This window comes from Elgaria multicarinata, chromosome 14 (genome assembly GCF_023053635.1).
Source record: "Elgaria multicarinata webbii isolate HBS135686 ecotype San Diego chromosome 14, rElgMul1.1.pri, whole genome shotgun sequence".
Classification (NCBI taxonomy): domain Eukaryota; kingdom Metazoa; phylum Chordata; class Lepidosauria; order Squamata; family Anguidae; genus Elgaria; species Elgaria multicarinata.
In genome coordinates, this window is record NC_086184.1 from 12,086,514 (window position 1) to 12,230,692 (window position 144,179).

At 44.5% G+C, this 144,179-nt stretch overlaps 1 protein-coding gene across 7 annotated transcripts; it reads left to right on the forward strand.

Moving 5' to 3' along the window:
- The first annotated feature begins 1,057 nt into the window (after positions 1 to 1,057).
- Positions 1,058 to 77,470, forward strand: LOC134408811 (ATP-binding cassette sub-family C member 12-like). Of its 7 annotated transcripts, none has more exons than XM_063141257.1 (31): positions 1,058 to 1,138; positions 6,977 to 7,097; positions 12,798 to 12,967; positions 13,138 to 13,293; positions 13,907 to 14,054; positions 16,324 to 16,557; positions 18,010 to 18,183; positions 18,586 to 18,733; positions 18,937 to 19,085; positions 23,603 to 23,710; positions 25,304 to 25,576; positions 27,859 to 27,930; positions 29,536 to 29,660; positions 33,599 to 33,671; positions 36,567 to 36,770; positions 40,615 to 40,749; positions 43,624 to 43,723; positions 43,801 to 43,866; positions 46,655 to 46,744; positions 48,940 to 49,043; positions 49,778 to 49,972; positions 50,858 to 51,084; positions 53,913 to 54,050; positions 56,920 to 57,106; positions 61,451 to 61,540; positions 63,159 to 63,348; positions 65,352 to 65,511; positions 68,137 to 68,215; positions 69,750 to 69,863; positions 74,579 to 74,743; positions 76,266 to 77,470. In XM_063141257.1, the coding sequence occupies exons 1-31, from the start codon at positions 1,131 to 1,133 to the stop codon at positions 76,356 to 76,358; spliced, it is 4,296 nt and encodes a 1,431-aa protein (XP_062997327.1). In that variant the 5' UTR covers positions 1,058 to 1,130; the 3' UTR covers positions 76,359 to 77,470. The 7 variants fall into 7 exon arrangements, 5 of the variants coding, with proteins under 5 accessions (XP_062997327.1, XP_062997330.1, XP_062997331.1 ...); XM_063141258.1 differs by having other exon boundaries at positions 1,062 to 1,138; positions 6,973 to 7,097; XM_063141260.1 differs by lacking the exon at positions 25,304 to 25,576.
- The last annotated feature ends 66,709 nt before the right edge of the window (positions 77,471 to 144,179 follow it).

Consider the following 144,179-nt stretch of genomic DNA (forward strand, 5'->3'; position numbering starts at 1 on the left):
GGAAAAGCATTTCAGCCTATTGCTATCGAGTCAACAGATTCTACACTTTCATTCTGACTCGGCAAAACCTGAAAAGTCAATCATTGCTCAAGTTTGCTAGAATAAGTAATCGAAAGAGGTTGTTGTTTTAAATCACGCTTAGATATCTTTACTGATCATTCATTGACATGAAAATGGAGAAGTTAACTTTCTCTTGTGTAATGCGATCTGAATCTTGTTAATAAGTAATGGCACATCTGGAATACCTTGACCAACTATCGTGCTGTACATAGTTAACATCTTCTGTAGCAGAGGTTTTACCTTTGTACACAATGTTGTTTATGCTAAAGCACCACCGGAATGTATGTGTCACATACACACACACACAGAGAGAGAGAGAGAGAGAGAGAGCGTTTCTGAAATTAAATTGGGCCCTTGGGCTGAAAGAGGCTCAAGTCCCCTGGTTTATATGGTGATGGTTGTTTCAAGAAACCTGCAGATCCTGTTTGACCCAAAGGTAATGGTGGCACGCAATGCAATCTATATGTAGACCCATTAGCAGAACAGGAAAACAGGGAAGTATGTAGACCCATTAGCAGAAATTCAACAGGAAAATGAATAGCCACCGGGTTAGAGCACAATCCTATGCATGTTTAGACAGAAAAAAGTCCTACAGTTCTGAGCATTCTCCAGACAGCCATGGTGCTGAGGAATGCTGGGAGTTGTAGAATCCCTCATCTAAATATGCATAGGGTTGTGCCCTTAAGCTCAGAAGGCTCTGAAAACTCTCTGAATTAACACAACCTTAACCAGGGTTTGAAATGCCAGCAGTGTGTGTGTGAGAGAGAGAAAGAGAAAGAGAGAGTTCCAAAATCTTCATTTCAGAAATCCTGACCTGAAATAAATAATTATCCTTAGCTGTGTTTCAATCACCTCCATTCTGTTCAAATCTGAAAAATGAGAGCAGGAATCTCAACCTCCTGACAGGAGATTTCCTCATGACTGAGCATTGTGAATCTGTAGCCAAAATGAACAGATTAATAACACAGGAAAGTTTCAAAACTGCTGTTCAGAGCAACGACATTTGTCAGAACGGCTTTGTCCGTCCTGCAAGCAGTTGACTCAAAGGGACAAGGAGACCTGGATTTCACATGATACAGTAAGGCTTGTTGTTCTCTTGCATTATAAGAACTGGATAAACCCCATTATTCACCTCCAAATTCTAGCACTTTCCCCCTATTCTGTAGCTTTAAACAGGTGTGTAAATTATTTAATCTGAAAATGCCTTACTATGTCAACAAGAAGTCATGCGGCACATTAAGATGAATAATTTTATTCTGGCATAAAGTTTCATGGGTTGGAAAAATCTGGTGTGATTTACAGAGAGTTGTTTTATATACAGAAAGTGTGGCAACGCAGCATTTAGTCCTGGAGGCCAGAAGCACAGGCCAGAGCCAGTTTAGAAGGCATTCAAATCAACTTACTTTATTAGTGCTTTTACATGCATTGTCAGAGAAGGCTTTGCTTAACTACACTGTTGCACACGGTTACAAGCATCCCTAAAGCTGGGTGCATGAGTGATAGTAAGCGAAGGAAGAAAGAAGAGGAAGAGAACAGGCAATGGGAACTGTTTAAGTTACAGGACATTTTCACCTCCTCATGACTGGAAGCATGCAGAATTGTTGCTCTTCTCCAATGTAATGGGCATTGTCCACTTTTCCTCTTACATCTGATGTAGTGGACAGTGTCCACAAAAGCTTACGCCAGAAGAAATTTGTTAGTCTTTAAAGTGCCACCAGACTCTTTGTTGATTTTGCTGCAACAGACTAACATGGACACTACTACGTTTTCCTTAAGTAATCTGAATATGCACTTTCTCTTGGTAATATTAATTATCCATAGAAAAGTTAGGAAAGAATGTGTCCCAACATTGGGGGGGAAACACAAAGTTCAGCTAAACTTTTTCGTTCCGTTAATGCTTGTCTCCTTTCCTATTATAAAACTCAGCTACATCATGCGTTATTGCTCTGAGATTTTGCCTCTTATGTGTACAAGTCACAGGTGTTTTGCTGCAAATTGTGTTCCTGGAAGCAGTACACTTTTTTCTCCCTCTCTCATCACAGTGGCCTGCCTTCCTTCCTTCCTTCCTTCCTTCCTTCCTTCCTTCCTTCCTTCCTTTCTTTCTTTCTTTTTTGCTAATTGTCTTGTAGACGTTTTTAATAAATATCCTCCACATTAATGACCAAACTGAAAGAGACAAAGTGTGTAATTTCCCAAATCAATAAGAAGAAAGGAAAGAATGACTAATAACGCTAATTTCACACTCATTTGCTAATCAGCACGTCGTGTACCCTGTGCCAAAAAGATACGCTTCTTGTCAGTCAGAATAAACTGTGCAATTTGGTCCGATTTCCATGTCTTTTTGCATAATTTGTTGTACCACTTCCAAAATGTGGGAGTTTCAATGGATTTAGAAATATTTGTCAAGAACCGGGGATGTGAAAAATGTAACCATCGGTGATGCAGTTAGGCTCACTGGTGCACTGCAAAATGAAAGACATGTGGAGCATCTTTTCTGAACTTCCAACCTCTCATAAGCAATGGATAAGCATGGGACAAAAAATGGTGCAGATGACCTCTGTGGCGTCAACAACCTCAGTGCCATCTATTCTCAAACCTCTCTTTCGCTGCCACCGCCCTTTTCTTTATCTTCTAAAAAAATGAGGGAATAATAAAGCTTTTGTGTGCGAGTGTGCATACATATTGTCTACCTGAAGTAAGGCAAATGACCGAGCAGACGTGGTGGTTAAACAAAATAAGAAAAAAGTTTATATAGGAAAAGATCTTGAATTACACTTTTAGATTATTCTACTTTATCCACATACATCTACCTTCCTCAACCTCCCAGGAAATAGTAACCACCTCCAAATCCTATAATCCCACTTTCTTAATTCTATACTGAAATAAGCCTCAACTAAACCTCACTCACTCCTGCCCTCACTAACTCCTTATTCCTGACTGACTCTTCTTTAACTCTTCTGATTTTAATTAACCCCTCTCTCTCCATTCAAATCAACCAACCAATCAGACAACACCATTCACACGGCTTACCGATCTAACTCCCCCCTCCCACTTACTTACCATTTCCTGAAAATGAAAGAATTGGCCACAGCAAAACCAAACCTGGATCAAAAACTTAAAATATCCACATATAAAGAATAACACAATTTATCATTTCGTCACAACCTCCCTGCAATTAAAACCCAATAGCTTCAAAAAAGAACCTGCTTCTACTAGTTAAAAAGCCTTAGAGCTGATTTGTTGATATGGATCAACACAGTGGCTTGTAATTTTGGACTCTTCTTGGGGAAGTGGCAATGAGAACTGTTTTAAATGACTATACTTTAAAAATTAGCACTACGCCCACCTGTAAGAAATGACTCGGGCAGGATTTACACTACTGCTTTAAAGCGCTTTATAACAGTTTTGACAACTGCTGGGTCCCAGGATACACTTCATATACAGTTGTCAAAACTGTTATAAAGCGCTTTAAAGCAGTAGTGTAGATCCGGCCTAAGAGTTTCTTCATCTCTGCTGTCTCTGGATGAAATCTAGCACATAATTCAACTAGGCACTACGTGAGTGACGGCCACCAATTTGGAGAACTTTAAAAGGGGATTAGACAAATTCATGTATGATAAGGCTATCAGGGGTTACTAGTCAAGTGCAGGGCCAGTGCCAGACTATTTTGCACCCTAGGCAAGGTGAGCTACTTTCACCAACACCAACACCACCACCCAAAATGCCAACTTTGATTTTTAAGAACAGATGTTTCCTGGAAAAAATAAGAAGCACAAAACTTGAAACTGCTAAATTTATTTTAAAGTGCAAGAAATACGTCATGCCAGTTATAGCAAACAAATTGGAAAGGAACGTCTATGGGTCTAAAATGCATTATTTAATAGGAATATCACCTCCAAATCATCCCCCCAACTCACACGCACCCGCGCGCACTCACTCAGCATCACTCACTCCAAACAAACACATGCATGAACACATGCATTCACTCAAAGACCTCATGCACCCCATTCACCCATAGGTTCTCTCTCTCTCTCTCTCTCTCTCTCTCTCTCTCTCTCTCTCTCTCTCTTTCTTTCTTCCAGGCGCGTTCTGGAAGTCAGAACATGGAGCCACCCTATCCCCATCCCAGTGTCCCTGGCTTCGCTTTGGCTGGGCGGGTGCGGGGCGCCATCTCGCCCACCTGAGTGGCCCCTATAGTAGCACCGGCCTTGGTCATGTGATAGGATTTGCAAATGCCTTTTTCCTTTGCTCAAAAGTGTGTGTGTGTGTGTGTGTGTGTGTGTTGGAAAGGAGAATTAATGGGGCAGGGAGAAGCTATTGCCACCACCACCCCGTAATGATGGCATCCCTTTAATTTCTCGTGTGTAATGTAAGAGTCACTTTTTATGCTTAAGTAAAGCCCAAACTACACGTTACAGGTCAACCAAAGACGTTTGAGGAGAGGGAATTGTTTTGATCAGGAAATTGGGGTGGGGGAGTTAAAATGAACAGCCCTTCCTCCTGCCACTGCTCAAACCAATTGGATGTCCCTGTTGGCATCATCATCATCATCATCATCATCATCATCATTTTTAGAAGCACATTAGGGGAGATGAATCTGTTTCCCAAGAAATTTTCATGCATTTTCTTTTTCTATTGGGCATATATAAAAGGAAGGCTTGGTTCTGAATGGACAGAAAAGTGTTCTGCCATTCCTCTTCCCCACTACGCTTTTGCTTCCAATTTCAGCCTCTGAGGCTTCTTTTCAGTAACAAAAACAGCAGCCAACCACCGGGGAAAGAAACACACAATTTTGTGTGATTTGTGCAGATTAGTGCGCCATTATTTCCTTTATAATTTCCTCTACCTGTCCTGAGAGAAACTCTGTTTCCAGCTGAATGGAATAATTAGTGCCAGTTGGTTGTGTAAGCTCCGGGCGCAGAATTCATGCCAAGATCTGCTGGCATCCAGGGATGCTTGTCAACCAAGAATGAACCACCCTGTTGGATCCTGGATTGGATCCTGGTTTTTATTTTTCCATTGTTTTTACAATGACCTGAGGACCTGGAAGAAGTGAGGAGTCAGTAGAACATAATCACTTAAAGGTCAACATTTCAGCTGCACACTTATTGAATTATTGAATTATTGTGGGGAATGTATTTTCAGTAATTAATCAATTAGTGATTGCATCAGTGTACAGGTCTGCCTATATAAGTAGCTGTGTTTTGTATGTTTGTATCTTCCCTCATCTTACCCCAACTTGATGTATGCTGTATTGATTGACCGTCTGTGAGTATTTGTGTATGTGCTGCCATAACTAAATTATTACAAGTGTCAGTAAAGGATTTACTTTTAACTTACAAGGAATCCTTTGCCTCATTGGTCTTTGCTGTGTCCTAAGCTGAGAGCCGCTGCTACTAGTGCTAGTCATTGGTTCAGCCTGTAGTTTCCAAACAGGTTATGAGCTCAGAATTAACACTCTGAGCGTCCAGAACTAATAATTTTCCAACACCGTTGCGGTCTGGGGGTGGCTTTAACTGAAGTGCAGGCCTCAGTTGAAGCCACTGCCAGACCGCAACAGACACAAGTAAGCCCCCCTCCCCCCTGCCCCCTTACCTGGCTCTGCCACCATCACTGCACAGACTGCGGCAGTGGTGCCAGGTAAGCCCACTCCCCCCCACTTACCAGCTTCCAGAGCTCCGGATCGAGGCAAAGCGATCTGCAGCAGAGCGAACCGCTTCACCTCAATCCTCAGTTCCCCCCGACCCAATTCGGATCCAACTTTAGCGGGTTCAGATCGGGTCAATTGGGGATCCGAATTGGAGTGGAGCACAGCCCTAGTCAGCATAACCTAGAATTTTATCCTCTGTGCGAACTATTTTAATTAATTTATTAATTTATTTATTTAAGAATTTTTATGCCGCCATTCAGCCAAAAAAGGCTCTCACGGCGGCTTACAAAAGTATTTCTTGACAGTCCCTGCCCACAGGCTTACAATCTAAAAGACATGACACAAAAGGAAAGGGGATTGGAAGGGAGGAGGAGGAGGGGGAAAAGGAAAGCAAATTCAGGCACTACAATCTTAGTTGGAAAGTTCAGCAGTTACAGGTGACAGCAGGAGGGAGGGGGCTCTGAGCTGGAGCTGGACCCAGGCACGGTGGAGAGGTGCCTGGCTGCTGCTTCCTCCCTCACTGGTGGCCTCTGCAGACACAGTTGGTAGCAGGAGGGAGGGGGCTCTCAGCTGGAGCAGGACCCAGGCATGGTGGAGAGGAGCCTGGCTGCTGCTTCCTCCCTCTCTGGTGGCCTCTGCAGTTACAGTTGGTAGCAGGAGGGAGGGGGCTCTGAGCTGGAGCTGGACCCAGGCACGGTGGAGAGGTGCCTGGCTGCTGCTTCCTCCCTCACTGGTGGCCTCTGCAGTGACAGTTGGTAGCAGTAGGGAGGGGTCTCTCAGCTGGAGATGGACCCAGGCACGGTGGAGAGGTGCCTGGCTGCTGCTTCCTCCCTCACTGGTGGCCTCTGCAGTGACAGTTGGTAGCAGGAGGGAGGGGGCTCTCAGCTGGAGCTGGACCCAGGCACGGTGGAGAGGTGCCTGGCTGCTGCTTCCTCCCTCACTGGTGGCCTCTCCACCTTAAAAACAATCCACCATTTTAAAAAACAAAACAAAAAACAAAAAAAGTTCTGAGCATCAAACAGTAAATTTCCATGGCAGAGAATTTGGCTGACTTTATTTACTCTCACTTGTGTTTGCAATTTTGGTGCAATTGTGATATTAATATTGCCATTATCATCACCAGCACTATCATAATTATTATTTTTATGCTGTTCCACAAGCCAATGCTGAAGAATATTAAAGTGTATTTCTAATCTTTATAGTGTTTCTGGATAATGCTTAACTTTAATTCCGCTCCTTTTTCTTTCTTTTTTTTTGCAAAGCCAGAAATTCTGCTTTTATAAGAAAAATGCCCAGGAAAATTAGTATGCGTGGTTTGGAATCCAGAAACAACAAAACTAACGAAAACAGGCAAGAGGAGAAGAATGGGATCACTGCTTTGACCTATGTAAGAACCTATTTTGCTAGGGCTGCTTGACAATAATCCCACTGAGAGGCAGTTTGCTTAGCATCAGTCCAGGGTGGTCAGTGGTGAATGTCTCTTCCTTGTTTTTCAGTGAGATCCTGAACATGAGATGCATTCAGATGTGTGCATTTGTGAGGCAGAGCAGTGCAGTTTGGAAGGGTGGCCACTGAAACGCCTAAAAAAAAGAAAAGAAAGAGGAAATGTATCATGAGAAAACAAAACATAAAGGACACAAGATTTGCATAATATTTGCAGATGCTAATTTATGTGAATAGATGCACATCGATTCTGGCCGTTTCTACACCTGCCTTTTCCCCCAGTTTCATCCTGGGATCATCCCTGTGCATCCAAATGCTACACAGGGGATCCCGGGAGCAGGCAGGGATGACCCCTCCATTTACCTGGGATAATCCTTAGGTGTAGAAAGGGCCGATCTCTCTCTCTCTCTCTCTCTCTCTCTCTCTCTCTCTCTCTCTCTCTCTCTCTCTCTCTCTCATTCTCTCTCTTGGAGGAGGTGTATTTTGTATTCTTTTGTACGTTGATTGTTTATTTACTTACAACATTTATATACCATTACATGCCTAAACAGATTCTGGAGTGGCGAACTATAAAAGCTAACAAAAAAGTCCATATTAAAAGGTTTGAAAATCAGACTACCATTAAAAACTGTGGCTCGTCAATCAAGGAAGGTTTCTTTTTTAAAAATTGTCTTCACTAGACACCAAAAGCAACACAAAGTTGGTGCCTGACTGACCTCTAAAGGCAGGGAGTTGCACAGAAAGGGAGCCACGATTCACCGTTTTTGACTGTTCACTGCTCAGGAATCATTTTTGATATAAGAACATGAGAAGTGCCCCAATGCTGGATCAGACCAAGGGTCCATCTAGTCCTGCACTCTGTTCGCACAGTGGCCAACCAGCCATCAGCCAGGGACCAACAAGCAAGACATGGTGCAACAGCACCCTCCCGCCCATGTTCCCCAGCAACTGGTGCACGCAGGCTTACTGCCTCGAATACTGGAGGTAGCACACAACCATCACGGCTAGTAGCCATGGATAGCCTTCACCTCCAGGAATTTATCCAATCCACTTTTAAAGCCATCCAAATTGGTGGCCATCACTACATCTTCTGGTAGTGAGTTCCTTGATTTAACTATGCACTTTTATTTGTCCTGGATCTCCCACCAATCAGCTTCACGGGATGACCCTGGGTTCTAGTATTTTGAGCGAGGGAGTCTGTATATTCTGTAAACAAGTGAAATATAGACATCATGATTATAATTTAAATAGAAATGCTTGGGGGTTCTCCTAGAACCATCTCTGTCACTTGAGGCCTAGGTGGCCTCGGTGGCACGGAGTCCCTTTTACCAACTCCGTTTGGTAACCCAGCTATGCTCCTATCTAGACAGGAATAACCTAGCTTCAGTCGTCCATGCTCTGGTAACCTCCAAATTAGATTACTGTAATGCCCTCTATGTGGGGCAGTCTTTGAAGATGGTTCGGAAGCTGCAGCTTGTGCAAAATGCAGCAGCCAGATTGATAACTGGAACCAGAAGGTTCGAACATATAACACCGATTCTGGCCCACTTGCATTGGCTGCCTATACGTTTCCGAGCCCAATTCAAGGCACTGGTTTTAACCTATAAATCCTTACATGGCTTGGGACCACCATACCTGATGGAATGCCTCTCCCAATATGAACCTACCTGTACACTGCGCTCAACATCTAAGGTCCTTCTCCAAGTGCCTACTCTGAGGGAATCTTGGAGGATGGCAACAAGGGAGAGGGCCTTTTCGCTGGTGTCCCCTCGATTATGGAATGATCTCCCCAATGAGGCTCGCCTGGCACCAACATTGTTATCTTTTCAGCACCAGGTCAAGACTTTTCTCTTCTCCCAGGCATTTACCAGCATTTAACAACATATGCTAAGTTTGTTCATTTTTTAATGGACCCCAGAACTGTTGTTGTTTAAATGGATACTGTTGTTTTATACTGTTGTTTTTATATAAATTTATATAAAATTTATATAAAAAATTATTAATTTAATAAATAATAAATTAAGAAATAATACATCTCACCATACTGGGGAAGACGGGGACCAGGTGTGCTGTGTGCTTATGCAGTCCACTGTCCAGGTACTACCTGTGGAGGGACAACTTCAAGGTCTCTCCCTGCTCTTCCCACTTAGGGCTCTTTGCCTTTAGACTGGATTGGCCTGGACAGCACCATCAAACAGAGGATGCCTTCAAACAGAATACTGTCCTCTGACAGTTCTTCAAACAGAGGATTGGCCTTGGCAGTGGAAGCTGGTGGCTCTGGTTTCAGTAGGGCTGTGATTCTATTCTAGGCTTTAGTCAGAACCACCCAGAACTCTAATAGAGCTATCTAAGGTGGTGAATCCACCCCCAAAGGGGTTCAGCACCAGGGCCAGTTCTCTATGAAGGCTGGTGGCTCCAATGTCAGCAGTGCTCTAAAGGAGCTATCCAAGGTGCTGAACCCCAGACCCACCCACCCACCCCAAATAGCACCAGCCCGTTAAAAAGCTCCTTCGACACTCTGGCTGGTTTAGAATGACACCTAGCATAGAATCATGGCACCAGCAAAATTGGAGCCAACAGCCCTGACTGCTCCTCAGCAAGAGAGCACTCATGGGCAACTTATTTGGGAGAAGCAGAGAAAGGAAGAGCTGGCAATTTTTAGCCATAGTTAGATAGAATTGGAGGTGGAGCTCCTTGCCTTGGAGAAGCACCTGCTTGCCTCTGTCTGTATATTTCTAAATGATCAAAGATTAGAAAGACACCTTAATTTCCATGTGGATCAGTGTCCCATCTGGCATCCTCAGGTAGGTGTTGGGAGACACTACTGACATGGACACCACTGAGATCTCCGCTCTGGGCACCAGGGCTGGTGCCAAGAGTAGGCATGGTTGGACCCCTGCCGAGGGCCTTCATCCCAGCAAGGGCCCACTAGCAAGAGCCCCCAGGAGTTGCTCTGCCTCTTCACCATTGCAACCTGCTTCTTCACCTGCTTGCAATGATGGTGGAGGCGAGAAGATGCCCCTGAACATTTGCTCACTGGCTCTGTGCCTGCCAGGCATGCAAATGGTGGCAAAGAGGAGAAAGAGGAGGAGGAGCAAAAGCAGCAGGTGACAATAGCAGAGAGAAGGGAGACTCACCAAAGAAGGAGGGTGATTGAGGGTGTCTTGCCCAAGGGCCCTCAAAAACATGGAGCTGTATTTGCTGGTTGCCTAGCAGCTGAATTTTCCCAGCATGTGATGCCCTGAGAATTTCGTCAATCTAGGGCATTGTGGGTTAAAAACAAAATGGCCACCACCTCAATCATGCATTGCCTCAGATGTGCCATCATTCCAGGAGCTGGCCCTGGTCTCCAATGCTCTTCCATTCAAAGAGCCAGTGTGGTGTAGTGGCTAGAGTGTCAGACTGGGGGTCAGGAGATCCAGGTTCTAGTCCCCACTCGGCCATGGAAACCCACTGGGTGACTTTGAGCCAGTCACAGACTCTCAGCCCAACCCACCTCACAGGGTTGTTGTTGTTAGAATAAGGTGGAGAGGAGGATGAGGATTATGCACACCGCCTTGGGTTCCTTGCAGGAAACCTTGCAGGAAAAAAGGCAGGATATAAATGCAATAATAAATTAAAAAATTAAAATAAACTGAACCCAGTAGCACTGCCCCTGGAACATCTTTCCACTAGAGCAGGGATGGGGAACCTCTGGCCTGTAGGCCTAATTCGACACATGAAGATTCGCCATCTGGTCCACAAAGCCTCCTGAAGGAATCTTCTCTGCCACTGGGATTCCCTTAGTTCTCCACTAACCCTCCCAATTGGGAGAAGGAATGGCACCAAGGGTAATTACCACTGCCGTTTTTCATCATACAGTAGATCAGAAATAATGTGGAGGGAGGATGCCATCTTGGGGACCCAGCTGGCATCGGGAGGGACCAATGGGGATGGTGCACGGTGCACAAAGGCGGTACCTAATTCAGTTGGGACTTGGAGGAACAGCTGCTCCCAGCTTTGGCAAAGTCCCCAGCTTTGTGCACCCCTCATTGTCCACATCAGGGAGGCCATATCCCCATGGGGTACTGACCAGACCTGCATCAATTCAGCAAGGGGACAACATCATATGTCCTCGGACCAGGCCCCAGATGGCATGGGACAAGAGCCAGATCCAATGCCAGCAACCCGAATAGCTGCTCCATCTCACCCAGCTCCTTTGCTCCTCTGTGTGTGCTTTGTCCATACCATCAGTGATTGGGCCTTGAGTGATAAAATTGAGTAGACCTTCCGGGCTTTTAACCCATGTTGGGAGTGGCGTCTGGCGTGATATTTTGCTACGTGTGGCATTTGGAGCGGTATTTCTTTAACAGACACTGATGGAGCAAGGAGGAACATTTGCGTCGGAACGTTCCATGCAAGTTCAGACTGATGACCGTTGAGCCTGGCAGTTGGAGGGAAAGAGAGAGAGAGAGAGAAGTTATTGGACTTGGAATGACAAATGGGCAAAGCTTCCTTCCAGGTGGAAGCGAATTAAAGCAAGCAGCCAAGTGAAGGGGGGGGGGAGAATCATGTCTTTAGAGCATCAAGAGGCATCTTTAAGAAAGATGGCAAAGAAAGAAAAGAGATAAGTACCGAACCACTGTAACCACAGGCAAAGCTACACGTTACCAGGGGAAGCAGAATGATGGGTTTCCGAACTTTGTCATGCGAAATGCAGGTGGATGAAGCATTTGCAGGAGGGGTGCTAAACCTTTGGGCTGCCCAAAGTTTATTTGCTTGAAGCGCTCCCCAAATTAATTTTATAATCTCTCTTCTTCCCCCCCCCCCCGCTCCACCCCAGCTGGATTAATTTCTATTTTGGAGCCCCGCTTCTGCTGCTGGTGGGAATGATAGAGGCAGGAAGAGATTTCATCTTGCTTAAGAATGTAATGTGTCAAGAGTTAAAGATGGCTGCTCTGCCCAAGGGTGGCTACAGGTGGCTACATGCCAGATTTGCCTTCCTTAATGGTGGACATCATGTGCTAGCAGACAAAGAGAAAAGCTTTCAACCGATGGAGCATTAAATGTAACCTATGACTCACTGAGATTGTGCACCTTAACTTCCAAATTGAATGTAACTTAACTTGCTAACCCCGTCCTGACCAATCAAGGGTTTAGATAGAAAGTAACAACCCCCTGTGTAATCAGAGAATATATATATATATATACTGTAAGATTCCTTTGTTCTGGGTGCCTCCATTTTGTAGAACCGGAGAGCACCCCCATACTGCAGTATTGGAAGTAAATGGATTAAGGGCATTCTCCAGCCTCGTGTGTTTGATTGGCTACTAACGCACTGGGGTAGTGAGCCTTTAACTCCTGGTTGAGGGGCAACAGGAATGTCTTCAGGGGAAGGGGGATTTTCAAGGGAGCTAAGCAATCCTCCCTTACATGTATTCTCTGTCCCATTCCATACTCCCATTTTCTCTGCAAATGTGTCCCTGTGCCGAGTGCTTGAGTTACAGAGAGTGTAATTCTGACTCATTGTTGTGTACGCTCTTCTTCCTTTTGTTGCCTTTATCTCATTAGCTTTATTTCGAAATGAAATAGAATTTCACGACAAAAAAGAAAGAAAAAAAGAAAAGTCATTAAATTAACAGCGCCTCTTTTTTTTACTTCAAAGAGAAACATGGCCGAGGGCAATGAAGCCTGGTACCTTCAGACTAGCACGATGGTTGCATCAGAGCATTATCTGCGTCCTCCCAACTACGACCAAGGAGATGGCAAAAAGAGTTTCTATCAGAAATATTCCCCGAGCTTAAAAACCATGATTCCTGTCCGCTGGCAATCAAGGCAAGTGGTGTGAATCCATGAGGAGAACCCAGGTTTTAACTGATGGGATTCCTATGGCAGTAGACCATATTGGACCTGTTGGAGAAATAGTCTGATCTGGTATTAGGCAGGTTTCTGCTGTTGTAATGCCTTTTTAATTTAATTTAATTTTTTAAAATCCCCTCCCGCAGATCTGCTGTGAATCCGATCGATGATGCCGGGTTAATCTCCTTTGCCACATTTTCTTGGGTTTCATTTCTAATGCTCAGCGGATACCGGCGCAACATTGACGTGGCCACGTTGCCTCCGCTCTCTTATCACGACAGTTCGGAACCAAATGCCAAAAGGTACGGTCCGTCTCGGTGCCACGTCTTATGGAAAAGATTTCGCTGTGCAGGAACCTAGAGAAAGAGTCATTTGCATTCCCTGGCTCTTGAGGATGTTGAGGATAATAGTCTGTTCTTAGCTGAAAAATACTACCGCTTGTAGCTTCCTGCTGGCGGATCTCCCGCAAAGAGTGGAGAAGGCTAACTCGAGGCAAAGTCAAATACTATCATTTATACAGAACATCTGCTGTACAGAGAATGTTATAATCCTGATTCCATCCAGTTTCATTGTAATTTTGTGGAGAAGGTCTTATTAGCAGGATCATCTCCAGCGGTCCACATCCTTGAGTGGATGGTGGGGACTGCTGTGCCCCCCCCCATTTTAAAAAAAATGTCTTAACAACCTGACCAACTCCAAGAAATGCTATAAAGCACCCCTGTTATGTACAAATGAGCATTTTAGATACATTTAAGGTAAAATCCAATAGTGCACAATAAAGCACAATACGCCCATGAATTTTTTAAAAAATAACTTGTAAAAAAACTGCCCTCAAAGGAGGCGTAAACATAAATTATAATAAACTAAAATGAATAAATGGAGGAAATATGCAATGCAGTGGCTTGTTCTCGGCAGGTTTCGACTCCTTTGGGAAGCAGAGCTAGCAAAAGTTGGACCTGAGAAGGCTTCTATAGGCAGAGTGGCCTTTCAGTTTCAGAGGACAAGGATTTTGGTGGACGCAGTGGCAAACATCACTTGCATTATCTTTGGAGCTTTAGGACCAGTGAGTAGTGTGGAAATGTATTTATGAACAATCTTTATGTGCATGGCATGTAAAAAAGTCACTAGCATGGCCCATTGAAAGGATTTCAAGTAACCCAGCCAAGAAAGAGCTCTGTCTGAGATCAAAGAATCATAGAATAGTAGAGTTGGAAGGGACCTATAAGGCCATCGAGTCCAACCCCTGCTCAATGCAGGAATCCACCCTAAAGCATCCCTGACAGATGGTTGTCCAGCTGCCTCTTGAATGCCTTTAGTGTGGGAGAGCCCACAACCTCCCTAGGTAACTGATTCCATTGTCGTACTGCTCTAACAGTCAGGAGGTTTTTCCAGATGTACAGCTGGAATCTGGCTTCCTTTAACTTGAGCCTGTTATTTCGTGTCCTGCACTCTGGGAGGATCGAGAAGAGATCCTGGCCCTCCTCTGTGTGACAACCATTCAAGTATTTAAAGAGTGCTATCATGTCTCCCCTCAATCTTCTCTTCTCCAGGCTAAACATGCCCAGTTCTTTCAGTCTCTCCTCATAGGGCTTTGTTTCCCGACCCCTGATAATCCTTGTTGCCTTCCTCTGAACACACTCCAGCTTGTCTGCATCCTTCTTAAAGTGTGGTGCACAGAACTGGATGCAATACTCCAGGTGAGGCCTAACCAGTGCTGAATAAAGGGGAACCAGTACCTTGTGCGATTTGGAAGCTATTCTTCTATTAATCCAGCCCAAAATAGCATTTGCTTTTTTTGCAGCCACATCACACAGAACATAAGAAGAGCCATGGTGGATTAGACCAAGGGTCCACCTAGTCCAGCATTCTGTTCACACAGTGGCTGCCCAGCTGCCCATGGGAAACCCATAACAGGACATGAGTGCAACAGAATCTTCCTGCCCATGTTCCCCAGCAACTGGTGTACAGAGGCATACCCGTGTCTGATGCTGGAGATAGCATATAGCCATCAGAGAACTTGGAGAGTTCTCGGAAAATTAAGGCCAGTTTGACCAGGACCGAATTATTGAACAGACTAACAAGGTCCCGGCTTAGAGTCCCCATTATTTCATAAGATGATGCTGCTTTTGTCAATGAAGCCAGCAGCCTTTTACAAATGAAACAAATGCTCCTAAAACACAAGTTCTGTATTTGCTTTGTTTTGTGAAACGAACAAAGAAAAGGTTCATTAGGTGATTTGCCAAGACCCCCAGCAATTTCTAGTCAGTCTGCAGGTGGGGGGAAAGTTTGAGAATTGTCAGAGTAGACAATATTCTGACAGTCTGGCTGAGGATTAGTCATGGCTCATATACCAAGGCTGGACAAGTGGTTAACGGGCTCTTCAGTGGCTGGAAAGCATTGCCAGTTTTATAAACAGAATTAAAAATAGGATGAAAATGTAGTCCAGCTCCAAACTGGATTATATTGAAAGTTCCAGAGAATGCATAGAATGAATGGCATACACTTTTCTCCTCCCCTCCACCAGTAATTCAATGATTTTTATCCTGGAACCAAGAAATATTACAAATTATTGAAATGTATGGTCTCTCCTTGGATAGCCTGAGCTCTTCAAATTACGAAATAGCATCTCATACCTCTGCTTGTCTATCAAAATGTTCTCCTTGGTATGCTAAATTACCCATCCAGACTCCAGACTCTCAATAGATAACAAACATTACAAATTTCAAATGGAGGAAAGCCTTTACCGCCCTACGATTTCAGTCCATGAGCACTGCTATAATCTCAGGACGCTTCCGCCAGATTCCTTACGAACAAAGAGTCCGCCTTTGTGGGGTCAATGTGCCTGAGGATCTCCCTCCTTATCTGCTTTATTGTCCAATTTATGAAGATTTAAGATCAGATTTGTTCAGGGACTTAAATCTGCCAGTAGGCTGTTCTGATGGATATTTGATTAACTTTGTACTGGGGGAAGGTGGCCCATTTCGCCTTCAGAGCAGCAATCTTAAAGAGAGAAATTTGCGATAAGCTGATCTGTATTGATGAGTAAGCCATTACAGTTGGGTTTTAACATTATTTTAAACTGATATGTATTTTACTTTTGTTTCTATGACCTTAGCTAGACCTAAGGTTTATCCCGGGATCGTCCTGGGGCCATCCCTGTTCATCTAAGTGACACACACATGGGATCCCGGAAGCAGGCAGGGATGACCCCAGGACGATCCCGGGATAAACCTTAGGTCTAGCTAAGGCCTATGCATACTTTTTCTTTGTAATGGCTTTTGCTACACAAATAAATTAGAATTAGAATTAAGATTTTTTAAAATTTATTGCAGACAGTCATCATCCATCGCATCCTTCGGTACAGTGAAAGCGGCTCCACAGATCTCGTCACCGGGATCGGCCTCTGTATCGCACTTTTCCTCACCGAATTTTCCAAAGTCGTGTTCTGGGCAATGGCGTGGGCTGTCAACTACCGCACCGCGATCAGATTAAAAGTGGCAGTAGCGACCGTGGCCTTTGAGAAGCTGCTGGCGTTTAAGACTCTGGCGCACGTCTCTTTCGGTGAAGTAAGACGTCCATACCGTAGCCTTTAATTGGATTGCCTGCCTGGAAATATTGAATTTGCAAGTCTTCTTTAGTTAAACGCTTTTAAAAAAATGGGGGTGGGGTTGGCATTCTCAAATTCTGATCCATGGATAAGGCTATCCAATGCTACTAGTCATGGTGGCTTTACGTGCACCTTTGTCCTTGCGTCAATGGGGCCTTTAAGACCACCATTGGTGTGTGCAATTTGCTCCAGAAATTCCACATTCCCCCCCCCCCCCCGCTTGCATCAATAGCGGCTGCAGGGGCTTAGAAGCAGGAAGCATTTCCTAATGCTTAGTGTGTTGAATCCAGACTATGGCCTTAGCTAGACCTACCTGTTATCCCGCGACGGAGGAGGGAAGATCTCGCGTTGTGTTTAACGCAAGATCCCTCCTCTGTTTACATGTGATGCATGATGACCTCAAAAGGAGAGGCGTTGCGCCCGCCATTTTTATTTTTAAAGGACCAGCAGCGCACGAATGCATGTGCGCAAAAGGTAAGTTTTTTAAAAAGTAAAATTACTTTCCCCGCTCCCCCCGCCCTACCCAAAATGGGCGCAGTGCTAATGGGGAGCACTGTGCCCTGTGCATGGCTCCTGGCTCTCCGCAAGGAGCCACGCAGAGCCAGGTCAACCCACGGCTCCCGGCCACACGTTCCACGGTCTCGGGCTCAGCCCAGGATGGCGGAAAAACCAGGGCCAAAGGCAAGGGCGAGATCCCAGGACAAGGGAGGGATCATCCTTCCCTGATCCCAGAATGCCTTGTGCATCATGTGGACGTACAGGGATGATCCCGGGGTTCGCCCCAGGATAAAGTCCCATCTAGCTATGGCCTATGTTACTTGACCGTAATTCCTGTAGAAATGAGTGGGGGTGAAGTTAAGTCATGAATAAGTTGTCAGGTTCAGCTAGCTTAGACTGGATCCAACCCCTTATTTCCATCTCAGGTGATGCTTCACCTGTCTTTACCTGCATTTTGGACTACTGTCAACCTCACAACACTTGGAGATTAATCTTACCACCGCCATTTTGTTTATATGATGATATCCTTCCATAGAGTTGCCTTTCCCACCCCTACCCCCAGATATCTTGGATAACAACCCACAACATCCCTGGCCATGCTGACTGGGGATGATGGGACTTGTGATCTGGAGGACACCAGATTGGAAAAGGCTGATGTGAAAGCTGTGATGGAGTAGGGATGCAGAGTACCAACATAGTGCTTTTGCCAAGGATTGTCTCTACCCTACAGACGTTTGGCGAAGGTCTTGCACATTTCATCTGTTTATTTGGGCATCCCAGTGTTATAAACCAAGGAGATATATGTAAAGCACCTGATTCTGATGTTACACATGCATTGAGGTTGATTTGGAATCCTTTCAGTGCTTCTTGTCAGTTGCTCATGTAGTCATTCCTGTTCCTTTATGTCTTTCAGGTGATCAATTTGTTAACCAACGATGGCTATCGAATGTTCGAAGCAGCCTTATTTTGTCCCCTACCAATTGCTGTGCCTGTACTGATGACTGTTTGCACAATCTATTCTTGTCTCATCCTTGGTCCCACAGCGCTCATAGGGACATTTGTTTATACTATATTCATACCCTTACAGGTAACATGCCATGGTTATTTAGAAAATGTTCACATTTAAACTGCCAAGTGTTTTAAAAATCATGTGAGTGACTCAGTACGAAGGCAGGTCCCCATGTCCTGCATTTTCTTCTATATTTTATTTTAACTGTCTTATTGTAATGTAAGAAAAACAAGATGGTTTTATAATTGGCTGATATTGAATTGTGTTGTTTTATGCTGTGTGCCGCCTTGGAAGAAATAAAGGAATGAATATGGTCTGATGCAGAAGGCGCCCTCTTATGTTACCTGGAGATAGCAGGACTGGAACCCGTGACCTTTTGCATGCAAAGCATGTGCTCTTCCCCATCCCTAATGAACAAAACAATTCTCTTTTCTATGTATGAACCGTTTGCTTCCATGGCGTCTTGTGTATTCACCATAGATGCTCACAGCCAAGCTAATGTCTGTGCTCCGAAGATCTGCCATCGCGGTGACCGATAAACGGGTCCGAATGATGAATGAGATCTTGATGTGCATTAAGCTGATCAAAATGTATGCTTGGGAGAAATCTTTTACGAAAGCCATCAGAGGTACTGCCGGGTGGAATGGGGAGGGCAAGGGCGAGCTCTTTCACATTTCAGTGAAATGCCTTCACTGGATCATTCCCTACAATATCTGTGATTCACCGATAATTCGAGATGCTAGGGTGTAATTTGCAAAATTACATACCATTGTCTAGAAGGATGTATGATTTATCACTTTGTAATAGGAGGATGTCTTTTACCCTTTGCAGGCATCAGGAAAGCAGAACGGAAAATACTGGAAAAAGCAGGATACGTACAAAGCGTGAACACAGCACTGACGCCAATTGTGTCCATCCTGTCGATTGTCCTGACGTTTTCCTTCCACACCCTTCTGAAGCGTGAACTAACAGCCTCCGTTGTAAGATGCAGCCTGAAACGGCGAAAACATTTCTCCGTTTCTTGTTTGACCCCATGGTTTTTATATTACTTTTATGCTACTCTAAATCGTAGGGCCTAGTTCCGTGTTTCATTATTCCAACTGTGCAATTGTCAATTCACCTGGTCTCCCTAGGCGACTAGGAATGCCACGTAGGCGAGTGCATGGAATTCCATGCAGGTGTGTGAGTGGGCTGGTAGAGAAGAGATCTCTCTCCATCCCTCAGTTGGTTTCTGTGCATGACACAGAAGGAGGAAGCCCCCTCTTCTGCAACCAGCATGGAATCGAAGGCTACCCCCACTGCTCTGCTTCCATCACCTCCTGAGTGAGCTGACAGGAGGCAATTTTTAAAACTGGGGCTAATACTTTCATTTATTTATTTGAAACATCTTAGATCCCTAGGCTTCCTGCCTCCTGGTAGGCAAATAAGTCATTTCACAGGTTAGTAATTATGTGGGCTTATTTACAAGAATGCCTTATTATTGCTGTTGTTGTTGATGACTTGACCCCATTATTCCGTGTCCTGCACTCTCGATCCTCCCAAAGTGCAGGACACAGAATAATGGGTTCAAGTTACAGGAAGCCAGATTCTGGCTGGACATCAGGAAAAACCTCCTGACTGTTAGAGTGGTACGGCAATGGAACCAATGACCTAGGGAGGTCGTGGCCTCTCCCACACTAGAGGCCTTCAAGAGGCAGCTGGGCAGCCATCTGTCAGGTATGCTTCAAGGTAGATTCCTGCAATGAGCAGGGGGTTGAACCCAATGGACTTGTAGGCCCCTTCCAACTCAACTATTCTATGATTCTATGATTCTATGATTCTATAGTTCTATGTTGATATATATATATACACACACACACATGCTTAAGCTGCCACATCTATCTTAAAAAAGAAAAAGCAAGCAACCACATAAGAGTCTGATCCTGAAAATGCTATCCATTTTAGGAGCTTGCACCCCAGTTTCGCACTTAAAATTTCCCGAAGGTGCTATTTGCCACTTCTAAATGTGTGAATGATGCAATGTGCAATTTGGCACATGGCAACAGCTTTCTCTAGGATTTTTTTTTTTTTTAAGAAAAAAAACTGAAGTCATTTTGAAACTAAATAATTCCTTTCCTATTAATGGCATACACATGGAGCCAGTCACCAAAATGAGTTAAAATGCTGTAAAGAGCAAATACTGTCATTTGATTTAAAACAACAACAGCATGTCATATCCTTCCTCTGTTTTAAACAAAACTTCCAAAGCAGCTTATGACATAATAAAAATAGAAAATATAACTCTTCTAAAACAGGTTGCAATGCTATGCCTGTTTAGGCAGAGAAAAGTCTGATAACTATCCCCCAAATAGGTTCAGGACCTTGGACAGCTTCTTTAGCGTTCCGGCTGAAACCCAGAATGGATTCACAGCCCCACGGAAATCAGAGCCACCATCCTCCACTGGTTCTCGGTTATGATTATCTAAGAAATGTACCAACCCATACCGAAGTTGTCCTGCAGGTGCCCATGGTATCCAAGGTGATGCAGCTATATACCAAAGCTGAGGACCTACTTGGTGATGGCACTCCAGTTGTGAAATGGTCTCACCAAAGAATTCCATGGTGCCTGACAAAGGCCTTTTTCATTTCCCAAGCTTTAGAGACAACCGTTTAATCTCGCCGAATTGTTTTTATGCAGTTTCATTTCAATTTTCATATTCCCCCCCCCCTTTTACGGCATATATTTATTTATATATTTATTTTATTACATTTATATACCGCCCCATAGCCGAAGCTCTCTGGGCAGTTGACAACAATTAAAAAGATTAGATTAAAAAGACTAAACATTAAAAATCAATATACAAAAATTAAAAACGTAAAGAACAGCTAACATTTAAAAGCACTTTTTACATTTAAATTGTTTTATGGTTTTTGCAAACCACCCTTGGCATAACACTAGAGGGTGACGTGAAAAGAGTGATACTAGACTGGGCAGGATCTACTTCACTGCTTTAAAATGTTTTATAATAGTAGTGACAAATAATAATAATAATAATAATAATAATAATAATAATAATAATTCTTACCCGCCTCTCCATCCCGATCTAAACGAGGAACAAAAGTAAGTATAAAATACATAAAATACTGATTAAAAACATAGTATACATTGTTAGAACTTCCTAAAAAACATCCTAAAAGCATCCTAAAATTCCACTGGATAGGCCTGCCGGAAGAGATGAGTCTTTATAGCTCTCTTAAGTGCTAAAAGACTGTCAAGTTGACGAATCTCCTCCGGCAGGCCATTCCACAGTCTGGGAGCAGCAGAAGAGAAGGTCCTCTGGGTAATACCCATCAGCCTAGTTTTGGTTGGCTGAAGGAAATTCTAGCCTAGGACAGTTTTCAAACCGTTTTCAAAATGTCATATCCTGCTTGGTGTAGATCTGGCCATGCACACAAATAAATAAATATTCAAAGACTAGAGACTTCTATCTGACAGATTTTCAAAAAAAGGATGGGCTAAACCTGAATTCCTGGCTAGGTGCTTAAAATTCTTAAGCCGTTGATGAATATTATTTGGGGTGTGCGGAATGGACATAAAATCCATTTCAAAACTAAGTTAGGTTTATCCTGGACTGCTTCTAAAAGTTAAGTACATGGAACAAATAGGAGCTTTCAGTTCTTGTTATTTTTCATGTCACTTCATCCGCAGCGAATGGCCGTCAGCTGGGAGTGGGCGGGCAGGTTTCCCATTTTTATAATGCAAAGGAGAGTAAAAGTCGATAATCACAAATCAGGACATCTGAAGGGGCTAAACAAATGCTACATTCATTCCCAAAAGGGAAGAATTGTGTTTTACTTAGAATTAAAAAAAATAAATGATTCCTTTTGTCAGCTGAGATGCACTGAGAATAAACGTGGTTGATTTCTTCCATGGAGGAGCACTTATTACTGAAGAAAGAGTAGGCGATCTTGTACCATTACGAAAGCAATCCTATGTTCTTGATGCCCCCTCCCCCAAGATGGGCATGTTCTGTTCCTTCTTACACTCCATTGGCTCATGGAGTGTAAGAAGGAACAGGGCAGAAGTCAAGAGAGGGCGGAGCTAAAAATCACACCCTCTTATTGCCAGCAATGGGATGGAAACTTTTAGACACTTGAGCTAGGGGGGCTTAGGATCCCTCAACTCCTCAGCCACTTCCCCCTTGCCCACCAGCATTCCCCCGGAAAGGTCCATTTCCCCTCTCCATGAGGTTGGACTCCTGACATCAGAGGAAGCCACTGCAGAAATCTCTACGGAGGCTGGGTGGAGCCAAAATGAGGGCTCAGTTCATGGGGAAACACTTCCAAGTTCAGAGCTCCGTTCACAGCCTCTAAGGGGGTTGTTTTCCCATATGATCCTATGGTCCCTGGGACACTGTTTGATATGGACCATAGGGTTGCTCTCTATGGGTGCTTTTGCCCTCAGCCCTGGGTGTTTAGATTGGTGATGCCACCCTGCCTTGTTAGGGTACCAACTACATAATACCAGCAGCAATATGTCACTCCCCAGTGCTTTTATTTCTTTTGAAAAGAGCCCCCTGGAGCTGTTCCTCCTCTTCACCTTTACAAGTTGCTGGTTCACCTGCCTCTTGCTCTGGCCCAGATTGCTGGTGGTGAGAAGGATGAGCAGCAGATACCACCATTTACTTGATGATGATGATGATGATGATGATGATGATGATGATGATAAATTTATTTCTTACCCGCCTCTCCATCCGGATCAAAGCGGATAACACAACAAGTATAAAATAAACAAAACTGAATTAAAAACATAGTATATATTATTAAAACATCCTAAAAACATCCTAACAACCCCAACATTCCACTGGATAGGCCTGCCAGAATAGATCAGTCTTTACCGCTTTCTTAAATGCTAAAAGACTGTTAAGTTGATGAGTCTCCTCCAGCAGGCCATTCCACAGTCTGGGAGCAGCAGAAGAGAAGGTCCTCTGGGTAATACCTGTCAGCCTTGTTTTGGCTGACTGAAGTAGATTCTTCCCAGAGGACCTGAGTGTGCGGGGCGGATTGTACGGGAGAAAACAATCCTGCAGGTAGCCTGGACCCAAACCATGTAAGGCTTTAAAGGTAATAACCAACACTTTATACTTCGCCCAGAAGTATAAAGTATATGGGCTCTCTGCCTGAGAAAGAGGCAGAGGAGCTGGTGGCAATTCTGTTGAGAAGGTAGACTTACAGAGAGAAGGGCCTATTGAGAGTGTCTTGCTCAAAGGCCCTCCAGAACCTGGAGCAGACATGATCATGGATGATATGAAGTTAAAGCTGGTGAGATGGCGTCCCACGTGGAGAAAACGTAAAAATGGAACTCACGGTCTAACGTTTTAATCACCCCACCGTTCAATCACCTCAGCGGATACCCCTTATCGTATATAACTAAAGAGACATCCATCGTCCCTTTGAGATGTAACACAAAACAAGCTTGCACGACACTAACAGCCTTTTCACCCATCTCTTTTTGCAGGCCTTCAGCGTTATTGCCATGTTTAATGTAATGAGGTTTTCAATTGGCATCTTGCCATTCTCTGTGAAAGCAGCGGCAGAAGCGAACGTTTCTTTAAAAAGACTGAAGGTAAAAAGAAAAGGAAAAGAAAAATATATAAGATGATTGCAGATATTTTAGGATTGTTTAGCTGGCGGATGAAAAGCAGTAATCACAGCCTCATTCATGTTGAATATCTTCTACCATGCCACTATGTAGCTTCTAGCTATACCAAGGGTTGCTTGTCTAAAAACTACAGGAAACAGGTCTAGATACCCTTTCCTCCTTAACTCTGCTGTTATGCTGTGGGTTTGAGATTGCTATTTCTAAACCGCATTTATATTGGGAAGGGTGTTTTTTGGTTTTTTTAACATGCCTGTTGGTTGCTTTGAGTTTAGTCCTAAAGAGCTTGCTCACACAACACGCTCAACCACATTCAGTGGTTGAGTATGGGTCATTTAGGAACCGTGGGTTGTTTGTTGAGCCGTGGGTTATTATGTTGTCTGAACACAGGCAGGGTGGCTCATTAATAATAATAATAATAATAATAATAATAATAATAATAATAACAATAATAATTTATTTATTACCTGCCGCTCCGATTGGATCGAGGCGGAGAACAACAAGAAGCATAAAATACATAAAATACTGTTTAAAAAACATGGTATACACTGTTTGAAAACATCCTAAAAGCATTCTAAAAATATACTAAAAATATCCTAAAATTCTGCTGGATAGGCCTGCCAGAAGAGATCAGTCTTGATAGCTTTCTTGAATGCTAAAAGACTGTCAAACTGACGAGTCTCCTCCGGCAGGCTATTCCACAGTCTGGGAGCAGCAGAAGAGAAGGTCCTCTGGGTAACAGTTGTTAATCTAGTTTTTGCTAGCTGAAGTAGATTCTTCCCAGAGGACCTGAGTGTGCGGGGCAGATTGTACGGGAGAAGGTGATCCTGCAGGTAGCCTGGACCCAAACCATGTAGGGCTTTAAAGGTGATAACCAACACTTTATACTTCGCCCGGAAACTAATTGGCAGCCTGTGATGAGATGTTAGGACTGGTGTGATGTGATCACCCCTAGATGTTCCAGTGACCAACCTGGCTGCCATATTTTGAACTAGTTGAAGTTTCCGGACTAGGCACAAAGGTAGCCCTATGTAGAGCGCATTGCAGAAGTCGAGCCTCAAAGTTACCAGCGCGTGCACTACCGTCTTTAGGTCTTCTGAATCTAGGAAGGGGCGCAGCTGACGTATCAGTTGAAGGGACACAGCTGATGTATCATGCAGTGTGGCTTTTTTTCTTGAACAAGAACCAATGGGCCATATTCACAGGGAGGGGCAGTGGTTAGGGTAACTATGCAGAGGGGAGAAAATAGGCAAACTAGTGTAAGCGAGCCCACCACACTATTATGGAAGCATGTGGTGCTGCTTGGTTCCACGACCCACCCATCCTCTGAAGTTACTGGTCATCCCTCTGTGCAGTTTGAAGAAGTACTTCCTTTTGCCTGTCCAGAATCTCCTCCTTAAGTGAGGGGATGGACAAGTTGATGCGAGGGACAGAACCCGAGAACTTTGCATGGAAGACGTGTGTGCTCTGCCACACTGGCCATGGCCCTGTTACCTCAAAATGGAGTGATCCGATAGCATTTGGCTTTCCCCTTGAATCTGCCTCTTCTTCGTCTTCCAGAATATTCTCATCACGGAAATCCCTCCGGCGTATGTGATGACGTTGAGGGACCCCCCAAATGCCATGGTACTGCAAGATGCCACATTGTCCTGGAAAAAGTCTTCCAGTGAACACATCACCAGAAGTAGCACGGAGACCCTCCAGAATGGGAAAAATGTCTGCAAACACCAATCAGCGATGGGAACTGTTGTCTCTCCCTCTCAGATATCAGTTTCTGGGAAAGAGAGTAGCAGTAGTCTTGGCCTGCACAGCATAAGCTTCACAATACAGAAAGTAGGTATATCTGAACAATAATGTATGAATTTAATCTGATTTAATTTGGGATGGAGGTAATAGAGAGATTCGGACATAGCAGGCTCCCTGGAGTTTCAGATGTATTCAATCATAAGTCCATACCATCCAAATTTTGCATAATTCTTCAAATTTTACACACACACACACACACACACACTTATTTTCATACGAAACTTTTCCTAATGTATGCATTTCATATACATCTTTCTCTGTTATATGCATTTTTTGTGTGCAATTTTTGAACTGAGGACTGCATCGCAAAACTTGAAAAGGTGAGGGAAGAGAAAAGAATGCCTGGAACCCTGAACAGAATCACTCCATGCTGCAACATTTTGTTGCAGGTCCCATGTGTATGCTACTGATGATCATTTTATTATTTATGTATTTATTTATTTACATACAGTATTTATATACAGCTTCATCTCTAAAATAGATTCCAGAGTGCTGAACATAGGAATAAAACAGGAGAGAGAGAGGGAGAGAGAGAGAGAGAATTAACTAAAAAAGCATTGATCAATTTAAAAGGAAGTACCAGTTAAAAAAAGTGGCTGGTCAGCTGAGGAAGGCTTCCCTTGAAAAGAGTTGTTTTCAGGAGGCACCAGAAGCAGCACAGTGTTGGGGCCTGCCTGATCTCCAGGGACAGGGAGTTCCAAAGAGAAGGGGCCACCACACCAAAGGCTCTTTTCCTGGTGGACTCAAATCGGGCAATAGGTATTTATATTAATTTGTACTTAAATTCCTTTAGGGCAGGGATGGGCAAATTGCAGGAGGAGTAAGGGGGCTTCAATGCTCTCTCCCAGAACCCACTGATGGCTGAACCCCACCCCTGCCAAAATTGCTGCGGCTGAAATGGCGCCTGAAATGGCCACTGTGGCAGCAGCAAAACCACACAAACAAAAAATGGTACTGTTGTATGTAAAAAAGGCACACATTGTTTGCTTAATCAGCCTCTTTTTTGCTGCTGCTGTAGATTAGGTGGGTACAAGAGGGGCTGTGAAAATGTCTAAGGGGAGACCCTGCTTTAGGGCAACATGTAAAGAATGCCAATCACCTATAATTTTAAACTATTCTTGTAACAGATTATACATTCGTTGGTGAGTTCCTATTCTGCTTCCTGCTCAAAACGTGCATTTTCAAACTGCCTGTCGAACCTAAAAACATATTTACACAATATAGAACCTACAATTTAAGCAGCAATCCACTTAGTCACACACACCCCTCAAAAGCAAAGGGCAACGCCGTGATTCGATTTGATTGGATTTATTAGTAGAAGTTGTTGTTAGCAGTCAGCTGGAAGTGCACCATTTCGATTTTCTGCATTGTGTTGCCAAAGTGCCTTGGACGAGTCCCGGAGAGCTGTCTTGCATACAAAACAGTTAAGACTTAAGAATTGCTCTGTGCTTGCACATGTAGCATACCCCAGTTCTGGATGGGGGTTACACTCCCCCTGAAAGACTGCGTTCACAGCTTTGGGGTGCTCCTGGGTCCATCGCTCCAAATGACAGCCCAGATAGATGCGACGGCCAGGAGTGCCTACGACCAGCTTCGGCTGGTACACCAGCTGCGCCCCTTCCTAGAGTTAGAAGACCTAAAGACGGTAGTGCACGCGCTGGTAACTTTGAGCCTCGACTTCTGCAATGCGCTCCACATAGGGCTACCTTTGTGCCTAGTCCGGAAACTTCAACTAGTTCAAAATATAGCAGCCAGGTTGGTCACTGGCACATCTAGGGATGACCATATTACACCACTTTTAAAATCATTCCACTGGCTGCCAATTAGTTTCCGGGCGAAGTATAAAGTGTTGGTCATTACCTTTAAAGGCCTACATTGTTTGGGTCCAGGTTACCTGCGGGCTCGCCTTCTCTCGTACAATCCACCCCGCACACTCAGGTCCTCTGGGAAGAAGTTACTTCAGCCAGCAAAAGCTAGATTAACATCTGTTACCCAGAGGACCTTCTCTTCTGCCGCTCATAGACTGGAATGGCCTGCCGGGAGAGATCCACCAACTCCATAGTCTTTCTGAATATAAAAAAGCAATAAAGACTGATCTCTTCCGGCAGGCCTACCCAGTCAAATTAATAAGACTTCTGGCTGTTATTTTAGCAATGTATTAGTTTTTATATGTTTTAATCCGTTTTATGTGTTTTATAATATTTTGTATTCCATGTTGTTTCCTGCCTCGAACTGGAGGGAGAGGCGGGTAATAAATAAATAGATGATGATGATAATTTTGGATGAATTATTTTCAAAATGATTTGCAGGGCAAGGTTTTGGGGGTTTGTGGACATGTAGGAAGTGGCAAGAGCTCCATCATTGCAGCGATATTAGGACAGGTACGTTGTCTTTTAAACTCTTCTTTACGAGTTCATCTCTATTGGAATGTTCTACATTTTTGGGGGGAGGGGGCATTAAACTCTACAATGCCTACATTGTTGAAAGCAGGGTGACCAGATGTACCGGGAAACCCCGGAGACCTCCAGGAAAAATGGAAGGTCTCAGGGGCAACCGGGACTGGGTCCCAATTTACCTGGGAAAAGGCTTGGAGATGCGTTTCCGAAGTCCAGAATGCGTCTTCCAGCTCTTCCCCAACCACCGCACCGATCTAGGCTTCTCCTGCACTCTGGAGCCAGTGCGCAGGAGAAGGTTTGCATCAGCACTGCAGGGAGGAGCTGGAAGGCGCGTTCCAGACTTCCGGGAACGTGTCTCCCAGCCCCCGCCCCCAGTGCCGAACGAGGCGGCTCAGTTTTCGCTGCCTGCCCCAGGCGGCTGGGCCTGGCGCCAATATTATGTGCATGCAAAGCACCAGCACGAGCCATATGGAGCGCGCACAATCATGCTATCCCGAGCACACGGCTGGTGCAAGAAACGCAATGAGAGCTTTTCACTTACCTAACCAAAACAGGAGATTTCTCCCAACCCCTTAGAAATACAGAAACAAAACATCTGGGTTGGGGGGTACTGATGATAGTAAATATAATTGGAACAAAATCGAATGGTTGTGGGGTTTTTTTTTAAAAAAAATCTGTATAGTTACTGTTATTGTGTTGTAAAAAATATACATCAAACCAATGAGAGAGAATACTATGGCCCCGTTCAGACAACACACTAAACCATGCAGCTTAACCACAAAATGGTTAATGGAATGAATTAAGGTTAATGCATTCCGTTAACCATTTTGTGGTTAAGCAGCATGGTTTAGCGTGTTGTCTGAATGGGACCAATGTGTTGTTGTAAGCAGTAGACCACTGAGGAGTAGTGTCTGTTCGCCAGTTAAAGAATAATGGCCACAGTTCTTTCACATTGAACAGCATTTACTATTTTGGATGAGCAGTTAATAGTAGGGGTGGGTATAAATGAGAAACTCATGCAAGTCCGACATAAAAAGCAGGGACACTTAGTAGCCAGTGGCTGATCGTTTTAATTTCCCTGGATGTAGTGTTGCAAACCTCAGAGTTTCTCTTCTTGGAAAAGTCAAATTGTGTGGACACATTGAACACAAGAGAGTTGATATAAAGACATTTGACTGTATTAATGTGGGGTTTAACAGAAATTATTGTTTCTATACACATGATAAAGACCCTGCCTAACTTTTACTCTCTAAGAACTTTAGAATGTATCTCTTCAATCAGCTTTTAATTGACTTTTCCACTTTGCTCTCATCAATTAGCTTGTCACCTATGAAAGCCTATGCCATTTTGTAATATTAAAAAACAACATTTCAAACGTTAGTTTGAAAGTACCATCAAACGTATTACTTTTTCTGTTGCATGGATGTGCACAGTAATGAAATTTGAAAAAAAAAAAGGCTTCTCCAAATTCTCCGCAGAAAGCAATCAGGGACTCAGTAGAGGCCATGATCTTCTGTGTCAATGGTAATAGTTAATAGGGCAGCTCAGTGAAACAGATTTCATCTTTAAATGCGCCATCTACTTTTTCAGATGTACCTGTATAAGGGGACAGTGGCCGTGGATGGCACTTTAGCGTACGTGTCACAGCAGGCATGGATATTTCATGGAAGCATCAGGGAAAACATACTTTTCGGAGATGCATATGATGAACAAAGGTAAATATGAAAATAGGAGGAGACCAGGGCTGTCGTCACAAGAGGGGAGGTTATCTACCCCCCCCTTAGGAAAGTTATGGGCTGTTCCCTTAGCTTCAGCCTTCATTTTATAAGAGTAGTAAAACTCCAGTCCTTTCTGAAGATATAAGGACACCTTCAAAGGGAGGGCAGTCCTATGGTAGCCTTTCGAATGGAGGACTGTCCCCTGTCAAAAGTGGACCCATGGCCGTCGTACCCCTTATAGTCCTCTAAACCCTAATGAGAAATTCCCTCTCAGTTTACAGTATCTTAAGGGAGGAAGGCAACTGTGGTCACAGAATGCATGTCGTCGTCCTCCTCCTCCTCCTCCTCCTCCTCCTCCTCCTCCTCCTCCTCCTCCTCCTCCTCCTCCTCCTCCTCTTCTTCTTCTTCTTCTTCTTCTTCTTCTTCTTCTTCTTCTTCTTCTTCTTCAGTATCTTTCATCCCCGGGGACCCAGCTAAACAGTCCTTGTGTTTCAATGATCACCCTGTTCATATCATCACACAGGGTTTGTCAGATTCCAGCTGCCATAGCAGGTGTGTCTAAGCCTCAGAAGAAGGAACGGCAAAAACCTGAACATGACACTGACTCACCAACAGAGGCATTCCTCGAAAGTCCAAAAAATGGCAGCCATCTAGTCATGATATTATTATTATTATTATTATTATTATTATTATTATTATTATTATTATTATTATTTGTATCCTGCCTTTTGCCTATTACTGGGCCTCAAGGCAGCCTTACAAAATTTAAAACATATACATTTTAAACCTAGGGAAAGAAAAGTACCAATAAATAAATAAACAAATAATAAAAAACAAAAACATAAACGTTTAAAATACACAACAAAATTATAAGTCATTAACATAGATGGAGGACCAGATTATTCTTCAAAGGCTTGCTAGAACAAACTAGTTTTAGCCTGCTTCCAAAAGCCCATCAAGGAGGGAGCCAGCTTAGCTTCCCTGGGAAGAGAGTTCCAGAGCACTGGAGCAGCCACCGAGAAGGCCCTCTCCCATGTTCCCACCAAGCGCGCCTGTGAAGATGGTGGGACAGAAAGAAGGGCTTCTCCAGAAGATCTCAAAGCACGGGCAGGCTCATAAGGGAGAATACGGTCTTTCAAATATGATATGACAAAATGGCCTCACTCACATCGTTGCGTGTTGCTTGTTAATTTTGGTAGAATAACAAAACCAGACTTTTTAACCCTGGGATGCTGCCTCACTGGCCTCCTGGAGAGGGAAGGCTGTAAAAGGCTTCAGATTTGCCTGAACAATCATGATCTTGCTGGCTCCGGCATGTTTCTCAGTTCTAACTGCTTCCTTTGGTCTCTTGACTTCTTGGTTTACTCTTTCCAAGCTGGGAATGTTCAGCTTGAATAATAGAGGTGTACAAAATTTTGCATGGTGTGGAGAATGTGGAGAGGGAGACATTTTTCTAGCTCTCCCATAATACTAGAACCCGGGGTCATCCCATGAAGCTGACTGGTGGGAGATTCAGGACAGATAAAAGGAAGGAGTTCTTCACACAGCCCATAGTTCAACTCGGGCATTCCCAGCCACAAAATGTGGTGATGGCCACCAAAAGGGCTTCGTTGCCGAATTGAGATCCGAGCACTACACAAAGAGCATTACCTATCCTGATTTTCTGCTATATAGCCTCCAGGTGGCGCTGTGATATAGCAGAACAGTGCAATCACACAAGCGGAAACGTTCTCTTACCCTTTCAGAAATAGTACCACATTTTTCCTGCTCTAAAAACAAACACACAAAACCTGCCAAAAGTACTGTTTAAAAGCAAATGAAACTGGAGGGTCACTATGTCATCTAATGGACCCGTACACAACTGGAAGTAAGGAATGATGAGAGCATAATAAATGCCACATGTATAAAACCTCTGTTTCTCTTTAGACCCAAAATGGATAGGCATTGGTAAAAACTGTCCTGCAGAGACCTGATCCATTTGGCATCACATGTTGCTACTTGGAACGAAGTGGTGTGTGACTGTATATATAGTTGGGTTCTTGGTGCCTGGAATGTCTACTGTAGCTGTGTTCTGAACAAGAGAGAGGGTCAAAAAGAGTGGAGAACCTGTAATTTTAAGAACCGCTGCCTAAGTTTGCTTCTCTTCCTCCTCCTTTTTCCTTTTGTGCTGCGTTTCTTAGACTGCATGATCTGTTGTTGTTTTTATTGATCTATAAGCTGCACTGGGAACCTTTTCAGCTGAAGAGCAAGGTAAATCTGCTTTAAGTGAAAAAATAAACAATGCTTGCAAGAGAACAGCCAAAGGATCACATAACACAGCTATGCTTCAGCCGTTCAGAGGTCTGCTAAGAGAATGCAATATCGGAAGTCGGGCACTCAAAGGGCACCATGAGAGTTCCAGGCTTGCTCTGTTTGGTTAACATTGACCAGGAAAACTTGAAATCAGCCAGACTTGGTCCTGAGGCCAATCTCAGGGTGCACATTCAGTTCATTCATGGTGCTGGTGGGTTTTTTCAGCCCCTCCTGCCACCAAGCATGTATGGAGACTGTTCCCTATGGCATATGTGTACAGCTTTATCTGGCAGAGGAAGGTTGGGGGATAGAGTTGTGCTGAAATTGTCTTCCACAATTTTTTTATTTTGGGGGGCGGGGGAACACTCTCATTCTCATTTGCTGAGGAAAGAAATGGCTTTCAAAAAGAAGTTTACAAGGAGAAGAACTCTTGGAGAAACTCTCCAAGGTTGTGTTCCGGGTTTCTGCGTTGACTTGACCGACGAGGTGGCTGCCATTATTTCCATGTGTCAGCTGGAGAACTGAGGCTGGGCAAGAGTGACCTACCCAGAGCCATGTAATGAATCCGTGGCAGAGGTAGAATTTGAACTCCTACAGAGGCAACCTGGTCTCCACTGGGTCCACGCCGTGCTTAAGGAAAAGATTGGCAGTAGGGGAAAAGCTTCCCTGAAACGCCACAACACACAGGTGACAGCTCAGGCCACGTGGCAAGGACTGGCAGCCACGGCTCGCAATCCTGCAGCTAATGCAAGGAGACAAGTTACTTCAGCATTTGCCTACAACAGTCTTCTTGAACCCAATGCCCTCTGGATGTGTTGGACTGCAACTCTCATCATCCCCAGGCAGCATGGCTATCTGAGGCAGTCTCAGACCTGCCGGAATTGTTGGCCATGTTGGCACGCAATAAAGGAGTTGGGCTACAAGATAGCAACTACCCGCCCCCAATGCTGCATCTGACCACTGTAACATGTGTTTTGATGCAGTTTTCAGCTTCTCCTAGTGGTGAGTTTAGGAGTTGCAGTGGTTAAGTTGGGGCATGTTCCTCAAAGCCTTCCTACTTCTTGGAGAAGTCGGAGGAGGTCCACTCCGCAGAATCTGATGGCAGAGGTTCTTCCCTGGGGTTAAGTGGGCAGGGTGGAGGATCTAGGATAGGGGCCCCTGCTCAGGATGGACCAGGGAGCAAGTCCAAGGCTTCCTCAGAGCTTCTTGCTATATTCTAATAGACGTATGCAATTCCTTGTTTTGAGAATTGGTTAGTCCCTGGAGGACCCCAGGAGAGGAAAAAGGGAAGAAAAGAGAGAAATGTAGAAAGGAGGAAGTGAGGGGGGAGGAAGAAAGAGATAGAAAATAAGGATTTAGAAATACAGTGAATCCTTATTTCTGGGTCATCCTTACTGAGAATAAAATACGAAACTACTGCACCCGCTCACGGATTCCACCTCCAAAGGCTCTCAGTCCAGGAGCAATTGTTTTCTGGAGTCAATTTAAGGAGCTGGTTTTTAACTTTCAAAGCCTGAAGGGTGCAATCCTATGCACATTTAGACAGCTGAAAAAGTCTTCCAATTCCCGGTGTTCGCCAGCTAGCCATGGACATGAGACCTTGCAATTTGGGGATTGAACATATTTCACTTTCTACGTTTTAGGTATAATTATGCCATCAAAGTCTGCAGTCTGAAGTCAGACCTGGACCTTCTGCCATACGGAGATATGACTGAGGTAGGTGTTGTGATACAAGCTGACTTAATGCAGGTTTTCGTCATTTCTACAACTGCCTTTCATGTAAACGGTTTTCAAGAGTGAAACCACTTCAATATTCTTACTCAACTTGTCACTGGGCTGCCAAATTCATTGGCCATGTTCTCGTTGACTTTAGTAGAGGGTGGGGGGCATGAAAGCACACAGAGGCAGTGGCTGATTCATCCTAGCCAAATATGGAAGATTACTTTGTGGATTCGTTGCCCTTTAATACATGCTAACTACCCTGTTATGCCACTTAGAATCATAGAATCATAGAATCATAGAATAGTAGAGTTGGAAGGGGCCTATAAGGCCATTGAGTCCAACCCCCTGCTCAATGCAGGGATCCACCCTAAAGCATACGTGACAGATGGTTGTGCAGCTGCCTCTTGAATGACTCTAGTGTGGGAGAGCCCACAACCTCCCTGGGTAACTGATTCCATTGTCATACTGCTCTAACAGTCAGGATGTTTTTCCTGATGTCCAGCCGGAATCTGGCTTCCTGTAACTTGAGCCTGTTATTCCGTGTCCTGCACTCTGGGAGGATCGAGAAGAGATCCTGGCCCTCCTCTGTGTGACAACCTTTTAAGTATTTGAAGAGTGCTATCATGTCTCCCCTCCATCTTCTCTTCTCCAGGCTAAACATGCCCAGTTGTTTCAGTCTCTCTTCTTAGGGCTTTGTTTCCAGACCCCTGATCATCCTGGTTGCCCTCCTCTGGACATGCTCCACCTTGTCTGCATCCTTCTTGAATTGTGGAGCCCAGAACTAGACGCAATACTCTAGATGAGGCCCGAGCAGGGCCGAATCGAGAAGAACCAGTAGCTCACGGGATTTGGAAGCTATACTTCTATTAATGCAGCCCAAAATAGCATTTGCCTTTCTTGCAGCCATATCACACTGTTGGCTCATATTCAGCTTGAGATCTACAACAACTCCAAGATCCTTCTCGTTTACAGTATTACTGAGCCAATTATCCCCCATCTTGCAACTGTGCTTTTGGTTTCTATTTCCTAGATGTAGAACTTGGCATTTATCCCTATTAAATTTCATTCTGTTGTTTTCAGAGAGCAATCCTTGGTCTATCCAAGCCCTGCTGCCGAGAGCCAGGCAGGGTGGGTGGAAGATGGAGGTCTCCATGGTTACTCTGATCTTGCAGGGAACTCTCCGTCTCCCTTCCAGCTGTACCCACTGGAATGCCCCCTTCCCACCCTCCAAGACCTTGGAAAGAGAAGCCGCCACAGAGATTTCCATAGAGGGAGAAGATCCACAATTAGGTCTCCTCCTCCATGCCTGTAGCGCTCTCTCTACAGGTGCGGAGGAGGAGAACTGCAGGATCTCATGACCTCCCAGATGCTGTTCAGTGGCCATAGAATTGTTCTTCCTGACTTCTTAAACTGTGACGAAAGCGTTATTTCCACCCACCTCCACTTTTCATGGCAGAGTTTATAGGTGACCCTAATTCCTATCAGGACCGCTACACATTTTGTGCCTTCAGTAACTGACAATTTAGCAGAGCCAGACGCAGCAAGCCTTGTTTAAATAGGCCTGTTTTATTATCCGAGTTACACAAGCTGTATTGCCGTGTCTCCCTGTGAGTGGCTTGAAATGAAAGCAGGTACATATTCTAGAAAGGGGGGGGATTGTGATAATAATAGGATTTGGCATCATGTCCCTCCTGGCCAACTTGTCAGTTTAAATTTTCATTAAAGGCGTTCTAGCTGGGAACATCCCCTCGCTCGGAACTCAATCGTATTTTTAACATACTTTAGTTCCGGCTATTTTGCTACACTGTCTCTTGCAGCGATTTGAAAGAGACACCAGACACTTCATCTGAATGCATAGCGTTTCTCAGCCACAGTCACGTCGATGTATCCCCAGAAGACTAATGTGGAGATGAACCCAGTCAATTCCCCCATTAGACACATTCTGCATGATTGTATCCCTGTTACAGATATCTCACATGATGTGTGTGTGGGGGGGTAGGGGGCTACTATTAGCTGCAGAGGGGGAAACATACAGAGAAAAGAGTGCCTATGAGCATCAACACATGGGGGGAAGCACGTTTCCTTACCGTCACTTCTCTGCATTTCCTCCTTCTTCCTCTTTTGTATCTGGTCAAGAAGGCAAGGCTCCTGCATTGAAAAGGGAATCTCAGCAAGTGTCATTTGTATACGGTGACCATATGAAAAGGAGGGCAGGGTTCCTGTATCTTTAACAGTTGCAGGTGTCATTAGTATGCATGCAGCACCTGGTGAAATTCTCTCTTCATCACAACAGTTGAAGCTGCAGGAGCCCTGCCCTCTTGACCAGATACAAAAGAGAGCAGGTCTCCTGCAGGTTTAACTGTTGTGACGAAGAGGGAATTTCACCAGGTGCTGCATACATACAAATTACCCCTGCTGAAATTCCCTTTTCTATACAACTGTTAAAGATACAGGAGCCCTGTCCTCCTTTCCATATGGTCACCCGACATTTGTATGCATGCAGCACCTGATGAAATTCCCTCTTCATCACAACAGTTAAAGCTGCAGGAGCTATACTAGAGCGCCCAGATACAAAAAAGGGCAGGGTTTCTGCAGCCTTAACTGTTGTGATGAAGAGGAAATTTCACCTGGGGCTGCATGCATCCAAATGACACCTGCTGAAATGGCCTTTTCCAAACAACTGTTAAAGATACAGGAGCCCTGTCCTCCTTTTCATATGGTCACCCTAATCATGGGTGCTAGGGAAATCCCATTGTCTGAACTCAGTGGTGAAATGCAGCTTAGTAGCCATAGGTCAATGAGTGCATAAATGTGTGATTAAATGGGAAGGTCTTACATGAAAATTATTCTTACCCCCTTGACTGACTTTACCATCCTGCTCTTTTAAAGATAGGGGAAAGAGGAATCAACCTTTCTGGAGGCCAGAAGCAGCGAATCAGCTTAGCTCGTGCCGTGTACGCCAACAGAGACATTTACTTATTGGACGACCCTTTATCTGCAGTTGATGCACATGTTGGAAAGTATATTTTTGAAGAATGCATCAAAGAAGCCCTGCGAGGGAAGACCATACTCCTCGTTACTCATCAGCTGCAGGTAATGGAAAGAAAATGAAACTGGTTTCAACAGTTTGGAATACAGGTTTGTTTGTTGTTTAAACCCACCAACGGCTTCAGTTCCCTTTCCCCTGCTCTCTGGAAGGTAAATCTTGAGGCTGGCAGATGCATCCTCTTATTGTGTCAATGCATGCACACAAAGCACTTAATGGCCCAACCCTGAGCCCATGATAGTGGGGATCCAACCTACTGCAGTGGGTGGATCCAATCCAGATCGCTCCCCAATGCACCTACCATTTGCATGGTGGGGGGAAGCTTCCATTGGAACAGGAGCCCCTTGATCCTGATCAGAACCAAAGCAGGAGGCAAAGGATTAAAAAGCCCTCTCCACCGAATGCAGGCCCCTACACATGTGCCTACAATTGACTTTTAAAAAGCCGTTGTTACAATTACTATTTGCATGAATGGTGCCTCCTCTGACCTCATTGGGTTTTTCACACACAGCATCTGTAGAACTGTTATGTTTGTTCCCCTAGCATATCTTTAACCAAGAGAACAAACACCTAACTGCTGTTTATTTCAGCAGAGAGGGTCAACTGCCCAGTATAGTGTAGTGGCTAGAGTGTTGGACTGGGAGTTGGGAGATCCAGGTTCTAGTCCCCACTCGGCCATGGAAACTTTAGGGTGACCATATGAAAAGGAGGGCAGGGCTCCTGTATCTTTAACGGTTGTATAGAAAAGGGCATTTTAGCAGGTGTCATTTGCATGCATGCCGCACCTGGTGAAATTCCCTCTTCATCACAACAGTTAAAGCTGCAGGAGCTATACTAGAGTGACTGGATTTAAAAGAGGGCAGGGCACCTGCAGCTTTAACTGGTGTGATGAAGAGGAAATTTCACCAGGTTCTCCATATATACAAATGACAGCTGCTGAAATTCCCTTTTCAGTACAACTGTTAAAGATACAGGAGCCCTGTCCACCTTTTCATATGGTCACCCTATGGAAACCCACTGGGTGACTTTGGGCCAGTCACAGACTCTCAGCCCAACCTACCTCATAGGGTTGTTGTTGTGAGGATAAAATGGAGAGGAGGAGGATTATGTACTCCGCCTTGAGTTCCTTGGAGGAAAAAAGGCAGGATATAAATGTAAAAATAAATAAATAAATGCAAGATACCAAAGGTGAAGCAGAGCACCTGGCAATGTGCTGTAATACTGAGAATGGCATTCTTACTGGGGGTGGACTTAGGCAGTGATCCTTGGTTTGAGAATTGGGGTCTTTCAAGAATTGGCCCCATTTTCAGCAATGAAATGCCATAGAGTCTATGGGCGTTCCGATGTGGGGATTTGCCTCTTGGGACGCTTTTCTTTTTTCATTGTCATTTTTTTTCCTTTTTTATTGTTTCCACACATATCATAGCCATGAAAACATGACCTATAAACAATATAAACACTAAATTCCCATCCATCTGTCACATCAAAGTATGTAAGGAATGCTATGAAAAAAGACAAAGCATTACACTGAGAGATGATAGAAGAATCCCAAATTTATGAAGGAATGGAAACCTGTTATTGAATATTGGAAAAGTAATTGTGGTATAGAAATATGTAATATATATTCCAGCTTTACTGCCTCGTAAATTATTAGGACATCTTCCTCATCAGTAATGGAATCCTAACAAACGTCCTTGACATTGTAGTTTTCTCGATCTAGTATGTGTGTTTCACCATTGGTCCCCTCCTCCCTCCCCCCTTGAAAAATAAAATAACCACATTAATCCAGCAGATGGCATACAAGTCACAGAAGAGATGCCTCAGTGTTCCGCTTTCATATATATATGTGAGAAAATGGTATTTGTTCTAAAGAATGCTGAGGATTTGTGTTGCTTGAGATAAGCAGAACCATTCAGTGCACAAAATGTGTACTCTGTCAAAAAGGGGTCTGGAAACAAAGCCCTATGAGGGGAGACTGAAACAACTGGGCATGTTTAGCCTGGAGAAGACAAGATTGAGGGGAGACATGATAGCACTCTTCAAATACTTGAAAGGTTGTCACACAGAGGAGGGCCAGGATCTCTTCTCAATTATCCCAGAATGCAGGACATGGAATAATGGGCTCAAGTTACAGGAAGTCAGATTCTGGCTGGACATCAGGAAAAACTTCCTGACTGTTAGAGCAGTACGACAATGGAACCAGCTACCTAGGGAGGTTGTGGGCTCTCCCACACTAGAGGCATTGAAGAAGCAGCTGGACAACCATCTGTCAGGGATGTTTTAAGGTGGATTCCTGCATTGAGCAGGGGGTTGGACTCGATAGCCTTGTAGGCCCTTCCAACTCTGCTGTTCTATGTTTCTATGATTCCTTGAAAAGCTATAAACACAACCTTAAGCCTGCGTTCCCCAACCTGTTTGCCTCCAGATGTTTTGGCCTAGAACTGCATCAGCCCCAATCTGCCTGGCCAGGAGTCAGGGAGGCTAGAGGTTGTCCAAAACACCTGGAGAGCATCAGATTGTGGAACACTGCCCCAGACAACTTCCACTGAGAGAAAGAGTGTCTCCAATCTAATATCCATCTATGCACTAGGTGGTTTTAGGGAAGACATGATCACTCACTTCCCTTCTGCCATGTAGGAGTAGAAATAAGACATATCTGCTTATTAATATTCTTGCTGTCTTGCTGGACTCGTTGAGCAACTCTTTAAGGATCTCTTTCCTCCCTAAGAGTCCCACCTTCCGTCTTTCCTTCCCAGTAATTGTAGGACTGAGGTGATTGGCATACCAGACACTTTATGTTTAACACATCAGTTTACTAATATATTAAAATGAGCAAATTACAAGCAACAGTAGAGCTGAGTGAAGCAAAAGCATTGAAAGCAAATAAAAGTTGCAAAATGCAAGTTCTTTTACCCTAACTGTATTTAGGCTTTTCCAGCTGCTGCTTCCTCATAGTCTCATCTTCTCCTACTTTCTCTCTGGCTGGCTTTCTCCTCTCTTTTTCCGCCCTCTTCCCCCAAAACAGAAAGTACTATTTGAACCTTGAAGAAAGGAAACTTAACTGGAGGAAAAAAAAGTTAACCAGGAAATGAATCTTAACTGGGGAAATGTAACTACTCTTCTCCAGGATACGCTCTCCCAATGGAAAAACTCCAGGCCTCTTAGGCCTGACCTTTTGACTTTGCCTCTGTAGGCCTCAAATCTTCACAGCTACCAGTAGGAACTCCAAGAAAATGTTGCAATACGGAGAATACCTCTTCAGATTTTGGGGTTTCTCAAGCTGCTGATACATCCCTCTTGCGTCTGGATGGTACTGATTGGCTATGCAAGGATTGGGACCCCAAGAATGGGTTTGTTATTAGTATATTGCAGGGATGGACAACTTCTGGGGATCTGGGGGCACATTGCCACCCTCCAATCCACAAGGGGTTACACCCTGCCTCCTCTGTGCTGTCGAATTTGCTGCCAAAATTTTGCAGAATAGTGGAGGTAAAATAACAATCCCCTGCTGCCATTTTATAATGTGCGCCATGCTCAAAGAACTCTTCTACCTTTCTTATTCCCAAAACATTGCAATAATTCAGTATCGCTAACTTAACAAGGAGGGCAGGAAGAAGAAGAATGGGGACACACTCGCTTCCTTGCTCTGCCTTGTTCACAGAATGCAGTATCTCTAGACCATAATAAACTATAACTATTATCCACAAGAAGCATGCATGAACATGGAACATTTGATGTTTTCTGAACTGTAAACTGAAACCTGTCTTTATTTAGAAAATGCGGACCGAGTGAATTTATTCCCCCAGTTCATTTGCCAGTTTACTGATCCTATTTTCCTTTCCTTTCAAAAACGAAACGAAACCCAACAACCCTAAAACAAAACCACTGCAGTATTTAGAATTTTGTGATGAAATCATATTGCTGGAAGATGGAGAAATATGTGAAAGCGGTACCCATGCGGAACTGATGGAAGCAAAGGGGCGCTATGCTCACCTCATTCAAAATCTGCACATGGAAGAAGCTACGGTGAGTTTTTGTATACTCCAAATAGACATTCTAGAGGCAAAGGAGGCAAGAGGGCCTATGACTCACTGGCTTCCCAAAGATCTCTTCCTGAGCACTGTTGGAAACAGGATTCTGGCCTTGGTAGACCTTTGGTCTCATCCAGCGGGGGTCTTCCTTAGATATTAGATACCTTGAAGCTTCGGTGGGTTCTGCCTACCTGGGTTGTTGTGATTTTGGAGCTCCTGGATGCCTGGAATTCTGTGTTGCAATCTCCTTCCAAACAGGAAGCCACGTTGTATTTGGTGAAGGGCACACTAGTCTAGGGTGACCAACTGTCAGGATTTCCCCGGATTTGTCCTGGTTTTTGTTCTTTCCATGGTGTCAGGGGGGATTTTCTATAATTTTCAATAATGTCCTGGAATGACACACCTTCCCCTTTAAGGCTGCCATTAGCATGGCAGGAAGGAATGACATGCTTTCTTGAGGCACGTCATTCCCCCACCCCGAGCTCTAATTGAGGTCTTAAAGGGGAAAGTGGGTCATTTGTGGACATTATAGAAAAGGCCCCAATTGGAATGGATGGTGGTGGTGCAGAATGAAATCCTTTCCCCTCCTCCACTCCAATCGGGTTCTTTAAGGTGGCGGGGGAATAACATACTTTCTGCAGGACTCAGAAAGCTGCTTCCCCCACACACACACTAGGTGTCCTCTTTTTTGGTTTCCCAAATATGGTCACCCTACACTAGTCCATAAAAGTAGTCATTAAGGTGCTGTAAGGCCACAAGACATTGTGATGGCCACCAATTTGAATGGCTTAAAAGGGGGATTAGACCAATTCCTGGAGGAGAAGGCTATCAATGGCTATTAGTCCTGATGGCTATATGCTACCTCCAGTATTAGAGCCAGTATGCCGATGTACACCAGTTGCTGAGGAATGTGGGCAGGAAGGTGCTGCTGTACTCATGTTCTGTTTGTGAGTTTCCTGTGGTCAGCTGGTTGGCCACTGTGTGAACAGAATGCTGGACTAGATGGCCCCATAGTCTGATCTAGTGTGGTCCTTCTTATGTTCTTCCGTTCTTATGGTCTTGTGTTGTAACGACCTCTGAAGCTGATTGTTCCTTTTTTAAAATTTGAGCATCTTGACTTGATTGCACAATTAAATGCATAACAGCAAATGAAACCTATGTAGAATTCTCAGAGATTTGTTGCGTCAGCCACCCTTTCTGAAGCATATTGACCCATTCAAAATTAATTACGCTTCGTTTTTAAGAAAACTGACAGCAATTTTTTTGAATCAGGGATCACATTGGACTTCTAAGCTGATCTGTGACTCTGGTTCTGGTCTCCTAGTTTACAAGTAGAAAAACAGAAAAGTGGTCTGATCTAGCATGGTTCTTCTTATGTGCTAAACTGGGTACTTGTTACAGTAATTGTTCTAGCATGCCTCTTGAGATGTCACTGCTCTTGGGGAGACGTTGGTCACTCAACCTCCATCTCAGAGGCAGAGTTGCCCTCCTGTTGTGGGGATGGGCCCATGGCCATCTCCCGGGTCCTCCTACTGGTCTCCTTCAATTTTTATCTATTTATTTATTTATTGCATTTTTATACTGCCCAATAGCCGAAGCTCTCTGGGCGGTTCACAAAAATTAAAACCAGGAAGAGCATAAAAACAACCAACGATTTTATAAACACAAATACAAAATACAAAATAAAAAGCACAACCAGGATAAAGCCACACAGCAAAAATTGATATAGGTTAAAATATGGAATTAAAACAGCAAAGTTTACATTTAAGTTAAATTAGGTGTTATAATACTGAGAAAATAAAAAGGTCTTCAGCTGGCGATGGAAGGAGTACACTGTAGGCACCAAGCGAACCTGTCTGGGGAGCTTATTCCACAGCTGGGGTGCCACAGCAGAGAAGGCCCTCCTCCTAGTAGCCACCTGCCTCACTTCCTTTGGCAGGGGCTCACGGAGAAGGGCCCCTGTAGATGATCTTAAGGTCCGGGCAGGCAGATATGGGAGGAGGCGTTCCTTCAAATAACTTGGCCCCAAACTGTTTAGGGCTTTGTATGTTAGTACCAGCACTTTGAATCGGGCCCGGACCTGGACTGGCAGCCAGTGAAGTTGTAAAAGGACTGGTGTGATGTTGTCTCACTGGCCAGTTCCTGTTAGTAAACGGGCTGCCCTGTTTTGTACCAGCTAAAGTTTCCGGACAGTTTTCAAAGGCAGCCCCACATATAACGCATTGCAGTAATCCAAACGAGAGGTTATCAGAGCATGGATAACTGTAGCTAGGCTATCTCTGTCCAGATAAGGGCGTGGTTGGTATATCAACCTAAGCTGATAAAAGATGCTCTTTGCCACTGAGTTCACCTGTGCCTCAAGTGACCGTTCTGGATCCAAGAGCACCCCCCAAACTATGGACCCAATCCTTTAGGGAGAGTGCAACCCCGTCCAGGACAAGGGTAAACTTCACCTTGCCTCTCCTTCAATGGGCCGTTCCTCAACACGGTTTGTCTGCAGGAGCTCTTCCTCTTCCTCTGAAGGGGATTCCTCCAGCAGAGGCAGGACAAGCTGTTGCTTGTAAGTCCTAGTTGTGGGCTTTATTATGTTCTTAAAAGATTACACAAATTCCTCGAGAAGAGGGCTATTCCTAGTGATTGCTAGCCATGATAGCTAAATAGAATCTCCCTTCTTCAAAGGCAACATACATCTTAATAGCAGATACTGGGCAGTAATAAAAGGAAACGGATGTTGCTACCTCTTTGCCTTGTTTATAGGGCTGACCACTGTTGGAAACAGGATACTGGACTAGATGGACATTTGATGGTTTGATCCAGCAGCAGGACTCTCCTTATGTAAAATGTGTGCCTCTGTATTTGCTTATTGCAGGTTCCAAGCAATGCTTTCCTCTATTCAAATGCAGCAACAGAAACAACCACGGAACTTCAGGATAATATTCCGGAAGTCTACAGAGGAGTTGAAAATCCTGGTAAAATGATTTAATATCAGAATATACTTTTTGAACGGCGAAGATCGTTTTGCCTGACTCTTTTCTCATATCCCCAGTTTTCGATATGTCGGAGGAGACAAACCAGGAATCCAAAAAAGACCCCGACATAGGAAGAGAGGCAGGTACGTAACGCAGGCTCTTGCTATTTCCTGAATATATTTGAATTAACTTGAATACAAATGAAAATCGGTATGCATACAGTGGGGATTTAGGATTACACAAGCCATCTTTACTGGGTGCAAAAGCACTGGACTTTCTCTCTTGATGGCACTGGACATCACAGTAGCCTTAGCGCTTCTGCTGTGCAAGGTCTGCTTTGTTGTAGACCAGCCTTCCTCAACCTGGGGCACTCCAGATGTGTTGGACTACAACTCCCAGAATGCCCCAGCTGGCTGGGGCATTCTGGGAGATGCAGTCCAACACATCTGGAGCGCCTCAGGTTGAGGAAGGCTGTTGTAGACTTAAAGTGGGATGTCTTTCTCTATCCTGAAGCCTCCGTGTCTTGCTTGGTTTCGCATCCTTATGCCCCGTTTACCCAAGCGGAGATCCCCCTGGCTAGTGGAGGAGCTGTCTGTTTAGCAAAGTGTCCATTTGTATTATAAGTCTTTGATAAGCAAATTACCATGGTCTCCCTTCTCCTTGTGGGTCACTTCATTAGCGGGAGGGCTGTTCGGTCCTTGAAAATGGAGGGAATATTATTGATTGATTGATTTACAATATTTATATATCACTCCCCATTGAAAATTTTGGAGCGGTGTCCAAGATAAAATGAAAATAAAAACAGAATAAAACACTTAAAACAGATTTTAAAAGAAGCAAATACAGTGACTCATGGCTGGACATTAAGGAAAGGCTTCCTGGAATAATGACGTTTTCAGGAGGTGCCGAAAGGAGTACAACTTTGGTGCCTATCTGACCCTCCAGAGGCAGGGAATTCCACAGGAGGGGAGCCACCACACTGAAGGCTCTTCCCCTGGTGGACTCCAATCGGAGGATGGGTCTAGGTGGAACCACCAGGAGCAGGCCCTCGGATGTCCTCAGTGACCGGGCACATTGGTAGGGGAGAAGGTGCTCTCTCAGGTATCCTGAAACTGGAACTGTCAGTCCCCAGCTCAGTGGAGCTGGAGGAGTGACTCTACTCTCATCCCAGTCAGTGCAACTAGGAGTGGGGAGGACCTCTAGGGCTGTTGGAGAAATCCACAATACAGTCCAGATTTCTTTGAATCCAGCCCACAGGTTCCTCAGAGGACTTGCTTTTCCTGAGTTGCTGACTTGCGGGCCAGTTTTTTTTGTTTTTTTTAATAATAATAATTCTGGAATTTAATCGTAGAAAAATATGTCAAATAAAAAAAAAAGCACTGGCTGAAAATGCACATTTCCCCCATAGGCTAAAACATGAAAATGCACAATTTGGGGTGTGTGTGTGTGTGTGGTTCGCACATTTGCAGAGGATTTGTACATAGGCGAATTTGGGGGAAATCCAATTCCACCAATGAACGAATGAGTGAACATAAGACTCCTGAGGATCGCTCTGCCCAGTGTTGAATGCAGAACCGGCACCCTTTTTATTGCTCTAAATGACTGGAAATATGACCGGTCTTCAATACTGATCATATTCCTTTTCTGAAAACGTTCTCAAGGAAAGGACATGCCAAAAATGCTGTCCTCGCTAAACTAAAATTACAGGTTTAACACTGTAAACCCAGGGTGCAGGAACAAATATGGGTGGTGGCAAACTGCTTCCCCAAGGTCTGCCATGTGGCAGTGGCCATGTCTCAGCATGGAGAAAGAGACTCATCTGGCACTGGGGCAGGCGGCTGCTCTTCCCAGCACCAATAGAGTCACTGGGACTCCACAGGGCAACCCCATGGAGGTAGGACACACGCCATGAAGCCACTTGGGAACTGGAAAGAGTAGCCACTCTTTCCAGTGCCAGCTGAGCCCCCGAGGCTTCATGCAGTGCACGTCATCTTCATGGATTGGGAAGAGCAGCTCCTCCTCCAATACCATCTGAGTCCCCCATACTGCATTTCTGCTGTTATCTCCAATTAGAAGTCAGAGATAACAGCGGGGATTCCTCCAGAAGCCCTGCCCTCTGGAGGAATCCAAGGAAATGGGACGGGATGGATGCAGAACCTCAACGGGATGGAGGTTCCATATCACTGCTGAAAGCAAACTCCGGAATGAAAAAAGAAATCCCCGCCTTCTCTATAAATACTTCAACCATTTCAAGTTGAATTCTGGACATAAACAGCTCAGCGACAGTGAGGCTGGTGGCTCCGATTTCAGTGGTCCCATGTTTCGATTCTGGGTTTTAGTCAGAACCAGCCAGAACTCTAAAGGAACTGTCCAATGTGCTGAAACCAAGCTCCAAACCTTGGATCCCTCCTTTAGAGTTCTGGCAGGTTCTGGCCGAAACCCGGAATGGAATCACAGCACCATCAGAACTGGAGTCCCCAGCCTCCACTGCACAGTGATGAAAGCTGCTCAAGTGAGAAGTAGAAATTGGTCCCTTTGGCTGCTGTTCCTTTAGCCCCCCCCCCCCCCACTTTTTTTTTTTGCATTTTGCTTTATGTACAATCAGAAAGGGGAACAAGAATATCAATACGATGTTGCATTGAAAGCCGGGTGATATTGATCCGCTTCGGTCAATCCAAGCCATGGGCCCTTTTCATTCCAGTCACGGATTCCAATTCATTTGACAGCCATTAGGAAAACAGGGAGGGAGCATTTACCATATGGCTTCATCCAGGGGAGGCTGGCAGTGGGAAGAGATTTCGCCAAGGCTCCCGTGAAGCCTCAAATGTTTATTTTAGTGGAGAGACGTCCAATTTTACTTAAAATGCATGAGATTTGTCAGCGCCGGATAACATTTCGGTGCGAATAAATACTTGATGGTTTCTGCTGCAGCTCCTGCAAACCAACTTGTTCAAAAGGAAGAGAAGCAAGAAGGTGCCGTTACGTGGAAAACCTACCATGCTTATATTAAGGCTTCTGGAGGTACATCCTGCCCAAAAAAGGAAAAGGGGGGGGGGGAGGGAAGCCGCCTTTTCAAGCCAAGCCATTTTGCCATTGTAGATTTCTGCTAAAATTATTATGTTTTTAGAAATGGAGTGTTTGATGTGAGCTGCCAGGGATTCAAACCTGCCCGGAAAATCCGCCCTTAATTTTAAATGTGTTGGGATTGGCTCTGTCTATTCAGTGTTTGTTTGTTTAAAGCAGGGGTCAGCAACCTACAGCCCTTGAGCTGCATGCAGCCCCCTCCACCCCCTGCTGAAGCCCCTGCAATGTACCTGCCATCACCACCATCTAAATTCATGGCGGCGGCGAGAGGAAAAATACCAATTTGCCTGCGAAAATCAGCAGCAAAGCACTACAAAATGCGGCAACGGGCACATTTAGCTTGTTCCCATGGGGGTGAAAATGGCTCCTGGATCTCCTGAAGTTGATCATGCTGATTTAAATGATGTACAGGCTCCTTTTAGAGCGTAAGCTACATTGAGGTGAAAGAATTCAATACATGCTCAGAGGCATGGGATCGATCCACTGTACAAACTGATGCCAGCTTTTACTTTCCCAAAGAATTCTGGGAATTGTCACTGGTGATGAAGGTGGCCATAAACCCTAGCACCATAACCTCCTCCTTTCCTCAGAGAACTACAGTTCCTTCGAAGAGAGAGGGAGTGTGTGTGTGTGTGTGTGTGTGTGTGTGTGTGTGTGTGAGAGAGAGAGAGAGAGAGAGAGAGAGAGAGAGAGAGAGAGAGAGAGAGAGAGAGAGAGATCTCAAAAATCAGGTTGAACTGATAATTCTCACTGTTTCTTTTCCAGGTACTTAGCAATGATAAAAAATGGCCTAAGCCACAGGTGGGCATACTGTGGTCCTCCAGATGTTGTTGGATGACAACTCCCATCATCCCTGACTATTTGTCATGTTGGCTGCAGCTGATAGGAGTTTGAGTCCAATAACACCTGGAGTGCACCAGGTGGCACAAATTTAACGAGGGTATTTTCATGTTTATTTTGCATATTATTATTATTATTATTTCCTTTGTAACCTCATGGCTGGTATCCATGTACACCCAAATTTTCTCCTGATCTTATGAATGGGTCATTGTGGCATTACCCCACAATTGATTATATTGTGTATGTCTGGATTAGTATGTCTGGTAAGTATGGAACATTAGAACTCAGTGCGTGTGAGGGGAGTTGTTTGTTTGTAGAGTAAGAAGAGTTTGGATTCTAGGGACTTAGGATTGCTGTGAAAAGAGTGAGGTGTGTGGTGTGTGGAGAGTTTTGATTAGGCAGGATTGAAAGTATTATATTTTTATTTAAGGCTTCTAAACAACAATAAACTTATTATTATTTTGTTAGCTACCAAATACCACATGTCAGCTTGGCATTATTCACCTGCCTTACAGTTATTAAACACCCACACCAGATTATACCCACAGTATATTTTGAGCAGATCCTATATTCAACCTGTTTCCCTCATAGCTAGGGGAAAGGTTTTAATTAACCTCCCTCAGTTTTTCAAGTGGTGGTGCTTAGCCTGAGAAGGGCTTATGCGACGGGCCTAGTGTAAAGGTCTGTTATTTGCAGTCATTTGTGCTTGATGCTGCCTGCTTCCTTACAGAAAATGGCCCCTGGGCCTTTGAGAAGACACACAGGCTGTGAGAACAACAGGTGAAGTTTTTCCAATGGGTGAAGCTTTTCCAGAGTTAGAGTTGCAGCGATTGGAAAAGTCACCCTGATGCAGTTCTCCACAACAGGTGGTTACAGGCACCTTACACTCTGTTGGACAAAGAGAGAGGCTTTCTAGACACACGTTCCTTCAAATGGAAGGCCTTCCTATAGCCAAGCCAACAGCATGGGTCACGTTTGGGCAGTTCAGTCTCAACCATCAGAAAAGCTCCACATCTTATTTGTGCAGATAAGCCACAAGGCCAAATGAGTCCTCAGTACACGAGAGTGCACTACTTCACACAACACTTACCTAAGGTTTATCCTGGGATCATCCAGGGTTCGCCCCTGCCTGAGCACTGGATCCCCTGTGTGTCACCTAGATGAACAGGTTTGACCCCTGGATGATCCAAGGATAAACCTTAGGTCTAGCTATGGCCTTAGTTAAACTAGGGAATCCACAACCACAAGATGTAGCGATGCCCACTGCTCATTTGGCCTGGTCTTCGTTTTAGGTTTCCTGTTGTGGTTCTTCATCGTTCTTCTCTTTGTCCTCATGATTGGCTGTTCAGCCTTCAGCAATTGGTGGTTGAGTTTCTGGCTGAAGCAAGGCTCCGGGGTAAGTACACTATTCAATACTATGAGCCGTTTGCTTCCTAGGGCGACCACTGACGCATCACCCAAAAGGAGGAAATGCGTCATCACGAAAGGAGGGACACACACCGATCTACATAAAATTAGCATATGCTCCTTTAGATATGCTACCTCCAGTACCACAGAGATATGCCTATGTACACCAGGGGCTGGGGAACATAGATGGAGGGTGCTGTCACACTCATGTCCTGCCTGTGATGGACTAGATGGACCCTTAGTCTGATTCAGCATTGGCTCTTCTTATGTTCTTATGTTCCTCTCCACCAATAGTCAGTTTTCATTTTGTAGCCATTGAGCATGCCCAAGCCACATTGGGGTGTTTTTTGGGGGCACCCCTTAGGGTCTTTGCTGAAGTTTTTTTTTAAAATACATTTCTCTAAACCTTGGGGTTTCTCCAGTCCTGCCAATACCTCCCTCTTGTGCAGTAGAGATGCTATTTTGATGATCTAACCAACAGCACTCAATGCCTGGATTTCAGAAATATGTTTTAAATGTTCAGTGTGGGGCTGTTTGGTTTCTTTCATTTTTAGTGAGATCATGAACTTTTTCTATTGGACAAAGTGAAATCTATCTTGTTAGATAGTAGAAAGAACACTCCCATGTCCCTTTGGACTCAATCGGCAGTTATATAGGAAAAGGAAAGCCATCCGATCTCAGTTACAGATTTTGTTTGGTTTGTTTGAAATCCATTCTTTAAAGGCAAACTGCAGCTTGACACAGAACGCAACCTGTAGCGTGGGAAGCATCACTGACAATCCTCAACTGCAATTCTACCAGCTCGTCTATGGAATGAGCATCGTTTCCATGGTCATCCTAAGCTTCATCAAAGGCTTTGTTTTTACTAAGACGGTATTACGAGCTTCATCTACTCTGCATGACACCATGTTTTACAAGGTATCACAAATCTTTGGTTAGTGGATATTGTTGTTGCATTTTTAACAGGGAGCGTGAAGTAAATGCGACTTTCAGGTATTCACTCATGGGGTCACAGAGGAACTGAGCTGATCATTCTGAATAGTGATTATGAAAGGTATTTTCAGAGCAGCATTACCTGTTAGCATACGACTCAGCAAAGATAGTTTAAGAGCAGCATTACCTCTGGGCATACCATTCAATGTTGGCGCAAGATTTATGAATGGGGGGATCATAAAATCATAGTGTTGGAGGGGATCTTGGAGATCTTCAAGTCCAACTCCCTGCTCAGTGCTGCCCCTTCAGCAGTCAAATGGCTTTGTGGGATTTTGCTTCCCAGTGCTGTATCTGGCTTGGCTCTTTTGGTCAAGTTGTGCCTTTGCTCTGCTTGCCATTTGGATTGAGTATGTTGATAATGGGTGAGGAAGATGCTGGTGGATGGTCTCACTGGTCTGAACAAGCTCCCAACGTTGCTGTTCTATCATTTGATGTTTTATCAAGGTGGGGATTTACATTTGGAACCCATTCCTATTTCAACCAGAATTCTTTATTTCCAGTATTCCAGTTCCAGCATTGTAATTCTCGTGTGCATTACTGCTTTTTTTTTTTAAAGTCATGCTACAATGAGCAAAAAACCCTGAAAGCCATGCCTGTTCTTCTTCAAAAGCTGGGTTGCAAAGACGACCTCCCACCAGCCATCAAACAAAAGCAACAGAGCGCATTGCTGTATTTATTCTGTGGCTCAGATTATGCCGGTGTATATCTGCCATCCAGATACAGAAAGCTGCAAAAGACATGTCTGCCATCCCATTTTGTTGCTGCTGCTGCTGTTGATGTTAGCGGTTTCTTTTCCCCCTTTATCCACAGATCTTACAGAGCCCAATGAGTTTCTTTGATACGACTCCCACTGGCAGAGTAATGAACCGGTTTTCTAAGGATATGGATGAGTTGGACGTGAGGCTTCCATTTCACGCTGAGAACTTTCTGCAGCAGTTTTTCATGGTGCTCTCAATCCTTGTCATCACTGCCATTGTGTTTCCTTCTCTCCTAATTGTAGTGGCCCTCCTAACTGTTCTTTTTGTTCTACTCTTCCAGTAAGTTAGGTGTTCTAATTTTATTTTAAGAATAAGGTTTCTTTTCCTACCCCAGTTAAAAAAAAACAAATGAACGGCAGCATATTCAATCCGTGTGCGCCTGTGCATGCATGAGCATAGACGTGCCAAATGTGAATAATCCGGTCTCCCAGAATCTCATGGGCAGGAGTGAATTCACAGTCCCTTATACATACACAACTGCTGACATAGATCATCTTTAGAAGTCCAGATCAGTGTACCTCTGGGTATGTTGCAAGGTGGGTGGCTTTGCAAATACAGGGCCTTCTCTGCTGTGGCACTTCAAGTGTGGATTTCTCTTCTAAGGAATATTTGAATGGCTTCCTCTTTAATGTGGTCTAGACAGCAGGTAAAAATATGGATATTTCAAAGGACATTGGGGCTAGTTGTGGATAATGTGTTATTCTTATGCCCCCATTGGTTGATTGAACTAAATTATATAAATTCTACCCATTTTCCATTTTGTTTCCAAAAAACCCTTTGTGTGCAGAAGGTCCCTGGGTTCAACCCCTAACTTCTCCAGGTATGGCTAGGGAAGAATCTTGCATGAAACTCTGGAGAGTCACTGCCAGTTAGTGTCAACAATAGTTGACATATGGGCCATGTAGCAGTCATGTAAAAAAATTGAAACAATAACGGCAACACATATGTGGCAAGTTAAAAGAAAGAAAGCTAAGCCAAAAGCACACTAAAACACAAAAAGAAGCTTGAAACCAGCATCTAAATGTCACTATGGAGGGAGACAAGATTTCCTGGGGCAGGGAGTTCCACAGCTTAGAGAAAAAAATGTCCTCCCCCTCATCCTAGCCAAGTACAACTCTGATGATGGTGGGGTGCAGAGGCAGGCTCCCCCTGATTAATTAAGTTAAGGGTAGGGAACTTTTTACACATTGTAGACTTCAACTCCCATCAACCCCAGCTAACATGGCCAATGGTATGGGTTTAAGGGGATTGTACCCAAAAACATCTGGAGGACACCAGGTTGCCTGCCCCTAATTTAACAGAACAGGTAGGATCAAGCAGCAGGAGAAAGTACCCTAGGTATTCTGGTGCTAAGTCATTTTGGGCTTTAAAGGGAACCACCAGCATTTTGAAATGCACCCCAAAATGAACTGGAAGCCTTATTGGCTGCTGCAATAATGATCTATCAGAGATTTCATCTCACTGAGGCAATGGCTCAGGAAGAGGGCACCATGCAAGGTAGTTAGTGCAGATCTACAACAGCACAGGTTCAGGACCCTGGACAGCCCTGGAGGTACTGACTCAGGGATTCTCAGCTTGCGTTCAGGACCATGGTCAGCAACCTTGCACCTAAAATAACAAGCACATCACCCCTGCCCTGGACTAAAGCAACTACCAGAGTTTTATAGCTAGCCAGGACAGTCCTGCTGGGAGCTCCGCCCCCTCAAGTGCTGCACTGGGCTTCCTTAAAGGGCCAGCACATTTTTCTGCAGTCACTGACTTCTTCATGTGCTGCTGCTGGAGAACTCCATCTCCGAGGGGGTCATAGTCCAGGACCATCACAGGTCTTGCATCCTCCAAATGACCGGCTTCAGTCAAAACTCTAGCCAAATAGTTGTTGTTTCTGCACAGTATTCAAAAGCCAGCCCCATATAGATCGTGTTGCAGTGGTTCAGCATACACTAAGACATTTACCCAACTCTCCCCATCTCATAGTGCTGCTATTCTGCCAGAGGTGTTGCTGTTAGATTAACATTTTTATATATATTGGGTTGAATATGCCATCATTAAGATCCCTTGTGGGTCTGGAAGGACAGAAAGATATGATTTATCTTCTTCTTCTTCTTCTTCTTCTTCTTCTTCTTCTTCTTCTTCTTCTTCTTCTTCCTCTTCTTCTTCTTCTTATCTTGGGGCAAAAAGACACTGAGGCAGGTTCAGCTGAAACTGTCCCACAGATACCCAGCAAACTCTGTGGCTAAGGGGAGATTTGAATGTGTATCTCTCCAGTCCTCATCTGATGCTTCTAACCACTATATCCCAAATGCCCCTAAAATACTACCATTCTCAGTTTGCCTGGAGAGCCTGAGAAGGCCAGAGGCTTAATGAGAATGTGCTGGGCTCACCTCTCACAGGCTAAAGCAAACCTCTTTTAGCCTGAGGGTTGAATTTAATTTTGGGGAAGTTCTTAGGGGCCAAATTCCAGCGAAGGACCAGGCCAACAGCAAGTTGCATGCAAACAGTTTTCATGCATGCAAACAGTAAGCTGCAAATTTTATTTTGCACTGCTCAGATCTTGACGAATACCTAAGGCTGCAACCCTATACCCACTTGAAAAGGAAAGGAACCTCTCGTGCAAGCACTGAGTCATTACTGACTCTTGGAGGGACACCAGCTTTCGACGACGTTTTCTTGGCAGGCCTTATAGCGGGGTGGTTTGCCATTGCCTTCCCCGGCCATTATTACCTTTCCCCCAGCTAACTGGGTACTCATTTTACCAACCTCGGGAGGATGGAAGGCTGAGTCGACCCAAGCCGGCTGCCTAAAACTAGCTTCCGCTGGGATCGGACTCAGGCCATGGGGAGAGTTTCAGCTGCAGAAACTGCTGCTTTACCGCTCTGCGCCACACGAGGCTCACTTACCTAGGAATAAATCCCACTGAACTCAATGAGATTTACTTCTGAGTAGACATATAAAAATACTGCACTGCAAGGCTTCTATTAGTGGTGGGGCTCAATTATTTACAGTTTTAAAATCCAGAATGCTGGGGGAGGAGGGAGGGTTAGAAGAGATTTGATTCCACTTCCAAACCAGAGATCTAAGTTTGCACAATAATCTGCTTTATATTGCAGGGTTTTTCAGAACACAATCCGAGAGCTAAAACGAGTTGAAAACATCAGCAGGTCTCCCTGGTTTTCTCTGATCACATCTACCATCCAAGGTCTTAGTACGATCCATGCCTACCAAAAGCAGGAAGACTATATCAATCAGTAAGTAGCCTGGTCAACAAATCACACTTTTTCTCCATCGGTCACTCAGACAGGATGGATAAAGCCGTGTTGTTATTCTTCACCTGGTCGCCAATCTTGCCGATTTTGCACCTGCCGGGACATTGATGAAGCCACTCTGTTATTGTGCAACATAAACGGTGAGCGTCCTGCGGCTTTTCATTTGCAGGAAATGGCAAGCCATGGGGAAGCTCCTGGATTGCAACGTGGATTCTCAGAATTGTCTCAAAGAGATCGTTATGTACGCAGCTGTATGGTATCCCCACTGGAGCTCTTTATATTCTTTCCCCCCAGCATTAAGCTATTGTTAGGACTGGGTTTTTAAAGTGGAAGAATTCAACAGATCTGTAAGTCTTCTTCCGGTTCTTTTGTAACCTGGAGTCTAGCTGGAGAAATGGGGCACAAAGCTACCCAGTGCCGGTACAACCTTTCCCATTCTGAGCCCCAGGAATTTGCAGAGTGCGTTGACAGAGAAGGGAGGCTTCAGTCCTTATCCATGTTAGGGGCTTGCAAAATCGTCATAAGAAGACGCTGGCGTGGGGGTGGTTTGTGTGTTGTAGAATTCCAGTGCACTGGGGTTAGTCCATCAACCAATCTTTATTTGCAGTCAACAGACCATTATTATAGCATGTAGGGAACACACATGTTAACATAAATACACGATGGTAAAAAGAAAGGATACAAAATCTGTAAAAAATTGCTAATCAGTAGATTGAAAGAAATGATCAAAGATCCATGTGTGGTCTAATGAGAATAGCCAGATCCAGAAATTTGACCACTTGCTCAGTAATAGCCGTATGAGTACCCTGGAGTAAAATAATCATAAGAGACTAAGGAGAGTGACCAGGGAAACACTGTATAATAGGACATATTAGGTCTTTCCTGGCCTCTTGATAATAACTACAGTAGAAGAGAACATGCAAGATGGATTCCACCTTGGTGTTATTGCAGGGGCAGCATCTATTATTCATTGGGGTTTTCTTCGATCTGCCCTCTAAGAGCTTGGAGGGGAGAACAATGAACCTTGCTAAGGAGAATGCCTTCCTATATTTAGGGATAGTTAGCAATACCAAGTGTGGCATCCCGTCTTTGCAAGAATGGCCTGGTAGACCCATTATCTGAGGAGAACATGGTCCCCATGCAGCTCCTTGGAGATCCTGGTAGCACTGGGGTTAGTCAAGCAACACAAGGCTTCTGAAGTTCTTATGAGAAAGATGCTTATTATTCACACTGAAATATCTGCCACCCATCGAGATATGAACCTGAACGTTCAGCCAGGGGTGGAGCTGATATACTTTACTCACAAGTATACCTTTACTCATGAGGAGTCCTTATTCCTTCGGTGGGTACTTTATCTTGCAGCTGGCTGAGCCTTTACATTTGGATGCCTGTGCTCCCTGAGTCTAGGTGGCCACTCTGAAGAACATAAGAAGAGCCATGCTCCATCAGTTCAAAGGACCATCTAGTCCAGCATTCTTTTCACACAGTGTCCAACTAGCTGCTCCTGGGAAACCCACAATAGCACCCTCCCACCCATGTTGCCCAACAACTGGAACACATAGGCATAACTGCCTCTATTACTGGAGGTAGCATATAGCCATCAGGACTAGTAGCCATTGATACCCTTCTCCTCCAGGAATTTGTCCAATCCCCTTTAAAGCCATTCCAAACTGGTGACCACCACTACATCTTGTGGAAGGGAATTCCATAATTTAACTATACAATGTTGTGAAGAAGCCCTTCCTTTAATCTGTTCTGAATGTTCCACCAATCAGCTTCCTCAAATGAATCCAGGTTCTAGTATTATGAGAGAGGGAGAAAAATGTCTGCTTATCCACATTCTCCACACCGTGCATAATTTTAAACATCTCAAACATGTCTTCCCCTCACTATTTTTTTCTTTCTTAGCTAAACAGTCCCCGATGTTGCAACCTTTCCTCATAGGGGGAGTTGCTTTAGCCCTTTGATAATTTAGCCCTTTTCCTAATAACTTGGAATTTTCCTTTATCATAGCAACTGCACACTGGGTCAACATTTTCAAGCTGTCCACCACAACCCCAAGATCTCATTCTTGGTCAGTCACTTCTAATTCCGATCTCATCAGTGTACACATGAAGTTGGGATTTTTTGCCCCAACGCGCATCACTTTAGACTTGTTTATATGTTTACAGCCCTCCATTGGGAGAATCTACCATTTATTCCTACTCTCTGTTTTCTGTTCTTCATCCAGTTTCTGGTCCATAAGAGGACCTCTCCTCTCATTCCATGACTGCTAAGTTTGCTCAGGAGTTTTTGGTGAGTGACTTTGACAAAACCCATTTGGAAGTCTGAGTAAACAATGTCTACTGGATCACCCTTGTCACTCTCAAAAAACTCTAAAAGTTTGGTGAGACAGGACTTACCTTTGTGGAAGCCATATTAATTCTTTTTCAGTACAGCTTGCTCTTTTTGATTACTAATTTTATCTTTAATAATGCTTTTAACCAATTTACCCAGAGCAGACATTAAACTATTCAGTCTGTAACTTTGGGGATCTCCCTAGGATCGCTATTTTAAAATTAGTATTACAGTAGCCATTCTTCAGTCCTTCAGTACAGAGACTGATCTTAGGGACATGTTGAATATTTATGTTAAAAGATTTCACACAATCTTCCTCCTCTCTGTTCTATCTTCACAAGAACCCTGTGAGGTAGGTTAGGATGAGAGTTGGTGACTGCTCCAATTAGCTTCATGGCCAAATGGGGACTAGAACCTGGATCTCCTGAGTCCCAGTCCAACACACTAACCCACTACACCACACTGCCTGGCTGTTGAAAAGACCATTAAAACGTTGTTTTTGCTTTCATTTCAGTTTCATAAGGCTGAATGATGAAAACTCCAGTCATTTTATGCTGTTTAACTATGCACTACGGTGGTTTGCAGTGAGGACGGACATCCTCATGAGCACCATGACTTTCATCGTTGCCCTGTTCGTAGTCCTCAGTCCGTCATCCATAAGTGCTGCCGAAAAAGGCTTGGCTTTGTCTTACATTATCCAGGTAAAAGATCTGCGGTTGGAGTCTTTGCTGAACTCATACTCCCATTTTCACACAGTCCAAATCGGGCCTAGGCTGGGCTCCACTCCAACATCCTAGTGGGATGGTTTCAGGCCATGTGAATGGAGCTATACAGCTAGGGATGGGTGAGAAATGCATTCTTATTTCAATGCCAATAGGGTGACCATATGGAAAGGAAGACCGGGCTCCTGTATCTTTAACAGTTGCATTGAAATGGGAACTTCAGCAGGTGTCACTTGTATGCATGCAGTCCCTCTTCATCCCAACAGTTGAAGCTGCAGGAGCCCTGCCCTCTTTTGTATCTGGTCAAGAAGGCCATGATCAGGGGTCTGGAAACAAAGTCCTATGAAGAGAGACTGAAAGAACTGGGCATGTTTAGCCTGGAGAAGACAAGATTGAGGGGAGACATGATAGCACTCTTCAAATACTTAAAAGGTTGTCACACAGGGGAGGGCCAGGATCTCTTCTCGATCCTCCCAGAGTGCAGGACACGGAATAATGGGCTCAAGTTACAGGAAGCCAGATTCTGGCTGGACATCAGGAAAAACTTCCTGACTGTTAGAGCAGTATGACAATGGAACCAGTTACCTAGGGAGGCGGTGGGCTCTCCCACACTAGAGGCATTCAAGAGGCAGCTGGACAACCATCTGTCAGGGATGCTTTAAGGTGGATTCCTGCACTGAGCAGGGGGTTGGACTCGATGGCCTTATAGGCCCCTTCCAACGCTACTATTCTATGTTCCTATGATCTATGATTCTATGATTTGTGCAACATACTCAGAAATGTGCACAAATTATAGAACTTCCACCCCTATTAAAAAATATTTTTAAAAAATCCTGGAGTTCGGGGAGCAGCCCGCAGCTCGACTTGCAGATGCAAAGCGAGTCCTACACTGTGGAACTTGGTTGACCCAAACAAGAACCAGATTTCCAATGATGGCCATCCTGAATATCTAGTCACTCTATTGGTTCATCAATCCCAGTAGGGGTTTACTCTGATTAGCAGCAGATCATCACAGTCTCGGACAAGCTGGCTTTCTTATGACCTGCTACCTGATCCTTTTTGAAGCAGAGATGCTATGAATGGAAACTGGGACCTTCTACTGGCTTAGCGTGTGCTCCACCACTCAGCAACAGGCTTGACTCATTGGACCCCATCCCACAAATGGATTTCTCTGACATCCCTAGAAGTAATGCTATTAATGCCCTGGCACAAGCCATGGTTTCTTACCGATCTTATCTGAGCAGAAAGAAGCCATAGGGAACCTTCTTCCATAGCCCTCAGGCAGGGCCTGCCCAAGACATTTTGCTGCCTGAGATCAAGGACAAAATGATGCCCCCCACCTTAATTCCACGAACAAAAGCTGAATGGACTGCCAGTTGGATCTTACATCACACCGAGTCTTGCCCTCCAACACCTCCCCACCTCTCCCCACTCTGGCCAACATCTACAGCTTGAAGCAGCCACCTCCCTCTGCCTAATGGCAGAGCCGGCCCTGCCTCTGATGAGGTGCGAATTGACCCTCAGGCAACAGAGGCCTGGCAAGGGGGGCTCAGCCAAAGTCCTTCCATGGTTGACCTTCTATTCCTTTAAGTCTTTCAGGTTCTACAAAACCGACCTTGGGGCAAAGAACTGCCATAGAACGTTTCTGCTGTGATTTTAATCATACATCGAAATCAATACGTTATTTTCTTATAAGTCACCCTAAGCAGACTCCTCTAAACCACTCATTGCATGGCGTCTGTTTTTATATGCACACCCCATCCCTATCCTTAACCTTTACAGTTTCAGACTAGTGATGGAGGTATATATCCAGTTGTAATGGTTCTCTGGACAGCTACAAATCGTTGACTGGATTTGTCACCTTAACCTTTCCTCGCCTAGGTCCAGAAATTCCATTCCTGTCATTTAATGTGTGTATAGTGAATAGAAGAAGCTATCTGTTATCATCACAGGATTAATGATGTGTCACTCAACTCTGTACTTTATGCACATTAATACATGGTGGGAAAAGCAGATTTTGCTTCTAGCATAATCTTTCCTCTTTAAGTATGAGTCAACACAGACACACACACAAATACACACAAGGTAAATTACGAGTCCCTTTATTAGCTCATTTTCCAAAAGGATAACTGTTTCCTAGGAATCAGCAGTGAACTCAGCAAAACACAGGCCCCTCAAGTCAAATTGTGAAAGATATTTTTTTTTCTAGGCCTGTAGTTAGTCAATCTCCACAGGCACTTGTAATAGCCCTAAAATTGCCTCAGGGATTTATCATCCAGGAGTGAGGTTGCTGGGTTTATGAGTCACTATCTTCTCCTTAAACTCCCTTTCTGCTTTGAATATTCCTTTGGCTTGGCACAGCACAGCACAGCCGCCCTACATGAAAGTGGCTGAATGGTGGATTCTTAATACCCATAGGATCAAACTCCCAAAAAGCAATTCCTAGGAAGCTGCCCTACACTGAGTCAGGCCGTTGGGCCTTGTAGCTCCATATCGTTGACTCTGACTAACAGCAGATCTTCAGAGTTTCAGGCAGTTTTTCCAGCCCCATCTGGAGATGCCAGGGATCAAACCTGTGACCTTCTACATGCAAAGCACATTCTCTACCACTGAGCTACAGGCTTTCCTCTTGTTTAGCAATGCAAAAATGGCCACCCTACTGTGGTTGAGGCCCTGCCAAGGTGGAAGGGGCCTACCTGAAGGCAACACTAGAGGCTGGTGGCTCTGATTTCCATGGAGCTGTGATTCCATTCTGGGTTTCAGTCAGAACCAGCTAGGACTCTAAATGAGATAGCCAAGAGGCTGAACTCATCTTGGGGCTAGGGCTGAGCACCTTGGAGAGCTCATGTAGAGTTCTGGCTGATTCTGATTGAAACCCAGAATGGAATCACAGACCTGCTGAATGGGAGCCACTAGCCTCCACTGGAATTCACTTTGCTGACGACCCTCTCCTAACTGGAGCTGACCCTTCCTAGGTGGGTTCACACACTTAAGGTAAGGGAGCCTGTGCCACGACACAGGCTCTTTACAACAGGCCTGTCCACGGACCCTCCCTGCTCAAGCTAAGCGCCATAAAGCGCCACCACTTTATGAGCCTGAGGTGAGGGACAAACACCACCTTTCTACAAACTACGTGGAGAAAGGGGTTAAACAAGAATAATTTCAGGAATAAAATAATGCGCTGTGAATTATATGTGCTGATGGTGAATTGATGTCAGAACCGGTGTTATATGTATATAACTGCAGATGATAAATGCCAAGGAGACACGTGGGATTTTTGTGGTAGTACAACAAACTGAATAAAAATTTATTTAGTTGTTCACAAACTTTGTTTCATAATAAAACTTCTCAGACCCTTGTTAAAACCTCTCATCCAATCCTTCCTCTCTTCTCACACACGCTTTCCTTTCTCTCACACCTTCACTCTTGAACTTTCTTTATTATCAGGATTGTTTAATGTACACCAACTGACTATCTGCTCACTACGCTCAAAAGACAACACTCTTTACCCTGATCCTCTAATTCTCCGTCGAACCAAAGTACTTTAAAAAAAAAAACCCATCACCTTAGTCATTCCCTTATATATCCTCCTCCCCGCTCCTAAGATATTCAATTTCCACCCACTCAGGTCAACATTCTAAACACAATAGACTTACAAATCCTAGACATACATTAGGGAACTGATTTGTGGGGTGTAACGCCACAGCCTGCTTGCCAGAAATGGCTTGATTTGGGATTTGATGGGACTGCAGGCAGGATACCACCTTGAGCCCTCTACTGCCCAATTCAAGCATTATGCCCTTCCCTTCAGAAACATGTCCTTCCCCTCCACTTGCGGTACTTATCGTCTTCCAATATCCCCCTTCCAATCTCTCGCTCCTATTTCTGCTTCTGTCCTCCTCTGCCCCTTCTTCTCCTGACAACTTTCTGCCCACACCTCTGTACGGAAGTCAAACCCACACTCTTGGTGCCTGTAAAACTGTGAGATTGTTTTCAGATGGCTCAGATGTTTGTGTCTCCCCCAACCCCTTGAAGCGCTTGCACGGAAAATTAAATACGTGCCTGAGGAGAAAAGATAAAACAGCCTCACAGAGGGGGAGTGGACGGAGGGCACAGCTTGAAGGAGGTTGTAAACATGAAATGCGATGAACGAGGGCCCTCCCTTGGCTGGTTTCACAACCGGCAAGGCTTGCTGAGGTGTTTTCCCCCAAAATTTTCAAGCTGTTTAGGGTTTCCCACCCTAGTGATTTCCAAAATGCCCTCTCTAATGTTGCAAGAAAGTCTCCTAACATCACTCCCTGCCCCCTTCTTTTCTTTGGACAGCTAAGTGGACTTCTTCAAGTGTGTGTGAGAACAGGAACTGAGACAGAAGCCAAATTTACTTCCGTTGAACAGATCACAGAATATATCACGGTAAGAAAGACACCCCTGACTACAGGCTTAAAGATTTGGAATTCTAATATGGAGGGTTTTGATTTTTCTTTGCCCCTCCGTTCATTGCAGAGTGGCTAATAAAGCATTGTGAAGGTTGCCATGGGTGAAGTCAGATGTAACAATTTTAGCAGTAATCTCAGCAGGTTCTTCACTTCTGCTGTGAATGCAGCTTTGGCGTTTACATTGATCGGCTATACCACGGTCTCCACTACAGCCGAAAGAGCTGGTTGAGTTCTGTGCTGATGGAATGGATTGATCCTATTCAGTAGGGTGTTGTTGGACTGCAACGGCCATCAGCCCCCTAGCCAGCATAATGTTTGCATTAGGGGGAAATGTGCAAAAAAAAAAAGTCTAGATTTCTATACAGATTAAAAACAAAACACAAGCTCATGCAAAACCTAAAAAAAGAAAAAGAAAACCCTGACCATCTCTGTGTCCTGCATTCTGGGATGATCGAGAAGAGATCCTTATTATTATTATTATTATTATTATTATTATTTATTTATTTATTTATTTATTTATTTATATAGCACCATCAATGTACATGGTGCTGTACAGAGTAAAACAGTAAATAGCAAGACCCTGCCGCATAGGCTTACATTCTAATAAAACCATAATAAAACAATAAGGAGGGGAAGAGAAAGCAAACAGGCACTGGGTAGGGTAAAACTAACAGTATAAAGTCAGAACAAAATCAAGTTTTAAAAGCTTTAGGAAAAAGAAAAGTTTTTAGCTGAGCTTTAAAAGCTGCGGTTGAACTTGTAGTTCTCAAATGTTCTGGTAGAGCGTTCCAGGCGTAAGGGGCAGCCGAAGAAAATGGACGAAGCCGAGCAAGGGAAGTAGAGACCCTTGGGCAGGCGAGAAGCATGGCATCAGAGGAGCGAAGAGCACGAGCGGGGCAATAGTGTGAGATGAGAGAGGAGAGATAGGAAGGAGCTAGATAGTGAAAAGCTTTGTAGGTCAACAGGAGAAGTTTATATGTGTGACAACCTTTTATGTATTTGAAGAGTGCTATCCTGTCTCCCCTCAATCTTCTCTTCTCCAGGCTACACATGCCCAGTTGTTTCAGTCTCTCCTCATAGGGCTTTGTTTCCAGACCCCTGATCATCCTGGTTGCCCTCCTCTGAACACGCTATGTTAATGATGCCACAGATGCTAGCCAAGCAGTGGCAACCACAGCTGGCTTTTCCTCCAATATACTGGAAACTTTTGGAGAGCTGTTTTCCCCCCTATGTTTTGTTTCAGAGCATGTCCGTGGACATGAAAATGTAAATTGTGGTTTAGGTCAGCAAAGGGGCTTTCAATGAATGGATTCGGAAGTACTCTTAAATCAATGCCATAAATCAGCTTTCCCCAACCTGATGCCTTCCCAATGTGTTTGAGCGCAATTCCCATCATCATGGCTGGGGATGGTTAGAGTTGTATTCCAACATATCTGTAGGTGTGTTTGGGGAAAGTTGCCATAAATGGTAAGAGGGACTTATATGTGTCTTTAAAGTCAAGAAAGGGGATGCTTAAATGTCTTTAAAACCCCAATCCATGACTATTGCACTAGAAGATCAATATAACTATCCCCTGTTTCCCCCCACCCCACCAGATGTGTGTTCCTGAGGCAAAAGAGGGTGCTGCAGTTCTCAGCCCACCTGAAAACTGGCCTGATAAGGGTCAGATCACGTTTCAGAAATATCAGATGAGATACCGAGAAAACTGCCCCATGGTACTCCAGGACATAAACATGAATATTCACAGCAAAGAAAAAATCGGGATCGTTGGCCGGACAGGCTCTGGTATGACACTTTGTTGCGCTTCTGCTGATCTCTTTATTTGATGTTGTGGCTGGAGAAATACCCATCATTATGACTTGCAGGGAAGTGTGGGCAGAAGAAGACCCCATTGCCAGGGTCAAGGGGAGGCCTGGTCGGGCACCTCCCAAGGGCCCACAACCCAGCAGGGTCCCACTGGGACAATAACTTTCTCTTGTTGCTCCTCCTTTTCACCACTGCAACCTGCTTGTTCATCTGCCTTTCACTCCGGCCCAGACAGTGGTGGTGGTGAGAAGAGGAGCAGTAGATGCCACGGCCTACTTGATAGCTGGCTCTCTATATGCCATGCGAGTGAGTGGTGCCAATGACGATAAGGAAGAGGAGGAGGAATAGAAGCTGGTGATAATGAGGGTGAAAAGGTAGTCTTACCGAGGGAGGGAGCCTATTAAAGGGTATCTTGCCCAAGGGACCTCAACCTCAAGCCGCCACTGGGAGAGCATATATGGCGGAGTCTTTGGGGAGTGCACAGAGTCACTTTGATCCCTGTCACTATAGGCCAAGACACTCACCATCAGCAGTGCAGGAGAAGTTCTACTTCCATTGCAATGCTGTCCCTTTCATACTTGTGGTTGGGTTGTTGTTGTTGTTGTCATTGTTGTTGTTGTTGTTTTACCATGGATCGGGTCCGTAGTTTGGGGGTGCTCTTGGATCCAGAACTGTCACTTGAGGCACAGGTGAACTCAGTGGCAAAGAGCACCTTTTATCAGCTTAGGTTGATATACCAACTACGCCCTTATCTGGACAGAGATAGCCTAGCTACAGTTATCCATGCTCTGATAACCTCTCGCTTGGATTACTGCAATGCGTTATACGTGGGGCTGCCTTTGAAAACGGTCCGGAAGCTTCAGCTGGTACAAAACAGGGCAGCCCGTTTACTAACAGGGACTGGCCGGCGAGATCACATTACGCCAGTCCTTTTCCAGCTTCATTGGCTGCCAGACCAGGTCCGGGCCCGATTCAAAGTGCTGGTATTGACCTTTAGAGCCCTAAACGGTTTGGGGCCAGGTTATTTGAAGGAACGCCTCCTCCCACATGTACCTGCCCAGACCTTAAGATCATCTACAGGGGCCCTTCTCCGTGAGCCCCTGCCAAAGGAAGTGAGGCAGGTGGCTACTAGGAGGAGGGCTTTCTCCGCTGTGACACCTGGTTGTGGAATGAGCTCCCCAGAGAGGTCCGCCTGGCGCCTACACTGTACTACTTTCGTCGCCAGCTGCAGACCTTTTTATTCTCTCAGTATTTTAACATTTAATTTTAACTTAAATTTAAATTTTACTGTTCTAACTCTGTATTTTAATCTTATATCAATTTTGCTGCGTGGTTTTATCCTGGTTGTGCTTTTTATACTGTATTTTGTAATTGTGCTTTTAACCTGTTGGGTGTTTTACTGTGGTTTTAATTTTTGTGAACCGCCCAGAGAGCTTCGGCTATTGGGCGGTATAGAAATGTAATCAATAAAATAAATAAATAAATAAATAAATAAAGGGAATGGCAGCCATCAATGGGAGAATACTGTGAGACAATATTGTGAGACAGGGCTAAGCCAGTCATTAGGGAAGTTCTCCGAGTTCCTGTGCACCTCCTTCCCAAACGCTAGCTTTTGTTGTTCTTCGGATGGGAAGGGCAAACATTTGGGTGCCTGACCCAGCTTTTTGAGGGCCCTTGGGCAAGACGTCTTCAATGGGTCCCCTCCCTGAGTCAGTCTACCTTCTCACCACCATAGCCGCAAGCTGCTCTGGCTACTCATCTTCTTTCTCACCATTGCCACCGCTTGCTTGCATGTCTGGGCTGGAGCCAGAGGCAGGTGACGTCTTCACAATGTCGAGTCTAAAAAAGAATTTGAACCGAATGCTATTTGGAGGGAGGGAGAGGTATTACTTTACCTTCTAATGTCACCATCCTGGACATTTTGGCTTGGGATCTTGAAGTCCACTTAAAATAGCCAATGTGGTATTTTTCGACTCTTACAGGAAAATCATCTTTAGGGGTTGCCCTGTTTCGTCTCGTGGAACCAACTGCTGGCACTATTCTAATCGACGGGGTCGATATCTGTACTATTACTTTGGAATCTCTAAGAAAGAAGCTGTCGGTCATCCCTCAAGATCCTGTTCTGTTTGTAGGTACAGTAAGGTAGCTGTTGTTGCAATTATCCATTAACCTTTCCTGCAAAAGTGAACCACAACCACTAATACAAACTAATAACCACCATTACCCCATAAAGAGGAAGTTTCCCCCCTCCCAGCAATATTAACTCTGCACTGCTGATAAGAAGTTGAGGTTGAAAGATATTAAGGTTGCCTAAAGTCATCCAGTAAGTTCATGGCTCAGGTGAGATCACAGAGATAGAAAAAGGGTAGAAGCACACAGCCTGTACTTTGGTTAAGAATGGCTGCTGTTAACCATAATTCTCTCCAGATGCCAAGAAAGTATTGTTTCATTTCTTGGCACCTCTGTAGTGAAATCATGCTATACTTTGCATGGAAAAAAAGAAGGTCTAGTGTGTGTGGCTTCACATTATAGCTGAGATCTGAATCAGAAGCTTCTCAGAAAGCACATAAGCTTCAATCCTAAACACCTTATTCATTCATTCATTCATTCATTCATTTTATTTGTACCCCACTTGTCTACCAACCCTGGCATTCTGGACCGCTTACAATCACCAATAAAACACGGATTACCCTGCTACCAAGTGAGCACCACTCATTCCCAGCTTTAACCAGCCAAGCAATTTCTCTCTTGCCATTCAATGCTTGTTCATTTGCTCACTGCTCTGCAACTCCCATCAGCCCCAGCTGGCATGGCTGGGGATGACGGGTTTTGTAGTCCAACACATCCTGAGGGCGCTGGGTATAGGGAAGGCTGGTTTATTCCCTTGACCATATACCAACAAGAAAATACACAAATCAAATGCCGTGCGCATAGCCAAACCAGTATGCTGTCATAACAAGCCACAAAACAAAACCCACAACCCACCCTCAGGCATCAGGACACACAACAGTCAATTATTCTTAAATCAGTAGTCTCCATGGTTCTCACCATAAAGGAGTCCTGCAGGCCAACCCCATGTCTGTCTGCTCAGAAGTCTGCTCCACCAAGTTCAGCGGGACTTGCACCCTGGCAGGTCGGTTTTGAATTGCAGCCCCATAGGGGACACGGTGCAGCTTTCTTCTGAGCCAACAATGCACAGGATTGCAGCATGTGTCTTCCTGGTGCTGGAGTCAAGGAAGAAACATTCTCTGTTAGAAAGCCCTCAGCATTTGCAAATTTTAAAAAATCTGTTTTATTGTTCAGTTGCTCAAGAGCAGGGAGAGAGGACAGGGAGATTAAAAAAAATTGGTAACGGAAGCTAGGGATAGATGGAGCTGTTAATTGCAGCCTCACAGAGATGGTCAGAGTTTTCTTTTTCTTTTTTTAGGTTTTGCATGAGCTTGTGTTTTGTTTTTAATCTGTATGGAAATCTAGACTTCTTCTTCTTCTTCTTCTTCTTCTTCTTCTTCTTCTTCTTCTTCTTCTTCTTCTTCTTCTTCTTTTTTTGCACATTTCCCCCTCATGCAAACATTATCCGTGTGCATTTTAAAACATACGTATTTTCTCCTATGTACTTTCCATGAGTAGAGCAAACTGGTCTCTGGAGGCTTTGCATGGGTCAATGAAACATCAGCTGCCCTGCAACCTGCCCATGGAATTGTCTCTGCCATGTAGTTTGATAGCCAGTTGTCTGGACGCTGATCCAGAATCCATGCTGCCACATGCCTGAGAGAAGAGGGCACCAAAATGTTAACAATGTTGGCTCCAGGCGGGCCTTGTCGTGGAGATCATTCCATAATGGAGGGGCCACCACTTGGACCTTAGATGCTGAATGCCGGGACAGGCCCTCCATCAGGTATTGTGGTCCTCCTGAGCCATGTAAAGTAGTCCAGCATTCTGTTCCTAACAGAGACTAAGGGCTCATCGACACCAAGCAGGATATTGCAGTATGAAAGAAGTATATAAAAGGCAGGAGCCACACTACGGCTTTATAGCAGTATTAAAGTGCACTGACAACTGTTGGGGCCCATTGACACATACCATATATCGCTTCCATACCACTATATCCTGCTTGGTGTGGCTCCTGCCTTTTATATGTTGTTGTTTATTCATTCAGCTGCTTCCGACTCTTCGTGACTTCATGGACCAGCCCACACCAGAGCTTTCTGTCGGCCGTCGCCACCCCTAGCTCCCCCAAGGTCAAGTCTGTCACCTCCAGAATATCATCCATCCATCTTGCCCTTGGTCGGCCCCTCTTCCTTTTGCCTTCCACTTTCCCTAGCATCAGCCTCTTCTCCAGGGTATCCTGTCTTCTCATTATGTGGCCAAAGTACTTCAGATTTGCCTTTAATACCATTCCCTCAAGTGAGCAGTCTGGCTTTATTTCCTGGAGTATGGACTGGTTGGATCTTCTTACCGCTTTCATATTGCAATATCCTGGTTGACGAAGATGAGCCCTAAGCTAGCTATGAAGCTGACAAGCAGGTCATGATTTAACCCAGCATTCCCCGACCTGGTGTGTATGCCCATGCTGGCTAGGCATGATGGGAGGTGTAGTCCAATATATCCGGAGGACACCAGCTTGGAGAAGGCTGACTTAATCTACATAATCAGCCTCATCTGTGAAATGATCGTGAATTCAAGAGCTTGCTCCAGCAGAAGCGCTGCAGGCAAAGTTTTCTTTAGAGCGGATCGTGTCCCTCTTTCATTCTAATTCCTACCTTCCAGGTACAACTTAGATCCTTTTCATGACCATACAGATGAGCAGATCTGGCAGGCTCTGCACAGGACGTTCATGAAAGGCACAGTATGTTCTTTACATTTTTTTCCCCATCAGATTTTATATCACACCCGATCATTCACTGGTTGTTATTTTCTTTTCAACAACAGTACATGGAACATTTTGATTCTTTGTTAACCGTGCATCATTAATCAGAAGAAACAGAAACCACAGTGAGAATAATACTGCTAATATTCAGTTCCATTAAAAATGGGAACAATTAATGTTCGCTAATTATATTTTGCGTCGGCCCTCTTTTTAAAAAAAAATTAAAAGGAGGGGGGAAATAATGGATGACTGTAATATATGGTGCTTCTCAATGTTTAATAACATGCAGCAGATTGCTGCACATAGTGTATGTTTAGGGGATGGGGGCTGTCTTTGATTATGAAAATGCTACACCCATGCCGCACAATGCTGAAGCATTATAGAAGCCTGGCAGGTATATACCAGATTAATATATGCATTGGTAAACTAGTGTGGGCTCCAGGTAAGCTGTTTTTAGGAGTGTGCTCTGCCTGTGATCTGAGTCAAAGTGGACCGATTCAACCCACCTCGACCCAAATCTGGTTTGGGACCACACTGGGGGACTTTTCTGAAGCCTCTGCTCTTGTTGGCGACCTGCCCGTCTGCTAGGAGAGCCACTCTGGGCTGCCATAGATCGATTCTTCTGAACTACAGCAGTTGGAATTTTCCAGCCACCATAGTTTACAACAGTAGATCTACAGCAGGCCAGAGTAGCAAGTTCAGGAAGTGAGCAGGACTGGAGGAGTCAGCAGGAGAGGAGAGGAACCTGGGAAAACAGCCACCCTCGCTTTGGATTCAGAACCTATCTATGCCATGTAGGGTTACCATTCTGCAGTGGTTGTTTGTTCAGTACCGAATCTGGCCACCATCTTGAAATAGCTGCATGCCAGAACTTTAAATGTGTCACATCCTTATCGGCCTCCTTAGCTTTCAGGCAGTTCCTCCTAGGGACGTCAGAGGAATCCACAATGGAATCAAATGAGTTTGGATTTTTATGAATCTGCCCGGCAGTTTCCAAAGCAGATTGACTTTTCCCGAATCGCACAGATTCCACAGACTTGCGGATTTATTTATTTTTACTTTCCAGAATTGTATGCACATTTAGTTGTAGAAAATATGTAATTAAAAATAACCACCAGCCAGAAATGTGCATTCCTCCCCTAGATGAGAGCATGAAAATATGCATGTTGGGGAACCCATGCTCATTTTAAAAAGCACGAATTTGCACTCATTTGGGAAATTGAACAAAAATCCAATTCCGCCAGTGAGGAATGATGGAAAGAATGGCACCTGTCAATCTGCAAAACACAGATGGAATGGATTTTACAAAATCCGTACTTCCCCTAGTTCCTTCCTCCCCCTCTCTTGCCTGCTATCAAACATCCCAGTAGCTTTTAACGCTCTCTGCTTATGCACTTTACATGACAGGGATCAACAGCATCACATAAGAAAGGAAATTGTTGCCTGGGTATTGTACTGTGTGCAACAAATAAAAGGATGTATCCTCACCATGGCGTTTCCCCATGTATTCTAGGTTTCAAAACTGCCAGGAAAACTAGAAGGAGAGGTTGTTGAAAATGGAGAAAATTTCTCTGTGGGGGAACGACAGCTGCTCTGTATGGCTAGAGCGCTCCTCCGAAATTCAAAAGTGAGTCCTGGAGCAGCCGGGAGACAGATGGACTGCCGTTGAATACATAAGAGATACTTGGTCTTAAAACACGATTCATTGTACATTTCTAGTTAGTTTTACCATTACTGAGAGAGGGGCATTGTGCTACGGAAATGGCAGAGGTACTCACTACTACCATTTTTAAAGGAAAATCTATTGTATCTTCAGTGTTTATGTGGTTATGATTGAGATGAGGGGAGACCACAGTCCTATTCAGGCACTCAGCCTTGGAATGGAGGATGAATTGGTTCAGTTCACTTTTTAATATGACCTTGCCTAGTCTTGCATTTTTGAACCCATATGTGCACTAAATCTTTGTTATTTGCACTTTTCTGAATTTTGCACTGGAGTTCGCCTATTGAAACACACATACCAAAAAAAAAGAAAAAAGTGACTATTTAGGGGAAAGCACAAACAGAAATTCACATAGTAGAGAAAAGTATGTTAAAATGCATTCCATCAGGAAACCTGCTTGCAACAACAAAAAAGATGTGTATATTGGGCAAAATTGCATGAAAAATCCAGGTATTAGGAGAAATGTGCTTAAAATATGTACAGATTTTCATGTGAACTTTAAAACGTTTGTCTGGAAATATGATAAACTAGTCTAAAGTGAAATTGACTGATTCATCCATCTCTAGTTCAGCCTCCACATGTGAGGGCTCATGTACAAGATCCACCCCAAGGTCAGAATCCTGCAGGGAAGTGGGGGGGGGGAATCCAGGTTGAGTGACAGACTAAAAGAGCAAAAGTGATAGACTGGGTGAGAGCTCAGCATCCCATGTGTCCTGCTGGAGTTTCAAACTGCACCCCCATCCTCTACTTTAGATGTGATTTAAGCAGACCCAAACTTGGAGATAGGAGTCTTCTGCCATCACTTGCTGCTTGGGTCTAAGCCCATACTGCAGCAAAGTATTTATTTATTTATTTATTTTATTTTATTTATTACATTTCTATACCGCCCAATAGCCGGAGCTCTCTGGGCGGTTCACAAAACCGGAGCGCTCTGGGCGGTACCCTGGGGAGAGACATGTAATAAGAGTATGGAGTTATCTGGCACGAGACGTAGTATGGATGATGGCAAGTAGCTTAGATGTCTTTCAAAGGGGATTAGACAAATTCATGAAGGAGTGATCCAACAGTGAATTATTAGACAAATGTGATGGCTATATGGAATCTCCAGGTTCAGAGGAAGCATGTCTCTGGATTCCTGTTGCTGGGGAGCAACGGCAGAAGCCTGGAGAAGAGAAGGTTGAGGGGAGACATGATAGCACTCTTCAAATACTTAAAAGGTTGTCACACAGAGGAGGGCCAGGATCTCTTCTCGATCCTCCCAGAGTGCAGGACACGGAATAACGGGCTCAAGTTAAAGGAAGCCAGATTCCAGCTGGACATCAGGAAAAACTTCCTGACTGTTAGAGCAGTACGACAATGGAATCAGTTACCTAGGGAGGTTGTGGGCTCTCCCACACTAGAGGCCTTCAAGAGGCAGCTGGACAACCATCTGTCAGGGATGCTTTAGGGTGGATTCCTGCACTGAGCAGGGGTTTGGACTCGATGGCATTATAGGCCCCTTCCAACTCTACTATTCTATGATTCTATGATTCTAAGCGGACTTTTGCTCCCATGTCCTGCTTTGGGACTTCCCAAGATGCCATTGTGGGAAACAGGTTGCTGTAATACATGCGCCTTTGATCCGATCCAGCAGGACTCTTCTTAGGTTCTTGCCTGTGCAATTCTTAAAATTACAACAAGGTCACTCAGGCCCTGGCCCTATAAAACCGTTTCCCCCTCCAGTCACCAACCTTTCTTGGACCTTCTTCAAACATTTCTCTGGATCACTCTTCAGAGTTGCTACACTCTGTCCTCTGTTTGTTGGCTTTATTTGTCTTCTTTATTTGTCTTCTTAAACTGATTTATGGCACCTCATTAACACGACAGATGGCTTAAATCATAGCACAGTTCAAGTGCTATAGTAATATATTTTGGCACGGTTTCATGTTCATCATGATGGGTACACTATTCACAGTCCTGGAACGAACCAGTACAACTGTCTGCAAATGTTTCCCAGGGCTAGGGTTCCTCCTTCATATTCGACTGATGCTGCTACCTGAGCTGTCATTCTTGGCTCATGCGGAAGATGGCGCTGTTGTTCAGATGGCCAGTGCATGCCGCCTCTTGTCCTCCATCCACTCACCCCCACCCAGCTTGGGAAATGCCTGCTTTAGCCGTGCTAGCTAATAATAAATCCAAATATTTGTTTGTTTAAATAGACACTAAGGGATAACCGGTGTGGGACTCTAGCTGTGCTTGCAACCACGATTTGGTTGTAGAATCTATTCTAAGCACTGACATATTTCACCTCAAAAATGCCATTGAAAATACCATGGTGGAGGTTTTACGTGAAGTGTATATTTGTGTCTTAATGCACGGTGCTGGGGCCAGCTGGCTGGGAGAGTGTCCACAGGCAACATTTGAAATGTTGGCAGCCCCATAGGGTTAACAACACACACACACACACACACACACACACACACACACAGAGAGAGAGAGAGAGAGAGAGAGAGAGAGAGAGAGTCTCAATCCAGACAATACTAGCTCCAGGTTTTGGAGGTCCCTTGGACAGGAAATCCTCAACCCCACTCTCTTGGTAAGTCTACCTTCTCCCCCCTTGTCACCAGCTGCCATTGCTCCTCCTCCTCCTTCTCATCATGGCTACCACTTGCTTGCTTGGCAGGCAGCAAGTAGGCAGTGGCATTTACTGCTTCTTTTTGTCACCACCACCACCACCATTGGTGAACAAGCAGGTTGCAACGGTGACGAGGAGAAGCAAATTCAGGGAGCTCTTGTCAGTGGGCCCCTACTGGGGGTGGGCCCTTGGCAGGTGCCCAACCATGACTGCCTTTGGCACTGGCGCCGGATCCAGTTGATCATGGAGCCAGATCCTCACAGTGGGCCTGTTCAGAAGACACCTTAAACCATGGCTTTAACCATGTGCTTAAGCACCATGGTTAAATCCATGGTTTAAGGTGCCTTCTGAACAGGGCCACCATACAATGGAGATATGCACCTCCCCCTTTCCACGAGGTGAACACACAGGGGTGTTGCACAGGCACTGGGCAAAGCCATTACGAGGAACAGGAGATCTCTGCACTGCTCCTAAATCCCGGACCGATTTTCTCCCCTTCTCTCATCTTGTCCAAGTAGTCTTGGTGGGAATCTACACTGGTGTTATTCTAAAGTTTTGAATGGGTTACTGTGACGCATAGCATCACGTGACCTTGGGTCTCCAACGTTGTAAATGAGTCCTACTTACAGGTTCTGTTTCTTAGTTCCAGCGTGGCGACAGATTCATGTGCCTCGTTCTACCGGTAATTTTCCTCTCCCTTTCTCAGAGCTGCTGGGTTTGCTCCACCCACTTCCTGTTCTCCTTCCTTCGCCCCATTTGCTCCACTCACTTCCTGTTCTCCTTCCTTCGCCCCGTTTGCTATCTTATCTGCTACAGCAGATAAATCACACCAGCATTATACTGTGCAATCACTGACAATTGCATGCAAAGGACTCAGACATTTTCCACCTTAGAATCTGCTTTTATTGTGAAGTACCCCCATGCATCCTGCCTTAAAATTTGAATCAAATTGGGTCATCGGTTGATTTTTTATGATTTTTTTTTAACATTTCCCCCCTCTTTGCAAAGGACCTGAGGAGCGCTCAAAGGATCGCTGTAGCTCCGTGCAGGAAAATTAACAAGGGTCTCTTGGTCCCAGTCCAAAACTCCAAGGGGCTGCTGCTAAAACTTTTCAATTTGGTCTCCCATCCAAACCCTGACCAGACCCAACACTGCTTAGCTTCAGCAAAGTGGCTGACTCCTATGCACTCAGGCTATTCCCTGGGACCTGCATTAAGATGTTTTGGGAGAGGGTTTGTGTGTGTGCTTATGACTATTGCCCTGTACTGCTGGCTAGGAATGAGGCAGGCAGTGGGTGGAGCAAACCCAGCAGCTCTCAGAGAAGAGGGAGCGAGAACAACGAAAGGATTTAACAATGTGCCCTGCAGTAACGTTACAGCTACAGAGAACCGATACAGAGAACCACGTTAGAAAGGGACACTAGCAACGGTATAAGACTAGTGTAGATCCGGCCTTGGAGAGGACTACTTATTTTAGTTACTACATTTGTAGACTGCCTCTCCACCGCGGCCCCAAAGGTGGTTTATAGCTTATAATAACAGCTTAAATAATACAAGTGGGGGGGGGGACGAGGGAGGTATTGGGAGGGGGAAGCAAAATAGGCAAATTCGAGTACTAGCTCTTTCATTCTGTTGCATGATGAAGAAGTCCCAGAATGACCAGTTAGAATGGCTGCTGGTGGAAGCAGTTCTGGGAGAGCCAAAGTCAAACGCTGTTGGGCATAGCCAGGCCAATTAAGTAGTCATCACGCCCTCACCTCTCCCTTTGTGCACTCATGATGGGAAGTCATAATTGTTTGCATATGTTAAGATACCCGTTTAACCTTTATATCTGACCATGCATTCCCACATAAGAAAGAAGTCACCTGTGAATCGTCCCTGTAAGAAATGCATGCATCTTGCCTTGATATATCTTGGGTGTATTTGTTCTTACTAGCATTCCGCAATGCTTGTGGGCAGGGGATACATCTTCTAAATTGATTATGTGAATTTCATCCCTCCAACAGATTATACTTCTTGATGAGGCCACTGCCTCCATCGATTCCGAGACGGACATACAGATTCAGAGGACCATAAAAGAAGCGTTCATGGACTGTACAGTCCTGACCATTGCACATCGTATAAATACCATCCAAGAGTGTGACCGTGTTTTGGTGTTGGACAAAGGGAAGGTACTGAACCAGAGAGGTCAAAAAAGCTCATATGATCTTCCTAGCTATGACTGAGGGGCAGACATCTTTGTCTTTTTCAAAGGGCAGTCGTGGCACAAGAGAAGTGGGGCATTTAACCCAGGGGTGGACAACGCACGGCTTGCAGTTTGTCTGTGGTCCTCTAGCTGATTTTGCAACCCCCACTGCTCCACCTTCACCAGGGTGTACAATTCTGCTTTAAACAAAGCATGCTCTCCCTGCATGCCTTGTTCTAATGGGAAAATCAGATTATTTTTTTCTTGCTGCGCTGCCAAAATCTGGTAGCACTGTAACAGTTCCAGGAAGGGTGCTGGTTGTGCTAGGTACCAAGGTGTGGGGGTGGATTGCCCCCTGGACCATTGGAAGTTGCCCACCTCCGGTCTAACCCTTCCCCTCCACGTTCTTTAAGCCAGGGTTTGGGAGATGGTACATCTGTATTTACTGTTAGATTTGGGGATGATGTGCAGAAGATTAGCAAGGATTTTGGGCACATAATTATTTAACAAAAGCAGTAAGAAAAAATTGACCCCCAGCCCTTAAATTATAGTGTCAAAATTAAGAAAATATAGAGTAACACAGGCGAAGGACTGCATCATTCAGTCTTGCTCTTCTACTCCAATTCTTTCACTTTTAGCATGCAACTCTTGACCCCGGTTTTATTTGATGAATCTCGGGGTTCCAGAACAAAGTCGTTCATACCAGCCTGAAGTCTTCCTATCTCTACTTTAAGCCACAAAGTGGAAAATATATGTATGTTTTGTTGGGAATATTACAATGTCAGCTGCAAGTTAGGCCACAACTGGCCTTCGAATCTCTATAGCCTATAGTGTGGCTTCCTCTGATTTGTTCCTGTAGCGCCTCCCTTTCCTCTCCCCCCCTCTCTCTCTGACCTTCTCCACTGCTGGGAGCAGGTGTGTTTGCTCTATTGCTCCTGCCGGTGGACTGAACAAACTGTTACTTGAAATTCTAAGCTGTGCCTGCATTTTACGTGCAAGAATATTGTGAGGAAACTGCCTTTCTAACAGGAGGCATCAATACATAATAATTTCCATCATATTTTCCTGTCCATAGCCAGGGCCAGCTCTGGGGGGCAAGGAATCTGGATCGGGGTCACTGATTCAGATGGGGGGGGGGTTAGTGTCTCCATTCTCTCTTGCCACAACCCCAATCAAAATCTCTTCCCTCCACTCCCTGCACCATCTGAATGAAAGAAACTGAAAGCTGGGGAGAACTTCACATGTTCCCAAATCTGGAATTAATTTTCAAAATTCTCATACAGAGGGATGGAACCCAGGGCAGAGCAAGCCCATGATAAATGGACAGATCAAGGGAAACCCTCTCTTCACTGTTAACTACTTCTAATTTTTCCCCATTGCTATTCTCCTTCCCCAAGGCAATTTTTACATGATAGGAAACTCATAAAAACCCACTGTAGTCTTGCTTCATACTTGACATTTACTAATGCATCTGACATTTGTTATATCTCGTTCCTGATGACTTTCAGGTAGTTGAATTTGGCAAACCGGATGAGCTCGCTCAGAATCCTGATTCTGCATTTGCATCGCTCTTAGCTGCTACAAGCAAAGCTGCGTCATAGGACAAGGAAACAGTTGCAGGCGTTTGGTATACAGATGTTGGGAAATTAAGTTTTCGCATGGGTGAGAGAAGAAAACAAGTTCATAGCTAAATCAACAAGTCCTATCAACAAAGTAGCATTGGAAACTTTGCTGAAGGTCACATCTACTGGGAAACTCAGAAGCCTGATATAATGCTAGCAATTAAAACTAAGAACCAGGCAAACAAGAAGGACCATGCCAATATAAGTAATAACAGCTGTTTGGGGATCTTGTTCACCATTTGAAGGAGGAAAAAATATAGCCACAAGGAAAGATGCTGACATGGCGTGTCTGATCAACAAACTTACTGGGGTGCTCAATTATTCTGCCAGCTCTTTGCACCCCAGAACAGATAAATATTGCGTGTGTCAATGCAAATACAGGGAAATGATGCAAACATCAGCATTGCATCATTTTAATGACTCTGCTACAGACGAATTAGACATGGCTGAGTCACACTAAAACCAATGGAAGAAGTTAGTTGTGATTAATTTGAGCGCCATTGATTTCAGTGGAACGTAAATGCAACGAACACTTGGCGGATTGAGTACCATGTGCTTTTAGACTTCCGTACCGTGTTTTTTTTTGGGGGGGGGGGAAATATTGGATGGCTTTTAAAGGAACAATTCATATCTTTGGCTATGATCTTGTCAGCAGTTAGGCTGCCTAAATCCCATTGACCCCAATGGGGTGGAAGCAGCTTAACTGGGTGCAGGGCTGCAGCGTTCGTCTTTTCCTTGCATGCACCAAATGCCTGCAATTGGTGCATGCAAGGAAAATGCGCTGCAGTGTTCTGCTAAAAGGAGGAGGCCCCACCCAGACAAGCACCTTAAAGCCCCATGAGTTACAACTGGAGCTATTTTAAGCACACACAACTCTCCCGTTGGAATCAATGAGATGTAAAAATGCTTACCTTCGGATACATCGTACCCAATACTTCTGTCTATACATGTGATCTGTTCTTCTCTGCAAGAAAGAAAAAAGAAAAGAAAGAATTCATACCCTCCCGTGGAGAAAGCACAGGTCTTAGTATTATTATTTTGACTCCTGTGGTTTATCACTATTAGTTTGTCATGGTATGCAGTAAAGAATATTGCCCAGTGTAGCTTCACTTGTTGGTTTGCTTTCTTGCAATTAGAGGTTTTAAGATTATTGACTACCAATTGCTTCTTTTCAGCAGAAATATTTCACATTGGGGCATGCCCGGTATTGCAAAATAATAATAATAATAATAATAATAATAATAATAATAATAATAATAATAATAATAATATCCCTTTGCTCTAGGGGTGTGCACGGACCCCCCACTCCGCTTCACTTTAAGATCCGCCATTTTCGGATTGGCCCGCTCCGCCCCGCCCCCACTCCGCCTGTGCCCACTCCGCTCCGCTCGGAGCTCCAGATCCGGATCGGAGCTCCGGTCCCCCCCCATAGGGGGGTTACCGGGCCCTGCCGCCATCGCCACCCATGCGGCGACGGCGGCAGAGCCCGGTAAGGAGGAGGGTGGCCTTACCTGCCTCCGTCCGTGGTCCGTCGCCGTCTTCAATTGAGCCCGTGGTTCCACCAGGAAGTCTGGGCCGCAAGTGCGGCCCAGACTTCCTGCTGGAACCACGGGCTCAATTGGAGACGCTGACGGACCGCAGACGGAGGCAGGTAAGGGAGAGGAGGGCGGGGGGCGTTACCGGGCCCTGCTGCTGTTGCCGCATGGGCGACAGCGACAGCGGCAGGGCCCGGTAAACCCCACTTACCTTTCCGGCGGAGCTCCGGATCGAGGCGAAGGATCCGCCTTCACCTCGATCCTCTTCGCCACGCTCCGCCGGCCCCCCAATCCTCTTCACCTCCGCCTTAAGGGCAGGCGAAGCCCCCCGCTCCGCTACTGCTTCTCCGGTCCGATTAGAAGCGGAGCACATCCCTACTTTGCTCTCTAATGCGAGGAAATGCTTTGCTCATTATCAGAAATTCCATAGATTTGGAAGTGGGGTGGGGAGTGATGAGATTATTTGGTATTGCCACCTGGGAACCTAAGGTTAGAAAAGCTTGCGTGAATACTATGAGCCAGTGTGCCAACAGGCCAGGGCATCTCCTCCTCCTCCTTCTTACCACCACTGTTGTCTGGGCCAGAGTGAGAGGCAGGTGAACAAGCACGTTTTGGTGAAGAAGAGTAAATCCAGGGGGCTCTTGCCAGTGGCCGCCTTCTGGGGGATGGGGCCCTGGCAGGTGCCCAGGCGTGCCCACCTTTGAAGCCAGCCCTTCCTAGACTGGCAAGGACCACCACAACAGCAATCACAGCAGCTTATACACACCCTACTTTAAATGTACTTCTAGTGGTTCACATGGGATAACAGAGAGTCTTGTTAGGAACTGCAAACTGCAAAGTCATTTAGCTAATACTTGTCTGTTCCCATTGTTTTAAAGCTCCCGCATTGCCAAGTCTGTATATATCTTTACAGCACAAAATTGGCTCACGTTCGACATTAATGTCTGACTTTGAGTTGCCTTGGGTATCTCTCTCTCTCTCTTTCTTTCTTTCTTTCTTTCTTTCTTTCTTTCTTTCTTTCTTTCTTCCTTTCTTTCCTTTTAAATTTCAGTTCACAAAGTACTCCTTTTGTTCCTCACTAGCATTAAGGAGGATGAAATGAGCGAGAGCCGCTTGCGAGGAGCACTCCTAGTGTGACTCTCAAATGCTCCTAATGGAGATCGAAGCAGCACATCGTATGCCTAAGGGGTAGCTGCAATTACAAGGGCTGTGCCCAGATGCCTTCAAAAGCTACCATATCAGGTGTCAAAAGGAGGAAATGAAACCCTGCTTGGCTAAATTGAGACCAAGCGCATGACTCACCCACAGGGCAGGGTGCTCCAAGGTAGAGCCATCCCCCAGCAGGGGAAAGTGATGCTCCATCGGAGACTGCAACTGACGTAAAGCATCACTACGGAAGCTGGCTGGGAATCTGTTTATTAGTATGGTTGGCTGATGTTTCCTCAATGGGAGCAGATGGCACGAGACATCTCCGCCAGCAGTTGGAGAGGATGTTTCCTCTTGAGTATTTTGAAGGAGACAAGGTGGGGCCTGACATAAAATGTTGCAGAGTGGAGGGCTCTTTTTCAGGGTTCCAGCCAGCCAGCTAGACCCTTTTTTGTGACATTCCATTCCATTGCCCCTCCAGGTTTCCCCCCTCTGACAGTCAGCTCAGTATAGGGGACAAGATTCCCAGTAAGATGGGGAAAGCAATCCCATGGAGAGCAGGGGAGAGAGGACGGGGTGGAGGGGACACCACTTCCTAAGCCTCGCTGGATTCATGCCTGCTATGGAAAGTAGGGAGGGGCTTTTTTCTCCCCTGCTTTTTGGCATCAGTTTATTGTTCTTCTTTGCAGTGGAAGCTGGCAACTCCGATTTTGGTGGGGCTGTGAACCCATTCTGAGTTTTAGTCTGGAGCAGCCAGAACTCTAAAGGAGCTCTCCAAAGTGCTGAACCCTATCTGCAAACTACTGCCCTGCTTTGTTAGTCCCTGGTCAACAGCTGGTTGGCCACTGTGTGAACAGAGTGCTGGACTAGATGGACCCTTGGTCTGATCCAGCATGGGTCTTCTTATGTTAACATTTAGAGGCCCACAACTTTCTCAACCCTGAGATAGACCTTTGGTCTGATCCAGCACGGGCCTTCTTATGTTCTTGTGGTACATGTTGTGGTTTGTGGTACGTGTTGTGATGTTGCACATGAGCTCAGGTAACCACAGGTTTTCTCTCTTGCCTTGAGGGAGTACAAACATGAGATGGGCACCAAGCATCCTCCACCTTCAAAAGAATATCAGAAGAGCCCTGCTGGATCAGACCAAAGGTCTATCTCAGGACTGAGAAAGTTGTGGGCCTCTAGATGTTAAGAACCTAAGAAGAGCCCTACTGGATCATACCAAGGGTCCATCTAGTCCAGCACTCTGTTCACACATTGGCCAACCAGCTGTCAACCAGGAACCCACATGCAGGACACAGGTGCAACACTACCCGTCCACCCATGTTCCCCCAAAACTGGTGTACATAGATTTACTGCCTCTGATACTGTAGGGGCATGGGCAGAACGTGAGGACCTGCAGGAGACACGGCCACTGGACACAGCAATGTTGTGGGGAGGGGTTGAAAACACAATCCTGCTCCCCACCTCAATGTGTGTGGATGCTTGTCTGCACAGCAGTGCTAGCTACATTCTTCCTGAAACACACTGCAGCACAATTTGATAGTGGCAAAGTTGACGGATGTGTGCAACAGCTGCAGGACGTCTGGCTGAGCTCCATGCAATCCTGTGCACAGAGTATATAATTTCCCCCTCCACCTTCATCCAGTCACTGCATTAAACCTACTCAGATTCTTTTAATGCATTTATTGGCAGTGACCTGCCAACCTGAACAATGACTGTCGATACATTGGCTAATCCCTCATCGTGCCTTGAAATACCCACCAAAAGAGATACGCTGCTGGAAAACGAGGGCTTTCTTGTACTCCCTCAAGGCAAGAGAGAAAACCTGTGGTTACCTGAGCTCATGTGCAACATCACAACACGTACCACAAACCACAACATGTACCACAAGAACATAAGAAGACCCGTGCTGGATCAGACCAAAGGTCTATCTCAGGGTTGAGAAAGTTGTGGGCCTCTAAATGTTAACATAAGAAGACCCATGCTGGATCAGACCAAGGGTCCATCTAGTCCAGCACTCTGTTCACACAGTGGCCAACCAGCTGTTGACCAGGGACTAACAAAGCAGGGCAGTAGTTTGCAGATAGGGTTCAGCACTTTGGAGAGCTCCTTCAGAGTTCTGGCTGCTCCAGACTAAAACTCAGAATGGGTTCACAGCCCCACCAAAATCGGAGTTGCCAGCTTCCACTGCAAAGAAGAACAATAAACTGATGCCAAAAAGCAGGGGAGAAAAAAGCCCCTCCCTAATTTCCATAGCAGGCATGAATCCAGCGAGGCTTGGGAAGCAGTGTCCCCTCCACCCCGTCCTCTCTCCTCTGCTCTCCATGGGATTGCTTTCCCCATCTTACTAGGAATCTTGTACCCTATACTGAAGTCTCTCTCTCTCTCTCTCTCTCTCTCTCTCTCTCTCTCTCTCTCTCTCTCTCTCTCTCTCTCTCCAGGTTCAACTGATATCAGCGGTGGCCTCTGAGCTTGAGGCGGAAAATCTCATTCAAGGGGCTTCTGCAGAACTCACGTAGCACTGAGGCAATATTAGATAGTAGAATAGGAGCGTTAAGTGGCTGGACTAGTCACACAGCCTTTGTAAATCTATGCTGATTTTTCTGTGCTCTTAATCAACATAGCTTTTCCCTCTTAGGGAAAGAGAAAACTTTGCCCACTAGGGAAAATACAGAGAGAGAGAGAGAGAGGGAGAGAGAGAGAGAGAGAGAGAGAGGTGTAACGTGGCACAACAGGTACTGATGAGGGCAGAAGCCAAAACGTACAGTTCTCGAGAGAGAACAATATTGATTGATTGATTTTATGATGTATTTTGTGGTTTCAGTTGTTCTGAACAGCCCAGAGAGCTTTGGCTATCGGGCAGTATAGAACTGTAATCTCTGTTCCTTATCTGACTCACACAGCACAACGCACAGTCTATATAGCGCACACACCTCACCACCCCCTTCACTCCCTCAGCCAATCATCACACATATGCAAATCCACCATTCCTCCTGTCACTCATCTCTCTCTCACCACAGAAATACTCACCTTAAGATTCAGAGATATAACAGGACCACATAGTCATAACCACAAGTTCATTATACAGAGATGTGTATAATGTCACACGCACCCCACTCTGGAATGGTTCCACAGCAGGCGCAAAAGGTTAAAGCCCCTCCTATGTCAGGGTCCCAATCCAGACTGGGGGCCATGTCCCTCATGTAGTTTATCCTTTAGCTGCTGTTTTCTTTTTTCTGAACAAGAAAGCTGCAACCTCATTTAGACTTGATGTGACTACATCTATTGATTAATCAGTTACAACCATAATGAGTAATAAATAACATTTAAAACACACGCTAATCCTTTAGGCATAGCTTTACCTAATACAAATTAAAGAAAACCCTAATATCTCCCTAAGCAGCACCTAATAGGACTCACTTCCTCAAACAAAAGAATAAACAAGCAATAAACAAACAATGCAACTATTAGCGAAATGCTGATATTGATGCAAAGGGCCAATTTCTCAGCTCATCATCTAAAGGCAAGAGGGCTGCTAAGGCTGCAGCTGACAGGGACAATTTTATTTATTTTATTTACTTATTTATTACATTTTTATACCGCCCAATAGCCAAAGCTCTCTGGGTGGTTCACAAAAATTAAAACCACGAAGAGCATAAAAACAACCAACAATTTAAAAATATAAAAAGCACAACCAGGATAGAGCCACACAGCAAAAATGGTAATAGGTTAAAATATGAGATTAAAACAGCAAAGTTTAAATTTAAGTTAAAATTAGGTGTTAAAAATACTGAGAAAATAAAAAGGTCACAGCCCTACCTGAGAACAAATTAATGCGGTGTATAAAAAAAAAAACCCAGCTGTGCAACAGAGCCAGGAAACAAGAGAGGACAGCGAGGAACGTGACGGCAGAAATGGAGGCAGATGAGAGCCCATAATGGCAGGTTAGCTGTTTGATGCCTGCTTGACATTGAGACAAGGGGAACCGTGATATCAGATGACAGTGATGTATAGCAGCGATTTCTAGGGCCTGGAAATGTAAAGTGAAGATAAAGGATAACAGACGATGTGAGAACAGAAACAGGGTATTGAGTACAAACAGGGTTTGCCAACTGTATTGCTGTTGTTGTTATTATTGTTTTAAACTGCGTGGGCAAACATGGCAGTGATGTTTCCCTGGAGCAGATGCCTGATGCCGTCAAAATTCTGGTTCTTGATCAGAATAAAAAACAGGGGGAGGAGGCGAGGGGGAATGGGGGAGGATGGCAGAGCAAAGTGACAGCAGCAATAATTGGACTATAGCGGAGAGCAAATTCCCCGCGCCTAGGAGCCGAGCGTTTCAAACCGTAATGAATTTAGCATTAGGGCTTCTGGCCCGCCCGGCCTGCCTTCTCAGAGACAACAGCTGATCAGTGACACATTTGCAATGCAGCACGACGCGGGGAGGCTTGGGATGAGTTTGCTTCAACACGGCGCGTCAGGAGGCTTTCTGCAAATGTATGTCGGCTTGACAGGCGGCACGGCGGCGCCGACCTGACGGAACACAATTAGCATGGGAGTTACACCTTCAGCCTACCTGGTGCTTGCAGAGTGGCAAGCATATGCGAAAACGGGGTAGGCCAGGACTCTGCAGCAAGGAGCTTACAATTGCAATGTTGACAACAGGGGAAGGTGACAGAGGGAAGGGGAACAGAGGCAACACGTACGAAGCAACGCAGAGGAGAGAGAAATTGGCAAGGCAAGAAAAATTGTGTGCTGTTACACTGGCTTAAGCTTCGCTTCACTTGTAACTATGAGCTTCTTCAGACGGAGGGGGGGAATCGCATTTCCCTCCCCCTGCTTTGCCTCATCCTACTGTCCCACAATAGGGATGAGCAGCTTCCTCTTTCTTTACATGCTGAAGAAGGAAGAAGTAAACATAGAATCATAGAATAGTAGAGTTAGAAGGGGTCTATAAGGCCTTCGAGTCCAAACCCCTGCTCAATGCAGGAATCCACCTTAAAGCATACCTGACAGATGGCTGTCCAGCTGCCTCTCGAAGGCCTCGAGGGTGGGAGAGCCCACGACTTCCTTAGGTCACTGGCTCCATTGTCATACCGCTCTAACAGTCAGGAAGTTTTTTCTGATGTCCAGCCGGAATCTGGCTTCTTGTAACTTGAGCCCGTTATTCCATGTCCTGCACTCTGGGAGGATCAAAAAGAGATCCTGGCCCTCCTCTGTGTGGCAACCTTTCAAGTATTTGAAGAGTGCTCTCATGTCTCCCCTCAATCTTGTCTTCTCCAGGCTAAACATGCCCAGTTCTTTCAGTCTCTCTCCATAGGGCTTTGTCCTGATCATCCTGATCAACAAAGACATATGTGGCCCATTCAGTGGGCATTTTGTTCACACAGTGTCCTTTGCACACAGCAGGAAATTTCACAGGCGGCAAATTTCACAGTAGGAGAAAAAAATCGGATTTTCCTGAGTTTTTTTTTTAACGGAAAAATGACAAGGAGGAGCAGGGGGCATGCAGAACGCAGGCAGAGTCATAAAAAGGACCAGTGAAAATTCATGAGTGCCCAGTAACAAATGTACTATAAAACACTTGTCTGATGATGCTCTATATCACAGAAGTCTGCAACTGAATCAAATGTGTTCATCTCTCTATGAATCTAACCCATAGTTTCCATGGCATACCTGCTTTTCTTGAGTCTCATGAAGTCCAAGGATTTACAGAATATTTTTTTTCTTTCCAGAATTTTATGCAAATGTATTCAGATAAAAATATGTATTATTATTATTATTATTATTATTATTATTATTATTATTATTTTAAAAAAAACACTACTGGCCCAAACGGTGTGTTTCTCCCATAGGCTAATGCATGAAACTGCACATTGGAGAGATTTGCGCACTGTGTGTGCGCGCGCATTTTCACAAGAGCAAATTGCTAAATTGGTGGGGGGGGGAATCCAATTTGGTCAACAAGCAGGCAATGGAACCTGACAATCTACAAAATGGGAACAGATTGGATTTTACAAAATATGTACATCCCTACTTGGGATGGACCAGAGGTGGTCAATCTTTCTTTCTGGCAAGGGCCGGATTCTCTCATAAATCGCCATCGATACCCTTAATAGTGTGTGTGTGTGTGTGTGTGTGTGTGTGTGTGTGTGTGTGTGTGTTTAATAGATGGTGTTGTCTTGATATTTGAAGGTGTTAATTATACAATCAATCAATCAATCAAAGTAGTCATATCCCCAATTCTGAGGGAAAGAAAGAGGAATCATGTTTTTTCAGTGATGGGGAATTTATTAATTTATTATTTCATTTTTATACTGCCCAGTAGCTGAAGCTCTGTGGGTAGTTCACAAATGCAATTAATACCATTTGCTCTTTATATTAAGAGAGAGAGAAAAAGAGAGAGAGAGAGAGAGAGAGATTAGCTGTGTGAAGAGCTGGAAATACAGCAGGTGTTAATCTCAGAAATGCATAGAGAAGATGTTAATAGAAAGGTGCAAAAAGGAACAAGAAGATGGATTGAGGTAGTATGTCAGTAAAAGTTATGGGAGAATCAAATTTACCGTCAGGGTTCTTATGTGGTTTTGGTGTTTGTTCTGTTTGTTGAACATGCTCTTATCTTCTTGGGCTAACCTGCCAAGTGCTCTGCTACAGCTTTTTATCTTGTTTTACTGTCTTTGCCAACGAACCAGTTTCTCAAAGTGACTTTTTGCCTCCGATTCTTGAAACAAATATATATTGCTTTACACTACTGCCAATACGTTGGGAATAAATGAAAAAAGGATGCTCTCTCTCTCTCTCTCTCTCTCTCTCTCTCTCTCTCTCTCACACACACACACACACACACACACACACACACACACACACACACACATCCCTTGAACATGAATATTAACATGCACAGTGAGACACACCAATGGGACACTCCTCCACATGAGAAGCAAGGGTGGACCACTGTTTAGCTCTCTCAGAATGCCACAACAAGGAAGACCCTCCAAGCAAATTTGCAGAATGGTGGCTCGGATTCATGCTTGCATGTGGAAAGCGTGATGCACATCCATGAACAAGAATAACGATGTCGCAGGAGCAGCAAATACACTGTGCTCCTAGTGTATGATCTTCACTTGAGCAAATGCACATTTGCATTAAAGTGCTATGGGGGAAATCATGTGTGATGCCCATTTTGTGCAAGTCTGTCGTTGCATCATAAGAACCAAAGCCTTATACCAAGTCAGACCATTGGTCCCCCTAGTCCAGTATTGTCAACACAGACTGGCAGCAGCTCTCCAGATTTTCAGGCAAGGTTCTTTCTACTCCTACCTGGAGATGCTGGGGATTGAACCTGGGACCTTCTGCATGCAAAGCAGGTGCTCTACCACTGAAACTGTCTTCAAAGGCAGCCCCATGTAGAGTGCATTGCAGTAATCTAACTTGGAGGTTACCAGATCATAGACAACTGAAGCCAGGTTATCCCTGTCCAGATAGGGATGTAGAGGGACAGAGCCATGCATGCTGGCCCCACTCCTACTTCCCCAGGCATGCAACTCTACCCACCTCAGTCCAGACTTTGCCGTGTTGAATCAGCAAGGTCTGAAAGGGAGTTCTTCTATGTTATCTTGGATGTGAGTAGAACTCTCCACATGATTGCGTACCCTGATAAGAGTAGATCCATTGAAAGGAATGGGACTACACAGAGAGTCAGGAGGACCTGCTGAATGGGTTGAGCTGTGGTGTAGTTGGGAAGGAGGGATCCCCAGAAATCCAGCAGAAGTGTCTTCCTCTCGTGGAAGGCAGATCCTGGATCCAGCCCATTGATTCCTCAGTCAGCATAAGAGTATATAAGATGTCCTACCTGATGTTTTGACTTGTGTATTCTCTCCTGTCATGGAAGCTACAAGATCTAAGAGGTCTTAATAATAATTTCAGACTCAGTTTGTATGCATGGCATCATCTTCACCCACATTTATTCCTGTAACTATAATTGCGTGCATAGCACTATATGCAGAATTGGCACTTTGGTTCTTAATGGTGGTTTTCAAATGATCTATTCTGGAGTAATCCCATTGATACAAAAATTGCAGAGAGTTCCAGTCACCCTAAAACCTTTTATATCAACTGCTGCTTTATGTCTTTGCTGTTTGCTTTTTCTAATACGGATCCAAGAGTTATGGCTCTGGAGACGGCCATATAACAGCAAACACTTCCCCTCCCCCTGATACCTCCTTGACCAAATTGTCTCAACGGTTAAACACAGCCTTTCATTAGCTAACCGCACTTGAGGAGACTAATTGCCATCAAAATTATACATCTCGGTCTTTAGCTCGCTTTGAATAAATGCTGCAATTTTTTCCATGTCAATTAAGGGCAGATCAAAAGTTGCAGTTGCTCTACTCAACATGTAAATTTCCCATCAAATGGAATTCGAAATAACAGGTTACTAGTTTGCTTGGAACAGAAAGATGATATAGAAATCCAGCAGAATCAAAGGGTGGGGGCTGGAAGTCACTTCGGAAAAATCCACTGAAACACCAGAACAAAGAAATGTATATTGTGTGCAAATGATTTTTCCACCTGATTAAGTTAGCCGGTTACATAAAACCAAGGAAGGAAGGAAGGAAGGAAGGAAGGGAGGCAGGCAGGCAGGCAGGCAGGGAGGCAGGCAGGCTTTTTTTACTGGTCACTGTTCTCCAATCCCAGTGAAAGATCTAGAGCAAGGCTCAGAAATTCCCCATTAAATGACCACCAAGTTGAGATTCCACAACTCACAGAGCTTAAAAAGTATGGAAAGGTACAACCAAAATGACCAGGCAGCAGTTGGAGCAAGTCCTTACCAGGGCTGGTGTGAGAATCAAATGGGGCAAGAAAGAACCATAAACCCAGCCCTGAGTTCCTTGGAGAACAGGCTGGACTTAATAAAGGTAATAGAGCCAGTGTGGTGTAGTGGCTAGAGTGTTGAACTGGGACTTGGGAGATCTGGGTTCTAGTCCCCACTCAGCCATGGAAACCCACTGAGTGACTTTGGGCCAGTCACTGACTCTCAGCCTAACCTACCTCACAGGGTTGTTGTTGTTTTGAGGATAAAATGGAGAGGAGGAGGATCATGTACACTGCCTTGGGATCCTTGGAGGAAAGGCAAGATTAAAAATGTAATAAATAAAATAATGAACAAATCTTAGAGTGCAAGACAAGCGTGTATCTTAAAAACAAGAAATGCATTCAACTTGGAGTCAAATTACATGTGATACTAAAAATACATCTTCGGTTCCTCTAAATGTGATTCTTCTCTCTGTGAGTGTCTTAAACTAACAGCAGCGAGGAGAGGTGTGTGAGAGAGATCTGGATTGGGGAGTTGCCTGTTTTCCTACTGCAAATCACTCCCCTAGAGCTGAAATATGCTGCTGATGAAGGAATTTGCTGCTCTCAGTGGCTTGGCAGAAAAACAGAAGCTGAGGGTCAATTTTAAGTAGGAAAACAGCATGGAGAAAGGGCTGACCCCTTGTACCATGGTCCCAATCTGGATTTCCCTGCCCCAAATGGCTGCGTTGGGGAAGAGATGTTCAGAGCACAGTTGTAGGCCATTAGTGCCATCTGAACAAAGGTCTACTCATGAGAATGGCTGTGATCATAAATATACCTTTATGGTGGGTGTTTCTGCATCTCCCACCTGGCTGAGATACCTGTGCTCACTGAAGCTAGTTGGCCACTCAGCACCTGTCTCCAAGGCCATTTCCGCACCTGCCTTCCCCCCCCCCCCCCCAGGATTGTCCCTGGATTGTTCCTGTGCATCCAAATGACGCACAGGGGATCCCAGGAGCAGGCAGGGACGATCCCTCCATTTTTCTGGGATAACCCTTAGGAGTAGAAAGGGCCTGAGTCTGAGAGTGGGATAACTATGTTGTGAAGTTTAGGGTTGGCAGATGTCTCCCCTGAGGGTCCATGGTCTCCCTGTTCCACCTCAAGGTTCCCAAATACAGGTACAAGACAATCTTCTGAAGATGAGTCCTCCAGTAGGTAAGACACAGAGGCACTTTTCCTGAGGACCACTCAGACTCAGAACCAGCACTCGAAAAGATAGCGAAGGGAATTCCCAATGGTTCAGAAAAACTATCTCTATTTCATACTGGAAGTATAAGATTTGAGTTGAATGAGTATAACTTTGATATTATACAGTCTAAAAAGTAAGAATTAAAATGCTGAACAGTTCTGCTGTTCTATTCTCTTGTGGATAAGGGGAGTTTCAAGTGCTCCAGCATGACTTAGGCTGCTGTCTGCATTTCTCCTGGAACTTATTGAGAATTTTTCCACATGCACACAAAACCTCAAGAGCTATAAATGGCCGACCAAAACGTTTGCAATCAAGGTGATTCTAAGATGCTACAAGAGAAAATAGGTATGCAAACGGCAGTGGCTCTTCACCCATCCGTACCAATCTCACTGCTAACGCCCCGGAATTATTCCACGAGTGATCAGAAGCTGTCACCCAAAGCTGAAAACCGGAGGTTCATCTCAGCATTGGGATTTTTCATCAGTGGTGTCTGCTGCTCTAAGCAGAGAGAACCTCAGAACATCCAAAGGTGTTAGGGAGAAAGGAAAAATCAATGCTTCCTTCGTGATGGGAATAACTGCTCAGTTTCAATGTTTTGGTTCCCACTGTTTTTTGCTTTTTGGGGGTACAATCTCTTGCGTTGTTATTTATCCTGTTCCAAAAATGCTAAGTGATTTCCCTTTGATCTCAGGACTGATTCACACAGCTTGTACATCAGCTGATTGCTTGATTGTTCAACGCTTGATGAGTGAGTTGTTGACTCCTTCGAAAAATATGACACTGCATACTCATTACTCCCTTCATGCAAGCACTTTAAGATTGGGGAATGTTCCTTTCCTGCAGCCTTTCTCCAAAAAGGAGGGCCTATTAAGGTGGACAGAGCTCCTCCTACAGTCTTGGTAGTTAGGGAAGTGCATTGTCATGCCAATGACAGTTTGAAAATTACATTCCACCCCCCACTCCCCATGCCAAATTGACTCTGTGGGAAACCCTGATTTACAAATGGGAAAGAAAATGTGTTTGTGGCAGCCCTGGACTGATAAGATGATTGTTACTTTAGATCAATTATTGGGTGTTGATGATGAGGTTTTTTTTGCCATTTTCAACTGCTATAGCTGAGTGGCAGTATTTGCAGTTGCAACATTTGTTAGACTCTAGTTTTCTTCCTGCTGCTTTCACTGTCTCAGAGTCCTCTTTGCTATTGGAAATACTTACTGAAGTTGACCAACTACATCGACCCATGATTCACATTCATAAATGCTTATTATTAGTTAATAAATATGACACATGGGGTCTTCAGCAGGAATGGAATACGGAATTGGAATGTTCTATTTTGCCTAATCAATGGACTGCTGTTTTAGAATATATATCTGATATGTCCATGGAGCTCTTGTCTTACTGGGCTAATTGTTGGAAGTGTAACACAGCCAATGTTTTCTTTTATTCATGTGTTTTGGAAATGCCCAACCATTGTCTCCTTTGGGGAGGAAGTTATCATACAGGTAAACTTTGTATTGGAAAGCTCTTTAATATTTACTGATGTACATGTTCTCTTAAATTATTTATCTGCTTCTTGGAATGTAAGACATGGTCAGTGTAAATGGATTTTCTGCACCCTTTTGACTGCTAAAAGACTAATATTACAATACTGGAAGGATAAAAGCTCACTGCCCATAATGCAATGAAGATCTAACAACAGCAGCAACATTTAGAGAGTTGGGAATAAGCAACACTTGCAAATGGACCTATATTTAGATATTCAGTCTGCTTTTACTGAAGTTTATGTGTAATCTATTGCTTTTCTTTCTTTCTTAGACTGTTCTAATATTTGAAACTGAGGCCTTGAAAGCATGTAGTTATAGTTGGGGAAAAAATCTGTTACTTTTTTTAAAAAAGAAAATTTTAAGCATTTTCCAAAACAAAATCAACACAGAGAAAAGAGAGAGAGAGAATAGAGAATAAAAAAGGAAACAAATAGATAAAAAAAATACATTGAATTTAAATCAAATCATTGACAGGGCGTAGCACTCTTAAGCTCTCTCTCTCTCTCTCTCTCTCTCTCTCTCTCTCTCTCTCTCTCTCTATATATATTCAGTATTACTTTACAATCCGTAATCTGCTCAGAAGTTTTCTTTATAATTCTTCTGTATGTCAAACTTGTGTTTAGTCTCTTTTTCTGTTTCTTGTTTTGTTTTGTTGTAACTTACAATAAAAAAGATTAACTCTTTTTTTTAAAAAAAAAGGATTGTGGAAACATCATCTTAAGAACATAGGAAGAATCCTGGTGGATCAGACTAAAGGTCTGTCTAATCAGCTTGGAATGGACGGTGCGGAGGTGTCCTCTGCCTCAGGCAGAAAAATACTTCGAGAGGACTCAATGACTAAATCTGACTCCAATCCGATATATATATATATATATATATATATATATATATATATAGATGTTATCATATTATGATCACAGTAAGATTTACTTTGTGTGCCGTTTTACTGACGCACACATGGGCCTTAGCTAGACCTAACAGTTAGCTTGTGACGGAGGAAGGAAGATGTCTCATTGTGTTTATCATGAGATCCCTCCTCTGTTTACATGCGATGCACGACGACCTCAGAAGGAGAGGCGTTGCGCCCGCCCACCATTAAAAAAAAAACACTAAAAGGGGCAGCAGCGCACGAACGCTTGTGCGCAAACACTAAGTATTTTTTAATTTAAATTACTTTCCCGCTCCCCCCCATCCTGCCCTCGATGGACGCAGCTCCCAGCACCTCGCGAGGAATCATGCGGAGACAGGTCAACCCACAGCATCTGGCCACACATTCTGCGGGCTCGGGCTCAGCCCGGGACCGCAGATAAACTGGGGCCAAAGTGGAGGGCAAGATCCCGGGGCAAGGGAGGGATCATCCCTCCCTGATCCCGGGATCACCTGTGTGTCATGTGGACGCACAGGGACAATCCCAGGGATCACCCCAGGATAAAGCCCCATCTAGTGATAGCCATGGAAAACCATCTTGTTATCATACATCAGATTATAGCATGAAGCATTTTCTGCAAAGTGGAAACTGCAGCAAACTACCCATGAACAGTACTCCGTAGAAAGTTCTGAAATAAAAAATAATGCCTTCAAATGGAACAGTGGAGGATTCCTAATGCATTGGTTCTATCAGCTCATTCAAAGACCAACTAATTCAAAATCCCACCCTCCAATTCAAGGAGATATTTGGATGGGAATTTTGGAAGCATCTCTAGGTATTCGTTCTACTGGTTAACCTTCACATCCCCACATACAAGATTGCTTTCAATCAGCTTCTGCAGTCAGGGGTCATGCAGCCTTGACCACTTGAAATGGATCCAAATCCATGGCCTTCCGTGGAATGGATGAAGTTACGTTAAAAGCTCTGAGGGAGATGAAGATGAACAGCTCTTTGGTCCTGTGTCAAGGTGAATCGGCTAAAAAAGGAAGCACCATAAAATATAGTTACAAAATAGCCTCTCTGGCTGATGTATTTCTAAAGATCCATAAACATATGTACCTACCATTGATTTTATTTTATTGTTTTTCTTTTATTGGAAGCTGCACAGAGAACATTTTGTTAATGGGGGGCACAAATGCAGTAAATGAATACATTTATCACCTTTGCACACATTCTCCCTCCCTCCCTCCCTCTCTCTCTTATAATATACAATCACCTTACTAACTTTTTTCTTTCATTCTTCTTCCATTCTAGGGCCACAGCTAGACCTAAGGTTTATCCTGGGATCATCCAGGGTTCACCCCTGCCTGAGCACTGGGTCCCCTGTGTGTCACCTAGATGAACAGGTTTGAACCCTGGACGAGCCAGGGATAAACTTTAGGTCTAGCTACGGCCTAGGTTGGTATAGCACCATTCTGACATTTCATACCACTTCGGGCTTCTTTAAATTAAAGGGAAATCATGTTTGCTTACCGATGCTTCTCTTCCTGCTTCCCTTCCGCAATTGTAATGAGCTGAATTACACAGGAAGACCACAGCAATCACATAGTCTGTAATGGAAAACTTCCCCCTCGCAAAAGCTGACACACACACACCCAAGCCATACCAGTTGGTTGGAGATCTAGCGTCTTTGTAACTGCCCAGAGATACCAGGGTTTCGACCTGTAACCTTCTGCATGTGAAGCAAGTGTTCTGCCTGAAAAATGACAACACTTTTCTGCCACCCTCTTGTTGTTTTCCTGCACATGGGCAGAAGGCCTGACTTGCAGCCATGGCATAACATGTTCACTCCTACTCCTGTTTGATTGATGTTGCAGAGCTTGAGGGAGCAGAGCCATATGGACAAAAATAATCTACAACTTTCCCTCTCCCTTGATCTATTACGCTGAAGTGGCAGATCTCAAACTTTTCAAGTATCACTCTTTCAACATTTCCTCTGTTCTACCTCTTTTCTTTTAATGGAGAGCACATTGCTTGAAGCTCATTGCCTTTGGTCCTTACATTTTAGGCAGCAAATCTTGCTTGCCCCAGGTACATGGTGCCCTTCCAGCACTTTTCATCAACAAGCAAAGCACGAAAGACAAATGAGCATCCTTGATGCTTTAACAATCGTCAGTTATTTAGAAGATGATAGACAGATATGACAACCCAGCTGCTACTTACGAATTTATTAGTTTCTTCTGCAAAAAAGGTTTTATGCTTGCAGCTGGAAATGGCCCAATTTTTCCTATTCCATATCAAAATGTGAAAATTTACAAATGTGTAAATTGACCAAAATGGTTCAACGGAGAAATAATCCTAATTCTAGAGGGTTATCTTCTTTACTGATGTAACAGTACTCTTGAGCTACTGGAATCAGAATACCAATGTTAAAAGGTTGGATTTGTCAGTGAATTTGTCTCATCTTGTTTTGAAGTTACTTTGGTTCAACTGCTTAAAAAACAAACACAAACTGCTTTCTTAATTTTATTTTAACCCCCCATGTGTACTCACCTTGAATCCTTGATCTAATGTAGGCAACCCTGCCTGGTTTTTTTTTTTTTTAAGGACATGCATTTGTCATTGGCACTTTACATAAGAAACATTGATGTAACAGTTCTCATGACATTTATATAAGAAACACTGATGTAACAGTTCTCATGACATTTATATACCACATTTCTGTCAATGCACTCAGTTTTCACATTTCCATGAACACCACTAATTTCTCATCACTCGGTTCTTTCTTTATTTCTATAAGGCATTTTTGTTGTTGTTGTTTATTCGTTCAGTCGCTTCCGACTCTTCGTGACTTCATGGACCAGCCCACGCCAGAGCTTTCTGTTGGCTGTCGCCACCCCTAGCTACCCCAAGGTCAAGTCTGTTTGACCATCTTCCAACCTGGGAGTCCCATCTTCTGATGGTATACCGACATATCTCTGGTTGTACTGATCCATTTAGTTTTCACGGCAAGAATACTGGGGTGGGTTGCCATTACCTTCCCCAGGGATCGTATTTAGTCTGACCTCTCTACCATGACCTTCCCATCTTGGGTGTCCCTTCACGGTTTAGTTCATAGCATCCTTGTGGTGCTCAAGCTCCAGCACCTCGACAAGGTAACGATCTCCTTTGCTGGAGAAAGCACTTTTATACCTTCCATCAATAATAGGTTCTCTGGGCATTGTAAAAAGAACAAAAACAAAAAACAAACCCATAAGATATACAAAATGAACATAAAATGGGGGGGGAGTTCTAAAAGCATCAAAATAAAACCAACAATAAGGGTGTCCATGTTTATGAAGAAATTTGCAATTCCAGGTAAGTTTGTATCAGAATCAAACCAAATGAAATGTTCATCCATCCACACTTTCCATTGGACCCCAATATACATTCCCAATGCTGAATGTTCCCTATGTGCCTCTCATACATGCAATGTAGCCATTTGAAATGGCCGTATGCACATACGATAACGCAGAAGAGAAACCACCATGAATAGCTGTCCACAACTGACAACAATGGCTTTGTCTCAGTCATTTCCTTCTGCTCCCTGTTTGTAACATGACTACTCTTGATGAAGATTGCATGGCTCAGTCAATCCGCTATGGAAAAATACTGCTTTTTGTTCATGTCTTGCTAAGGAATCAATACTTGACCATTTCAGGTCAACCCACGGTGCTCTGATCTATTGATTTCACTGTGTTGACAACACAGTGCAAGATCCATCATTATATGCAGTTTCAGTAATGAATTATCTATAGTTTCTTACGATTGATAGGTGACGTGGTGCAGCAGCTGTGCATTCCTTCCCTTTGAGATATGTGTTATATTCACCAGTTCTCAAAGGTGTAATTGAGTTTTCAGTGCCGATGTCATTGTCATCTAGTCTTGATTGTACATTTGAAATTCTTCATTCACTGAAGCTGCCTTCAGATGTTCGATTGGGAATAACAAACGCATAAGAACATGAGAAGTGCCCTGCTGGATCAGAACATGGGTCCACCTAGTCCAGCACTCTGTTCACACAGTGGCCAACCAGCCATCGGCCAGGGATGAACAAGAAGGACATGGTGCAACAGCACCCTCCCACCCATGTTCCCCAGCAACTGGTACACACAGGCTTACTGCCTCCAATACTGGAGATAGCATACAACCATCAGGGCTAACAGCCATTAAGAACATAAGTCGTCCCATGCTGCATCAGACCAAGGGTCCATCTAGTCCAGCACTCTGTTCACACAGTGGTCAACCAGCTGTCGACCAGGGACCAACAAAGCAGGACATGGTGCAACAGCACCCCCCACCCATGTTCCCCAGCAACCAGTGCACACAGGCTTCGTGCCTCGGATACTGGAGGTAGCACATAACCATCAGGAGAGTGGGAGTTGAATCCTGACCACAGGGATGTTCAAATGGTCAAAACTTGATCTCTTTGAGTTATTCTGAATTCCTCCTCAGCGCTCATTCTGATTTGTCTCTGTATCACATTGTGTGCTTTGTTTTGCTTTATTTTTGCAAGAAAATTTGGCCATATTTTTGTGCACATTTCTCCAAATGTACACGTCAATTGTGTCCATTTTTTTTTCCAAATGTAAACATTTTTCTCCCATTGATGGAAGTATTTTGTGCACATTTTTTCAAAAGTACAAATGTTTTCATGCATCCATCTTAGGTGGAGGAGGAGGCTGTGAACAGAGTGGCTAGAGCAATGGGGGAAACTCAAGACCACACCCCTTGAGAGGGGTTTACAACCGCTGGGATTGTTCAGTTTCGGAAAAAGGAGGCTGAGGGGAGACGTGATAAAGGTGTACGACATTATGCGTGGTTAACAAGTCAGGGACTTACCCCCACTTTTTTGTTGGGAGTGAGGTCATCCCGGCTCTTCCGCCATCAGACCTCGCTCTGATGTCGATCCAGGGTGCAGTCCAGGTAGATGGCAACTGGCAATTTGTCAAATACTAGGAACCCATTCAAAGACTCAAAGTCAAGGAAATCTGCCTTTTAATAACAACAACCAAAAAAAATACATGTGAAAACACCAGCAAAGTTGAGGCCAGCATTCACTACAGAACATAATAAAGAGGCTCCTTGCAGATAGAATACCACCTTGGCAGTTGGGACAGGAAGCTGTATCCCAAACCTGGGATACTGGCTGAAATATACTAGCCCAACACCTACTTTTAAAAAGCAAGGTTACATCTAGTGGCATTGGCAATTTGTAAATAACTACCTAGTATCTCTAACTGGCAATTTGTCGCCAGAAGCCAGGAAGAGGACGGGGACAGCTCCAGTATTCAGATGACTGCTGGAAACCCCACGCTCCTTCCTTGGCATGGGGATTACCCAGTGCAACCCCACAGGAACAAAACCGTGGGGTTTAGGGGCACGCGGCGCCAATGCGATGCCATCAAGGCAACCCCCAAATTTGCACTTCTTTAAACTTGGCGGTGGAGTTCTCCATTTTTTTTAAAAAAACCAATGCATATAAAAACATGAATATTAGGGGAATATGCATACACAAATGGGTACCTTAGTGAAAATAATGTTAAAATGCATATTAGGAAAATTGCTTGAAAATACGTGTACTTTGGGAGGGGAATGCACACAAATTTCATGTCTTAGGGGGAAAGCGGACAAACACCCATACAACTTTTCAGACCAACTTTTAAAATACTTCTCAAAGTTCAGGACGAAGCAAAGTTAAGACTGGAAAAATGAGAAATTGAGAGAAAGCGAAATTGGCAGATTCCTCCACCCTTAGTCTCAGGCAGAGACAGCAATTTCCAAGCCCTGCTGTCGGAGTTTCTCTAACTCGAGATGACAAGGATTAAGCCAGGGACAATCTGTATGCAAAGTATGCACTTTTCCACCAAGCTTCAGTAATGGACCACCACGCATGGTCTGCCCTTTAGCCTGTGTGATTTGTGACTGGTGTTGCTTGAGTGAGTGAATAAAGGCACCATAAGCCCTCCCCATTAATACCCAGCTGAATTCATTTGTGTTCAGCAGCAACGCAGTGGGGAACATGAATGAAAGAACCCTCTGGAAACTGAATGAAAAAGTTCCTTCCAACACTCGGATGCTTTTTATCTCTCAGCTGGTTCTTTATTTTATTTTTTACAGAATTGCTAAATGGCTGGGTGGCAGTGCAGAGAGGGGAGAGGTTTTTAGTGTCAGGCTGTCTTATTTAAATGACTGTCATTTCAAAATTATTCTGACCACCTCGAATAAAATCTGTGCCCATCCGAGGATACGTAGCTGCAGGCGATGGCAGAAGGGTCATTGGGAGGGCACGAAGAGATGCATAAAAGAACAGCCAAGTTACAGAATGCAACTTTAACAAAACTCCCCCTATCCCCTCCCCCCATGCACACCCCCTCCTTTTCCATAAGGAGGAGCCTGGGGATACTTTTAAATGATGCATTCCGGCACAGTGGTTGCCAGAAGGATTGCTTGGTTGCTGTGTTGTTTAACCACATCATCAAAACCCAAAGCCCTTTCAATCCCAATGGTAGGGGGAGGGCGATGCATACGCCTATTATTTTGCTTACAAACCATGTTTTAGAAAAGCCTATAGCAGTGAAAATAAAACCTCCAGGTATGGCCCATTTAACTTTAAAAGCAGTCTTCGGACGCTTTTGATTATTTAAAAACAGCATTTATATAGCACATTCATTCTCTGACTGTGGATTCTTATGTAGCCAAAATGGTACCATCCACACCAGTGATGCACTGGTATACTTTGTAGTGCAGGCTCTCATCCTGACAATCCCCATAGCCACATCCTACCTCCTAAAATGCAGGTACCTGCATTGCTCACTCACTCAGACTCTGTGAAGACAAAAAGACTTAGCATGTCATGTGAACCATGGCTTAGCATACCACGTGAACCATTCCTAAATATGTTGGCTACATAAACATGGTTTAAACATGTTCAGTAAGCATTTGCTGCAAAATGGTTAGCAGCCTAACTATGGCTTAGTGTGCTGCCTGAACAGGTCTGTAACATTTAACTCCTTGGGATAGTTCACACCAATATATTGTTCCTGGGAAAATCCACCCCACCCACCCTCAACTACTAGGAAGATTGCTACTAAGTTCAGAGGGAAGGCTGGGTATGTGTGTGTTTCCAATGATGTCACTGGCCCTGCTAATTAAAAAACAAACAAACATCTCCTGGCACTTCAAACCTATAAGCCCTGACACCACTATTCTAGGTCAGTGCTTTTCTCATTGTATAAATCTCACAGTTTGGATAGCCACAGGCATTCTGCTGAAATCTTGACAGAATGCCCTGTGCTAGCAAGGACTGGTTTAGCAACCATCAGCAAATGTCCCGTGAACTTCCTGAGGCCTACTAAAATCTGGAGCTCAGTAAAACCACCATGGCCACTATGAGAGCTAGTGTGATGTAGAGGTTAGAATAGGGTGACCATATGAAAAGGAGGACAGGGCTCCTGTATCTTTAACAGTAATGTAGAAAAGGGAATTTCAGCAGGTGTCAATTGAAGAGGGTGAAATTCCTTCTTCATCACAACAGCTAAAGCTGCAGAAGCCCTGCCCTCTTTTGTATCTGGCCACTCTACTATAGCTAGTGTAGCTTTAACTGTTGTGATGAAGAGGGAATTTCATCCACTTCAATTGACATCTGCTGCAATTCCCTTTTCTACATTACTGTTAAAGAGACAGGAGCCCTGTCCTCCTTTTCATATGGTCACCCTAGGTTAGAATGCCCAGATTGGGACTTGGGAGATCTGGGTTCTAGTCCCCAATCAGTCATGGATCTCACTGGGTGACTGACGCTCAGCCTAATCTTCTGTATAGGGTTGTTGTGAGGATAAAATGGAGAGGAGGAGGCCCATGTAAGTCACCTTGGACTCCTTGCAACAGGGAAAAAAGGCAGGATGCAAATCAATAAATATGGCAGGGTGGGATCAGGGGGAATGGCCCTTCAGATATTATCACCATGCAAATTTCCTTTGAAAATATATACGATAAAACAAGGGGTGCATATTTGCTAAGGTATTCCCATTTTAAGCTTGGGAAATAAAGAAAGACTGAAGAAACAGCCTTCAAATGATTACTTTTGAAATCTGGTAAGCTTCTTCAGCTAGAACACACACTGTCAAATTCGTTTTTCCGCTCAGCAATATCCTGTCAGGAACCCTAAAGCGTCCTTCTATGAAAGAAGCACTGCCTTTCTCTGAACAACCAAATTGACTGCACTGATTATTTCTCATCAAACGCATTAGCCTCTTGGCCAACAGATCCAGCCACACAGTGGGACACCTTTTTTGCTGTTCTTATCGTTCTTATTTTCCACAGAGATGCAAATATGTTTTCCTTTTTTCTGTAGCTGAAAAGAGGAAACTACTCCTTTATTCTCATTTGACAACCATTTTAGGGCAACATTTCTTTTCAAGCCTTCAGAAGAAGAAGAAGAAGAAGAAGAAGAAGAAGAAGAAGAAGAAGAAGAAGAAGAAGAAGAAGAAGAAGAAGACAACCCTCCTGCAGTCAAACTGTGTCCTCCCCTCCCCACCCTGATCCCCCAGAGTTCTTCACCCATCAAGGGACAGGGAGTAGGCATGTGGAATACTCTTTCAGCTTTTGCTAATAGTTCTACAGGTTTGCTGTGGGATGGAGCATGGGTAAATGTCAATTCAGCACTAGGAATCAATGAGAAATTAGTTCCATTGAATATTTTGTACAGATTGGCACAATTTGCACCACCAGGGTCTTTCAGCAAGACGAGATACATTCGCGTCCCCAAATCTGCATTTTTTTTGTGATCTTCAACACCTCAAGGTATGGGGGCGGGGGAAAGATGTGCATATGATACGAAAGTGTGCACAAAATGTGTATATTTGAGAAACGTGCATACAAAGCAACATTTCTGCCATGTAGAGTATTTGGGGAAATGCATCTACTTGAAAATAACATGCCCATTATGAAGAATGCACAATGAAAAGTATGGATTTCAGCAAGGGATGGATGTGAATTTCATTATGGTTCATTTGTGTCCAGATCTTGCCCCCTCCTTGTGCCCACAAGTACATTTTTCAGGCAAAAAGAATTGAAAACCAACACTATAAATGGGCCATCAAAGTTCAAGAAGAAAACTGCATGGCAACTATCACTAGTGGTTTGCGCTCTCTTTTCACCCCTGTTCCATGTAATACAAAGAGCAGGTAGCAAATTCTTTCGAAGCTTACAATAATTCTGATAAATTGAATGTCCACGAAATAAGAGCGGGCTTTAAGGAGACAATTGATCAAAATACTGCAAAGTGCTGACTGTGTTGTGGGCGGCTAGCACAGCTCAGAGAGAACATTGTGTCTCTGGCTAAACAGCAGAGATCATGATAAATGCCCAGGAAAGCAGATCTGTGGAATGAAGGGGGAAGAAAATGATGACTCCCCAAACTTTTGGTTACCAAGTAGACAGTCATAAGAACATAAGAACGTAAGAAGTGCCCTGATGCTGGATCAGACCAAGGGTCCATCTAGTCCAGCACTCTGTTCACACAGTGACCAACCAGCCATCAGCCAGGATTAAACAAGCAGGACATGGTGCAACAGCACCCTCCTGCCCATGTTCCCCAGCAACTGGTGCACACAGGCTTACTGCCTTGAATACTGGAGATAGCACACAACCATCAGGGCTAGTAGCCATGGATAGCCTTTGCCTCCAGGAATTTATCCAACCCCTTTTAAAGCCATCCAAATGGGTGTCCACCACTACATCTTGTGGTAGTGAGATCCATAATTTCACTATGCATTGTGTGAAGAAGTACTTCCTTTTATTTGCCCTGGATCTCCCACCAATCAGCTTCATGGGATGTCCCCGGGATCTAGTATTTTGAGAGAGGGTGAAAAATGTCTCCCTATCCACATTCTCCATACCATGCATAATTTTGTACAGCTCTATCATGTCTTCCCTTAGCCTCCTTTTTTCCAAGGTAAACAATCCCAGTTGACAATCCTTCATAGGGGAGGTGCTCCAGCCCCTTAATCATTTTAGTTGCCCTTTTCCGTAAATAATTTTAAAAATACAGTAAATCTGTTAGCTGGTCCGATTGACTGCACACTGAGTCAGGCCAGCTAATGGAAGGCAAGCCAAAGTCTGGGGGCAGGGGGGAGGTGATGGAAACTCTTCAAACTCCTCCCCAACCTGATTTCTTCAACATCCCTAAGTCTGACTCCTACTGAGTCACAATGCTGCCTCCTACTATGTTCCTCTTTGATCTCCAAGGTGAAGCAATCTTGAACTTCCAAAAGTCAACCCTCTGCCTCCATCAAAAACCAAATCAAACTCTGAATTCTTCTAACGTATGTTCAGCCACAGTGGTCTATTGCTTCCTGTTCTAGCAAAACTGTATTATTTTCACTTTGGCAGTTGGCATGCAAAGACAAACAGAAAAACAGCAAACAGTGGTGCTGGTAGTGAGGAGTTCTGTGCAGCACAGCGAGATGGCCCTTACTATTGATTTATCACGGCAATCGTAAATTAGATCTGTCTGAGCAATGTACAACATTATAGAATTATTGTCAAATTTGTAGCTAAATTATGGTCTTAACTCATGCTGTAATTTAATTTAGATCTTACTAGTGTGATGCTGCCGGCCATGGCAAAATCCCGCAATCAGATATTCATTGGGAAGAAATACAAATGTGGCTTCCTTTGTAAAGCTCTGAGACACACACACACACACACACACACAGAGAGAGAGAGAGAGAGAGAGAGAGAGAGAGAAGCTCAGGCTACATGAATACAGTCATTCTTCTTCTATTAAATTGAATTAGTTGGCTTTCTTAAATTAAAAGGGGAAAATGCCTTCAATCAAGAGAGACGCTGAAGCAAAAACCCCACACAACCAGCTCAGAATGTCTACAAAAGATTATCGCTGAACACAAGTTTAGGAACAGTCATTTCACAAAAGTGACATTTCCAATTTCCTCCCTAGGAGTTGAGTGAGGTTAGCATTTGGAAAACCACGTTAACTTACTGCAGAAGTTCAACTCTTCGATCATAAATCACATAGTAAAAAAAATATTAACTACATAAATAAGTAAATAAATATGTATTTAATTTGTGTATTTATTCCCTGCCCTTCCCAAACTTCCCAGGGTCACTAAATGTCGACGTTTTCAATGCCATACAGCTACTATATAGAAGCACTGACAAGACCTTCTCCTTTTTCACACACGTTCTTCCTCTGTTCTATTCATATTACTCCCTTTCCACTCCACTTATCTTCATAGGTGGAAAAGAAGAAGCAGAGGAGAGAGAAGCAAACCTGAAATGAACTGAATGTCCAAGTCTTTCCCTCGATCGTTCCCAATGGAAAAGAGCAGAGGATCAATCAAACCTTGTGCAGAACAAAAAAAAAACCTTGAAGTCCTAACCTCATCACCAGCACACATTTATGCTTCTGCAGCAGGCAACAGGGTGCAATCCTTGATCCTTCAAGCTGAGGAAGATCATTATTTTGAGAAAGACTACCCCCATTCATTCGTCCTTGATTCAGATCTTCAAAGTCCACCTGGGCACCACTGGCACATGCTTACATACCTTCTTTAAAAATCCAAGCTTATTTCCTTTCCTTCCTCCTTCACCTCATTCTCATTTGTTTAATCACTAAAAAAATCTATAATAGGAGATATTTTAAACCTTTGATTTAGTTGACCCCACCACCACCACCTGCTTGCATTTCTGTGAGTTCATATCTCCGTGTTCCTCACTCCAGCTTGGTTTCAAGTTCAAATGGCTAAGAAATTCAAAGGGGGAAAAAGTTAACCCCTCTGGCAAGTTTTGTCTAACTTTGGATCCTCATTATGGGGGTGGGACAGATCATTTGGCTTCCATCCTGAATACACATCTTTATGCCCAGTCTCTGAAACAGACCCATTCATTGAAAGTCAATTCAAGTTAGAAGCTCTAACTCCCCCAGGAGTCTTTGAAAATCTCTGCCAGCGTTAATGATATCCAGGAGATGTTTCTCAGCCTCTGTCTGCTTAATAGAATTCCGTCACTGTAAAGCAATAGGGTGATGGTGAGTGAACTTCAGTGACAAATTAATTCATCTTTTGGGGGAAATCAAAATGGATTTTCCTGACTGTGGCATGTGAAAATCCATCACAGATACCCCTTGATCCATCATGTTTTTTGTGTTTTTTTTGTCCATCGGCATCAACGAAATTTAAAGCTCAGCTAAAAACTTTTCTTTTTCCTAAAGCTTTTAAAACTTGATTTTGTTCTGACTTTATACTGTTAGTTTTACCCTACCCAGTGCCTGTTTACCCTACCCTGTGCCTGTTTACCCTACCCTGTGCCTGTTTGCATTCTCTTCCCCTCCTTATTGTCTTATTATGATTTTATTAGAATGTAAGCCTATGCGGCAGGGTCTTGCTATTTACTGTTTTACACCATGTACATTGATGGTGCTATAATAATAATAATAATAATAATAATAATAATAATAATAATAATAATAATAATAATAATATGAAGCAGCAGAAGTACTTTTTACAGCTCCCAGAGATTGGGAAAACTGGAAATGCTAACAAACAGAGCATTTGCCATGCAGTGGGAATACACCTGGTTGTTGAGAACAAGAGCAGAAAGATTATCGGGGGAATGTACTTTGTGCTATGAAAGTGAAAACTGGAAGGAATCCAAATATCTTCCGATTTAAAGGTTTCCATTCAGTTCTGGTTGACGTGAGGTTAAAGAATGATTCAGATATACTACATGGGCCACTGGCTCTTAAATAATTTCATTGAAAAGAATGGAACTACTCTGGAGTAAATGATATCCTACTTGCAATGTCCCCAAATTCTTTCTGGGCTTTAGGTGCGCCCTAGATCTGTTTCCATCACTACAACTTCTTAGGGAATGCTTCAGTTACTCCTTGGAGTCACTATCTTTATGAGGTCCCAGTCTAAGAGAGCCAGTGTGGAGTAGTGGCTAAAGTGTTGGACTGGGAGTCAGGAATCTCTGGGTTCTAGTCCCCACTCGGCCATGGAAACCCACTGGGTGACTTTGGGCCAGTCACAGACTCTCAGCCCAGCCTACCTCACAGGGCTGTTGTTGTGAGGATAACATGGAGAGGAGAAGGATTTTGTACGCTGCCTTGGGTTCCTTGGAAGAAAAAAGGCAAGATATAAATGTAATAAATAAATAAATAAATAAGTGGTGCAGCTAGGTAATTTTAGAGATTGGATGGGGAAAGCAATCTTATTGCCCCTAGACAGCATCTGGAGGGCCATCGGGTAGTTTGGGTTGCTGGATCTGAGGTTGGAACAGTGCTCCAGCCTCGGGTCTAGGAGTCTCCCATGCTTCCCCCTCCCAGCCAGTGCAGAGAGAACCTCATTGGCTGCAGTTTGCATTTTAAATAGACTTATATCACAGCATGGAGTCCGCTTCTGATGTCCAGATGGCCTCATCACCTGCTAGCCTCTGGGTGGTCATTTGTTCATGGGGGGAGCATGGCTGGACAGTGTGGGGACCCACAGTCTAGGCCTATCTGAACCACTGATCTAATGGGAGAGAGAGAGAATGAGAGAGAGAGAGGAGCAAAATAACTCTTCTGATGTGCCTTTTGTCATCTAGCTGGGGTTGAATCTACCTAAATCTTGCAGTAACTTATTTGAGCAATACAGAACAAGGACGTTTGCACAATCATCTGTCTCTCTCTCCACCTTCATCACTACTTGCAAAGATTTACCTGGACCCATTTTTTCCTGCCCTCTCTATTTGGCCCAATGATGATTCATTAACTCATAAAAATAACCAATTGCCAAGTTGTTTTGCATTCAGAACCGACATCCCTTGGCATTATTAGGCATTAAACTTCCAGTGTCAGAACATGTATCTTTTCATCTCTACTGATTTCCTGTTACATCTCAGTTTAATCTCTGGTTAACTTTTGGATGATTTATACTGAGATGAAATGTATTCGGAATATTAAATACATGCCAGTGAATAGGTTAGCTGGTGTTGTGAAGACAGGTATGGGCACATTTTGGCTTGCAGGATCTATTATTTAGTTGGAGGATGGGTGTTACTGTATATTTCATTTTAAAACATTTGTCTCTGAGGAGCTGTAGGCAACCTGCACCAAAGTCAAGAATTTAACGATCAAGCCCATTGCTCCAATTTACAGCATAACATAACATAAAACATGAAAACAGCAGCAGAAAACTAACAATGCAAGAGCAATCACAATATTTAAAATATTCAAAGAAAAGTGGCTGATTCAAACAGCCAGTTAAAATGCCTTCCTCAAAAGGAAGGTCTTTATAAACATCTGGGAGGCCATTAATAAGATGAGATGGCTTCCTTTGGACCTACTTTGTAGATTGTTTAACTAGAACTCGAATGACCTGTAACTGGAGCCAGCAAGGTGAGGCGTTTTTGCCTTCCTGCCCTCTGATCCTTGAAGTTTTTTCCAGGTCTTCTAGCAAGAGTGCTTCAGAAGGGGAGGGGAGGAGGCTTGAGGAGGCTCGAGATATGTTGTATCCTGGCCTCTCCAGTCTCCTCCCCTCCCTTCCCACCGGAGCAGCCCCCTACTTTTTCACTCCCTGAGGACAATTTTCTGAAACAGAGGCCTTAGCCAGACCGGGCTTTATCACAGGGCGAACCCCGGAATCGTCCCTGTGCATCCACATGACGCACGGGGATCCCGGGATCAGGGAGGGATGATTCCTCCCTTGCCTCGGGGTAGAACCCTCCCCTTTGGGCCCGCTTTCTCCGTGGAGCCCGAGACCATGGAACGTGCGGCACATTGCCACGGTTTGACCCAGCTCAGCGTGATTACTCACCCGAAGCCGGGAGCCGCGCACGGGGCGCAGCGCTCCTCAGGACCGCTGCACCCATCAGGGTTAGGGTGGAGGGGAGCAGTAAAAGTAGTTAAAATTTTTAAAAAACTTAACTTTAGCGCATGACCGTTTGTGCACTCCTTCTTCTTTAAAAATAATTTTAAAAATGGCGGCCTCTCTTCCTGAGGTCGTCGCGCCTCACGTGTAAACAGAGGAGGGATCTCGCGTTAATCACAATGCAAGATCTTCCTTCCTCTGTCGCGGACTATAAGGTAGGTCTAGCTAAGGCCAGAGAGGCAACAGCTGGCATGGTTCTCTTCACACCAGCTGCTAGAAGGCAGATCTCCAACTGCTCCTTCCAAATGGGTTTTCCAAGCCATCCTATGGTCCCTGGGATGCTCACCCAGGAACCACAGGATTCCTCTCCAAATGTTTTTGAGCAGCAGTAGGAGGAGAAAAGAGTTTTTGCCATCAGGGCATAGGATGGACGGAGTGCTCCGAGAATGGAGCCCTCTATCCTGCAAGCAGCTATCCCATAGTATTATACCTTTAGACATTGCTTTTGAGAATTTGCAGGAATGTGTGTTGATGCTTTCAGGGTGGATGGGCTTATACAAAACTTGGTCCGCAGTTCAATGCAGAACTAAATGAGTTTAAGCCCATCGATGTCAATGGTGTATGCATACATACAGTGCCACCCCATGCACATTTACTCAGAAATAAGTCCCACTGCACTCAATGAAGCATCCTCCAGCAAGGACATATAAGAACACCTCCTTCTTTCTATGTTGGATGGTAGCTTGTCTGCTTTTCCCCCTTTTAAACAACAACTTCAGAATGTATTATGGGAACATGACTGCTGAAATCTACCAGTAACCCACCCTGAAGGGTTTTTCTCTCTCTAGTGAATAAGATAAAATGCAAATGTGCTTGGCTTTGCTGCGTTAGGGAAGTGGCTGCTGGTGATAAAATACTCACTGGAGTTTTCCATCTTTTAAGGGGCCTGCTGAGTGTATTGACTTTTTTGCTCATGCTGCACTGTGCTCTGAACACTGGACTAGATATTCATTGCCCCACTGACATCAAAGCCACCAGCCTCCACTGCCCATCAGGGCTGATGCTGCTTTTTGCAGCCCCCTTTCTTCCCATTTTTTTTTAAACAAAGCAGAGTTAGGGAGAAGCTGACTGACCATGTACATGGTCAGAGATGCCCATTTTATTATTTTATTATTTTTAAAATATGTTATCCTTCTCCGCAACAAAATGGTGCATGTTCCCAATATATTTAGGATCAGAGTAGCAGAGGCAAATGCTATTTTGGGCTGCATTAATAGAAGTATAGCTTCCAAATCACGTGAGGTCCTGGTTCCTCTCTATTCGGCCCTGGTTAGGCCTCATCTAGAGTATTGCGTCCAGTTCTGGGCTCCACAATTCAAGAAGGACGCAGACAAGCTGGAGCGTGTTCAGAGGAGGGCAATCAGGATGATCAGGGGACTGGAAACAAAGCCCTATGAAGAGAGACTGAAAGAACTGGGCATGTTTAGCCTGGAGAAGACAAGATTGAGGGGAGACATGATAGCACTCTTCAAATACTTAAAAGGTTGTCACACGGAGGAGGGCCAGGATCTCTTCTCGATCCTCCCAGAGTGCAAGACACGGAATAACGGGCTCAAGCTAGAGGAAGTCAGATTCCAGCTGGACATCTGGAAAAACTTCCTGACTGTTAGAGCAGTGCGACAATGGAATCAGTTACCTAGGGAGGTTGTGGGCTCTCCCACACTAGAGGCCTTCAAGAGGCAGCTGGACAAGCATCTGTCGGGGATGCTTTAGGGTGGATTCCTGCATTGAGCAGGGGGTTGGACTCGATGGCCTTGTAGGCCCCTTCCAACTCTGCTATTCTATGGTATGATTCTATGATCATCCCGAGACCATGGGATGTGTGGGCAGCCATTCCGCTTTCCTCCCGGCTCCTTGTGAGTAAACGCAAGAAGCCGGGAACCAGGCACGGGGCACCGAGCTCTTCAGGAGCTCTGTGCCCATCAGGGGTGGGAGGGGGGCAGGAGGGTTTTGGTGTTTTTTTTTAAAAAAAAAGACTTACATTTGCGATGGAGCACTCCAAAATGGCAGGTGTGATGTCCTCTTCCTCGTGGGACATCACGCGCTGTGTGCGGACTGAGGGTGAGGATCTCGCGATCACCATATCATGAGATCCTCCCCTTCCACCATCCCCGGTGTAGACATGCCCCCCTCTCTTTCATATGTATCATAGCAAACTCTGACTTAACTGATCCATAGGTGATGTGAAGCTCACAGTGCAGACCTCCAAACCAAAACCAATGACCACCAATAGCTCGTTCAGTTCATAATATTTTATAGATTTTAATTTTAAAATACAAATGAAATTTAAAATTGTATGGATTGAAAAATTTATATGGATAGCTAGATATAAACAGATTTCAAAATGTGAAACGTTTTGGTATAACAAAAAAAACCAGCTTCAGTCACATAGAAAGAATTCTTCAATACCACTTAGAAACTGAGCCAGGGGGGATCTACACTACTGCTTTAAAGCGCTGTTGGGGCCCAGGACACACTGCATATACAGTTTTCAAAACGTTTTCAAAGTGCTTTAAAGCGCTTAAAGCGTAGTGTAGATTCCCCCCCCCACACACACCAGTTTATGAACTGAGCCAGCTTATAAACTAGCTTCACAATTGGTTTCAGAGCGCATTGTGGAGCACGGGACAGCAGAGAGGGGAGAAGAGTTGTGCATCTCACCACAAAAGTAACAGATGTAGCCACCTAAAGTGGGGATCCCAAAGGATCGTTAAGTCCAGGGTCTAAAATGACCTGGTTGCACTGCTGCACCAGAAAATGGCAGAATATTGGACAGTGGTGATTCTATATCCGAGGAGAAATTAGCCTTTAAAGCTCCAGGACTAGACCCAAAACTTTCCACTGCAGTTCAATAAAAAGGTGAGCCCCAAAGCCACGCACAAAGCAAAGTGTGGAATTTCCCTCCCTGCTGCGGTCTTCACACAGTCACGCATTTCCCTTAGAGGAAATACCTCACCGTCTGTTACCTTTCAAGCAGGCCAAAAAGTGGAGGGAGCGAGGGAAAAAGTACTGCCTTTGCATTACAAAAATCCCCAATTCAGGATGGACTCTATTTGTGGCCGCCGTCTGAGCTGAAAATTCGTTTTGAGAAACTTAAAGGAGTCAAAGGAACAAATATTCCCAGGGTCACAGAGCTGACAGGCAAGGCCAATGTTATTTCCTAGCGCGTGAAAAACAATAGGCAGGCAAGAAATTATATAAATGGAAGCCTGTGTAACTTATTAGGGTCTGCCTACTGTAATGAATCAGCGGTTGTAAGAATTTTCCGATTAACCAGCTACTTCCTGCTCATTTCTCCTACTGCCGTGTAGGAAGGATTTATTTATTTATTTATAGGAAAATATAAGGGCTTCTCACTGAGTGAAGACATGCTGATGGTTTTCCTCAAGTATCTTTCTTGTTCCCGGTTTAGATAACAGTTCAGACAGGGGTGTGGGTGTGTATTTCCACAACTCACAGAATTTCTCTAGCCCTCAACATCCTGACCAGTCAAAACCTTTAAATGCTCTCCCCACCAACTGCACATGCACCCATTTCCCCTCCTCTAACTCAAGCCAACATCTATTTATTTAAAATACTAATTCTTTTGTAAGCCATCAATGAGATTTAAGATACCTGGGTAAATAAGGTTTTGGCCTAGTACAACATTCGCATCAGGCAAATCAGGTGGGCACGGATGCATCACCCCAACAGAGAGAATGCCTCACTGAAAAAGGGAGACAATATAAACTCTGCATACAATTTGGAAAGGAAAGGAACCTCTCATGCAAGCACTGAGTCATTACTGACTCTTGGAGGGACACCAGCTTTCGCTGATGTTTTCTTGGCAGGCCTTATAGCGGGGTGGTTTGCCGTTGCCTTCCCCGGCCGTTATTGCCTTTCCCCCAGCTAACTGGGTACTCATTTTACCGACCTCGGGAGGATGGAAGGCTGAGTTGACCCGAGCCAGCTGCCTGAAACCAGCTTCCGCTGGGATCGAACTCAGGCCGTGGGGAGAGTTTCAGTGGCAGAAACTGCTGCTTTACCACTCTGCGCCACACGAGGCTCATTGCATACAATTTGCATATGCTATATATGCACATTTAGAAATAATTACTGTCATTCAAGTAGAAATACAAATTAGAATGCATCTCACCATAGTGGGGAACACTGGGACCAGGCGGTCTTTGGCCAGATCTACACCTTAGGCTCATCTACACCAAGCAGGATAGTCTGCTATGAAAGCGGTATGAAAGCGGTATATAAAACGCAGGAGCCACACTACTGCTTTATAGCAGTATTGAAGTGCACTGCAGGATATACACTACTGCTTTACAGTGGTACTGAAGTGCACTGACAACTGTTGGGTCCCATTGACACATCTACACCAAGCAGGATATATCACTATGAAAGTGAGCCCCTGCCAAAGGAAGTGAGGCAGGTGGCTGCTAGGAGGAAGGCCTTCTCTGCTGTGGCACCCCGGCTGTGGAACGAGCTCCCCAGAGAGGTTCACCTGGCGCCTACAGTGTACTGCTTTCATCGCCAGCTGAAGACCTTTTTATTTTCTCAGTATTTTAACGCCTAATTGAAATTAAATTTAAACTTTGCTGTTTAAATTCCGTATTTTAACCTATATCAATTTCTGCTGTGTGGTTTTATCCTGGTTGGGCTTTTTAGATTGTATTTTGTATTTGTGTTTTTAGATTGTTGGTTGTTTTATTATGCTCTTCATGGTTTTAATTTTTGTGAACCGCCCAGAGAGCTTTGGCTATTGGGCAGTATAAAAATGTAATTAATTAATTAATTAATTAATTAATTAAATAAAGTAGTATATGGTTTGTGTCATGGGTCCCAACAGTTGTCAGTGCACTTCAATACCACTATAAAGCAGCAGTGTGGCTCCTGCCTTTTATATACCACTTTCATACCATTTTCATAGTGGAATATCCTGCTTGGTGTAGATGAGCCCCTTATGTCAAATTATTGTGAATGTGGAATAAAAAGCACTATGGAAGCGGTATTGGGAACGTGGATTGTGTCCCAACAGTTATCAATGCACTTCCATAATGCTATAAAGGCGTAGTGTAGATCCAGCCTGCTAAGCCTTCTGTCCAAATGCTATACTGTCAATAGGCAATGTCAAGGCACCTGCTTGCTTTCCTTATGGTTCTTTAATTTAAAACTGGAATTGGACTGGACAGCATTTCAAGTAGAGGGCATCTTCACATAGAAGGCAGTCCTCTGTAAAGGAGGACACATGGCCAGCAAGGTGTAGTGGCTAGAGTGTTGGACTGAGAGTCGAGAGATCTGAATTATAGTCCCCACTCAGCCATGGAAACCGACTGGGTGACTTTGGGCCAGTCGCAGACTCTCAGCCCAACCTCCTCACAGGGCTCTTGTCATAAGGATAAAATGGAGAGGAGGGTTATATATGCCACCTTGGGTGAATCTAGGGAACCTTTCTCCAGAGTTGGTTCATTCATTTAATAGCTGCATCAGGGGTGTTGAACCTTAGGCCTTGGGCCAAAACTGGCCCACTTGGAGTCCAAATATTTATTTATTTATTTATTTATTACACTTATATCCCACCTTCTTTCCTCCAGGGAACCCAAGGCAGCATACTTAATCCTCCTCCTCCTTTCCATTTTATCTTCACAACAACAACCCTGTGAGGTAGGTTGGGCTCAGCGTCTGTGACTGGCCCAAAGTCACCCAGTGAGCTTCCAGGGCTGAGTGGGACTAGAACCCGGATCTCCTGGCTCCCAGCCCAACACTCTAGCCACTACACCACACTGCCCCTCTTGGGTTCTCCAGATGACCATACTCCCTTCTATGGGCCCTACTCCATTTCTCCTGACTGGTTTACCGGCTTTGGCATGCATTCCCCCCTTTCTAAAAGGTCTACTTACCACCCCCACCCCTAACAGTTTTGTTTCTGGCAGTAAGAGCTTTAACCTCAGCTACGTATTTTGGCCCTGCTCCTTCTACATTTGAAATTGAAATCAATCCTTGGGTTCAATAGCTCTGGACTAGAGCTTAAGCAGCACCTTGCATATGGAGTGGCCCATTGCAAAAGTAAGATCACAGATAGTGCTTCCTCTTGCATGTGACCATTTTCTATGAATTCCGTTCGTACATTCTGTTGAAAAACAAGTGCCAAAGCGACCGAGGAATTAGAACGCATGTGTGAACCCAGACCACGGGGGATTCCACACGTCGTCCTGAGGGTGCTTCAATGCACCCCCAGTGCGACCCCAAAGCGATCGTGTAGCTTGCCTGGAGAAGAGACGAGGACCCCCACTGCCACTGCCACCGCCACCGCCACCCACCTACTTCTTCGCCGGCCGGGTCGGAGACCCAGCCGGCAAGGAAGTAGGTGGGTGGCGGCGGCGGCGGCAAGGACGCCTCTTTCTCGTCTCTTCTCCAGGCAAGCTACACGATCGCTTTGGGGTTGCACTGGGGGCACATGGAAGCGCCCTTAGTACGACGTGTGGAATCCCCTGTTTGCCAGTTGTATTCCATTCAAGCCAACTAGGATCTTTCTGTGATCATGCTTGCGACATCCAAAAAAAAAAAGAGAAAAAAGGCACATGTTGAAAATTAGGGGTGTGCACGGACCCCCCAATCCGCTTCATGGCCCGAACCGGAAAATCCGGATCGGGCCCGATCCTCTTCGCGCCGCTCCGCCCGTCTCCCGCTCCACTCCACGGAGCGAGATCCAGCTTCGCCGCCGTCACTATATTGATGGCGCCGCCAACGGCGGCACCAGAGAAACCACCCACCCACCCCGCCCCCTTACCTTCCTCCATCGCGGGATTCAATTGAGGCCCCGGTTGAAGCCGGAAGAGGCCTCGGCCTTCACTTCCAGCTTCAACCGGGACCTCAATTGAAGCCGGCGACGGAGGAAGGTAAGCGTTCCTCCTCCCTGCTCCCTTACCTGGCGCCGCCACCGCCACCGCCGCATGAATGGCGGCGCCGGCAGTGCCAGATTAGTCCCCCTCCCCCCCACTTACCTTCAGGCGAAGCTCCGGATTGAGGCGATCCTCTTCGCCTCGACCCGCCGGCCCCCCAATCCTCTTCGCCTCCGCCTTAAGGGTAGGCGAAGCCCCCCGCTCCGCTCCTGCTTCTCCGGTTCGAGGAGAAGCGGAGCACATCCCTATTGAAAATATAAAAATAAAGAAAAGGACTCTCAAAAGCCATAAAAACACCTGCCATCGATGCAAAGCTATTGGAGGATGTAGACGTGACCCCCTTTATTCGAATTCACGGCGAGACTATTGAATGTACCGCTTGCAAAGCAACTCCCTTTCATCGGTTTAACTGCCGTATTGACAACGGAATAATGCACATTGCACAAGAAAGCCATGACACAAACAAGCAGAATGGACGCTCTGTGAATAAATAAGAACCAGGTGTCATTGAGTGTCAGTTCATAGTGAAAAGCCCTGAGATGCTTCTATATAGTATGCAGGGTTTCGGAAATCTGGGTGACTCTTTGCTATAGATCTTCTCATTAAAGGTTCTGGTGCTCATTGCAAGACTTACAAGGTATAATGCCATAATGTTTAATAAGGAAGACATCTTTGTATCTCCACCCCCCCCCCATTATTTATGCCCCCAAGTTTTTTACTAAGGACATTTAAGAATAGTCCTTTTCTCCCTGGAAGATGCTGCGATGGGGACTTGCACCTAATGTTGGTCCTATTTATAGTAAACACATTGAAATGGATGGGACTTAAGTTGAACTAACATTGCATACCACCTATTGGATACAACCCATGGAGTGTAATCATGTCCACCAAGCATTCCAGTTGTGCCGGAGTCACTGGCCCTGCTTAAGTGTCTGAAAGGGTATAGGGTCTACACGCGAGGAGAGGGAGTGGAGGGCTAGCATTGCAGACAGCCTCCATGAATCAAGGAGCCCTTCACTGCAGATCGTCTCCCTCTACACGCAGAAAGGAAAATGGTGGAAGGGTGGCCCTAGTACACTAATCCTTGCTCCTCCTTCTCATGTGTAGACCCTACAAGCATTTAGAACTTCCTTCCCCAACCTGATGTCCTTGAGATACTTTGGATTATAACTCCTATCAGCTCCAGACAACATGACCAATGGTTATGGATGATGAGCCTTGTAGTCCACTGTCCCTGCAATAATGGGGAAGTAGAAACAGTGGGCCATGTACTTCTACATTGCTCTTTCTATCAGGATTTATGCAGGGATCTTATTTTTCCCATTTTATATCATTATCCTGGTAGGACTGACAGTTTTTATATTTCTTTGCTTCTCTCCGATAAGATACCACATATTATGAATAAAGTGGCCAAATTCTGTGCAATTGCTATAACTTGCCGTAATCTTTTAACCATCGATTGCAGCCTCTGATTGTGTGATACAATTTCTTAGGCTGAGACTGCCACGTTTTATGGATTTTATGTATGTATTTTATTGTATATTGGGGGTTTTAATATTATTGTGATGATGTTTTCTGTTGTGCTGGTCTATGACCAAAATAAACAAACTTTGTACTTTGTAGTCCAGAGGACAGCAGGCTGGGGAAACCTGATTTAGAATGTGTGAAGAGGGATAATGTTTACTAGCACTCCTAATTGTATGGTGCTTGTGAAGTCATTACATTTCATGTAATCTAGTCAACAGAGAAATCTGAAAATGCCCCTGTTAAAGCCCCTCAATTTAATTTGAATAAATTGCTCAAACTCACTCCTGACACTTTCCCTCTAGCCCCCACCAACATCAAGATACAGAGATCTCCAAGGCTGTCCTGATTTACTGAAACACAGACTTGGAGATGTGCATTGCTTAATCTATTTACCATTGAAAGCCCTCTGACAAGGGATTTCTGAAGGGTCAGAATTCCTATCTCTCCTTGTGGTGCTTATCTAGGAAAAGAATGCAACATTTTGTACCGGTCATAGGCTGCCAAAATATGGCATTGTTTCTGTAAGAATGGGTTTCTGTTTTGGAACATGTATGGGACTTGTGATCAGTCAAAGGAGGGAGGAGGGAAAGTATGGCTTTATTAGAGCAACTTGGATGAAGTATAAATGTATGCTGATGTAGCTGATGGGTAGAGAGTCTCTGCCATCAGTTTGTACGAGGTAAGAGCTGTCTCCTGGGTGCACAGTAAAGAAAGAGTCTCTGTTTCTGGACCATTTGTGAAGTCGTCCCATCCCTACCAGGTTAGGGGAATTTCCCTAACAAAGTCTTCCTCCCACCTACATGAATCATTGCTATAACATCTGTGTATGCCACAGAATATTTCCTACCTTTCATAGGTAGATAGAATGATAGATAGGGGGGCTGGTGTGTTTATTTATTTATTGTTGTAAGCTGCCTTGTGATGACTTCTGTCCTGAAAGGCAGCCAAGAAATGTTTTAAATAAATAATAACTAAATAAAAAGATTTTTTTAATCCAGAATTTTGCACTTTAGCAGAAGCACGAACAAATTGCTAAGGAATGGGTGCTTGAAATATGCCAATAAAACAATATAAATAAAGCAACTACATAGAAGAGCAGCAATTCTTGCTAGCAGCAAGATTTTAAATACAAAAACCAAAAGTAGGCGGGAGGGGAAATACACAAGCGAGCAGCAATGGCTCAGGCTATAAACCGCACCCCCTAAAACGTTCTGAAATTAGAAGATCTTCACAAATTGCCAGAAGACAAGGAGCAAGCAAGGTTGCCAAGCCAGCCTCCCTGGGAAGATAATAGTCCAAGATGGTTGGATAATGCTCCATCAGTAGCAGCTAGTGGGGGATAGGAGATGGTCTCCTAATCACTGAGAAAACCTCTCAATGGTTTTGAATGAGACATCCATCAGGGCTTGAGGAAGGCAATACACCTTCTGCTGAGATAAAACAGCCATGTACTCAATACATGTTTGTGTGAGAGAGCGGGGGAGGGAGAGTCAGAGTCCCTAACTGGAGTTTGGATGGCCAGTCCTCTATTTGAAGACATCCTTCTGTTTGAAGGGTTGCCCAGTCCATGTCTATACATAAAGGACCATATGAAAGGAAAGCAAGGGCATTTCAATTCCCCATCAACAGTTAGCACCTTGGGTAGCAGACACACAGGTCACCTGTTCGCAGTCTTTGCCACCATTGTGACATATATTGTCTCTCTGTTTAAATGATAGTCATTATTTCTCCATTTGCATCTATCTGTAGATTGGCATTTGAAAACTGGTGCCCCCTTTTTTTGTCTTCTTTGTTGGTAGTGCATGAATGGGCACCTTAGGTGGAGTTAGCCAAAACTATGGATGTATACTCTGAATGTATATGGGGGTGGGGAGGGTGATTCCAAGTATACTCTGGGGATCAATTGCCTTCTAAGAAAGCCTGTTAGCTTCCACTTACATTTTGCATGTACATGTGCAAATAAGAACAAAGATGACAAAGGTACCTTAATTTTCTTGAGCTCTCTTATCCAAAGCCAAGCGCCGACCCTGAGACTTCTCAGTCTTCGGAGAAGTAGGGAATGTGTGCTGCTCATTTTCCAATGGGCTATCCTAAGGTCAGCAGATTTCCCACCAATAGGGATAGCACCATCTAATTCTGCATAAGTCCATATCCCTCCATTACAAGACAGCATGCTATGGCACCTGGGATTCAATCCTTTGCAAATATTAACAATAATGGCCCCATAGAAAGGATTTTCTCTCTGGAAAACTGCTAGGAGCTTTTTCATGCAGTATCTAAACACTGTGAAAACACTTTCAATTAAACTTTTTCTAAACGCTGTAGGTCTCTTTTGGAAGTGATTTCTCTAGTGGGATGTCTTTTGCTTCCGCCATCTTGGTTTGCTCTCCTTTTCTAGGGCAGTCCTTGACGAAGTACCTGTCATTGTGGGTTGCAACCAATGTTAATCTGACTTATGTCCCATTCATTTCAATGGTTCTACACTATGTAGGACTAACAAAGGTTCCTTCACCCTCCCAATATATCGACTTGATTCTTCTAACCTCTGGATGTTGTTCTCTCCTATTCTTAGAGGTAAAGAATTATTATCATTATATATTGGCTTCCATGCCAACCTGGCAACCAAATTATCCCTTTCAGAAAAATGAACTCTTTGAGAAGCCTGGCACGCATCTATTAATTCCACTAATCTTTTCTTCTTAATACACTTGGGCATATTATTATTATTACTTCCTTTGATGCAATCTTCATTTCATTATCTATTTTGAATTCACTTAGCACATTCCGTATGCCCGCTAGCTTGACTTTATACATCTGCCTCCCAGCCCGCATGCTCACCCCCGCCTTTTCCGAAGCTATATTCTTATCGTTGATTACTTTTTCTATATTATTATTATTATTATTATTATTATTATTATTATTATTATTTGTTCATTCACACTGACCTTTTCTGATCTCATTATACGAGCTACTGGTGGCTATTCACAACCCTTAGGCGAATGGTAATATTTAACGAGCAGGTTGCTGCGTTGTATCTGCCTCTACTTCAAGCTTTGTCACACGCCTTCCTTTCCTGGTCCAACCATTGTCCTGAAATGATACATTGCTACAGTTTAACATGTTGATTTGTACTGAGCCAACACAGCATTAGATGTTCCTGTGGATGGTTAAGTGAGGACACTAAATCCCTTTCAAGCCATTTAATTCTTGCAGCATTTTTGTCCTGGCATTTGTTGTGATCTCCTTTGATTTGGGCCAGAGTTTTTTTCATGTTTCAAGTCATTAAAACAAATGACTCATAATAGTCTTGCCTATTGATTATACATCAAACAATATGAGAACGTCAGCAGAGACATCAACTACTTTTCCTTTGCATGGAAAACAGAGTGGAAAGTTCTGTTTGCAAACCCTTGACCTCCTGCATTTCATTTTTTTTAAAAAAAAAAAGATTGAATTCTTCTTTAAGGACCTAAGAGGACTCTTATGTTAAGAACATAAGAAGAGCCATGCTGGATCAGACCAAGGTCTACCTAGTCCAGCATTCAGTTCACATAGCGGCCAACCAGCTGCCTATAGGAAGTCTACAAGCAGGACAGGAGTGTAATTGTGTTCACCAACAGCTGGTGGTGTTAGTCTCTAATTCCAATTAGCCCCATCCAATGGTCATAGGAACACAGAAATTTGCCTCGTACTGAGTAAGACTGGGTCCATCTAGCCCAGTATTGTTGGCACTGACTGGCAGTTGCTCTCCAGGCTTTCAGGCAGGAGTTGTTCCAGCCCTACCTGGAGATGCCAGAGATTGAACATGAGACCTTCTTCATGCAAAGCATGTGCTCTCCCATGGAGCTATGGACTCTCACTGGCATACAAGCTTCTCAGAGGTTACTCACTGCTGGAAACAGAATGCTGGGCAGGAAGGACCTCTTATTCTGGTTTCTGTATATCAGTGCCTCCTTTGCCCAGCATTTGGGGATGCAAACTGACACATTCACCATCAAATACCATACTGCAGCCTTCCAATCTGGCACCACCCAGAAACATTAGACTCCCACAATTTCCAGCCACCATGGCCAGTGTCTATGCCGGCTCAGAACTATGAGAGCTGCAGTCCAACTCCTCTGGAGGGCACCAGATGGGGCAAGGCTGCCATGCCTAAATGAATGGGTGCTGAATAACAGCATAGTAGTGGTGACCGTCCATCTATCCACCCACTTTGGAGCCTTTTGGATCCCTGCTAGGTGGAATCTAAAAGTGATCAGGGGGCAGGGCCTCCTGTGCTTTTTAATTGCGATGTGATATAATCTAGATCACAGATCATGAAAGCAGTGGTCCAACAACACCTTGAGGGGCACAGGTTCTTCACCCTTAGTCTATCTAGTCCAACATCCTACTCCTTAGAGTGATCTACCAGTTGCTTCTGGGAAGCCCACTGAATTGTGCTCTCATTCAGCAATTTGTTCTGAGCAGAGGAGGCTGGTGACTAGCCAAGGTGCTGAAACTATTTGGGATAGGGTTCAATAATTTGGAAAGCTTCTTTAGAGTCCTGGCTGGTTCTGACTGAAACCCAGAGGGGATTGACCACTGTGGCATTACACCCCACAAGTCAGTTCGCAAATGTATGTCTGGAGTTTGTAAGTGTGGTTTTTAGAATGTTGGCCTGAGTGGGTGGAGTTAGAATGTCTGGGGAGGGGGGAGGAGCGATATATAAGGGCATGACTGAGGGGATTGTGGGAGACTTTTTAGGTACTCTTAGCACTCTCTCTGTGTTAGCTCTTAGTGTTTAGAGTATTTGGGTCTGGAGAATTTGAAGTTCAGTGTAGAGAGTGGTGTCTTTGGCGTGTGGAGTACACATAGTTGATGTATATTAAACAATACTGATAATAAAGAAAGCTCAAGAGTGATTGTGTGAGAGAAAGGAAAGCATGTATGTGAAAAGGTGAAAGGATTGGATGAAAGGTTTCCAAAAGGTTTTTAAATGTTTTAATTTGAAACAAAGCTTGTGAACTTTTAAAATAAATTTTAATTATTTTGTTTTTAACCACCACAAAAATCCCACGTGTCTGTTTGGCGTTTATCATCTGAAGTTTATTCATTTAGCACCCACTCTGAAAATAATTCACCTCAGCACATATAACTCACAGTGTTTTATTTTATTATTGAAATCCTTCTCCATTTTAACCCCCTTCTCCACATAGTTTGGAGAAAGGTGGTTTTTATCCCTCGCCTCAGGCGTATCAAGCGGTGGTGCTTGGCTTGAGCCGGGAGTAGCCGCGGCCGGGTCTGTTGTTCAGAGCCTGTGTCATGGCAACCACCCCACAGATATTGGCTCCACCAGTCCCCAAAAGTTCTGAGCACAGGCAGGTTCCAATAGACAGACAACTATTGTGAGTCAGTAAGGGGTAATGGTTAGAGCAATTGTCTGAGACTGAAGAAATTCAGCTTCTAGTCAACTCTCAACCATGAAGCTCATCAGATGACTTTGGGCCAGACATTGATTCTCAGCCAAACGTTCCTCACAGGACTGTTGTGAGAATAAAATGGAGAGGAGGAAGAGGATCCTGTGTGCTGCCTTGGGCTCCTTGTAGGAAAAGGAGAGATATAAATGTAGCAATTTAATAAAGAAATACATTCTCCCAGAAAGAATGGCGTCTCCATTCACTAGATTCACTACGGTGCGGGAAAATGTTCAAGCCTTTCTTTGTGTGAATGGATCGACTTTAGCTGCAAGTTTTGTGCCATTTGCATTACAGCTCTGCTTGATTACTAACACTATATTTTTAGTGTCAGATTTTTGCCACACAAAAAAAATGTAAGGGAGAAACAGAGTCTACTTAGACTACAATATTGTAGCGCTATGAGAATTTAATTTTTTTTTTTTTTACATTTCTTTCATCTGTAGCCCATCAAATAATGTGAGCAATTCTTTTGATTAAGTTAGGGGAGCTGAGGGTTTCCTTTTCAATTTTTTTTTTGTAATGTGGAGAAGTGTCTAGCAAATGCCAACATGGCCTCTGCTGACATTTCTCAGGAAAAGATTTTTTTTTTTAAGTGATTATGAAAAGCAACTGGAGTCTGGTACATTGAATTGGCTTTTATTACTGATTTCCTAGGTGACCCAGCTGCCCTCTCTTGCCTCCTGTAAAATGCAGATAATGCTTTATTTTCTCATAGCTCGCAAGAATGTTGAGAGAATTAATTAATGCTGGCCGTATTCCTTGAGGTCCTGGGAATGAAAGGTACCAAACGAAGAGAAATGTGTGATTACCATCTGAAGGACAGTATTTTTCCCCTTCTCCAGAGCTCAATGGCCTTACCTTTTGCTACGCCATCCTGCTGAGATGTTTGTTGATGTTTATTCGTTCAGTCGTTTCCGACTCTTCGTGGCTTCATGGACCAGCCCACGCCAGAGATTTCTGTCGGCTGTCGCCACCCCTAGCTCCCCCAAGGTCAAGTCTGTCACCTCCAGAATATCATCCATCCATCTTGCCCTTGGTCGGCCCCTCTTCCTTATGCCTTCCACTTTCCCTAGCATCAGCCTCTTCTCCAGGGTATCCTGTCTTCTCATTATGTGGCCAAAGTCATTTAGTTTTGCCTTTAATACCATTCCCTCAAGTGAGCAGTCAGGCTTTATTTCCTGGAGTATGGACTGGTTTGATCTTCTTGCAGTCCAAGGCACTCTCAGAATATTATTATTATTATTATTATTATTATTATTATTATTATTATTATTATTATTATTATCATTCAATTTTTTATATTTCTAGGTTAATTTCCCACCAAACTGTCCTTCAAAGTGGCTAGCAAGGGAAAACTCTCAAAATAAATTGTAAACATTCATTATAAGCCATATACGGACTTTTGAAAAAAGGCCAAGCAGGAGGAAAAAAGAGGATTGCAGTAAATAAATTCCAAGGGCAACACAGATGACAGGACTAGGGATGGTCAAACAAGAGACATTTGAGCTTCTCTGGACAGTATCTCACTGCTTGGGTCATGCTTGATTCCCATTTGCGATTGTTGTTCCCTCTGCACAAGTGTGAAATGTGTGCAAATTTCCTCCGCAGACTAACACAACACCTGCCTGGCCTTCAGAGCCTCCGGGTGAACTCCAGTCAGGCATAGGTTCATAGGGAACCACCAGGAGCTTGCCCTCTCATGAGCTCAGTGACTGGGCAGGTTCATCAGGGAGAAGGCACTTGGTCCCAAGTTGTTATGGCTTTATACATAAGTAGCAAAACTTTACACCTGACCCAGTAGCCAAGAGGCAGCCAGTGCAATTCTCTCAGCAAAGGAGTTGCATGCTGAAAAGGGGCAGCTCCTGACAAGAGCTGAGCTGCTGTGTTCTGCACTAGCTCCAGCTTCCTGAGCAACCTTAAGGGCAGCCCCACATAGAGTGCATTGCAGTAACCCAGTCTTGAGGTTACTAGTGCCTGTACCACTGTGGCCAAGCTATCCCTGTCCAGGAGATGCCATAGCTTGTGAACCAGCTGAAGCCGATAAAAGACACTCTACACCACTGTGGCCACTTGGGCCTCCAGTGACAGAGATGGATCTAGGAGTATCTCCTGGCTATGAACCTGATCTTTCAGAGGGAGTGCAAACCCATCTAGAACTGGCATTGGGCTTATCTCCGGGACTCGGGAAACACTCACCCACAGGGCTCTCATCTTGCTAGGATTCAGCCTCAATTTATTGGCCCTCATCCAGCCCATTATTGAGTCTAGCCACAGCAAGCCCTGAACCGATTAGGGATGCTTCCAAAATCTCCTCATCTGAATCCAACACACACACACACACACACACCCCCCAACAACAACAACAACAACAACAGCAACAACAGTTTAGAGTTCTTATTTAACTGGACTTCTTTCCAAAGCATACTAAAACGAATGTACTAGGAATTCTACACTGTTCAGGCTGGGTGGGGCCTCTTTCCAAATAATTTAGAGCGTTGCACGTGAGCAGTGCATTTCAACTTTGTCTATGCATCATTCCCTTCTTTGATATGTGCTTTGATAATAAGACACCACCAAACAACAACAACCCCCCCAAAAAAACCCACAGTCTTGATTAGGGAAGGATCACTCCCAATTTCTCATTTTCCAATCTTAAGCTAAGTTCATTCTGGATTCTGAGGTTTTTTGTTTTTTTTACAATCAGGTTTGGTTCATTTGAAGGCTGTTGTTACTTTAAATAATGGTTTGCATGAAAATTCATAGGCATTGTTGTGGACATTTCTCCGAATGCATTCATTTTTGTACAGAATTGTGCCTAGTGTACACATTTTTAAAGCTGTTTTTCAGTCCTATTAGTTTCAGTAATTTACACATCTTTGTGTGCACACTTCCCAAAATATACACATTTTGTACTTAAAAAAAGAAAGCAAAAGCTGGAGCACTCCAGTGCAAAATAAGCCCAGTCCTCCTCCTCCTCCCACTCAACAGAGGTTACGATTGCACTTTCTTCTGCATCTGAAAACTCATCTTGATGCAGAATTCTCTACCAGCATGTCAGGCTGCAGTCGTCAAAGACCTAATTCAAGATCTCTTCTTCAAACGATGAACACAAATAAAAAGGCCCCCTGGGGTTGCCTTTGGATAGGCAGACTCCCGTAACTTTCAAGAGGAACCGACTCCTTTAAGCAGTCAAGTAGGATCTATAAGAAGCCGTCAAATAAACCTCTGCCTGAGCTGAAATGAAAGTTTAGAATTCGGCCGCATGGCACATTCGTGAAGCGTCTGGATAACAGGCAAGAAAGGGAGGACACTGTTGGGTTGGCTTTTGATGTGTGTGCTTATTGTGTACTTCGCTCCTTTATAAGAGGGATTATAAAGTGAGTTGCTCTGCTCCTACATACCTGCTGGCAATGTCTCGTGTGTTTCTAGAGGTAAGAGGGGTGGGGGGGGTTTCCCTGAGTAAAAAGGTGGAAAAAAGTAGCTCAGACAAACAGACTCCACAGGTTTTTTCTCTCATTGTGGTGGAAACGAGTCGGTCATTCTATACCCGTGTCTCTCTGCTGGGAATGGGTGGGAATTTCATTGCAAGGGTCTTCCTATTTGAGAAAACAAGAATTTGAGAGTGAAGAAAGATCGAATGTGGGGAAAACAAGCCTAACAAAATTGTCCATCCAGACATAGAGCTTTGAGTGAGCAGCTCTTCAGAGTCTGATTCCATAGCTAGACCTAAGGTTTATCCCTGGATTGTCCAGGGGCCAAACCTGTTCATCTAGGTGACACACAGGGAATCCAGTGCTCAGGCAGGGGCAAACCCTGGATGATCCCAGGATAAACTTTAGGTCTAGCTGTGGTCTGGGTTTGAATTCCTGTGTATTCAGCCATGTTAGTACTGAATTAGAGTTGCCACGTCTTTTTTTTCCTAACAAGGTCCTCATATTTAGCAGCTATATGACAGGCAGGTACAATATGGCCTTCTCCATGCTGGGAATAGTTTACCCATTGAATTCAGCTAGTATGGGAGAGAATTTGATTTCAAGTCGGGTTTGAATTTACCAAAATTTACAAAATTTACCAAAATTCTCAAAATTCTTTATATTTGAGAGACAAAGAACTTGAGATGTTAAAAATCTGAATGCAGGAGAACACAAAAGAGAGATTCAGCCACCCCTACTCTCAACTCAGATTGCCCAGAAAGTATGAGGTGCACCCAGAATGGGCTAAAATGTGGTGCATCATCAACTTACCACCATGAGACCTAAGCTACGGTCTGTCTCTAGTAGTATTCCCATAGAAAAGGATTCCTCTTTTCAGAAGCTAAGTCAATGGTGAGCCCAATTCTCAGTATGGTGACATGAGTGAATGACATCATCAACCCCCGTTAGTGCGTTGTGCCTCTCTGTCCAGGCCATGGAAGTCCTATTGATTTCAATGGGATTTATTGCAAAGTAAGTATTGCTCCATGCTCCATACTTCCCTGAAGAGTGAGACATTCTAAGGCCTCTACCACACTAATCCAGTAGGTCTAGGTGATTCACACAATAGAACTGGCAGGATTCAGCCACTCCAAATTGAAACACATTCTCAGAATTAACACTACCCTGTATCTGTTGTAAATAGAATTCTGAAAACCATCTCAGATTTTAAAAGCTGTGCATGCCCTAGTTACATCAAGACTAGACTTCTGCAATGTCCTGTATGTGGGGCTGCCTTTGAAGACAGCTCAGAAATAGCAGGTGGTACAGAATGCAGCATCTCATGTCCTTGTTAGGGCTAGATGGTTAGATGGTATTACAGTAATCCTATTCCAGCTGCACTGCTTGCCAGTGTGTTTTGACAGTCCAATTCAAAGTGCTGCTGTTGACCTTTAGAACCCTAAATGGCTTGGATCCAGGTTATTTGACGGACTGCCTGCACCCATCTGAACCCGCCCATATTTTAATATCATCTTTGTAGGGCCTACATGTTGGTCAACCACTAAAACCGGTAAGGTTGATGGGCACTAGAGAGAATTCCATCTCAAGTGAGAAGTCTGTGGCTGCTGTTAAAAGGGTGTGTGTGTGTGTGTGTTTTGTGTGTGTGTTCTCTCTGGCTTTAAATTGAAAAAAAGTTTTATGGTATCTCATAGTTAAAACTGTATATTTCGCTAGCTTATTTTAAAACTTTATCTTTTAAGGTGCTTTTAGAACTTTATCTTGTGTTGCAAGCTGCCTTGGGAAGACCATGGTCTCTTGAAAGGTTTTAAAACTTTAAAGATTTTAAAACTTGCTTTTGCTCTGACTTTATACTGTTAGTTTTACCCTACCCTGTCTGTGCCTGTTTGGTGCATTCTCTTCCCCTCCTTATTGTTTTATTATGATTTTATTAGAATGTAAGCCTATGTGGCAGGGTCTTGCTATTTACTGTTTTACTCTGTACAGCACCATGTACATTGATGGTGCTATATAAATAAATAATAATAAAATAATAATAATAATAATAATAATAATAATAATGGAAAATATGTTAAGAAAGTAAGAAGCAACACCTTGAAAAATGTCCAGGCTCAGACTTAAGTGGGACTCCAGCAGGATAAAGTCCTTCCATAGCTGGAGATGGCTAATTTTAGGTAAATGCTTATACCTACACTAAGTAGGTATGTGTACACAGTTATAGATAAAAAGAAATGCTAGCAATGAAGAAAAACAAAGAAGAAGAAAAACCCAACAGCCCTGGGTGGGTTTATTCTTCTTCTTTGTCTTATTTCTATCTAGTTCAATCGGCTACTCTCTTTTCCACTGCAGAAAGTATACCTTTAAAAAAGAAAGAAAGAAAGAAAGGAAGGAAGGAAGGAAGAAATGAGCTGGGACAGAGTGGCTGTGTAGTGCTTCAGGGCCCTAAATCATAATTTCTCCACATCTATTACCCAATGACAGGAATCACAGTTCAGTCAAGCGGAAGCACCTTTCCAGTGCAGAATGCCCAGATTTCAAGTGATGATGCGTCTTGGCCTAAATGCTCCAGAAATCTGAAAATTAACATTGGTGGCAGAAAAGAACCTGGCTTCATGTGATGAATGGTAGAAACGGCAGCCGTGAGTTGCTCACTGCACAAGGCGGACGCCGCTCCCTCCTCCCCACCTCTTCTCCGCTTTCCCTCATTTTTGCTTCTTTGCTCTTTTCAAAAGCCAACATTTGCTTTAAATAATAACTGCCCTATTTCCTAAATGTATTCAATCAGGCAGAAATCCAGCCAGACTAAGTGTTGTTAGAGGATCCCCTCTTGCTCTGAGCAGTGAGAATTCCCAGACCCAAAACAACCAAGGTTTGATTTTCTTGGAGAAGAGACCACAAGAGACCTTCTGTGTTTTCAGATGCAAATATACAAGCACGTGTGCTCTATTAAGAGTACATAAGTGAAGGCAAGCAGCCTGTACACTCCCACAGGGAAGAAAGTCTGGTACCCCAGGACAGTTGTCCAGGGAGAGGCTTTGTACCCCTAAGATGCCTCCAGCTCACTCTGTGTGGGAATTCCAACCCCAACCCAACCCAACCCAACCCAACCCAACCAAAACAATCCTCCTCCTCCTCCTCCTCCTCCTCCTCCTCCTCCTCCTCCTCCTCCTCCTCCTCCTCCTCCTCCTCCTCCTCCTCCTCCCCCTCTCATCCATGCTTGCCTCTTCCTGACTCTTACCAACCTTCCAAACCAGACAAGGGAGCTGTCCAGCAGCAACCTTCATGGCCGCTGCTCCAACAGTAGAAGGCTTAATGCTCAGCAGAAGAGGAGCTGTCCAGGACATAACTAAACCAGGAACAGTCTATAGACACTACTGCACCAGTAAGTTCCAGGCATCCACTATGGGTTAATGTATCACTCACCTTGATCCCAACTGTACCCAAGTAGGGCTTTTCCATTCAATGCTTTGTGCTGCCATGCAAGCACTGCACCACTAGAGTTGAACTTTGGTTCAGGGTGGTTGCTGTTGCTGTTTTTGAGGACCCAGTGATGATAATAGTGAGAAGTCTAGATCATAGGCAAGTTGGGTTTCCTGATTCTACAGGTTCCCTGGTGGGGTATTGACCTGGGATATGGTCTCAACATTTCCCTCTCAATGTCCTGTGTTTCCCTGTTCCTAGTCATACTGGGGCCCATGTCAGTGTCCTCCTCCTCCTCTAAGAAGGTCTTATCCAATTCCAGGTTGAGTAGATAGTGGGTCCTAAACAGACTACCTGGAACATGAGAAGATCACTTTATCTGAGCTGTGGTGACTTTCCTATTCAAAACTCTCATGGAGAGATACGGATTTATGCTGGATCAACTGTACTGAAGGAAATAGATTACCTGTAGTGTGCTGGGAAAAGGAATCCCCCAAAATTGGACAGAGGGGTTTTCTATGAATGGAGCCCTTTCTCTTATAGAAGGTCCCTTAATCTCATGAAAGGCAGATCCTGGATCCAACCCTCAGTGACTGGCAACTATCCGTGAATCATGTTCTAGCCATTAGCTCCCAGAGGGGAAACATCAACTGATAAGTCTGGGTTATTAACACCAGTTTTCCTAACAAAGGAATGTTAACCCAGCAGCCCCTTAACAGTATACTTAGGAGAGCAAGCACAACTCTACTTTTAAATTGAGTTGTTATCACCATCACGGTGTGGCTTGTCTGCTAATTGTACTCACCCTGCTTCACCTACAGAGTATGTGCAACATCAGTGGGTTTTACTGAGCATCCAGTTGGTAACAAGCTCTTCGGAAATGCTCTGGGACAAATGAGCAGTGACATAGCATGCCTACTTTTAAACAAGCCAAGCACCGCTCCCCTAATTGCATGCTACAGCATGCTTGGCAGTGGGGAGTGCGAGCATCCTAGGGCATGATAGTTCTTGCAATAGAAGGATAATGTTCAAATAATTAGAACAAGGCCTTAGGTGGACTCGGGGTGCTTTTGCATTCAGCTGCTGCCACCTGAGCTTGATGGAGTTACAAAGCGCCAATGTGGCAGGAGTTCAATACATCTACATCTCTCATTGCGTAATTCCCAGAGTCATAGGAGGGTCTCTGCTACACATAAGAATGAGCTCCATGTCAGTGTAAGTGCAATATCATTTTATACAAACAAGAGAAAGGAAGGCAAAGGAGTTGGTCAGAAGAAAAATTCTGAAATCCACAGAGAAGTAGTACCTTTATTAGGCCAACTCAAAAGATCAGCAAAAATGGGCAAGCTTGTGAGATTTGTAGATCTCTTCATCAGGCAAGTTGTTACACAAAGACGGTTGGTAAGAGGGGATAGGAGAGGGGAAATAACTGACTGGATGTTGTAGTCAGAATGTCTGCAAGGTCACAGTCTTAAGATATTATAAGGAAGTGCCATGCTGGATCAGGCCAAGCGTCCATCTAGTCCAGCACTCTGTTCACACAGTGGCCCACCAGCCATCGGCCAGGGATGAACAAGGAGCAGGTCATGGTTGGCGTCAACACTGATTTCATTTCGACGCCAAGTAAAAACATGGCTTTTTAACAAAACCTTTGATGGTTAAACTCACTTTAAAACATTGTTTGAACTGTTTTAATTGCTTTTACTGCTTTTAAATTATATATTATTTTAACTTGTTCATGGTTTAATTTGTTTTAACTGTGCATATTTACTGTTTTATATTGTATGCTTTTATCTGCACGACGCTCTGAGATCTTAATGATATAGGGCGGGATATAAATGTTATAAATAAATAAATAAATAACAAATGGTGCAAAAGCACCCTCCTGCCCATGTTCCCCAGCAACTGGTGCACACAGGCTTACTGCCTCAAATACTGGAGATAGCACACAACCATCAGGGCTAGTAGCCATGGATAGCCTTTGCCTCCAGGAATTTATCCAACCCCCTTTTAAAACCGTCCAAATTGGTGGCCATCACTACATCTTGTGGTAATGAGTTCCATAATTTAACTATGGACTGTGTGAAGAAGCCCTTCCTTTTATTTGTCCTGAATCTCCCACCAATCAGCTTCATGGGATGACCCCGGGTTCTAGTATTTTGAGCTAGGGAGAAAAATGTCTCCCTGTCCACATTCTCCATACCATGCATAATCTTGTACACCTCTATCATGTCTCCCCTCAGCCTCCTCTTCTCCAAGCTAAACAATGGAGGAGCAAGATTTACAGATGTTCAAACTGGACTCTACGAGCTGAGGCGACAGTTTCAGCTTTCAGTTCCCCCAGAACTTCTGGGAACAAAAAGGTATCAGACAATTGTTGAGCCTCCATTTTTGAAAACCTAAAATCCAGCTATTAACTCAAAAGTGTCTCTATCCTGGGCAGACGAAGCAAGTTCCCAACACACAAACACACTGCCACCCTTCCGATTTTCATAACATCTTGCCCAATGAAGAAACCTGGAGATCTCAAAAGCTTGCACAGATTTTGTAATCTTTGAGCTGGCCTAATACATTTATAGCATGGCATTTACAGTGTGACACAGAAAGAGAGAGATCCTTTTAACTGGCAATAGAAGACTTTAACCGCATGCAAAACATGAACCATGGCTCACTTACACATTATAAGTAGTATCACAGAGGTCATCTCCAGCTGGCCCCGTTGAAGGAAGTTGCTGCTACGTCTTCCAAGAGGTCTCTTACACAAGTGTTACACTGCTTTAGCGAGTCTACCACCTCCAAGAGCACTTGTTTCCACAAATAAGTCGGCAAACACCACATTGTGAAACAGCTCTCTGCAGCATCCCTGATTCTTCGCCATGGCCCTCATCTATCTCAATGATCATCTGAAGCAGAACCTTGTTTTTCAACATGCTTAGATAAATCCCCACGTCTCTACATATGTTTGGCAACTGCTCATTCCAGCTTTGCATTTCACATTAATCTTTCTACTCTCTCTGAAAGTCTCTCAATAGTCTGCCTTGGCGTATCACCCAGCTCATTTTTCTGCATGACTACAGAATATGATGTAGGCTTGGTGCCTCATTAGCAGGGATGAAGTGCTATCTTAGGTTGGTAATTGATACAGCCGACGTCCATAATATGCCAATGATTACTGTGTAATGGCACCTTCGAGAGGGCTGCTTAGGTCACAGCTTCAAAGAGGATGCATCCCTATTTCTTCTGGTGGAAACGTCCTTAGTACTTCCAAGCAAGGCATTCCCCTTCACTTGGGATCAAAACGTTATTGCATCCCAAGGGGGAAAAGGATGATATGCTGCCTATAATTCTTGCCCTGCAGTTTGAAACCTCTGCCCTCTGGATGTTGGAAAAATCCATTTGGGAGTTGGAGTTGGATGCATTTTCCTAGGCTCAGCCCTCTAAATTTTGTTCCGGTTCCCACTGGGACACCAAACTCTGCAGTGGATCAGACCAGTTCATGGGATTTCTGGACATTTCACACACATTTTTCCCCACCGGTTCAACAACTGGCACAGATTTCTGAGCGATTTGCAGATATTGTGACTGAATTTATGCCCACATTTGGCCGTCATTTGCACAATTGCTCTGAAATGTGCTCAAATTTTTCAGAAATTTGTGAAAATTGTAGAACCTGCAAAAACACACACACAACAAACACACAAAAAGTTCCTGGAATTCGGGAAAGAGCCTGCAGCGCAGCTCACAAATGGAAATTTAGTTGTACATGCATATGAATGACTCGATTTCTGAACCATTTAGCTGCTTAGGCACAGCTTTCCAAGTGAATGGAAGATGGAAGACATCTGGATAGTATGAAATGCCTTCTGAGAGTTCCCCTGCTTGTTAGTGTCATCCTCTTGCTATTGTAGATGTAGATTCTCTAACGATTAGCCCAGTATATCCTTATTTCTTCACTTCTTTTAAAGAAGTTGGTGAGTGGGGTTTTGGCCATTACCCCCACTCTGAACCCTTCATTAGCCCAACAGTATGTGTGTGGGGCATGAAAGGGAGAGACAGGCACAATACAGGTCCCAACCAACCCCAGCTTCAGGATCTCTTCTATTGGCAGTGGCTGGAGGGGGTCAGGACTGAAATGTGTATTGATGTGATCATTTTATGTATATTTGATATGCATTTTACTATAGATTATTTTTAGCCACCCTGGCCAGTGATGAAGAAGGATGGGATGTACATCCTAATAAGAAAGAGCAATGGCAATGCAAGTTTTATTTGAGAGAACCCTGCCCTTGAAGAAAAGCATACACAGCATTTATTTATTTACTGCATTTATATCCCACCTTTTTTCCTCCAAGGAACCCAAGGTGGCATAAATAATCCTCCTCCTCCTCCTCCTCTCCATGTTATCTTCACAACAACCCTGTGAGGTAGGTTGGGCTGAGAGTCTGTGACTGGCCCAAAGTCACCCAGTGGGTTTCCATGGCCAGGTGGGGACTAGAACCCGGATCTCCTGACTGCCAGTCCAACACCTTAGCCACTACTCCACACTGGCTCTTGCTAATCTTGCAGCAAAACTGGTTACATGAAGGGGGGAACACATTAGAAGGTCTGATCAAAGATCTCCAGGGTACACCCATTTGAGCCCTCGAACCCTGTTCTGGAAGCAGACTATGGATCAGCACTGGACAGCTCTCCCAGAAAGCACATGCCTTAATAGTAACATTGCACAAGAGGCATGGCAGTTGCCTGTCCAGCACTGTGTACTCCGGCTCTTCGTCTGGGTACACACGGCAAGCAGCACAGCGCAGATTCAATTCAAGGCAGCCGCACTTTGGGATTGAAATTGACAGCTGGAGGTGTGCCGATGCAGTCATGGCTGAAGACACTGAGCATTTAACGGCTGATCTGTACCGACAAGACAGGGGAGGGGAGGGGAAGTCTTCATGTTTCATATTCCAGTCCAAACTCCAATGCAGATGCTCTGTGGAAGAAAAAAAAAATCTGTGCCCAATATCCCTAATGCATTCTCCGCTTGGTCATGGTGCAGAGCTAGGCCTATTATTATGCAGTGGGCAGCAGCATGAAAGTGAGTGAAACCTGATCTCAGACTCCGAAAATGTATTCTCTATGAAGCCTCATGGGATTTGCTGTTTTCAGACAATCACTATGCAGAGTGGGCTTTTGCTCTGCAAAGAACACGGAACCATTTCCCAAAACTGAGATGGGGGTGGGGACAGGAGCTCCTTGGCTCTTGTACGCAAATTGTGGGCAAACATTGGTACAAAACAATATTATAGGCTGGTGTTTCTCTGAAAGGGGGAAGAAAATAAATGTGACTTTAAAGGACATTTAAACAATAGATCCCTTCTAGGATTCAAGAACAATCAAATCCATTCTCCCCCAGTCCAGATTTTATGGAGAGGCTTCAAATTTATTCAGGTCATTTTTATTTATTTATTATTGCATTTATATCCCACCTTTTTTCCTCCAAGGAACCCAAGGCAGTGTACATAGTCTTCCTCGTCGTTTTATCCTCACAACAACAACCCTGTGAGGTGGGTTAGGCTGAGAGTCTGTGACTGGCCCAAAGTCACCCAGCGGGTTTCCATGGCCGAGTGGGGACTAGAACCCGGGTCTCCCGACTCCCGGTCCAACACTCTAACCACTACTCCACACTGGCAGGTGTTAATATATGAATGCAGGAAGTATGGATTTGATGGGTATACGCAGCTAAGGGGCCAAAACTGCCTGTGATGAGGGAAATATTGTGTAGGATTATTCTCTCTTTGAATTTCTGCATGAGGTTTAAGATGTGCAAACACTCTCAGAGACTGCCAGCCATTTTCCCAGGCTTCCAAAAATATCAACTTATGACATTTCCCCAATTCCATCTGTCAAGCATCATGGGGCCAGGTTACTTGGAAGCTCACTTCCTCCCACGTATACCTTTCCAGTTCCTGAGATTTTATTTATTTATTTATTTATTTATTTATTTATTTATTTATTTATTTATTTATTGTCTTTGGAATGCCATCTTTCTGATGCATCAGGAACAGAGCTGCTCAGTGATAGCAGTTGCCTTATGCAATGAGCAGGGGGTTGGATTCGATGGCCTTATAGGCCCCTTCCGACTCTACTCTTCTATAATTCTATGTTCCACCATCCCTAAGCGGCTCATCTGGTGCCCATTCTGTATTCTTTGTGGCACTGGGTGAAGACTTTTTAACATTATTCTCTCAAGCTTTTTAAAAGTCTTTCATCAGCTTTTACAGTCTGTAAGATTGCCTGTGTGTGAATTTCAGCGATCAGTGGTTTTATTGATTCATTCTCTGTTGCTTAATTTGATGCCGTATTTGTATTTTTATGCTTGGATTGTAGTTGAACATTTTTATTGCAAGCCAACCAGGAGTAGGAAAGCTGGTGACCTCCAGAGGTTTCTGACTGCAACTCCCATAGTCCATGACCATTGCCCATGCTGGCTGGGGCTTATGGGAGCTGTAGTCCAAGCATCTGGAGAGCCCCAGGTTGCCTACTGTGGGTGATGGCGTTGGATGTAAATGTTACAAATTAATTAACTAATTAATAAAATAGACTGTGGCCATTGCTTCTCCAACTACACCCAACTTTAGCTACCTGAAAGCCTCCTGTCCTTTCAAATGAATGTGCTTGCTTGCTTGCTGACCCTTGTCCTCCTGGTATCATTAGCCTCCATGCAGGTGCTCTTATGTTCTTTTGCTGGGGAAAGGCCTATAGCTCAGTGGCAGAGCACATATGCTTTGCCTGCATAAGGCCCCAGGTTCACCCGGCATCTCCAATTAAACGGATCAGGCAGCAGGTGATCAGGAGGAACTCTTCCTGAGACCCCGGAGAGCCACTGCCAGTCAGAGAAGAAAACATGGAGCTAGGTAGAGAAATAATCTGACCTGGTATAAGGCAGCTTCCTGTGTTTTTATGCAGAACTTTGCTGAAGCAAAGCAAGTCTGGTTCTGGTCAGTGTCTGGATGGGCAGCCATGGACGACACCTAGATCCTGATGATGGCAGATATAAATGTGACAAATTAATGGAAAGAGCAATCCTATAGTCCCTGGACAACCACCCCAGGCGTCATAGGATTGTCCGGAGTCCCCCTTCCGAGGTTGGAGTCGGTGCTCTGATCTCGGAAGTGGGAGTTGGAGATCTGACTCCCTGATCCCTTATAGCCAGCATGGAAAGAACCAGGTTTGCTTCCCTCTGAGGTCAGAAATGCAACCTCGGAGGAGGGGGAAAGGGGAGTGGGAAGTGGAGGAGACTGGAGAAGCCAGGCTATGAGTTATCTTGGGCCTCCTCCAGCCTCCTTCCCTCCTTCTTTGAAACTCCCTCTCTAGAAGGATTGAAAAGCCCATCTAGTAAAATCCACAGGGCTGGAGGACAGGGAGGTGAAGGTCACCTGCACCACTCCTCCAGCCCTGCATTGGATGATCGGATGCCTCCAACTTTGGGGGCTTCTGATCACTGAGAGTGCAATCAATAGTAAGGATGTCGCAGGCACCTGGCTGAGTCTGGTAGTCAGACAGACTCCCCCGCATCCAAACCCCTGGACCCAGCTGGTTGTCCATGGCACATTCACAGGCCCACACTTCGAGTGCCTGCATGGCCTGATGAGCATCTGGAAGCCAGCCAGCCTTGTCCGGAGCCTCCATTGTGCACAACAGTGGAGACTCTGGAAATTACATATTTTCCTCATTGGTAAATGGCAGCCGTCAAGGCCCCATTCCCACGAAAGAACAAACAAAGCCTCAAAAGAAACCCGCACAGTGCCGCGAATTGGGATGGACGGCTATGGCAGAGGTGTGAGCATCCGACGAATCAGATGCCAGTGAGTCCGTCCATCCCTAATCAATAGAATTGCAATCAATGGGTGCAATCAATAGAAGAGGCTGCACAGAGGCCTAGAATCATAGAATAGTAGAGTTGGGAGGGGCCTACAAGGCCATCGAGTCCAACCCCCCGCTCATTGCAGGAATCCACCCTAAAGCATCCCTGACAGATGGCTCGCTTGAGGCCCATAGATTTCCTCAGGGGCAAAACGTTCTCTTAGGAGAGAGTCACACACTCTGTTTCCTCCACTTTCTCAGAAGCACACAGTGGTTTTAAATAACCATAGAGGCAGAAGTTATCCTCCTCAGTGAATATCTAAGCACAAAGCAACCCAGGCACCCGCGGGTTGTAAAGACATTTGAATGAGGCCGGGCCAGTGAAACCGTCGTGAGAAACAGCTTCCAAATGATATTCATGAGTAGGCACACGCAGCTATCAAGCCCTCAGACAGAAGTGTGCGCCTTGCGGCACCATGAGGGGGCAGATGCCAAAGCCCCCTGTCATCCGCTGTTCAAATTACAACGACTTTGACAACGAAATAATTGGGAATTTGTGGGCCACAGAGACTTCGGATAGGCCTGTCTTATAATTAAATCCATGCTGTTCTGAGAGCCGGTGCCCAGGCTGCGGTGAGACTTCGAGGTTAATAAGAAGATTTTTAAAAATCAATCCATTATTTCATAGGAAACCTGGGCAGAGATTGGAGCGGGGAAAGAGACAGACAGAGGAGGAATGAGAGCAAGTGAGGGACCGTGTGCGCGCCTTGTGCTTTCTTGCATGAAATATGATGCTGGCAGCGACAGAAATTTTGCACAAGCAGAATCCTTAATAATCAAGCTGTTTGATAGACCAGCAAGCCGGCCTTGCAGTTATCTCATCTAGGGGAGATAAAGGCATGAATGAGCCTTGCGGAGAAATTGGAGCGGAATACATACAAGGGAAATTCACGCATTTGTCAGTGGGTGGGTGGAAAAGAGGCTTCATTTGTTCCTTTGGAGAAAGTCTCTAATTCTCTGCAAATCTGGATCGCAGCCCAAAGGTGGGGTTCCTCCCCACTTAGAAACAGCTGAATAATATTAATCTCTCTTCAAGAGCATCATTTTCTGAAATGAGAAAGGTGGAGGGGGGGCGTCTTTCATCTACCTGCAGGAAATGTCTCCTAACTCCAAAGCCCTTCTACCTTACCTTTGAGGAAGGAAATGTACTTTGCCAATGCTCAAAGGCATTTATCCAGTTACTGGTGATGATCACTTTCATTTATTGTGGGTGGTTATACCTCTACTGGAGGAACCCTCCCCAGAAGAAGAGCTAGAAGGTCCCAGAAACTGAGTGTACCCCAAATCAGTCACTTCTTTCCATACCAGGAGGAGCCTGGACCCTCAAGGGAGATGGCTGCAGGTCTGTTCCCATCAGTGGGAGGGGTCTCTGCCTGTGAGGCAGAATCTGAGAATCCCCATCACCTCCAGGAATGTCACCACCTCAAGCAACAGACCAGTAGAGCTTCAGTGAGGAGGAGTGCTGGTTTGCAAAGAAGGACTCCACAGGAGAAAGCAACTCAGGAGTAGGGTTCTGAACAGGGAGCTCTGATTACTGCAGCTGAGCTCAGGATGGAGCTCAGCAGCCTTTGACGTTCAAAGCCTTCACTGTAGACCTGGCCATCATTCTGTATCTCCTGTACCTCGTACCTTGCCTTCTGGACCTTGCCTTGTGATTGATCTTTTGTGGATTCCCTTTTGATTCTGCTTCTGGGCTATGTATGGCACCTTACTGCTTAACTGTGCTTTGACCTGTGTTTATATCTGGACTGCTCCTGCTTTGCCCGACCCCATACTGCCTGGAATGTTTGTGCATGTCCATTTGCCTGCTTTGTTGCCTTGTGTTTTGGATTGCCCCATAAATTGCTCCAGCTCAGAGTCTGCTGCAACCAATGAAGAACATGGGCCAGCAATGCTTGGAGACTGCTAAAATACTTCTATAAAATTGAGGCCAGCATATCTGAAGAACCGTTGCTCCCATATTAATTTGTCCTCCTTTAAAGATCTGCAGTAGAGAATCTAATTGTCTCTCTTCTACCTGAGTTATCACACTAGGAATAATTATGCAAGGGCTAGGCTAATCTAATCTTTCCCCAGCAAATAAAGAAGAGCTTATTTTGGACATTTCCTGATGCACATGCCATGTGGAGAGGATCTACAATCCAGCCGAACTGTTTCTAATATGGGATTAATTGACACATGGTCAGGGATGGGTCATGAACAGCAACTTGTGGTCAGCCAAGATCTGAGAACCAGTAGCCAAGGGCCAAGCCAGGAGCTGAGACTGAAGAGCAAGTCAAGACCGAAGGATAAATTGCAAGTAGCAAGCCAGACATCCGGTCCAATGAACAACCAGAATTACAGGAACATTTCAGAGCTCAGGAAGATTTAACTGCTCTAATGAGCCTCATCTGGAACAGAAAGACCTTTTATACTCCTTGCTTATCAGCAGAATCCAGGGGTCAGCCTGGGTGGGTGGAGTCAGACCAGGCCCTGATGGAACCTCACTGAGAAGCTGGAACCTGCAGTTCAAGACCTCACCATATGGGGCAGCTGTCCAGAGAGTTCAGCAGCTCCTGATGCACAGGTATATATATGCCATCTGCCCCATTTTATTAGCCCAATCCTTAGTGGCTCACAAATAATCCCTATCCAACAACATCCGAATTTTTTAAAGATCACAGCATGCTGCTTACACACACACACACACACACACACACACACACACTTCTCTTTAGTTGATCTACAGCCATTAGATCTATTTTTCTTCACTGTGAGCACATGGCATCTCATCTAGACATTATGTTTAGGAAGAGACTTAACCAAAAGACAGCATACAGCCCCCAAATCTCTTGCAGTAATTGGCTCCCAACAGATCTCTATAGAGCATACACAGCATTTGCTAATCTTGCAGCCAAATTGGTCACATATTGGGGGAAGACGCACCACTGCTTATTCAACAGGCAGCATAAGAAGCAATTTTAAAGCACCTCAGGCATGCAGAAGCCCTTTGAACACTTTGAGGAAGGTGGTGGTGAGATTGTTGAGAGGGACTGACAACATCAAAAGCAGCATCAGGGTGCAGCAAAGTTGGGAAAGAGAACCAAGAGATGGAGGGGGAGTTATTAAAGCATTAGCAAGCGCAGATCTCAAAAATTGTCAGCCAAAGCCAAGAATGAAATGAGTTTTGCTGTTAATATAACTTGTTTCTTGTACTGCTTCTTTCGACTTATCACCTCTTTTAGAAAAGAAAATTTTCACTGAAGCATAAATCAAATCTGGAGGACATGTGGATAGTGTCATTATAAAGTTTATTCACTAGGTGGCACTGGACTTAGTTCTATCTAGGTACAATCAGGAATTTCCTATTTCTCATCTTCTTTTCTTTCTGCCTTTTCTTTTTTTGAGAGAGAGAACCAATATAATTCTTGTCTGGTTCCTGAGTAGTAGGTCCCCAACAGCTCCTATATCAAATGGTTCCTGAGTGGTAGGTCCCCAACAACTCCTATATCAAATGATATAGTCCCCAACAGCTCTACAGTGCATGTGGAGAAGGCAAGTTCAGAATCTATTGCACACAAAAAATGGACAATCAGTACTGAGAGAATCACCCCAGAATAAATCACAGTTGAAACTATTCAGCCAAAGTCCTCCATGAGGGAAGAATTCCAGTAGCCAGCTCTTCTACCACTTCCAAAGCCTAGTGAGATCCCTCTGCTCTCTTCCTCTGACTCAACGGCTCCACTTCCAAACTCTCAGCCTTGTAGGAGGCCCCCAGCTCCATCAGAATAGTACCTGGAGAATCTAGCTTCATTCATTCATTATTTTTATATACAGTAATATAACAAAATCTTCTCAGGTTGGCTCATCCAATAACACAGGCTAAAATCAATGGTAATTCAAAAACAACCAACAACTTTAAAACCTTGTAAAATAACACCTAAACCATCTGAGAGAACAGAAATGTCTTTTCCTGGTTCCAACAAGATAACAGTGTGAGTGCCAGGCAAGCTTCCTTGGGGAGAATATTCCATAAATGCCATACCAAAACTGAGAAGGCCGTGTCCCTCATAGCCATCCAGAGGAGGGCCTCTGAATACGACCTATGGCTCCAGGAGACCTTATTTTAGGTACACTGAGGGCTTCCCCCAAGGGGCAGAGCTAGAAATATCCTATGGCCTATTTAAACCCTCAGTGGCCTTTACACCTCTACTGAAACAACGTCGTTGTCTGCTGCTCCTGGGTGCTTCTATTCAGCCTGAACTTTTCACAGCTCCATTTGTCCATGACCCTGCCCCCTTTCCTCCAATCTCACTTCACTTCCCCAGTTCTCCCTGTGGACTCTGCCTGGAGCAGGACCCCTGGCAAGACTGTACTATGTACCATCATGAACATTTGAATCTGCTGTTACATCCCACCCACAAACCCCACTCAATATCAGACTTTAGTAAACCACAGAACAGGGGTGTTAAAACTCTTTCATCCCTAGGGCCAAATTTCATTTCAGGGGAGAAATGAGTGCAGCGGTTGCTGGGGGAAATGGGTGGGAGGGTGCTGTTGCACCATGTCCTTCTTTGTTGGTTCCTGGTTGACAGAATTCTGGACTAGATGGTCCCTCGGTCTGATCTAGCAGGGCTCTCCTTATGTTCTTATGTTCTTAAGAACTTGGGGACTGCATGGGTCAGCAGGGACAAAGGCAAAGGATCAATGCCAAAATACCTAAAATGCCAGTATATTTTAGTTTAAAGCTCCTTCTGCCAGTAACTGAGTCTATGGAGATGAATTCCAACCTTTTAACATGGAGGTGGGAACTTCAGAAAAGATCCTAAATACTACCAAATGATTGATAGCAGGGACAGGGGAAGGACCTTGACTTTCTGGGGGATTCAAGAGGGTTGGATTGGGATTCAGAGAGGCTGAAAGAACTGGGCATGTTTAGCCTTGAGAAGAGAAGACTGAGAGGAGACATGAGAGGACTCTTCAAATACTTGAAAGGTTGTCACACAGAGGAAGGCCAGTATCTCTTCTCGATCTTCCCAGAGTGCAGGACATGGAATAACGGGCTCAAGTTAAAGGAAGCCATATTCTGGCTGGACATCAGGAAAAACTTCCTGACTGTTAGAGCAGTATGACAATGGAACCAATTATCTAGGGAGGTTGTGGGCTGTCCCACACTAGAGGCTTCAAGAGGCAGCTGGACAACCATCTGTCAGGTATGCTTTAAGGTGGGGGGTTGGGCAGGGGGCTGGGCTAGATGGCCTTATAGGCCCCTTCAAATTCTACTATTCTATGATTCTACCCAGACAAAGAGCCAGCCTACACAGTGCTGGGCAGGAGACTGCCATGCCTCTTGTGCAATGTTACTATTAAGGCATGTGCTTTCTGGGAGAGCTGTCCAGTGCTGATCCATAGCCTATGATTTTAAGTGAGCTAGATTTGGGCCATGAACCTGAGTTTTGCACCCCTGTCCTAGAAGATAGAAAATCGCAACGTGTGGATGGGACAACCACCTCTTTATGTGACTTTGTTACTAGTAAAGGAGGTGATGTCATGGGACACGGGAGAGAACGAAAACAGATAGATTGGTAAACGGAATCAAGAGAAAGACTACAGTGAGGGTGATTTATAGCTCTGTCAGAACCAAGTTAGAAACTCACTTGTTTAGCTACAGTTGGCTCCGGATGTTTCGAATTCTCAAATCCCATGTCAAACCGGAATGGATGCCTGCCCGTGCCATTCAATATAGTGATGACTTGCCCAAGTGATTTCTCTTTTTTGCTTTCCCCCCAACTAATTTCCCAGATCCCTTTCCTTTCACTACCTTCCACGACTCACTTTCTCTAAATCAGGCCTGCCTCAATTGTGAAACGCAAAGCTGAATGTAACCCACCAATGGCACATTGTGGGCTTGCCAGAAGCTTCATAAACCTGGGATGGCAAAACCCAGGGTGAATTGCCAAGTCCCTACCGGGTGGCAATAAAGGACTGGTGAACTGTTTTCAACCTGAAGGTCAGGGATATTCAGACTCTTTTACCTGGGGAGCAAATTCTATGTTCGAGAAGCTCTCAGGGTCTGCATTCTAATGGTAGGTGGGTCTGAAGGCCATAGGATAAAGCTAAAGACAAAAGGGGAAGGGTCAAAATTTTCCCCAAATATGAGTATATTTTAGAATCAATCTCTTACTGCCAGTAACATAGGAGAGGCATCTCAAACTTTTAGAGTGGCGGAGGGCGGGGAGCGCACAAAAGACAGGAAACCCCCAACTGTTTAGTGGTCAGTGGAAAGACGTGTGGCCATCTAAGAAGCCTGGATGGCTGGATCGGGACCCTGATTCCCCCCAGCCCCACCCAAGGTTCTGCACTGTGATTGAAGGGTCACACATTATGCAATCCTGGTGTAGACTGGAAACAAACTATCATACTTAATTAATTAATTAATTAATTAATTAATCCATGTCTAGGGCATGATCCTATGCATGTTTAAGGTGGGTGAGTTTGTCCAGTTCCCAGTATCCCCCAGCCAGCTATGCTGGGAGTTGTAAGACTTTTTTTTTAGCGCCATCACAAACAATGGGCAGTCCTTTGGACCCAAAATAGAGAAGAAACTCACACACCCCTTCCGAAATGGCTGCTTGGATGGGTGGTCTGATCACTTCGTTTCACAGCAGTCAGTGAGAGCTGTAGCAAGAATAAGTGGTTAATATTAAATTACTTTTGCACAAGCACCTAAAAATCAGCTGTCTTTAGTAGGCCTGTGCTCCACTCTGATTTGGATCGCGAATCCGGAGCGGAGCAGCCCGATCCGCCTCTGCCAAAGGCAGATCTGAATCGGATTGGGGGAGCTGCGGATTGAGGCAAAGCGGTTCGCCTCCATCCGGAGCTCCGAACACAAGGAAGTGGGGGGCGAGGGGGCTCACCTGGCAGTGGCAGCACAGTCTGTGTGGTGATGGTGGTGGAGCCAGGTAAGGGGTCAGGGGGGAGCAGGACTTACCTGTGTCCATCGCGGTCCGGTGCAGGCTTCAACTGTCTCAGTTGAAGCCAGCACTGGACCACGACAGAGGCAGGTAAGTGAGAGGGAAGGGAGCTTACCTGGTTCCACTGCCACAGTCTGTGTGGCGATGGTGGCACAGCCAGGTAAGAGGGCAGGGAGGAGGGAGGCTTATTCAGCCCCCATTTTGTACCCCCTTCCCCACTTACCTGCCTCTGCCATCTGCCGCAGAGGCAAGTAAGTAGAGAAAGGGGGCAAAATCTCGATCCGCCCCTCCAGATCTCGCTCCGTGGAGTGGGGGAGGGTCGGATTGACCCGAAGTAGTTCGGGACCGATCCGAAAGTTCTGGATCGGGCCATGAAGCGGTTCGGGGGGTCTGTTCACAGCCCTAGTCTTTAGATGACTGTTCCGTTGAAGATGGACTACACATGCTCAGGATTGAAGCAGAGAGAAGAACTTTTAGGGGAAATGCCCCATTTGATTTGTAATTAAGCCAAGCATCATCAGACGGACATTCATATTTTGAACCATTATGAACTTCAGCAATGACAATAGGAATGTATGAGAGACTCTATCAGTCCAGATATGTATAGGAATTTACCCAATTCACACCTCCCAAATCTTTACGTGAACTAAAATACACTTGCACACCAAAATCCACACTTCTGCAAATTTTGCAAGGTAATTTGCAGATAAAATGGGAAAGTGCACATAAAATGGAGCCAGGTAAGGGGTCAGGGGGGAGCAGGACTTACCTGTGTCCATCGCGGTCCGGTGCAGGCTTCAACTGTCTCAGTTGAAGCCAGCACTGGACCACGACAGAGGCAGGTAAGTGAGAGGGAAGGGAGCTTACCTGGTTCCACTGCCACAGTCTGTGTGGCGATGGTGGCACAGCCAGGTAAGAGGGCAGGGAGGAGGGAGGCTTATTCAGCCCCCATTTTGTACCCCCTTCCCCACTTACCTGCCTCTGCCATCTGCCGCAGAGGCAAGTAAGTAGAGAAAGGGGGCAAAATCTCGATCCGCCCCTCCAGATCTCGCTCCGTGGAGTGGGGGAGGGTCGGATTGACCCGAAGTAGTTCGGGACCGATCCGAAAGTTCTGGATCGGGCCATGAAGCGGTTCGGGGGGTCTGTTCACAGCCCTAGTCTTTAGATGACTGTTCCGTTGAAGATGGACTACACATGCTCAGGATTGAAGCAGAGAGAAGAACTTTTAGGGGAAATGCCCCATTTGATTTGTAATTAAGCCAAGCATCATCAGACGGACATTCATATTTTGAACCATTATGAACTTCAGCAATGACAATAGGAATGTATGAGAGACTCTATCAGTCCAGATATGTATAGGAATTTACCCAATTCACACCTCCCAAATCTTTACGTGAACTAAAATACACTTGCACACCAAAATCCACACTTCTGCAAATTTTGCAAGGTAATTTGCAGATAAAATGGGAAAGTGCACATAAAATGGTTTCATTAAGGGAAGGTATGCACAAAAATGTATTACATTAGAGTAAAAAATGCATGGAAAAATATACACACTAGGAAAAGTGCATACAAAAATATGTATGTTACAAGAAATGTGCATGAAATTTATTCACTGAATTCTCAGGTTGATGTGGAAATGGGCTGAAATAAACTGATGGTTGGGAAAATAAAAAATGATCAAAACTGAAATGGAGAGATTGCACATCCCTGGCTAATGAGTAACAACTTTGCAAGACTTTGAAAGTTCAAAGGACATCAGCAACTATAATTCAAATTCTTTTCGCCTTACACTACAAATCAAGGCATTAACACTTTCCCTTCCTGTTTTAGAATGGCAGAAAGCATGAAATGAAAAGTCAATAAGTAATGTGGGCTGTTTGTCTTTGAATCCTGAAAAGCAAAATGCAAGACAATCACTTTGTTTGTTTCCTTTATTGATTCACAACATCTTTTTCCTCCACCAGAAGAAACTTCTCTTCTTTCAGCTCACTCGTTAAGAATGTATTTTTAGCTCAATCCTGTTGAGACAGAACCTATGGTAGAAGGAGAAAGTTCTGTGCTGCTGCTGAAATAATATCTGGGCTGTAAGGCAA

Excerpts from the sequence above, each read along its gene's own strand:
- LOC134408811 (XM_063141257.1), top strand. Across the intron at positions 18,184-18,585 it reads CTATATTCATACCCTTACAG|ATGCTCACAGCCAAGCTAAT; the intron begins GTAACATGCCAT and ends TATTCACCATAG. Across the intron at positions 18,734-18,936 it reads TTTTACGAAAGCCATCAGAG|GCATCAGGAAAGCAGAACGG; the intron begins GTACTGCCGGGT and ends TACCCTTTGCAG.